Source organism: Cervus elaphus, chromosome 11 (assembly GCF_910594005.1).
Source record: "Cervus elaphus chromosome 11, mCerEla1.1, whole genome shotgun sequence".
Classification (NCBI taxonomy): Eukaryota; Metazoa; Chordata; class Mammalia; order Artiodactyla; family Cervidae; genus Cervus; species Cervus elaphus.
In genome coordinates, this window is record NC_057825.1 from 27,280,880 (window position 1) to 27,394,153 (window position 113,274).

General features: G+C 40.3%; 3 protein-coding genes, 1 long non-coding RNA gene, 1 other non-coding gene and 1 pseudogene across 8 annotated transcripts; 1 reads left to right on the forward strand and 5 right to left on the reverse strand.

The window, feature by feature from the left end:
• Nucleotides 1-19,512: 19,512 nt before the first annotated feature.
• Nucleotides 19,513-26,086, reverse strand: TTC32 (tetratricopeptide repeat domain 32). 2 transcript variants are annotated; one of them, XM_043917215.1, is made up of 3 exons: nucleotides 25,695-26,086; nucleotides 21,131-21,297; nucleotides 19,513-20,006 (listed from the first exon to the last, which is right to left on the reverse strand). In XM_043917215.1, the coding sequence occupies exons 1-3, from the start codon at nucleotides 25,844-25,846 to the stop codon at nucleotides 19,879-19,881; spliced, it is 447 nt and encodes a 148-aa protein (XP_043773150.1). In that variant the 5' UTR covers nucleotides 25,847-26,086; the 3' UTR covers nucleotides 19,513-19,878. The 2 variants fall into 2 exon arrangements, with proteins under 2 accessions (XP_043773150.1, XP_043773151.1); XM_043917216.1 differs by lacking the exon at nucleotides 25,695-26,086 and adding an exon at nucleotides 25,433-25,637.
• A 3,170-nt stretch (nucleotides 26,087-29,256) lies between these two features.
• On the forward strand, nucleotides 29,257-31,110 carry LOC122703165. The gene is made up of 2 exons (XR_006343408.1): nucleotides 29,257-29,402; nucleotides 30,690-31,110. It is a non-coding gene; the product is annotated as an uncharacterized LOC122703165 (long non-coding RNA).
• An 876-nt stretch (nucleotides 31,111-31,986) lies between these two features.
• WDR35 (WD repeat domain 35) lies at nucleotides 31,987-83,843 on the reverse strand. Of its 3 annotated transcripts, XM_043917213.1 has the most exons (28): nucleotides 83,696-83,843; nucleotides 82,898-83,015; nucleotides 75,254-75,325; nucleotides 73,151-73,243; nucleotides 71,521-71,649; nucleotides 70,579-70,712; nucleotides 69,560-69,725; nucleotides 69,288-69,433; nucleotides 65,968-66,093; nucleotides 64,791-64,976; nucleotides 61,991-62,023; nucleotides 61,570-61,630; nucleotides 55,598-55,742; nucleotides 52,556-52,625; nucleotides 51,458-51,511; nucleotides 49,448-49,557; nucleotides 48,734-48,944; nucleotides 45,625-45,705; nucleotides 42,063-42,199; nucleotides 41,417-41,620; nucleotides 40,408-40,554; nucleotides 39,675-39,807; nucleotides 37,930-38,040; nucleotides 36,875-37,039; nucleotides 35,002-35,142; nucleotides 33,984-34,140; nucleotides 32,955-33,195; nucleotides 31,987-32,441 (listed from the first exon to the last, which is right to left on the reverse strand). In XM_043917213.1, exons 1-28 carry the CDS (start codon nucleotides 83,717-83,719, stop codon nucleotides 32,291-32,293), a joined length of 3,546 nt encoding a protein of 1,181 aa, XP_043773148.1. In that variant the 5' UTR covers nucleotides 83,720-83,843; the 3' UTR covers nucleotides 31,987-32,290. The 3 variants fall into 3 exon arrangements, with proteins under 3 accessions (XP_043773148.1, XP_043773146.1, XP_043773147.1); XM_043917211.1 differs by lacking the exon at nucleotides 61,991-62,023; XM_043917212.1 differs by lacking the exons at nucleotides 61,991-62,023; nucleotides 75,254-75,325.
• Nucleotides 64,216-64,348, reverse strand: LOC122704174. The gene has a single exon (XR_006343788.1). It is a non-coding gene; the product is annotated as a U11 spliceosomal RNA (small nuclear RNA).
• On the reverse strand, nucleotides 77,581-80,651 carry LOC122702531 (annotated as a pseudogene).
• Nucleotides 83,844-87,053: 3,210 nt separating the features above from the next.
• On the reverse strand, nucleotides 87,054-105,763 carry MATN3 (matrilin 3). The gene is made up of 8 exons (XM_043917214.1): nucleotides 104,982-105,763; nucleotides 99,993-100,559; nucleotides 96,828-96,953; nucleotides 95,927-96,052; nucleotides 94,230-94,355; nucleotides 90,746-90,871; nucleotides 90,035-90,145; nucleotides 87,054-87,551 (listed from the first exon to the last, which is right to left on the reverse strand). Exons 1-8 carry the CDS (start codon nucleotides 105,193-105,195, stop codon nucleotides 87,496-87,498), a joined length of 1,452 nt encoding a protein of 483 aa, XP_043773149.1. The 5' UTR covers nucleotides 105,196-105,763; the 3' UTR covers nucleotides 87,054-87,495.
• Between the last annotated feature and the right edge of the window lie 7,511 nt (nucleotides 105,764-113,274).

The window sequence follows — 113,274 nt, forward strand, 5'->3', positions numbered from 1 at the left end:
CATGTGACTAGAGACCACCCTCCCACCAATGTCAGCATCAACCCTACAGCCTCAAAGTTGGTTGCAGCCTGGGATGAGTCTAGGGGGTATCAACTCAGTAATCTTAGATAAAGGAAGTCAGAAGAAAACGGTCACCTAGAGCCACAGAACCAGTAAGTGGCAGTGTGTGCTCATTGTGTCCAGCTCTTTGTGACTCCATGGACTGTAGCCAACCAGGCTCCTCCGTCATGGAATTTTCCAGGCAGGAATACTAGAGTGGGTGGCCATTTCCTTCTCCAGGAAATCTTCCCGACCCAAGGATTGAACCTGCATCTCTTGCGTCTCCTGTGTTGGCAGACGAGTTCTTTACCAGCTGAGCCACCGGGGAAGCCCAATAAGTGGCAGAAGCAGGTACGGTTAAGTTTAATTGTATTTTACTTGAACTAATATATCTAAGAACCTTCCTGTTGGCTCAGATGATAAAGAATCTGCCTGCAATGCAGGAGACCCCAGTTCAATCCCTGGCTCAGGAAGATCCCCTCGAGGAGGAAATGGCTGCTCACGCCAGTGTTCTTGCCTGGAAAATTCCATGGTTGGAGGAGCCTAGAGAGCTATGATCCATGGGGTTGCAAAGCGTCGGACACGACTGAGTGACTAACACTATCAGTGTATCTAACTATGTTATCTTTTCGACCCACAGTCAACATGAAAAATAATTTGCGAGATATTTTACATTATTTTATTGGCACTAAGCTTTTAAAATCTGGTATATATTTAACACAGAACATCTCAATTTGGACAGTAAATTGTCATTGATAGTACTTGGGCTATATTTAGATTTCAGAAACTTGGCAGTTGGAGAAGTAGATTCACATACTACAAATGTGAATCTGTTGTTGCAAACATCTTTTAAGTTTTTTCAAGAACTGAAATGAGCATTTTAAACATTTCAATTCAAAGAAAATTAAAAATACAGTCCCTGGTCATCCAATGGTTAAGAAATCCCATGCCAGTGCAGAGGACACGGGTTCGATCCCTGGTCTGGGATTCCACATGCCATGGGGCAACTAAGCCAGTGTGCCACAACTACTGAAGCCCACACACCTAGAGCCTGTGATCTGCAACAAGAGAAGCCACCAAAATGAGAAGCTCATACAACGCACCCAGAGAGTAATCCCCACTTGCCACAACTAGAGAAAGCCTGTGAGCAGCAGTGAAGATCCAGCGAAGTCAAAAATGATCTTTTTTAACTTTTTTAAAAATTCAATTCTTCATCAGCAGCCTTGACATTTCAGGTGTTCAGTTGCCGCTTGTGTTATTCTACCAAGTTGGACAACATAGCTCCAGATCTGCTGTAACCCTCCAATCTCCTCTGTCCATGGGATTCGAATACTGGAGTGGGTTGCCATCCCTCCTCCAGGGGATCTTCCCAACCCAGTGATTGAACCTGTATATCCTACATTAAGGCAGATTTTTTTACCAGCTGAGCCACAAGGGAAGCCCCTAGGTTCTTTGAGTAATTCTTAAATGAGGTCACACTCAGAGACATAACCCCTAAAAAGCCGTATCTTTTCTTCCAGCTCTGCCCAGGAATTCAGTGAATCTGATCTCCATACATTAGTGGGCTAGCTGTGTATCCCAAGCCCCTCCTGATGATCCATAGGTATCAGTAACAGAGCATCTACAGTAGTATCCATAGAACAGAAAGGAAAATACGGAGCAACTTCAGAGCAAGAAGCCAGTGCCCCAAAGAATCCACACTTGTAGAGAATCAGATGGGTAGGATCAATCTTCACGTCTTACAGACCTGAGGGACCAGAAAGGGGATATCACCCAGCTGCCACTCTCTGCTGTTCATAATCTAGGATGCTCTCTTCATCTCAAGATCCTTAACTTAATTCCACCTGCCAAAAGTCTTTTTCCAAATACGGTCACATTCACATGTGCTGAGAGTTAGGTCATAGGCATAATGGAGGTAAGGGGAGGGGGTATCCGGACCAAACAAACTCCAGGTTTCACTCATTTCTAAAAGTCTGACACAAAAATGTCAAAAAAGCAACTACTCTAGCACATAAATAATGCATCCAGATAGGCAAGAAAAACATCAACATCTGAAGAGGTAAGTGAACAATTTTTACATACAATTTGGTAGATATTCCAATTAGTAAGCAAACATGGATAGTCAGCTTTCCCAATGTCAGAGAGATGCAAACTAAGACTAGTCTTAGATGTGTTTAGTCTAAGAAAACTCAAACCTAGTGCTGGCAAGGATGTGATGAAACTCGGACTTACATGTGGAACTGCCATTTCTTCCCAAGGAGAGAAAGGTAGGGGTGAATTAGATTAAACTGAATTGGACTGGACTGGACTGGACTGGACTGGACTGGATTGGATTGGATTGCAGGTGGGTGTGTAAATCAGCAAAACTCCTTGCGGGGAAAAAACATGGCAACATATTACAAGAACCTTAAAAATAAAGGTGTCCATTGTCTGAAAACTGCACGGCTGAGAATTCATCCTAAGGAAATCATGCTTATGTTTCTCACATTATTTATAAGATCTGAATGCTGCAAACAACATACATATTCAAGAGAATGGGAGCAGTTTTAAGGACACTATAGCCACAAAAGCAACTTGGAAAGCAGGAAAACAGGTAAGGCTGAGTGAATAAATCAGGATCACTGAGGAGGATGGAGTAGGCTTCCAGGATGCAAGCCCTGTTTAACTGTGGGAGATCAAAATCATGAGGTGTCTGCTATAACTATGCCTTAAACTGTGCATCTATTTTAAGCACTTTTTATACTTAAATCACATTTTAGGGTGGATGGATAGTGAGATATGTAGGTTGTTTTTTTCCTTTTAAGAGGTAGATCCAAGAACCATTAGGAGACAAACTGCCCCAGAAGCTGAACTCTATCTGGGACAGAGCTTTGAAGGGCTCCTTGAAACTGATGGTGAACCTGCAGCTATTTCTTTGGATTTCCATGAAGCCCATGGCCATTGACACACACGGTCTTGATTGATGATGAATAGAAGAAAGTCCCTAGATTATAGGTCTCAAGAGATAAAAATGTCATGGCCGGCAAGTCTCTGTCGCCAGCTACCAGGACACGTCTTCGCCTTGCCGGAAGTGTCCTCCACCCTCCCATGGGAGGCCAGACACTGGGAGCTGGGAGTCGCTCCTTGGGGTCCCAGGTCCCGCCTCCCCCATCACATCACCTCCAGCCAGGTGGAGCAGAGGTGTGGGGTGGGTGGCACATGGTGCTCACCTGCCCCTCAGGGCCGCCCCCATCGATCACCTACCACCACCCTTCTATACCCCGCACCCAGCACCCTGCCACCGCCCCCACCCCCTAGTCAGTCCACCCAGTTCACCCTGCCTGCCCGGCCCTCCTGCCCCACCTCCCTCGCCCAGGTCACCGTGCTCCCAGGTAGGTGGTCCTCCCCCTCCCAGGTCACCATGCTCCCGGGTAGGTGATCCTCCCCTGCCCAGGTCACTGTTCTCACGGGTAGGTGGTCCTCCCCCACCCAGGTCATCATACTCCCAGATAAGTGGTCCTTCCCTGCCCAGGTCATCATACTCCTGGGTAAGTGGTCCTCCTCCTCCCAGGTCACCGTGCTTCTGGATAGGTGGTCCTCCCCCACCCAGGTCATCATACTCCTGGGTAAGTGGTCCTCCTCCTCCTAGGTCACTGTGCTCCCAGGTAGGTGGTCCTCCCTTGCTCAGGTCACTGTTCTCATGGGTAGGTGGTCTTCCCCCACCCAGGTCATCATACTCCTGGGTAGGTGGTCCTCCCCCACCCAGGTCACCGTTCTCACAGGTAGGTGGTCCTCCCCGACCCAGATCATCATACTTCCAGGTAGGTGATCCTTCCCCTCCCAGGTCACCATGCTCCCGGGTAGGTAGTCCTCCCCCGCCCAGGTCATCATACTCCTGGGTAAGTGATCCTCCTCCTCCCAGGTCACCGTGCTTCTGGATAGGTGGTCCTCCCCCACCCAGGTCACCGTTCTCACAGGTACGTGGTCCTCCCCCACCCAGGTCATCATACTCCCTGGTAGGTGATCCTCCCCCTGCCAGGTCACCGTGCTCCCAGGTAGGTGGTCCCAGCTCCCCTGCCCCTTTCTCCTTGCAGCCCTCCCCACCACGGCCCCGACCGAGGGCACCCAAACCACCAGATCTGATGGAAATTCCCTTGGGGAGCTCCCATAGGGGTCGCAGAGGTGGGGCACCTTTTCCCAGGGACCCCACCCCCACCCCCACCACTGGAGCTTCCCAAGCTTCAGGAGAGCCACTCTGTCCCCAGGATCTTCTGGAGGATGCTGGCCTGGACTTTCTGAAAATCAGAGCCTCGCCCTGAATTTGTTGGTGACAAAGGAAGCACTCTAATGGGTTCTTATGGCCCCATGTCCCCAGAGCAACCTCCTGGCCCCCACCCCAGCCTCCCTGACCACAGGGTAAGACTGGCCTGGCTGGGGGTGGGGAAGTAGTGAATAGAGGGTCCTCCCAGTGCTCCCAGCAGAGTTGCCTTCACCCTGAGCATCACCCATCCTTTCATCTGTGGGCCTTCCCACACCCCACATGGAGGTGAGCACGTGTGAATGGGGACAGGGAATTGGGAGGAACACCAGTCAGAATGCATATCTCCAGGCCAGAAACTACTTCATTCATTTCTTCACTCTGTGAATGTGAGCCAAGCCCAGTACTTACATGGAACACAGTCCCTTAGTACCTAAGTCTTATCTGCCATGGACTAGATCCCTTCCTGGAAGCAAGCTCTGATGAGGTTAGAGGCAGAAAATCAGGTATTTATGATGTAGAAACACAAGGTTGCAGGTTGGTTGGCTGTAATGCCGTCACTACGGTCAGGTGGTGCCCTGCTATCACCTGGAACACAGAGGTGGGGTCAAAGCTGGTGCCCCCACTAAGCCCTCAGCCCTGAGGATGTCTCAGGAGAATTCAGGTCCCTCAGTTCACTTCAGTTCAGTTCAGTCATTCAGTCGTGTCCGACTCTTTGCGACCCCATGAATCACAGCACACCAGGCCTCCCTGTCCATCACCAACTCCCGGAGTTTACTCAAACTAATGTCTATCGAGTTGGTGATGCCATCCAACCATCTCATCCTCTGTCATCCCCTTCTCCTCCTGCCCCCAATCCCTCCCAGCATCAGGGCTTTTCCCAATGAGTCAACTGTTTGCATGAGGTGGCCAAAGTATTGGAGTTTCAGCTTCAGCATCAGTCCTTCCAATGAACACCCAGGACTGATCTCCTTCAGGATGGACTGGTTGGATCTCCTTGCAGTCCAAGGGACTCTCAAAGAGTCTTCTCTAACACCATAGTTCAAAAGCATCAATTTTTCGGCGCTCAGCTTTCTTTACAGTCCAACTCTCACATCCATACATGACCACTGGAAAAACCATAGCCTTGACCAGCCTATGCCCCAATCAGTAACACTGAAGAAGCTGAAGTTGAATGGTTCAGGTCCCTAGGAGGGATCTATGAGCTTCCCTGGTGGTTCAGATGGTAAAGAATCCACCTGCAATGCAGGAGACCCGAATTCAATCCTTGGGTTGAGAAGATCCCCTGGAGAAAGGAATGACTACCCACTCCAGTATTCTTGTTTGGAGAATTCCATGGACAGAGGAGCCTGGTAGTCTACAGTCCATGGGGTTGCAAAGAGTTGGACACGACTGGGCAACTAACACACACGTACACCGGAGGGACCTATAACTTTGGGCAGATTCCCTGCTCTGCAGACGTAACTGGGTGTGGGTGTTGGCTGGACCAGGTCCTGGGAATGTGTGTGGCCCATGGAGCCCCCGCAGAGGAAGTGGCACATGACTGTGGGCCTGGGGGGTCCATGAGAAGCTGGGGAGCTTCTCTGAACCTTGCACCCCCTGTGTGTACCTGCCACATAAGAAGCCTATGACAGGTGTCCATGAGGACGATATATCCTGTAAGGCCACCTCACAAGCCAGAGGGAGGCCCCTAACGTGGGGCACCCAGTCTCCCAGTGGATCTTCATGTCACCTGAGCCCACCTGCAGAATTTTCCAGCCCCTCTGTGCAGTTTCTCAGTCAGGATCTCCCCTCAACTTCCAAGAAGTTTCCTCCAGCCCCACACCAGCTTCCTCACGTATAAGAACGGTCCAGAACGGGCTGCAGGCATTTACTGATGGATGCAAGCTTTCTCCAGAGTGCCTCAGGCCTTGTTTGTCTCCAGATTCTTCCTGGCAGCTGCAGAAAAGAGAACAACCTATTGGAGGAAGACTTTTACCCTGTATCCCAGAGTGAGGGAGTCATAAATGTCCTCCCTCATTGGTCAAGAGGCTGACAGGGAAGCATGTGGTATCCATACCGCAAGAGGTGACCTTGCCAAGAACCAGAAAGGGCCAAACACAACTCCCAGTTACAGGGACAGCTTGGGGACACTGAGCAAAGACCCTGGGAACCCCAGGTCCGAGTACTTCCTAGGTTCTTGAGAAAAGATCCAGGCTGACACATACTGCTTGGTGACTTGGCATCAATGTCCAGGCCAAATCTGACAAATGGTAGCTAGTAACTCAGATGAATCCTAGCAGGATGAAGCCTGGCTTAAGTTGCATCCTCTGATTAGCCGGTTGATATCATGTGACCTTGAACCAGTCATTTGTCCTTTTTATACCTCACTACGTCCTCCTGTAAAATAAGGGCTTGAACTATGAAGTCACTGAAGACTTTCAAAGTGATGGTAAAGCCTCTAATTCATAGACGTCCTGTTAGGGAGTCTCCACTGTTCCTCACTTCTCTTCTCACATATGTCTACACTACCTGACCTGAGTCTGTCTACACTTGGACCATAATAGGCATTGCCCAGACCAGTGTCCTGCAGAGGAGAACAGAGAAGGTGGGCGCCAACCCCTACCAAGTTGTAGAGCAATGACCCTAACAAGTTCTGCCATGAAGAGCTTCATCTTTCCCTTCTGTTACCCAAGATGAGCTCAACCTTCTGAGAGCTGCCTCAAGTCCTGACCAGCCTACAAAGTCACCTTTCTGTTGAGTTCTCTGAACAGCTCCCTGTGAATCACAGCACCATCTCAGCTGAGCCCATTTTGCTCACTCAGCCCAAGGAAGAGGCCTTGCCTGCAGATCTGGGTGAGTTCTAAAGACTTTGGCCCAAACCACCTGGCCCTCACCCATCAAGCTTGTCTAGTGTCTGGCTATGCTAATTTTCAGGCATTTTATGAGACGTTTAACAAGTGTGGTTATCCTTCTAGAGGAAGGAAGCCCTGGAAGAAAGTCCACGTGAGCCAAGAAATCTTAGTCTTCCTGCCTCAGCGACTCCCCTTCTACATGCACCTTGAACTTGGGCCAGGAAAGTATACTTAACCATATGGCCTGAGTTCAGTGACGATGGGGGTTATGTGCCTGTTAGCCAGAAAGTCGAGATCTGAGAGGGAACTTTAGAACACATTTGTCACCTGAGGGCCCTGCCCACCCTGAGACCCTGCCTTCTTCCTCCTCAGAGGACAGCACCTAAAGGTCCTGGCCACTGTCCTGACCTGCTTTCTGCTTTCTTGTCACAGTGGTGGCCACTCTGTTAGCTCTCTCCAGGACCACCTGTAGGGCATCCATAAATATCAACAGATTTCACATTTCAAACACCTTTAACCCCAGGACATGTCAGTCCTACTGCCCTGTCAGTGGTGTTCCGACTCAGGGATTTTGACCCCTTCATTAAACAGGGAGCATTCTCACGGTTCCACGGCAAAGGTCCTCCAAGCCTGTTGCTTAGAGCTTATGACACGAGGCGAATGACCTCAGCCCTGTTGTCTAGTCTCCAGTCGGCAAAGAAGAAACATTGGCAACAAGGATATTCATCGCATCTGGAGTCCTTCCATGGAGGAAAACGCTGCTCAGGAACTAAGTTCTCCACAAGGACTTTCAACAGCTCCAGTCAAACTGTCCCTACTTTTTCCACATGTCCTAACCTGTCAGGAACAGTCATGGTCTCCATAACAACATGTACAAGGCCCACTTCTCCAGGTGACAGTGTTTTCCAGTGATGACCAGGTAACCATCTTCACTCCCATAGGGATCAATATTAACTCCTCTGTGGGAGCTGACAGAACACAGTCTGGCTTTAGAGGCCATCTTGGCATGGCCCTTTCTTCCTCCACGTGTGATCTAATGGCCTCAGATGTAGGCCTACAGTTGTGGGGCCCTTCCTGGCCAGTCCTGCAGTGGTCTCTGAGGAAGGCAGTAAGAATGTTCCCCCCAGGCCCAATTATGGAGCTTGTCTCCTTTCCAGAACATGCTGTAATGGACTAAACCCTCCACTCGGGCCAGTCTTCCCTTCCTAGCCCATGTAACAGTCTCAGGGGGGCAATGTATCTCACCATAAAAATGGGTGGTCCATCCTGTTAACCTAGCTGAACATCATGGTTTGGTTAGCTATAAGGGCCGGGGTGGGCTGAGTGAAGTGTAGTTCTTGGCCTTGGTGATGAAGAGTTCTGGCCACAGAGTCCCTGTTGGGGCTGGACCCCTGTTGGGCCTCAGAGGTTGGTTCAAAATGCTGGCTTCTCCCCATTGAGGACCTCCAGCCCCTAATTCATGATCAGGATTTTAGAAACACCAAGAACATCAAAGAAAAGGAAACACAAAGTTTAAGTGCAAGTATTGGCCCACATAGGAGATGCAGTTTCGATCCCTGGGTCGGGAAGATCCCCTGGAGGAGCAAATGGCAACCAACTCCATTATTCTTGCCTGGAAAATCCCATGGACAGAGGAACCTGGCAGGCTACACTCCATGGGGTCACAAAGAGTCGGACACGACTGAGCAACTGAGCACACATAAATACACATGCGTCGGCCCACGTAAAGGAGACCCTTAAAGGGCTCCTAAGAAAACAGGATTTGCTATAATCACTGATCAAAACTTGAATGGTTTTGAAAAGCATAAGGCCCTACGTAGTGAGTATAAGCTGATGAGAACACGTATTCGGAGAAGGGACAATAGCTCTGAGGAGAGTGAGAAAGACTTCAGGAGGGGTGTAGCAACTCAGAGCCTTCTTGAAAGGGGAAGGGGCTCTGAACATAAAGAGCAGAGGCTGTAACATGCTGGTAGGGTGGATGGTGGCCTGAGTCAAGGCAGTTGCAGCTAGACTATTGAGAGGAGAAGAAAGACTATTCCCCCCAGCCCATCCAAGCCTCCTTCCATGTGGGTGGAGCTCTAATAGCAAAGACATCTCTGCCCCCTGTACCCATCCCTCCCCAGCCTGGGTTAGAGGGACTCCCCTGATACGTGGAATGAAGAACTTACACTGCGTAGCTGGACCACTTCCTCTCCTTCCTCTCTGGGAGCAGCCCAGGTTTCAGAGTCTGTGCTCCTCTGGGTTCCTCCTGGGCAGCAGTGGCACCATGCCCCCATGACGTGGCAGAGCAGCAGTGGGCAGACAAACTGTCCTCATTCTAAGTCACTCTCTATAAGTTTCTCCTCCAACCCAGTGCTCCCGAAGAGGACTGGCCTCCCCCTAGACACGCCTGGCTGCATTACCAGTCGGTTCAAACCCCAGTGCTCTGTCCTGGGCTCCTCAGGACACCTGTGGGCTTGGACTGGGGGCAGCTGGCAGGGAGCAGTGGCTTTCCCCTCCCCACCACCACCACCCCAAGCTCAATCTTGGATCCCATGAAACTTGTATCCTTAAAATAAAGTCCATTTTGACTCGAGTTGAATCTGAATAAGTTTTTGATCCTTACACCTAAATTTGTCCCAAGAACAAATTTCCCTGCAGAATTGGCAGGGATTGGGTTCCCGGTGGCTGAGGCACTTGTCTTTCTGTTTGTCATCCTCTCAATCTGGACTGAGGTAGAAGCAGGCTATAGCCCGCCAGGCTCCTCTGTCCTTGGAAAACTCCAGGCAAGAATATTGAGTAGCCATGCCCTCCTCCAGAGGATCTTCCCAACCCAGGATTGAACCCAGGTCTCCCACAGTGCAGATAGGTTTTTTTTACTGTCTGAGCCCCCAGGGAAGCCCCCATTAGGGTGGTATCAGCTGAGTATCTGAGGCTGTTGATATTTCTCCTACAATCTTGACTCCAGCTTGTGATTCATCCAGCCTAGCATTCCCACATGATGTACTCTGCAAACAAGTTAAATAAGCAGAGTGACAATATACAGCCTTGATGTACTCCTTTCCAAATTTTAAACCAGTCCATTGTTCCATGTCCAGTTCTAACCGTTGCTTTTTGTCCTGTATACAGGTTTCTCAGGAAGCAGGTAAGGTGGTCTAGTAGTCCCATATCTTTATTTTCACTGCCCTAAAAATTCCTCTGTGCTCCCCTGCATTGCAGGCAGATTCTTTACCACCTGAGCCGCCAGGGAAACCCATATACTAGCATACATTTGTCTAAACTCATAGGATGTTCTACCAAGAATGAGCCCTAGGATCAACTATGGGCTTTGGCTGATTGAGGTGCATCAATGTAGGTTTATCCTTGGTAAAAATGTACCCTTCTAGTGAGTGACAGTACTAGCTGGGGAGGCTATGCATGTGTGAGGGTAGATGATATATAGGCAATCTCTGTTACTTTCTGTTTTGTTGTAAACCTAAAACTTCTCTTTAAAAAAAAATAACATCTTTCAGGGAACTCCCTGGTGTTCCAGTGGTTAGGACTCGGACTTTCACTGCTGTGGGCCCAGGTTCCATCCCTGGTCAGGGAACTAAGATCCTGAAAGCTGAATGGCATGGCCAAAAAAAAACACTTTTAAATAAATAATAAACAAAGGAGATGATTTTTTCCAGCTCAAGTGTCATATGACTCCAGTGAAAATTATATGCCCATTAAGCAATTCAAAAGGAATTATGTCTAGAAATCTGAAAGCTAGCAGCCGAGCTGAGGAGGAAGAGCACTTGAGGCCACGTTCTGGAACAGTCTGCTCCCAACGGGACTGCTGGCTGTGGGGGTGATTGGTGGTGACAGGACACAGTGGTGTCTGAAAATCCTTCTCGCTGACACCACGCGCCAGAAGAGCTAGCCACTTCCACTTGCCCAGATGAGGGGCTTATTCATCCAGGGAAAGGCACACTCAGCCAGCATTGTTTTCCTTGCTCAATGGCAGTGACTTTTTCCAGGGCGGAAAACCCACATAAAACTGTTGGAAACAGGATTCTGAATCAAATCAGGCCCTGATGAGCTATTGAGTCATTATGCCAAATTCCATGACACCCACTTGGTCTCCAAATTGAGAGGAGAAGCATAAAGTCTCCCCACCCCCAACTCGAGTCCTCAGGAAACTCAGAACAATGAGAAATCTCCCTGCAGAGTCCAAAAGACTGTTCTATACATCTGTGTCTCTTTTGCTGTCTCGCATATAGGGTTATCGTTACCATCTTTCTAAATTCCATATATATGCGTTAGTATACTCTATTAGTTTTTTTCTTTCTGGCTTACTTCACTCTGTATAATAGGCTCCAGTTTCATCCACCTCATTAGAACTGATTCAAATGTATTCTTTTTAATGGCGAGAGGGCGAGGGTGGGATGATTTGGGAGAATGGCATTGAAACATGTACATTATCATATGCGAAACGAATCGGCAGTCCAGACTCGATGCATGATACAGGGTGCTCAGGGCTGGTGCACTGGGATGACCCTGAGGGATGGGATGGGGAGGGAGGGGGGAGGGGGGTTCAGGATGGGGAACACATGTACACCCGTGGCGGATTCATGTCAATATATGGCAAAACCACTACAATACTGTTAAGCAATTAACCTCCAATTAAAATAAATAAATTTATATTTAAAAAAAAGAAATCTCCCTGCATCTCCCCTTTCATCGTCTCCTCTTCTCTTCAGCCACCACGTGCTTGAATAGAGACACTGGTCAATTACTCTGGACACCAGGCGTCCCATACCTAGACCTGGCCTTAGGGCCAGAGAGATGTACATAGACACTGATCCTGTTCTCAGGGTCCCCAGCTTGAAAGGGTTAGACAAACACACTGGAGATGATAGATAGCATCTTTAGATGCTGGACTGAATGATACAGACAAGTGGTTTGCAAATTTGAGTGTGCATTGAGTACCCTGGAGAAGGGTAGACCCCACACCGACTCACTCCCAGGGAGTCAGATTCAGAGGGTCTAGGGTGGGTCCAAATGTTACCTTCTGACAAGTTCCTGGGTGATTCTGCTACTGCAGGTCTAGAAACCACACTCTGAGAACCAGTGATACAGGCCAGCGCTTCCCACACCCTGGTGTGTAGATGAAGCATCTCGGGAGCTCATGAAGATATAAATTCTGGGTCAGTAAGTCTAGCTTAGGGCCTGGAGTCTGCACTTCTAACAACCTCCCAGGTGATGCCCACCCTGCTGGCCTGTGGACTACATTCAATGGCGAAGGTGCTCTTTCAAGGCCACAATGAAAACATGGAGAATAACGGGATGAGTTTGGGCTGATTTGGCAGGGGAGGGTTTGACAGTAGTTGTTGGGACTTGAAGAATAAATAGGATTTAAACGAATGTGGGAAAGAGGGCTTTCCAGGAGAGAACACCAGAGCAGAAGCAGGGAGGTGGGGTAGAGACGTGGCCCCTGGCCATTGTCACGTGTGGGCATCAGTGACAGATGGTGGTTTGCAGCTCCATGCGCAGACGCCTTGCTCCATTCATCCAGCCCACGCTCTGCATCCAAGAGGCTGTGGCTATTCCAAGAAGTCTCCCGGCAGCTGGTCTTCATAATGGAAACGATTATTATTCTGAGGGGCCCCACAGACGGCTCCCAATCCTGCCGGCTCCGCCAACTTGGATGGCGTCTCACCTGGCTTGTTGTAATGGCTTGTTGTTTGGCAGCCTGAAGGAACTCCCACTTTTCTTTTCCATTCTCCAGCCAGTGGAGCCTCTGTTCTCCAAGAGCTGAGTCTCTCGAAGGCACATGGGTAGTTGTGAACTTCTCTGCAGGCAGCCAGGGCAAACCAGCCTGCTCTGTAGGGAGCTTAGTCCTGGGCCCTTTAGGGTCATGACCATACAGGAGAACAAGAGCCCTCTCTTCCCTCCCCTTCCCTGTTCTAATGAAATGCTCACCCCTCTTCACACAGAGCTGGGTTTTGAGGGTGCAAGAACACGAAGGCATATGTGTAAAAGGTTTAGAAATGGAACTGGATATATACTGCATGCTCTTCTAGTTTCCCAGGGCTGCCAAGCATAACAAAGTGCCACAAACTGGGTGGCTTATAAGAAACCTTTTCTCTTACAGTTCTGGACACTAAAAATCTGAAATCTAGATGTCAGTGGGGCTTCACTCCCTCCAGAGCCTCCTGGGGAGGTCCTTGCTTGACTCGTTCAGTTCTGGTGGTCCCTGATGACCCTTGGCTTGTGGCAGCATCACTCCAGTATCTGCCTTGTCTTCACGTGGCTTTTTCCTCTGCGTCTGTCTGCATCCAAATCTCCTTCTTACAAGGACACCAAACATACTGGATCTTAAAGGAAATCAACCCAGAATACCCACTGGAAGGACTGATGCTGAAGCTCCAATAGTTTGGCCACCTGATTTGAAGGGCTGATTCATTGGAAAAGCCCCCCATGCTGGGAAAGATTGAGGGCAGAAAGAGAAGAGGGTAACAGAGGATGAGGGTTGCATGGCATCACCAACTCAATGGACATGAGTCTGAGCAAACACTGGGAGATAGTGAAGGACAGGAAAGTCTGGTGTGCTACAGTCCATGGGGTCGCAAAGAGTTGGATAAGACTTAGCGATTGATCAACAACATACTGGATTAAGGGCCTACCCCTCTCCAATATGACCTCATATTAGTAACTAATTACATCACAACAACCCCAAATAGGGCCATATTCTCAAGCACCATGCGTAAGACTTCAGCATGTCTTCTGGGGAGACACAAGTCAGCCCATAACAGGTCCCTGTTATAAAGCCCTACTAAAACAGAAAGTCCTTGCAGAATTTAACCTTGTCTTTTAGAGATCTTTCTTTCTCTAAATTAAACTAGAACCATGAGCTGTTTTAAATAAAATGAAAACAACTGTAAATCAGGCCCTTTCTCAAGATCAGTGTTGAAATAAGACATCAAACACTTGCTCACTCCACACCTAAAGTGAGGTAAGAATCGGGATTTGCTTTTTCTTCAAGATTTTTTTTTTCTTTCTTGATGCGGACCATTTTTAAAGTCTTTATTGAATTTGTTACAATATTGTTTCTGTTTTATGATTTGGCTTTTCAGCCCCAGTGCATGTGGAATCTTTGCTCCCTGACCAGGGGTGGGACCCGCATAACTACTGGACTGCCAGAGAAGTCCTGGGGTTTGCATTTTAAATGTGGTGGTCAGAGGAGGTGATAAGGAAGCAAAGATCTGAAGGTCGTGAGGGCCTGGCCTTGGGGTGAGGGTGCAGAGGAAACAGCAAATACAAGTTTCCTCAAAGGAGCTTTTGTGAGAACTCCGCTTCTTCTGTGAGTGATGAGCCAGTGCGTGCTTTCAAACCCTCACATGACAAGTGTTTATTTAATTCAAGAACCAGAGAACCACCAGGATGAAAGCCTTTGAGGCACTGAGTAGTGGTCCACGAGGAAGGTCCCAGCTTTACTCGGGAATACAGTTACTGGGTTAAAATCAAACCTAGGTAATGTCCTCCAAGCCAGAAAACCATAACTTTGAGGGTTATCATGTCTACCAGACTGAAATCATTTGCATCTTCTCTAGGGGAAAAAAAAAATCTTCAAGTTACATGTAACTTGACAGGGTCTGGGTCTTAATCAAGAGTAAACAGGAGGACTTCCCTGGTGGCTCAGTGGCTGAGAATCTATCTGCCAATGCAGGGGACATGGATTCAATCCCTGGTCCAGAAAGATTCCACATGCCGTGGGGCAAGTAAGCCCGCGAGCTGCAACTCCTGAGTCTGTGTACTCTATGGACGGTGCTCTACGAGAAGAGACACTGCAATGAGAAGCCCGCTCATGGCAACAAAGAGTAGTCCCCACTAGAGAAAGTCTATGCACAGCAACGAAGACCCAGTGCAGCCAAAAGTAAATAAACAAAAAATTTTTTTAAAAAGAGTAAATAGGAAAGAAAAGACAGACACAGCCCTGGAGAATTTAGATACTCTGTGGGTGGGTTTGTTAGACTGTGCTCAGTATGATAGTGAAAAGCTATGCAAACCTCCTTTTGCTTTCTTTACAAATGTTGGATACTTTTTCTTAACATAAGATACAAATTTACATATTGGCAGCTGTGGCTTTCAATTTTCCAAATGGAGTTTGCTTTTAATATTAATCTGCTTTTCACCATCTTGTGTGTCTGTTTTCAATCAGGCAGGAAAATTACCAACAAGCAATTCTAGAAACATAATAATGCTATATAAAACCTAACTATATTTTAATACTGTCTTGATACCCACCTTGATGGATATTAAAACATTTTATGAGCAATTTCAATTTTGCATCGGGACCAAAATAAAAAAGAAGACCAAATCCACATTATCTGTTTTGCGCTGAAACCAGCAACAAAAAACTAATTGATACTAACAGCAGTTTTGAATTTCATACGTGTTTGGGACACAACTTTGGGCAAGTTACTGAATTTCTTAGCCTCAATTTCCTCCTGCGAAAAATGAGACCTTCGTCACTTCGCCGACGTGTGTGTGTTTGTGCTGACAGACACAGAGCTGGCATTACACTGTAGTGCTCTTTTCACCCTGTTAAATGCATATTCACAGGTCATAACTTCTGCTTTTGTGGCTTCGTTGTAGGCTTCTTCTTTTTCATCACGTCTTTTGCAATGTGGACGTGTCCTTCCATCTTCTTGTTACTTTAATAACAATTAGGGTTTTTTTTTATGCTACCAATTGCTTTGTTTTTCAAAAAAAAAAAAAAAGGTAAGGTTGTATTTCTCATCCTTCTTTATTTTCATAAAGGATGAAATGATGTAGTGGTTTTTTTTTAAGTCCCCTTAATGTGAAATTCAATAAGTCTCAATCTCTCTAGGTCTCCTCTGTCTCTCCTCAAACTCCATTTTAAACTAGAATCCCATTCCCATAATTTAATGTCATATTTTTGAGAAATACAGAAAACACGACAATGTGCATTTATCTGGAAGCTTTTAAAATTACACACTTAGCTCATGTACCAACTGTTTCATTACCTCTTCACTTGGCTCTTGGAAAGTAACACCATATGTTTGTCAGTAATTTGTTTTTTAAAATAACAACCTGTTCACCAAAACACATTAAATAAATATGCCATAAGAAGTGAAAGTTCGACATCACAGCTTCAGGCAGAGACATACCTCCTGGTTACTCCACACAAGTTTCTAGTCGGAGGACATCACATGAGCCAAATTGGAATCATGCTACTTATTTGGATGGAATCAGAAGAGACAGCAGTTTTTAAGACTCTTCCATCTGTTTTGTGTGTGTCCTGTTAGGTGTTCTGAAACACTCTCAATGCTTCGCTTTTAATTTGCCCAAAAGTGTTTTTCTGAGTTATAACTTCATGAAATGCAGTTTGCCTGCCAGAATACCATAAGACCCAAAAAGCTTGAAAAATGTAAGAACAGTGCAGAAACTCCAAATATACTTAAAAACCATTGAAGTGTACACTTTGTATCTCAATAAAGTGAGTTTTTTAAATGACATGGGGGCAGGTGGGGGGGGCAGGGAATGAGTAAAGGAAACATTATAGTTTCTGTAACTGTTGTAAATGTAATTGTGTAATTTCAAATTAAAACTTATATAAACTTGTCTTTACCACTCAATGGATATATTTTTCTATCTGCAAAAAGCATTTAGGTATCTGGGCTAAAATGGCATTCATAATTTTTCCAACTAAAATTAACATAAATTTTTTTTTCATTTCATGGCTTTTCATTTAAAAGAAGTATTTTTAAGGACAAATTAAAGTTGTTAAACAAGATGTGGGTTTAATTACTTGAAACATAGAGTTAAATGTTTAAGAGGGATTAGATTTGGCAGAGCTGGAAATACTGAGTGTCAGTGTAAATGTTGGATTGGTTTTCACTGCATGACAGGGTTGAAATACAGTATGTCCACTGAAACAGGCTAATGTCTGCAACATGGGAGAAGGCTAAGACTATGTATAGTATGGTGGGTGGGGCAGGGAGAGGCCAGTGAAAGAGAAAAAAACAGGAAAAATCTGGAAATGGGCAAACAGAAAATGGCTAAAAGCTGACTTCGAAATTTTGTTTGCTCATCCAGCAGGTAGGCTATGGTTTGCTATCATAAAGGAAATTCACATGCTTCATTCAGTTCCAGATTTCAGGAAAGAAACAAATAGCTCCATGTCATTTTTTTTAATATTTATCTGTTTAATTGGGTCTTAGTTGCAACATGCAGGATCTTCTTAGTTGCAGCATACGGGGTCTAGGTCCCTAGACCTAGAGATCAAACCTGGTGCCCCTGCATTGGGAGAACGGAGTCTAAACCTTTGGACCACCAGGGAAGTCCCACAGCTCCATGCTTTGAGAGTTAAAAGTAATTTCCTAAGCTCAAGAGCAAAATATATCCACTTGAGTTCTCTCTTACCTTACTTTGTAAAGAACAAACTATAACAATCTACAATTTTCTGCCTTGTTTTCAAAGAGAAAAACTGGAAAACAGCATAGTTTGGGTACTTTTCTGGTTAAAAGAAAAAAAAAAAGAGCTCAACAGATACTGAAATGTGGGAAATATAAATAACAGCAAACAGAAAATAGAATCTTTTTTAAAAGGCACATAACAAAGGTATTATTCACTCAATCAGAAATTTAGAATCTGAATGTGTGAGGTCTAAAGTTTTAAAGAAAATAAACAAGGAAATAAATGAGAAAAATTTAAAGAAAATAACTGGAAATCAGTAATTTCCAGTAACCTGAGGAAAATAAGTGGTTGGGTTCCAAATAAGCAAGTGCTGATTCTGAACTTCAGTGACTTTTTTTCTGATAAATGATGAAGAAATGTCAAATAATAAAACCCTACAAACCAAATCAAATTTTTAACCAGTTTTTTGTTTTTTTTTTTCATATCTAACTCCAGTCAAGAGAAAAGAGAATATAAGCCAAGAGAAAATAAAGTTACTGAAGCATTTTTCTAGTATTTGATTTTCTGGGTAGACTGGCTTTAAACTCTCCCAAGGTCTATGGACTTTGCTTTTTTTTAAAATAAGTTTTAAAATACATTTATAAAACAAGTTTTCTTAAGAGGAATTTTTCTATATTTTAATGCAATTTTATAAATTCTTTAAAAGACATTTCCAACAAATAGAAAGATAAGTCATATTGGAAAATGTGAATCATCCCAGAAAGGGACTTTTTGTTTACTTTCTAATTTCATTTCCGTTTAATATTCATTCACCTGCAGCCCAGATTCTTCAAGTATTTGGCCAGATAGTATTTATGAACTACAAATGAGGCAATTACGTCTTCTGCTTTATGAGATCACGTAAACTCAACAACAACAAAAAAAACCCACAAAAAATAAAACTCTTTGAAGGCTAACGATGGTGATGGCATCTGAGAAAGTCATAGTAGTTATGACTTAGTAGTTCTGACCCTCCTCTGGGGACACTGGGCACACATACTCTTTTCTCTCAATTAGGGCCATTTCCATCCCAGAACCATTTTTCCATAGCAATAATAAACTAGTTTGGGAGATCCCCACATGCAGGATCTGAATTTTTGAAAGCCAAAACTTCAACAATAAGACACACACACACACACACAAATGTAGGTGAGACATGGCTGACTCTGGCTTGTTTTCCCTTCAAATTCTTCCCAGTTCATGAAAGCTTCATCACAGCCTAATCGTTCCCTGGCAGCACCCAAATAAAACAGATTTTTTAAAAGTCTTCTATTTACTAAGTGCTTTTCGTCAGTTTTTCACCTCTCTAACCACCCCCATTCCACTCAGAATTTATTATTCAGAGTTTGAACAGTGCTTGGCTTATATTGAGTATCAGTAAATGTTGATGATGGTGAACATTACTGTCATTATCCAGAGACAGAAAACTATGCTTGATATTTAAACCTTAACTACCTTATCGATGATTACTAGAGAAAAAAAAATGTAAGTTGAATTCTTTCAAATGGCTCTCATGAAAGATGTTTATTGTTAGGCCCAAATATTATGTCTCGCTAGCCTAGCTTTATAAAATAAAAGAGCTTTACTCTCAAAGCAAATGCCATGGGGAGAAAATGAGGAGGCAACTATTGTAGATTTAAAAACACAGAGACTTAACAACAGAACGTAGTGTTAACTTGATTGACTCCAGATCCCAGAAATAAAAATCTACACAAGACATTTTGGAAACAATTGGGGAATTCAAATATGGGCTGGGCATGGATGGTATTATAGAATTATTAGTTTTATTAGGTATTATAACAGTGTTGTGGCTATAAAGAAGGCTGTCTCTATTCTTAGACAATGCACACTGGAATATTTAAGGGTAAAGTATGGTGATATCTGCAACTTATTTTCAAACAGTTCAGCAAAAAGTTATATATTTAAATACAGAGAATAAACAAATGTGACACAATGCCAACAACTGGTGAATCTCAGTGAAAAGTTTAACAGTGTTTATTGTACCATACTTCCAATTTTCTGCGGAGGTAAAAATTTTTAAATAAAAAGTTGGGAATAAAAAATAGCAAAACAGTTTTCCTGAAGAAAATACCACACATTTCTTCAGATATTTTACTGTAATAAGATACAATTGTACATTCTTATTAATTATTTACACTTTATAAAAGCATACCTACTCAACATAGTTACTCAACCTAAAATCAATTACGTCAAGTACAGCATGTAACTTTCAGTACTGACGCATGAATCTCTTTATCTTAAATATAAATCAAAATAGTTTAACACCAGCTTTCAGTTAAGAGACAAGGAGATGCCAGCCATTAGGATCATGAGTTAAAATTTTCAATAATTTCTTCTTTGCTTTTCTTCTTTGTCTAGAATAGTCTGTTTTAAGCTCAAAACAGCATCTTGAAATCCAGGATTTAAGTCTAATACTTTCTTGAAATCCTCCAAAGCATCATCAAAGTATCCTGTACAAGAACCCACAGGGATGAGAGGCGAGGAATGAAAAAGAGAAAAAAAAAGCTGAGTATTTCTATATATTATTCATAGTAAAGTTTGGATACACATACTCCTGCTTTTATATTTACAAGCTTTCAACCACTCCTACTAAAGGAATTTTTTTTCCTCTTGATAACGATATACTGATGTGTGTACCATAGTAACTTTGCACACCCTTATAGAACAATATACTTAAAATTAGTTATGGGCTACCTACGAGGATTTAACAGGTAAACACCTTAAATCAACACAAACTTTCAATAAAATATTCCCTATTTAATGCAATTACAGTAATATTAAGAAACAGGAAATGAATATTCTTTTTAATGCTTTAAATGAGAAACAGTCCTCACAGTCCCCAGAGTCCCAAAATCTAAAATCCCTTTACTACATATTGTCTCAAGTGGGCTTCCCTGGTAGCTCAGCTGGTAAAGAATCCACACTGCGATGCAGGAGACCCCAGTTCGATTCCTGGGTCGGGAAGAGCCCCTGGAGACGGGATAGGCTACCCACTCCAGTATTCTTGGGCTTCCCTGGTGGCTCAGCTGGTAAAGAATCTGCCTGCAATGAGGGAGAAACCTGGGTTCGATCCCTGGGTTGGGAAGATCCCCTGGAGGAGGGCATGGCAACCCACTCCAGTGTTCTTGCCTGGAGAATCCGATGGACAGAGGAGCCTGGCGGGCTGCAGTCCATGGGGGTCCCAAAGAGTTGGACACAAAGAGTCGGGACACGACTGGGCAACTCAGCACAGGCGCAGCATGAGTGCCTCCAAAGCTTTTAACTCAGAAGAGCTGCAGAGTGGCTCGGGAGCATTACCCTCATTTCACAGCTGGGCACGCACAGGCGCCAAGTAAGGCGATGACTCTCACTCTGGTGCCCGGGTGCAATTCCCACCCCAGTGCCCCGCTGAGGTCTCTAATACCCACTGAAAGCCTAAAATAAATTCAGGTACACTGCCTTTGCTCCTGGCTCTAAAACTAAATTTCACCTAAGTTTCACACTGGATGATGACTACATCCATTTTACAATATTTGAGAGCTCTGAATTCACAGAATCCTGTCAAGGACAAAAGAGGGAAGAAAGAAATTCTTACCCAGCCTGTACAATATCAAGCCTCTGTTGTAATACGGAACTTCAAAACTGGGTTGGACTTCTATAGCAGATGTGTAGTCGTCCATGGCTTCGTAAAAATCAACCCTGAAGTACTTGATTTGCCCCCTGTTGTTAAACGCAGTAGCCAAATCCTCAGGGCTGCATTTGCTTTAAACAAAAAGTCCACATTAAAAACACAGTGTTACCCCTCGTTTCCACTTTCACTCTCTTTTGGGTATTGTCAAACTTCACAGCCTATAACGCGCAGCATCGGCACTGCAAAACCAAGCGGAAGAAACAGAGTGCAAGGAAATAAGTCATGGAGTCAGTTTCTGTTTAAACCCGCTGTCTACTTCTGCGGGGTTGTTTAGCACTACAATGTCAATCTAAAAAGCGCCTTCATTTTACTGTGTGGTCAAAGCTCCTGTTCATCATCACCTTGTTTTGCTGAATGTAATATTAAAATGATTGTTTAAAGCACATGCCAGTGGGGCAACGAAGACAACTCAGAATCAAACCGAGCAAGGGGAGAAAGCCAGCCCAAAGTCCAAGTTCGCTATGGACATGTCGTAAAATGATATCCTCAAATTTTCAAACGATCTTCAAACAGTGAGATCTGAAATCATTTTCCACCAGTAAAGAAAGAGAAGTCAGCCCTGAGTGAAAATCCAAGATACTGATCCCCAGGAGTGCTGTCTGAGGATGACCTGCCCTCCCTCCAGCCTCAGCAGACATCCTCCGGAGGCCAGACCGGCTTCCTGATAGAAAGACATCACGGCTCAGGTCCGCACTGGGACTCCTGTGCGTAGAACTGGCTCTGCATCTGAGGTTCCGGAGGCTGCCCGAGGAGCCGTGAGCAAGCAGCCTTTCCTGTGAGGGGTTAGACATCCAGGCAGCTCTGACCAACCGCCAGCTCAACAGGACACATCCCCACACAGCCCCACACACTACTTGTAGAAGGGCAAACCATCTACACAGAGAACTTCAATGGGCTCTGCAGAAAAATTCTGTTTTCCTTTCTTTTTTGCAAAGGGGACTTTCAAGTTTGAACCAAACAGGGAAGGCGCAGGCTAAATTCATGTCAGTCTTCATTAAGCTCCACAGCATAAAATCTAGGTCTCAGAAAATATTTGTGACTGCAGTCAGTGTTACGAAAAGTTACTTCTCTCAACATCTTAATCCTTGCGATCTCAGGCACTGTAACTACTGCTGCCAGGAGGGGTACTCACAGCCTAGGGGGTCTTCTTCAAGTTGAAGTTTCCTACCAGTGGAGAGGCATCACTGCAGCTTAGAAAACATGTTTCTGTGAACTAGGACTGACAGACTGGGTACACAGACACTTCAGGATGCCACAAGCACCACTGTGAAATCCTAGAGAACAAGGGGGCACTCCAGTCACCGAGCTCTGTTATGACACTAGCTGAACTGCTGCCCAGTAAAGAGTTTTAAGTAAAATGCAGCCTCGGGACTCAGTAAGGTTTTAGTCATTAAATTTCTAAGCTTCAAAACTTTGTTATAGATGTCTTATTATCAGAGGATCATCAGATATTTGATTTAGAATTAGACCTCATTATAACAAATTCTAAAAGCTTATTCTCCATATGGAAATTGTTTCATATTTGAAAGACATGGGCTAACAGTTAAAGCCAAATTTTTTTAACATTGAGATTTTTGTAATGATAGTGTTTATTTTAATGGAATATAACCAAGTTACCTAATCCAAACGTAGATTTTTTTTTTTTTTTTTGCACTTGCTAACTTTAGCAAAGAAAAAATATTTGGAAATAAAGTTGATGGCTAAGGTTGCACTTTTGGATATTAAAAGAAAATGTTATAAACCATTCAGAGCGGCAGGCATGCAAAGATTGAGAATACTGTTTCAAAATGATTCAGTGACTCATTATTTAAAAATAAACGAACTCTAAAAAATATATTTTAAGAAGAAAGTTGAAAATGATAGAATTCTGTTTAACCAGGAGCTCCTAGAAGAATTTCAAAACTATAAGAAAATGTGAAGGTTCATGCAGGCATGCTGAGCAATCTTCTTCTAAACCATTGCAGATTTTCTTTCTTATGCTGGTAAGAGGCATAAATTACATTTGTCGCACAACAAATCTGTGCTCTCAGGCTGAGATGCACCAGTAACGATAACAATAGAGCAGTAACAAGACTATGCTTATTGCTGATAAATCCTTTTTGAAACTTACTAGATAAGTTTAAAAAATATAGCAAACTTTTAAATATAACAAAAAAAAGGAAGCAGACTCATAGAGAACAAACTAGTGGTTACCGGTGGACAGACAGAAGGGGGAAGGGAAAACAAGGAGAGGGGACTAAGAGGTATAAAACATTGGGTATAAAATAAGCTACAAAGGTATACTGTACAACACAGGAATATAGACTGTATTTTATAATAACTATAAATGAAGTATAATCTTTAAAAACTGCAAATCACTATACTGTACACCTGTAACATATTATACTGGAGAAGGAACTGGCAACCCACTCCAGTATTCTTGCCTGGAGAATCCAACCGACAGAGGACCTGGCAGCCTACGGTCCACGGGGTTACAAAGAGTCAAACATGACTAAAGCAACTTAGCACAGTCCAGCTAACATATTGTATAGCAGCAACTATACTTCAATGAAAATTTAAAAATAAAAAAGTGTTTTAACCTACTAGATAAGTCTATTCTTCCAGCTTGAAACAAGAATAGAAAACTAAATTTTCTGTTTATTACTTTTGGGGGGAAGGTGTGGTATCATCTTATTACTTGTTCAAAACTATTAACTATTATTCTGGTGTATTATTGAAATGAAAAAGCCACTTAATTTTTCTGATTTAGTTCCATGTGAGTTTAACAAACAGGAGAAGAATCTTGAGCCTCATACACAAAATACAAGCTGGCATCTGGTCAAAAAAAATCAAATCCCTGAAGGGAGAGGTGGGTGACAGGGCAGACAACTCAAACTGTCTAGAAAAACACTGCTCATTATCCCCTTTCTGTTCTTTCTTTTCTCCTTCTGGACCACTAACAACAAGAACTGTTAACAAGAACAACAAAGGCAATCTTGGAATACAACAAATGCTTTGCATTCAGGAGTAAATATAAGATGCTTTAGGAGAGTAGGTATTAGCAGGTGAGGTTGAGACAAGCTGAGAGCTGGGACTTAGGACCATTTGCTGCAGTGTTTGCACCTAGACAAATGTCTTCTCCAGCAACAAAACACAAAAACTCTAAGGAACTAAAAATAATTGAGTGCATTTGCAGTTGGAGCCAGTTATGGACAAGTAGATACAAACCAAACAAAATCCCAACTGCCACTTCTTAAGTGCTGGAATAAAAGCAGGGTGCCAGGAGCAGAAACAGGGTACTTCACATGTCCCCTGCATTCAAAACCTTAGTCCAAAGAAGTGGGCAAACCACCTGAGCCACCCCACCAGCCTTTGAGATCCCTGGACACAACCCCAACTTCACCCCTTGCTCCGAACAAGCAAGGGAAACTTACTTGTTTTCACTCTGCCCTGCTGCAGCAGAGACGTCAATAAAGCTTGCCTGAATTCCTTGTCTGGCCTCTCGTCAATTTCTCTTGTTTAGGGACGGCCAGGAACCCTGGTCAGTATCAGGGTTGCTAATATCACAAAAAGAAAGACATTACATGCTCTCTGACAGAAGTACACAACACCTATAACAGTATTCTCACTGTAATTTTGGATCTGAATTCGATCAAACCTCAAGACTTAACTACCAGCTCACAAGCGATGCACAAGACAGAGGACTCTGTTAAATGACATGGGGGCGGGGGGTGAATCCAGAAGATCCAAAATATGGGAAACTCTCAGGACACAGGACTGGATATCCTTTGGTGAGGATATCCTCCTCATCAAATAAACTGCAAGGGGAGAAAATGAAGGGGAGCCTTAAAGGCTGAGAGACTTGATGTGCATCCTAACTTGAACCAACCGCGAAAACACCAACCAGCCAAACAAACAAAACAACTTCTATTGATCAAACAGGAAAATTCCAAATAATGACATTGGAATAATGATGTTAGGAATAATGATACTGTGGTTGCATCTTTTTAAATCCTTTAACGCCTAGAAATGTATTGAGACATCCCTGGGCGAATAACCTGATCCCCTAGGTGAAGTGACAATGCTTAAGCCCAGGGATGGTCACCTGGAGGTTCATTATACTATTTCCACATATTTACATTTCTTTTCACACGTGAAAACCCAGAGCACGGTTGGAGTCGCGACGCTGTGAGCTCACGTGGCACCCGCGCGGCACCTCGCCCTCACCAGGTCTTGTTAAAACGACAGGTGGGAAAAGCCCTATCCGCTCTAAGACTCCTGGTCAGAGTTAACATGGAGTCGGGACACCGTTCTCGGAGTCCCGGAGCAACGTGCGGACGCCTGCGCTCCGAGCACGCTCCTTGGCCACCTTTCCGTGAAGAACAAATGTCCGCCCGCTAGGCGGGTGAGCGCCAGATGCCGAGTAAAGCGGAGACCTTGCCGCTCCCCTTCTGGAGACCCCGCTGTCCCCACTTCTCGCGATAGTTACCTCCCGCGAGCTGCTCCCTCCGAGGCTGCACAGGCGCACTGGCGAATGTAAGCGGAGTACAGCGCCTCGGCCTCCGCGTATTCACCTTTCTTGAAATGAGCCTGGGCTAGTGCTAGGGCTGCGGGACTTTCCTGCCCTTGCTGCCCGTCCATGGCGGCCGGAGTCCTAGCTTTCCCTGTGGAACCGGGGGTTGATTTCTGAGCGATTAGAGGCGACAACCCACAGCCACTTCTGCACCTTGGAATTTAGCTTCGTAAAAATCCTCGGCCCTAGCAGCCGGGGAATTTTGTGTCCTCCGAGGAACCGTCGTCTCGCGAGATCGGTGACGCTCTTGGCGGAAGGCTCAGGTGCTTCAGGAAAGCTTGAGCAGACGGAGCCTTGGCAAGTGCGCTTCTGCTGTAGGTGCTGGTCCCACTTGCCTGATCTCCAGAAAAGCAGTAGCTCGGTAGTCCCAAACTGGTTTCTAAGGCCGTGGTCAGATGGTGGAATGAGCTTGTCCTTCATTACAGCGAATGGGGGGGGGGGGGGGGGGGGGGCGGTGTACATACACACACACACTGTACATGTATATTTCCAGAATATACAGAGAATCTCTAAACTTCAGTTTTTCCAGAGTGGGTGTACTACTTTGCATTTCCACCAGCAATGCATTGGCCTTTCACTTACTCCGTATCTTCACCAACATTTGTCAGTTTCGATCCTAGCTATTATAGTGTGTGTGTAGAGATACCTCCGTTTTCCTCTAAATTTTACTAAAATTGTGAATAGAATAACCAAATAAATGAGTAGATAAAGTAGTAACTCTTAAGTGTTTTAATGTCTTTTAATTTTAGAGAAATCTTAAGAACGAGATTATGAAGAAAATTTACAGAACACAGTTTGTTAGTTTCACCCCCGTTTTTTCTTATTCTAAATTCAATTAAAAGATAATGCCTTTTTTAAAAAAAAAGTTATTAAAACTATTTTTACTTTTTAATCTATACTCTTTATGTACTTTTGAAGTTTTCTACCATGAACATGCTAGTTTTATACTCAAAAACCATTAAGTGTCCTTTTTTTTTTAATGAACTGAGAAAATGGTAAGAATAAACAGTAGGGGGCAACATAAAATTGCTATTTTCAGTTTAGAAGCACAGTAGTAATACTTTGGAGCTATAACATCAAATTAGGAACTTTTGATTTTTCATTAAAGGTCTGGTAACAATTTCTCCCCCATTTCTAAATGTGGACTCTAGATGACCTCTTAAGGAGTTATTGGCTGCAACCACCAGTCATCAGACATTTGCCTAAGTTGTTTTCCTCTTGGTAGCAAAGGTGATAACTGTACACCTTTCTTTGTACCTCCTGTCTCTTTCTCCCTTTATCCTCTCTGGAGCCCAATGCCCATCATCCCAACCCCCACCAAAATACTTAAGTCAAAAGAAGACAAATTATCATGTTATCATAAATTACAGGTAAAACAGGATAAATACAATTTTACCTCAGCATTTATTTTTATATTTTTCACTGAATGCCACATAAAAATCTAAGATCTCAGCTCTTAGAATACAAAAAGGTAATTGCAAATTATATATTAGCAGAAACATGTGTATATATAATTAGCATTTGGGCATGACAGCAGGACATAGTGCTCTGTTACTTCCTGTATAGCTTCGTCAGTCAGGCCCATTGTCTCAGTACCGTGGCCTACCCGGCTACTCGAAACTTAACCTAAGGTTCAGGCCAGATTTTGTGATAAAAAGAAGCACTACTTAAAGGGAGTCAGTTTGTGTTTATTACAAAAAGAAGACATTCATTATAATGCCTCATTCTGTCTATACAAAGTCCCTCCACATATTTGTTATATAGGACAATTTTGCTTCTCTTTGCCCCTTTCATCAGAGGAGAGTTATCTGGAAATTTCCTTCATGTTAAATATTTAAAACCAATTGAGTCAATTCATACTGGGAGTCTTCTTCTAGCACCATTTTCAAGCAGGACAAAGATCTGTCTGTCCCCAAGACATTATGACAGATCACTAAAACATTCACAGATATAAATCCCAAACAGTCCTAAGCTCTTAAAACAGGTATATCTGTCAATATATATATATGAATATGAGGCATGTGGGTATATGTATGTGTATAAGTATATATAAACACATACACACATATATATATATGAATTATGTGTACAAGGTAGGAGAGGTTGTTTTTAAAGGTTTTGGTTTCTGTGTTAAACAGACCAAGAAGTAGTGACAATAACTCAGAATCTGTCTGAAATAACTAGTTGGAGGGAAAATTTGAGGGCTCAGATAGCAAGGAATTAGTGGTAAATGAGAAGGCTCCAAAAGAAACTTCCCAAAAGAAATGTTAGGAAAAGTCTGAGGAATCAACAGCTGATTTGGAATTGAAGCAAATGGGAATGTAATCAACAAGTCACAGGAAGGACTGGAGAACGACAATCTAACTTAAGAGTTCTCAGCCGATTTCTGGGATGAGAAAGGGAAAAAAGAGATATTCAGGCATTTGGACCAAGGACCAAAAATCACAACTCTGAACATGCAGTCCTGAAGGAATCCTTAAACCTACATCTCTGAAAATTTCTCTCTCATTAATGAAGTATACCTTCATTCCTGAAAATAGAAAATCTTGTGGGAAGATGTAGTTACCTTCAACAGGAGATAGATCCTCTAGGGCCAATGTCTTTGTCAGGATGATATTTTCTTTTTTTTTTAACCTAGGGACGATTTGCTTTTTAAAAAAAATTTTATTCTGTGTTATAGTTGATTAGCAATGTTCTGTTAGTTTCAGTTGTACAGCAAAGTGATCTGTTATACATATTACATTTGTTCTTTTTTTAAATTCTTTTCTCCATTTAGGGCTTCCCTTGTGGCTCAGCTGTAAAGAATCCGCCTGCAATGCAGGAGACCTGGGTTCAATCCCCGAGTTAGGAAGGTCCCCTGGAGAAGGGAAAAGCTACCCACTCCAGTATTCTGGCCTGGAGAATTCCATGGTCTGTATAGACCATGGGGTCACAAAGAGATGGACCCAACTGAGTGACTTTCACTTTTCCCCATTTAGATATAGAATATTAAGCAAGAGTTTCCTGTGCTATACATAGGTCCTTGTTGGTTATCTGTTTTAAATATAGCAGTGTGTACCTATCAATCTCAAACTTCCAATCTATCTCTCACCTCCCCCACTCTTCCCCCGGATAACCATGTTTGTTCTCTAAGTCTATGAGTTTGTTTTATAAGTAAGTTCATTTGTATCATTTTTCTAGATTCTACATATAAGCAATATCATATGATATTTGTCCTTCTAGGATGTTATTTTCTGATTTGAGGGGAATACTATATTCTGTCATAGAAGAAAACAAATGAGATTGATGAAACACACTATGTTAAAATAAGATAAGTCAGAAACTTATGAGACATGTTATACAAAGTAAATACAGCATATTTGTGTGACTATACCTAATATTGGGCTTCCCAGGTGGCTCAGATGACAAAGAATCTGCCTGCAATGCGGGAGACATGGGTTCGATCCCTGGGTTGGGAAGATCCCCTGGAGGAAGACATGGCAACGCACTCCAGTATTCTTGCCTGGAGAATCCCCATGGACAGAAGAGCCTGGCGGGTTACAGTCCATGGGGTCACAAAGAGTCAGACACGACTAAGCGACTAAGCACAGCACAGCACACCTAATATTGATGAAGATACAAAAGGTAACCAAGGCAGTAAGTATTCATGGCACAGTGGGTATGCAGGAGGCTTAGGACATGCTCAGTATGTGTGAGGTCTTGATTCAGTGACCCACTGATGACACTTGTCCTCTACCCAGGAAATACAACTGAATCCATGACTGCTCCGCAGTCTCAGAGGCACCTACAGCTGGGACCAGGGAAACCTGCCTGCTCCTTAGAGCAAGTGTGCCTCACTGGCCTCAGGCACATTCCACTTGATTGAGTCCCCCAGTCTCAACTGTGGTCCTCTTCCTGGCCACACCATTAGGGGGAAGCTGGTGAGGAAGAGAGAGAGTAAGAACATAGAACAGTACATAACTCAGGAATCGGGAACTGGAATCCGTGTGCCTGACCAGCATCCTTCACTAACAGTGTTAATCTCTCCCATCACTCTCTCCTTGTTCCTCACTGTGCACGTTAAGTTGATTCAGTAAACCATGTGACTTAAGCATCGTTTTTTGGTGTGTAATCCTTTGTGCTCCATGACCTCTGGAATGACTTGCCTGGTAGTGTATTTGGAGGCTTTTTGGAGTTACCATTTTATCAAGGTAACTTTCCACAAGGCACATAAACACAGAGACTTAGAAGACTTCTGGTCTTGTTTTAACTAGGCACAGCAACCCACTATCTACGTGAACTCATTTAAGCTCCAAACCTCTCCTCATAGCTCACTATTCTCTATCTGCTACAGGCCTAACTTGTCTCTAAAGGACCAAAAACATAATACATTTGGATTAACTAACCTAAGTACGGAAGCTGCAACAACAATGTTGTATATTTCTCTTTATTGCCTCTACTAAATGTCAGTCAAACTTCAGCAAATAATCTTGATAAAATAGTGCTAAAGTCTGGTTTGCAGCCACATAATAAAAAGATGTAAGTTCATGGGAAATAGAGAACATTATTAGCTATATAAAATAGATAAGAAATTATGCATGACTGATTACAGTTTTTCTTTTTAAAATTAATGACTAAATCAAAACAGGTACTTATTGAGAATCACTCCCCAAACCCAAGAGTTGTTTAGATAAAAGGTCCAGCTTGGTGACAATGTTTCAACTAAAACTATAACTACAAACTGGATGTTTTCTATAAATTTACATCATCATTAATGGAGTCAAGTGTTCTGCACAATATTATGAAGAGTACATGCCAACTGTCATCTCTTAGATGAAACTAAGAAAGTGGGTAAAAAGGAACAGATAGCAAAAATAAGCTATTAGGGTTTCCCTGATGGTCCAGTGGTTAAGAATCTGTCCTGCAATTCAGGGGACACCAATTTGATCCCTGGTCCAGGAAGATCCCACATGCTGCGGAGCAACTAAACCTGTGTACCGAGCCTGCATTCTGGAGGCCGTGAGCCACAACTACTGGGCCCACATGCAGCAACCACTGAAGCCTGCGAGCCCTAGCGCCTGCGCTCTGCAACCAAAGAAGCCACCGCAATGAGAAGCCTGCGCACCACAACTAGAGAGTAGCCCCCACTTTCTGCAACTAGAGAAAGCTTGGATGCAGCAACGATGACCCAGCGCAGCTATGAAAATAAAAAATAAATTTTTAACGAGCTATCAGAAACTATTTAAATTGTAAAAAAAAAAAAAAAGAGGCTTTAAATGTTATTTTATCACTTCTGAAAGTAAAATAGAGAACACTTTCAATGCTTATTTAATTAAACACAACTAGAAATAGAGCTCATTTCAGTATTACAATTGTTTAATCTCCCTCTGGGCTTTCCAGGTGCTGCTGGTGATAAAGAATCCGCCTGCCAGTGCAGAAGACATGGGTTCAATCCCTGGGTCGGGAAGATCCCTTGGAAGAGGGCATGGCAACCCACTCCAGTATTTGTGCCTGGAGAATCCCATGGACAGAGGAGCCTGGCAGGCTATACAGTCCATGGGGTCACAAACAGCCAGGCACAGCTGAGTGACTGAGCATGCACACCCACAACCTCCTAAGACAGGTTATGTCAATTCCCTAAACTCAACTTTGCTCCACTCTCACGCTTCCCCATCCCTCTCCATCAAAAATGTTTAATGAATTAGTAACCTTGACACTGTGAGAAATTTTTTTTCTTATTTGGAATATTTCCATAGTATCATAAAAACCACCAACCATAATATAGTCAATTTCTATATCTTTTATATGAAAATCAGCATTGTTACTTCATAGTTTTGTTTTTACACAAAATTATATATATATGTACATAACATGTCTGTGTGTAGATGTTACTGGGTTTTGTTTCTCTTCCCTTCCTGATCTCTGTCTTGTACAGAGGTCAGCTGCAGTCCTTCCAGCTTCCAGAGCATCGCCTTATAAGACTACTGCTCTTCCAGACCCCTGTCTCACTTCCCATACCATTAGGGATACTAGAGTAGACATCTGTGGTACACCCTGCCCTTCCTCGTGGACCCTGGGATTGTTCTAGGAATGGGCACTGATCCCAGCCTGGCCATTTAGCAATTTTTTCCCCCTTCATTTCAAACTTGAATTGAGAGTGGTAGTCCCTTCCTAATGGTGGAGATAGTAAGATGCTATATTTCCTGATATATGAAGAAAGCCAGTCTGGTTTTTTCACATCTCACAGCTTCATATTTATTTTACCCTTTATGAAAATCCAAAAGAACAGCCTAGCAGAGTTGCCCCACCACATGCAGGTGACCTTCTCTTTACTCATTCTGTCTCAATTGTGGATTTCTCAACAGCGGACCCAAAGTTCAGAAGACAGCGAGGCATAAGCAGTTTCTGTCATATATATATATATACATATTTGTATAAAAATACAACTCTGAAATGATGCTGCTTTTTACATAAACTGTATGGAATCAACCTTATTATATAAACTCTCCCGGTATACGCAGTTGGTCAGTTCTTCATCCCACTGCACTATGGCATAAGGGACAGAAGTTGTAGTTATTTATTTCCTGAGCCAGGGCACAATGCTTACACACACTGCACATCCAGAATTGATATTCAGTAATTGGGCTTCCTGTGGCAACACACGTTGGCAGTTTCCCTTCCCCTCTGTAAAAATAAGAGGAGAAAGAATTACACTTTAAAATGTCTAATCACTTAAAACCTTATTTATTACACTAAAAAAAAAAAACCTGATGAATGGAAAACATTTCAAGGTAAATTTCAAATAAAAACTTTTCTTGCAATGAGAAATCATTAATATACTATTAAGACTAAAGGAAATAGGCTTTGAGTATAATGTTAAGGTGGCTTGTTGTCTAGTCGCTCAGTGGTGTCAGAATCTTTGTGACCCCATGATCTGTAGTCCACCACGTTCCTCTTGTCTGTGGGATTTTCCAAGCAAGAATACTAGAATGGGTTGCCATTTCTTTTCTCCCGGGTATCTTCCCAGCCCAGGAAGTGAACCCCCATTTCCTGCACTGCAGGTGGATTCTTTACTGCTGAGCCACCAGGGAGTTAAGGTATGAGAGTTTAAAATTTAGTGATTTCATCATTATACTATACTATTTAGATATAAAAATCTATATAAAAATGACATCTACTAATTACAACTGGCCCTACCCTTCAAGAAGGCCGTCCAATTCGGATTTTCTGTTATCTTTCGGAGTATGTTTGGTGAAGATTTCTAGAGCAAGATCTTCATATTGCTGCTTCTGTTCCGAACTGAGGGTCTCTAAAGATTCGAGTTTAATAAAAGCTTTTGAACAAGTACCAAAAGCTCTACTGGCACAAGCACAGAGTGCTAACAGAGAGTAGATCTCAACTGCAGGGATGATGTCTTCATAGTCTCTCAGGTGAAGAGCTAGGAAAGAGAAGACAGTTTGGATTGTGTAAAGCAATCACGCCATCATGAACATGCATGGGGAAGAATGTTAGGCTGGCTCAGTTTAACCTACATGAATGTCAGCAAAGTTAATGAAAACAATGGTAGGTGGTCAGAAAACTAGTAGGGGAAGTAGACTACATGACCACCAAATTCTGTAACACCAGCCAACAGCTCAGGGCCTATAAAAATTACCACCACCAAATGATTGCACATGGCTGCACCACTTAGAAATATACCAAAAATTATTGGTGTCAAAATACACTGCAGATATAAATATATATAAACATATTATTATTATTATTGTATAATTATAATTTTTATATGTTTTATATTTATAACAAAACCCACTGGAAAAAAAAAATAATAAAAAAAAAAAAACAAAACTTTATATGTTCCATATAAATATGTTAGAAATTTCTGTGGATTCTCAAAACAGTATCATGTTTCTTTTTGTTTAAAAAAACAAAAGCAAAGTATGAAATCATATGTTTTCTCTTTGTGTTTCTTTGAACAGATTACTGCTTTTCAGTCTGTCTTATTGAAAAAATAGAACTTTGAGAAAAAAGGAAGTGAAACTGAGTCTCTAAGTTATCAGCTCAGATAATTTATTTTGATTACCACATCTTATCTTCACAGGCTGCAGGGCATGGCCAAAAGAAAAAAGTGTTACTGAAGTTAATATAAGAGTAACTTGAAGGAGTTTGCCCTTCGTATTCAATTTATGACTTTTTAGACATGTTGCATATATGAGTTACTACACCCACCTGTCTTCAGTGCGGTGTCAACATAGCCCGCATAGAGCTGTCTTTGCGCCAGTATAAAGAAGTGATAAGCCTCAGCCCCTCTCCAAGCATTATCAGTGAAACGACTACTTGTCGACAGAACTTCTTCTTCCAGCAAACCAGCCAAAGCAGAAGTGGCCTACAAATAAAGCAGACCCACATCTGCCCTCAGCACAAACCTAACAACAGTCCTTCCAATAGAGATGATTTCTGAAACTGTTATACATTAAAATATCTAGGGAAGGAGACTTCCCTGGTGGTCCAGGGGAAAACAGCCCGTGCTCCCAATGCAGGGGGCCCAGGTTTGATCCCTGGTAGAGGAACTAAGATCTCACATACCACAACTAAGTCCACAAATCCTAACTACTGAGCCTGTGCACTGCACCACAATGAGGACCCAGCATAGCCAAAGTAAATAATAATAATAAATTAGCATATTTCATCATTACAGAACTGTCACCACAGACTTCTCTATTATAATTCATGCTTTATTAAACTGACATGATCAAACTTTTTCTTCAGTTTTACTGAAGTATAATCAACAAATCAAATTGTAAGAAATTTAAAGTGTAGATTGTGGTGATTTTATATACGAATATATTGTGAAAGGATTCTCTTCCCCAAGGAATAATCAAAATTTTAAATAGAATCGATTAAACTTTATGTTAATACAACGCTCACTTACAATTTAAAAAATACACATATTTCTATGGAAGCTTTTAAAACTCACTGATTAAAAAGGATTTACCAAGAAAGGAATTAAGCAAAGATTACAGATATGTAAAAAAAAAAATCATTTTCAGTATTTCCAAATTGAGCTGTCTAAATGTGAGTACTAATTCCAAATCATTTATTCTTTTTCCTAATATCATTTAAGAAAACAAATGCAAACAAATAAGTACATTAAATGGTCTATCCATAAAGAGAAGTTTGATCATTTTGGGTTTTTTTTCCCTTAAATGCTTCACATGACTTAACATTACTTAATGTTCCACCTTACCTCTGAGCTCTTTTCTTTAGCTTTGCCTCGTTGGGCATTTTTCATTTGTTCGTGGTACTGCTCTATAAGTAAAGCTGACAGCACATAGAGCTTCTTCACACGTAAAGGTTTAGTTCTTTTCTTTGCCTCTTCATCTGCAATCTTTAAATATTTAAAGAGTTAGGGGAAGATATTTCTTAATCTATGTTTGTACAAATGTTCTCATTTCTGAAATCTGATTCTCTAAAATGAGGAGGAAAGTCAGTAGGGTGGAATATAAGTACCATCCGTTTATGACAAATATTTTAAAACACATTTTCTTTTCCTTAGTACTGATAAGTAATTAGTTATTTCCTTAGTATTTAACCATTGGAATTAGAATGCAAAACAATTTTAGAAAATAACAGATGCTGATAAATAATTCAGTGAAGAAAGCTTTCATTGAAAGGCTAGTATTTTATGTAACAGATTTTTAAAATAATTTTCAAGTACCTAGAGATAAGATGGCTTTACCATGGTACATCTCCAGAAATTTAAATCTGTTTAAATGATTCAAAGGAAATTTTTTCTTTGTCATTAAATCAAATGGTAAAAGAATAGAACAGAATGTAAAATTTGCTTACGTTAATTCCGTACTAGTCATGTTCCCTCCAATGCCTACTATGAAACGTGTAACATCTTTAAAACTTGCACACTTAAAAGGACTTGAAAATTTATTAACAGGATTTAATTTCCAGTTACAGGAACTTGTACTTTATAGTAGTTGAAAATTCTCTAATTGTTAACTTCAGTATTAAGTAAATATACAGTTTTTTAGGAATCAGTAAGAGTACATCATGAGAAACGCTGGGCTGGAAGAAGCACAAGTGGGAATCAAGATTGCCGGGAGAAATATCAATAACCTCAGATATGCATATGACACCACCCTTATGGCAGAAAGTAAAGGGGAACTAAAAAACCTCTTGATGAAAGTGAAAGAGGAAAGTGAAAAAGTTGGCTTAAAGCTTAGCATTCAGAAAACTAAGATCATGGCATCTGGTCCCATCACTTCATGGCAAATAGATGGGAAAACAGTGTCAGACTTTATTTTGGGGGGCTCCAAAATCACTGCAGATGGTGATTACAGCCATGAAATTAAAAGACACTTACTCCTTGGAAGGAAAGTTATGACCAACCTAGATAGCATATTAAAAAGCAGAGACATTACTTTGCCAACAAAGGTCCGTCTAGTCAAGGCTATGGTTTTTCCAGTGGCCATGTATGGATGTGAGAGTTGGACTGTGAAGAAAGCTGAGTGCTGAAAAATTGATGCTTTTGAACTGTGGTGTTGGAGAAGACTCTTGAGAGTCCCTTGAACTGCAAGGAGATCCAACCAGTCCATCCTGAAGGAGATCAGTCCTGGGTGTTCATTGGAAGGACTGATGCTGAAGCTGAAACTCCAATACTTTGGCCACCTGATGAGAAGAGCTGACTCACTGGAAAAGACCCTGATGCTGGGAGGGATTGGGGGCAGGAGGAGAAGGGGACAACAGAGGATGAGATGGCTGGATGGTATCACCGACTCGATGGAGATGAGTTTGAGTAAACCCCGGGAGTTGGTGATGGACAGGGAGGCGTGGCGTGCTGTGATTCATGGGGCCACAAAGAGTCGGACACGACTGAGCGACTGAACTGAACTGACTGAAGGTGCTAAAATTAATAAACAGCCTTTTTAGTAATACTAAACGGTAATACTACTAAGATAACACATAGTTATACTATGATAGTAACAAAATGAGAGGGATTTTGCTATAACAAATATTTGTTTCCAAAGAATGGAAAATGTATTCTTTAGTATATAAGAAAACATTGGTAACTAAAACAAATCAAATACTCACCAAGATTATTACATTACCTTAAACATCAGCTTGGCAGCATCATAAAAGTAATTGGCTTTCCGATAGAGTTCTATGGCATCAAGAATTTTATTCTTTTCCAATAAATGAGATGCATACTTTGCTAACAGGGAACCAATTTCTTTCATATTATGACTTTTAGCCAATTCAACAGCTTTGTTCCACTTGGGAAAAATATATACAACATACAATTACCCAAGCATTTACAGTCAGATACGTCTAAAAATACATACAATAAAGCTTTAAGTTTATAATAATAAATAACACTATATCAAAATTAAAAACTGGTATATAAATTTTTTTAAATCAGAGGAATTATAAATTTAGAAGTCAAACATGTCAAAATAATCAAATGATCTAAGACTGATTTGTTTAAGGAGAACATCTGAAAAAGAAAGCATCAAAGTTTATAGTCATATTAATCTTATAATTCTAATTTTGCATGAACTATGAGGGAGAAAAAGATACATTTGTTTATAGTAAAAAATAATGGAATTTCAGTTAAGAAAAATCCTATCAGATTTAACATTTATTTTTATAAAGCAAATGGAACTTTATAAAATACTTCAAAAAATTCTTAAAAGAATACATTGATAATGAACAATTTCAACAATTCTGCATTTTCATTTTAGTTAATTCCAGCTCTTGAAAATATCAAATATATGTTTTCTATAAGGAAAAGAAAATAGATTTGCCAAAATAAATATTGATAAAGTAACTCAATTCCTTCCTCTTGCAATGACCATTAACTGGTCCTTCTTTGGAAACAAAACACAACCCTAATAAAATGCAAAAAATTATGAAATGACTTCCAGACAAAAACTTGCCAGACTAAAAGCACAGGGTTTTTTCAGGTTCTCATAGTGAGTTAGTTATGAAGGGGTCACCCTTAATGGTAGCACTTCAAGAGGTAAGTGCAAATTCTGACATTTTCTCAGTCCTCAACCAAGTAAACAAATATCTGGCTCCTTTCACAAGATCTGTCTCAAGCTTTCCAACCCTTGTCCTGGCAACAGTCTTTACAGCATCACTCTGGTGACTCTCAGCTCCTTACTTGGTTGAGATGTACACAGGTATCCACTGCTGCCTTCGGCTGATTACATTTCAGAAATGCAGTCACTGCTTGTTCACACATTCCAACTCTCACAAACATCTGTGCTATTTCCTGTGGGCAAAACATTACCATCGGGTTTCACAGAACAAGGAAATCACTTACATTTTAACTTATAAAACTCCATAGGAATATTACAATTACTGGTAGCAACAGTAACTTTTCTTTTAAATGGACATAGGGGCAGAGGCTACAAACCAAAAAGGATAACTAAGGCATCTGCTCAGAAAGATCCCCTAGAGAAGGAAATGACAACCCATTCCAGTATTCTTGCCTGGGAAATCCCATAGACAGAGGAGCCTGGAGGGCTGCAGTCCATGGGGTCACAAAGAGTAGAACACAACTTAGTGACTGTACAGCAAACAGCAAAGAATATTCGTTTTAACCGGACATAGAGGCAGAGGCTACAAACTAGAAAGGATGCTAAGGCATCACCTTTTATAAAATCTGTGCTTCACTGGCTCACCACCCAGATCTGATTTTCAACCAGGTTCTGAAGATACTGAACTCTTGTCTTCTTTCACTTCAGTAGCGACTTTACAGAAATGCTAGGCCCCAAAACAAACCCCAAGCTAGTGGGTAAAAACTACCTTTAAAGGATTGATGTGACACTCAGTGTTAATCATTAACTAGAGGCTTAAGGGAAATCTCACACTCACAGGGCTCTCAAATACCTCTATTAAGCAATGTCCCAGACAAGTTGGCTATTCATCAGTTCAGGAAACTAGGCCAAAAATGGAAGAGGGGAACCACAATAAAAAATCCCATTGGGCTGTACTAGCCAATTTTCAGACCGTTTGTTTTGTTTTGTTTTGTTTTCCTTTCTTAATATCTAAATGGTCAGAGTTTTTCTCTCCCCATTAAGAAGGCAATGGCAACCCACTCCAGTACTCTTGCCTGGAAAATCCCATGGATGGAGGAGCCTGGTGGGCTGCAGTCCATGGGGTCACGAGAGTCAGACACGACTGAGCAACTTCACTTTCACTTTTCACTTTCATGCATTGGAGAAGGAAATGGCATCCCACTCCAATGTTCTTGCCTAGAGAATCCCAGGGACGACGGAGCCTGGTGGGCTGCCGTCTATGGGGTCGCACAGAATCGGACACGACTGACGCAACTTAGCAGCAGCAGCAGCAGCATTAATTATGCAACAATTAATTTAAAGAGTCCAAAGAAGAAAATTTAGAACAAAGTTACAGAGAACTCTGCCTTTAGTTTCACTCTTTTTTTAAACGTTAAATCCTTTGTTGTTAATATAGCCTACTAAAGTCGAGCTATCTTTTTAAACTTTTCTTATAGTAAATTTCAAACATACACACACACGCACTACTCCCCACACCCACCTCAAATCACTCTGAAGAGAATCTCTGACAACCTATTAATTCATCTGTAAGCATTTCATGTGTTCAGCTAATTTTTAAAGCAATGTTATAAAACTGGCAAGCCCCACACAAGACTGTAATCATGTTAAAATAGTAGGAATATGATTGATTTTTTTCCTTCTCCATTTTGAAGCATTCTGTAATACTGAAAATTGTTTTAATGTCTAAAGCATCATTCCACGTCTTAGAAACTGTGAAGTTATAATTATTAGTTTTCCATATTGCAAAGTACATTTCCTCACTATAATAGAAAAGCTTTATAAAGTAACCTAACAACTCCCAAAACTGAAATGTATAATATCCTACTGGAAGCAACATGTGGTTTTCTGGAAGTGAATTTGCAAGATTCTCCAATCCCACATAATCTTCTAACATATAATAACATTCAGCTAAGCGTTCCTGGTTCCGGCCTTGTACATAATATTGTATAGCATTCAACCTACAGAAAGAAAAGAAAAACTTTTAAACTAATGTGAATCTCCTGATAAATAAGCACTTTCACCAAAAAAGTTCTTTCATTAGAATGGCGGCACTAGTATATTACTCTAATCATCATCTTTAGTTATAAAATATCTTTGAAGCACATAAATTGAAAAACCAAAAAAAGACTGCATAGCATATTTTAGTTACAATATCCTTTGAATATTCTTAAGAAATACTGCTTTACTCTGATACACAGTTTCCAAACACTGACATAAATAAGTAAGCATACTGATTAAAATGATAGCTTCAGAATAAACACCAATGATTTCTGAAAATAAGCTATTATAATAAAACAAGCAAACAAACAGCAGAAAGCCACCTGGTGCTAAAGAATACATCTTCAGAATTTTGAAACTCCAAAGTCTTACAATGCTAACCTGACAACTGGAAGGATCCCTTGCTCCTCCATGGTAACTAGGGCTATGTGAATTCTGGGATCTGGAAGGATAGTCTTCATTTCCCTGGCATTATTTCATAAGGAAGTACTCTACACAGGCAGCTACAATTTCAAGTGTGGAATGAATGGATGGGGGGGTGGTCCAGATAGGTGACCTACCTCTTTTGCCGATCAGCAAAGTAGTCTCCGATGGCATTGTGGGCTTGCTCAAGGAGACTGTCATCTGCGTCACCTGATCCAGTTTTCAGAAGCTGGAGTACTCTAAACCAATCTCCCAACTTCAGCCGGAGGCCAATAGCCAGATCTCTACAAAAAAAAAAAAAAAAGATATTCATTCATTCAACAAGCATTTAGCAAGTGCCTGCTATGTGCTAGGTTCAATTCTCAGATACTGAGAATACACAGCTGTGAAGAGACAGATAAGGTAACTCTCTAAACATTTTAGAAATTTAGCCTGACCAAGGAAGAAGCAATGGGAAGAACCTGCAACAGGAAAAAAGAAACACTTTTCTGCCTCTTATTCTCCTAGGCTTTCAATTTACTTGGCAAAATAATCCCTTAAATAATAATCATTTCTTTTCATCAGTTTCTTAGACATGATCAGGCTTATTTCATGTTTACATGTTTGGTTTTATACTTCTTTTCAAAGCTTGAGTTGTAATAGCAATCTCCTGATAGTACAAATAATAAAAACTAGATATAATGTTCACAGCTGAAATGAAGTTCATACAGTCATTTATATAAAGAAAATTGAAATATAAAGAATAAAACTCAACCCCTAAATACCTTGGAATTTCATTTCATGCTCCTTGACAACAGAAAATTAAATAATGACCTAAACCAAAACAGAGAACCTAAATAATGAGTGGTACAATAAATGATAAAGCCCCTAGTCTCTGTAGTTACATGGGTTTTTTCCCTACCAAATGAAAAAATCTCCCATGGCCAGTCATTAACATTACGTCAAGACAGAGAAGAAAGTTGCCCCTGAATTACAAAGCATAAATTAAGGTCATGTTGAATGTCTGGGTTGGAATCCAAACTGAAGTTATTTTTTTTTTTAAAGAAATGGTGGGATGTATTTAGTCTATTTTACAATCATTTGTTTAAAAAAAAAAAAAATGCAGATTCTGGGAGCAGTCCAGACGCCTGCACCTTCAGCACTTACCTTCTGTCCATATCCAGATACATCCTTTCCGCCTCCTCGAACCGGCCGAAGTAGGCAGCCACCTCTGCCTGTTTCATGGGCTCGCTCTGCAGGTTGCCCAGGCGCTTCACAAACTTAATGCCCTGGTAATCTTTGCAACGCACAAAAGCTTGCTCTGCAGTGTGCAAATCCAGTTTCTGAAGAGCTGCTTCAGCTAGCAGGCGCCTATATTAAAAAGAGAAACAGTAAAAGCCTATGGTGAACTATAGATAAACCAGTCTTGAATCAGAATTCAATTAGAATCAATCTTGAATCAGAATTCAATACCTATTGCTTCTAGTGAAACAGTGGGAAGTGATTACTTTAACAAATTTATAAACGTTTTCCTTTTTTTTTTGCTGCACTGGGCTGCACGCAGAACTTCCCTGACCAAGAATCAAACCCATGGCCCTTGCAGTGGAAGTGTGGAGTCTTAACCACTGGACCACCAGGGAAGTCCTAATATTATGCTTATGTTGAATAGTTCCACCTCTAAATTTCTGTATTTTAAAAAGAAGAGCAAGAATGAAAGTTATTCCCACCAGAGGTCTAGTATCAGAGTAGTGGACAATGGCTGAGATTTTACCCTTGATACTTCATGAGGTTTCATTTATTTATTTTTAAATACCAAAGTCGGGGGTGTGGATTATCCTCGATGAACTGAGAAGCATTCTCTATTCCAACCTTCTCGATCACTGCTCGACTATCTCGCAGGGACCTGATCTCAAAGTTAATGATATAATCCTTGTTTGGATATTCTGGATTCTAAAAGTAAAGATGAAAAGAGAGAAATCCAAATAGTTGCCTTTAGAGTATGTATTTCTTTCTTACAGTCTAAAAAAAAAAAAAAGCAAACGAACAACTGCATCATATTATGAGCAAAACTTGGAAGAAAAGAAATTCCCATGTGTGGGTCTTTTGAATTTTCTGGAAAATACCCATAATCCAGCACTACAGTTACACACACCAACTCTAAAGCTAGAGAGCCTGGAGTCAAATCATGCTTGTGCCTACTGCTAACTGGGTATCACTGGCAAGCCAGCTGATCTCTCCAGGCCTCAAATTCTTCATCTAAAAAAAATGGGATGGTAATCAAATTTACCTTCTAGCACTGTGAGGATTAAATGAGATAATACCATATCGAACACTGAGCACAATGCCCGGCTGTGTTCTTCACCTTATTCAGTCTCAGAACCAACCTGACACTCACTTGTTTCAGACCTTTGAAGAAATACACCTGTTGACTGAACCACAGCACCCTTAACCCTCTTCTACTTGCTGAATTTCTCTACTGGAGAAATTCTACTTGCCCAACTTCTCTACTGGAGGCCAGGAACTGTCTTTACTTGTTCCCAAACAATATTTGCTGAATCCATGAACAGATGAACTTTAGGTAAATAATTTTATCCACCAAGAACCTTCCTGATCTAAATATCTATCAAGTACGGTTGTAACAACAAATAAACACCTCATACAAAGGTGTTGCTGCTGCTGCTAAGTCACTTCAGTTGTGTCCGACTCTGTGCGACCCCATAGATGGCAGCCCACCAGGCTCCCCCGTCCCTGGGATGCTCCAGGCAAGAACACTGGAGTGGGTTGCCATTTCCTTCTCCAATGCATGAAAGTGAAAAGTGAAAGTGAAGTCGCTCAGTCGTGTCCGACTCTTAGCAACCCCATGGATTGCAGCCTACCAGGCTCCTCTGTCCATGGGATTTTCCAGGCAAGAGTACCGGAGTGGGGTGCCATTGCCTTCTCCAACAAAGGTGTTAATGCATGTTAATTCCTTACCTTTTTCTTCTGCACTCCTTCCTCCAAGAAATTTCTCATGTTATTTCTTTTTCCTATCTTATTGACATACAATTGGCCTATAACATTCTATTATTTTTAGGTGTACAACACTCATGTTATTCCTTAAAATTGTATGCTTGAAGGAATCCACAGTTCAGATAAATATTTCCTGGGTCAACGAGGCCTCAGAGGGAACTAAGATATGACAATATTCTTTTCTTTATGGCTTTGCATGTAGTAAGTCAGGCAGAGAACCTGGTTTCCCTCAGTCTAACAGCCCCTACCAGTAAACCAGGCAATAGTACTGCAGTGATTCTTTAGCCCAGTACCAGATACACACAGACTGTGCCCAGTGTGTCAAGAGTTTTACAGTACATCTAATCAGTTTAAATATGTTTTAAAAATTCTTCATAAGTATCAATATAATCATGTCAATATCATCATTTTAAGCATTCCAGAATTCAAGGCCATCAGCAACTATGAGCCTGTCTTGAAAAAAGCTGTAATGATGAGATCCAGCCAACTACAAGATTAATCAAAATTAAGAACTCATGCACAGAGAAAATATAGAAAAAGGCTGATGGCAGCTTTCATTTAAATAAATATAAGACTAAATAACTGGAAAAATAGGGTTAGAAAACAAAATGTAAACATTCTAAATCTTGACAAAGTAAAAATAACAATATACTTAATGAAAAAAGGAGAGAAAGAGGGAGAAAATGTAAGAACATCATCTTTTAGAGTGCACAATCAATAATATCAAACATTTAAGATGTAGTTTAAAAGCAGTAGTTTTTTTAATTTCACTAGTTTCTTTAGTTTTTCATAGTTTTCCTTCTTAACCCAGAAAAACAGCAACATTTGTGGTGGGAAAAAAAAATTATCTGAAGTTCTACAATTCCTTCAGATTTACTGCTGCATTGTTAAAATTAAATTGAACACTAAAAAAGTAGATTATACAATGATGCCACTTTTATAAAATTATTCCTGTTTATCTAATCCATCATATCAAATCTATCTTTCCATATATTGGTTACAGTTTGACAGTGCAGGAGACCTAAGAGAAACAGGTTCAATCCCTGAATCAGGAAGATCCCCTGGAGGAGAGCATGGCAACCCACTCCAGTATTCTTGCCTAGAGAAACCCATGAACAGAGGAGCCTGGTAGGTTACAGTCCAAAGGGTCGCAAAGAGGCGGACACAGCTGAAGCAATTTAACATGCAATCGTTAAAATATCTAGATTGCAACAGAACTTCAGACCTTCTTTTTTGATGTTTGATTGCTGAGAGCTTTTAAGCCTCACCCCCACCCCTTCCCCTTCTGCCTCACATCTGGACAAGGTGCTAAGAAAGCGTTAAGTGTTCCATCCTTTGGTGCCACAGGAGTTTCAAACCACACATAACTCTACCTACTTATGGGAACCCTCACTCTAGCCCCACCCTCTAATTACCCAAAAAACCCTAGCCTGTCTCCTTTCCTTGCTCTCAAATCAATTTTGAACCAGCTTAGGAAAGCTGTCCTTTCTCCCAAAAAAACCTCACTATGTAGGTAAGATCTTTTTACACCCTTTTGGTATGTCTGTGGTGTTAATACTCTTGACATGCACACAAAATTTGGGGTGGGGGCCATTTCTGCTGCTTTTGTGTGATCATCAAATACAGAAAAGACTGGATCACAATAAAAGAATTGCAATTTACATGATCAAACTTTAGCTTGATATTTATTTTAATATGAAAACATGTTATAAAATGGAACATTTCTGGAAATTTAAAATCTACTCTCCCAATTCCAAAAAACATACATAATACATAGGAAAATAAACACTTTGGGAAAATGAAAGTAAACTTGCAATATATTCTCAGAGTAAAAAATTCTCAAAGAATGTTCAATGAAGGTCAAAGTAGAAGTTCAAAAATTATCTGGAATTTAGAAACAAGATTACTTTATAAACCTGAAAATAAAAATGGAAGGAAGGTGGACCTCCAAACAAAAAGTTACTCAAATATTCTAGAACAAGAAAAAGACTAAAGAAAATTATCAAATATTTCTTCAGCATTCTCTGTTATTAACATAAAATAATGACAACTAACTACCCTTTTTGAGCTCTTGGTCCTAGCACTCCACTAACTTGCTTTCTACTCATTATCTTACAAAGTAACAATCCTGTAAGAAAGGTACTATTACTACCCACATTTTATAGAGATAAAAACAAGCTCATAAACAGGAAAGGAAAATGAAACTTTAAAAGAGGAAGGATGCTGTCTAAAGGTTGTGTGACAGACAGAGGAGAGCTGGAACTCTGTAACCCACACTCCTAACCAGTACCCCATACTGCCCAGGACAAAAACAAATTCCAGTCAAGCCAACAACAGAAAGGTAATTGTTTCTTAATAAGAATTACCTTTAATATCTCATCCAAGAGAACAGATTTAATTTCTAAATCCTCAAAGTTACATATATATCCAGAAGTCTGAATGGGTTCCTTTAAAGACAAAAACAAATGTTATGTTTAAAAGTACAAAATTTTCCTTCTTTGACTTATCATAATTTTAAATTTTATTATCAAAATTCTCAAAACAAAAAAAGTAGAGAGAATGTCATTAACATTCACATACCTATCATCTAAATATTAACAGTTTGGAGATACACTTTAGTCAATTTTTTGGCTAAAGCATTTTAAAGTAAAGTAAATCTAAAGACATCATGACATTTCACTCCTATTTCAGTACGTATCTCTAAAACATAAGGATGTTCTCTTACATAGCCACATGATGATGATCACACTTCACATAATCAGTATTAATTCCCTAATGGGATCCAGCATCAGCTTCTGAATTAATCCAAAGATGGTTTATACAGTTTGATAATTCTCATTCATTCTATGTAACAGTAGATTTAATTCTTAATGAAATCTGTATCTAAGTGTGTGTGTATATATATATATATATATATATTTATATATATGTATGTTGTATATATGTATTGATTAAAATTATATGAGAAAACTTTATAAAATCCCTACACTACCTCAAAAAATCATATTACATAAAGGCAAATAGTATGCTTTTATGAACAGAAAGAATCAGAACAAAATTTAACTCACAAAAAAGTACACGTGGTAAAATATTTCCTATAAATTATAGGAGCCTCTTCGAGGCTTTCTTTTGGTACTGCATGTAAACCAACTATACCTGTATAAAAAGATTCATCACTAGAAAATTTTTTATTTCTAGCTAGATAATTCAACAAAGCAAGACAGACAAAAGATAAAGTCATAAAAGATGACCTGTGGATAAAAAATAATACCAAAAACAAAGAGGAAATGAGAAATAGAAAGGTAAGGTGAGTGATCAGACAGGATCAAGATGGCATAGGAAGACCCTCTGTCCCTTTAGGACAGAATACGATGTCCTAAAGGAGTTCAAGTAAGTCCAGTTTTGAAAAGTTATGTCCTCATGTGCTAGAGGCATGGCAAGCAGGGTAACTGACCAAACAGGGACCACAGCCAGACAGTGTTCTCATCTGAATGAAAACAACAGCTTGGCATGGTTTATAAAGAAATTCAGTCAGTGGTTAAGTTTTTAAGAAATTCACCTACCTCTAAATCTAACAGAAAACTGAAGTACTTGCCAAGCCAGACAACAAACTCCAAAAATAAACAAAAGGTTGTTCTTTTGAAATTACTTAAGAAACACTCTCTACCAAGCAAAGATTTGCCCTGGTCCTGGACTCCCCATGTGTGCTGCACACACATTACAAACAGCCAGGCACAATCCTCTCACTTCTCCAGGCACCTGATTTCAAAATCAGTGTGAGTAGAGCCAACAACGGATAATGGACCCTAACATTCAAAAAGTATTTCACTTCCATCCTCAAGTTTATCCCATGATTACCTGCCAAATTTTCACACTTGGTTCTTTGGAAAGGTCAAGTTTTCTTTAAACCTTTGAAAGAAAGCTGTGCTTATACAGTTAAAGGCAACATCCTGAATGCCCTTCCTTTGAGCCACTGGTGGTGGGAGCTACTCAGCTGTGTCCGAGTCTTCATGAGCCTGCCTGGCTCTTCTGTCCTTGGAATTCTCCAGGCAAGAATACTGGAGTGGGTTGCCATTCCCTTCTCCAGGGATCTTCTGCACTCAGGGACTGAACCTGGGTCTCCTGCACTGCAGGCAATTCTTTACCGTCTGAGCCACCAGGGAAGCCCTTTGAGCGATGACTCAGGGTCTAAAAATACAAAGATCCACAAGACACCTGGCTTCCCTGGTGGCTCAGACGGTAAAGCATCTGCCTGCAATGTGGAAGACTCAGGTTCGATCCCTGGGTTGCGAAGATCCCCTGGAGAAGGAAACGGCAACCCACTCCAGTACTCTTGCCTGGAAAATCCCATGGACAAAGGAGGCTGGTAGGCTACAGTCCATGGGGTTGCAAAAAGTCGGTCATGACCGAGTGACTTCATCAGACACCTAAAAGCTTTAACAAAGCCTTTGAGAGCAATTTACATCAGGTCACTGGCCAACCCAAAGGTCCTTAGTATATAATTTAGGATATTAAAACTGAAAATAGTTTGAGATATTAAAAGGGCAAATAGTTTACCACTAAATAAATTATTACAGAAGAACTTTAGTAGCTCAGGGGCCCCAGCATGTAATTTTTTCCCAAGAAGGAAACTACAGGTCCAAACAAACATTAGTTACTGCCATAAAGCACGTTATCAAGTCACCTCTTATTATTTCCTCTAGTGGAGTACAATAGGAGTATTGAAAATTCCAAATTGAAAATCCACAGGTAATTCAAAAATTGTTTAAAAGATTTATCTTCTTAATTATGTTTTGATTAGGCTACCACTCAAATTTTGAATTCCCAAACACAATAGCTAAGAGTTACAGAGCAGACTGACAGGAAAGTTCAACATCTAAAAATCAGTTGATGTGAGTCACAAGTAGAAAATAGAAATTATAACTTTAAAAATCAAGTGAGAAAGGAGCATTCTGACACACCAGAGAGAGTAGATTATTAGTCATAGTCCACAAGATTATCAGGATGAGAAAGAACATGGATTACTGGCTGATAAAGTTCATGTAAATATAAATGAGACAAAGGTAAGCACAGACAGGCAAAATAAAATGAAAGGCCAAGGGAATTTCAAAACCACTTTTTGGTTAGGTTGCCTTAAGCAACTTTGGTAAATAAGACTACAGATTCTCTTTTTTTAAAACTTTGACAAGGGAAGAAATAAAGACTCTACAGTTAGTGACCATGGTTCCATCTTTTAAACAGAACAGATAAATGCTTAGAAAGTACCTTTCAGTGAAAGTAGAGAATATTTAAAAGATAAATATTAACCCCACTTAAGACCAAATATTTTTGAGTTCCACAGAAATGTTCCTATTTATTTTCAGAATTCATGCAGCCAACACCAACAAATTTCTTAAAGAAACAAAGGAGAAATGGCCAGGTTTTGGTTTTTGGCTCATTATTTATGTACCATTAATGTTCATTTCTTGGTTTTACCTCAGGATCCAAGTTTCTGAAAACATACATTCTTGTCTTCTCCATGACTGCAAACAAATCAGGATTATCTTTGGCCCATTTCATATCCCAGACATCTCTTCGCTCCAATTTTAACAACTCGCCAATGACTTGCTGTCCTGTGCTGTCTGTCACTCGAGCATCCAAGTCAAAGAAGGTTAGAACTCCTAAGATGTCGATGACAGCGAGGCGGCTACAAGTAATGAAATTGGAGGAGGGGAAGAAACAGTACTCTAGCATTCATGAATATAATTACCTATCACCATTCTTCAAAATAAGTTCATCAGGACCCAGGAAGAAGGTAGAAATGGCTTTAAATAATTAACTTTAAGCAAACATTTATAAATTTGATAGAAGACATGGGGTGCTTTCCATTTTGCTTCCTTGAGAGAAAAAAGTATCCAAGGGACTAAAGCAACTGGTATGCAAATAACCTAAAATATTACAGTAGAATTTCTATATTTTGCCCAATTAAAGAAAAACATCTTGGCCCAATTAGAGAAAAACATCTATATATATGTGTGTGTGTGTGTGTGTGTATATTCCTAATAAATATAATATTTAAATACAAATATAGTATAGTAAAACTACACTGAACTATACAAGTTGAAAACAAACACACATCTTTGCATTTGTTACATAAATACAACAATCCCAGTGGATAACAGTCTACCTGTGGAAAGTTTTCAGACTTACCTAGAGTTGCAATTCAAGGATAATTGGTAGGCTTGACAATTAAGGGAGTATTTTTGAATCAAACCAACGTTAGGAAGACTGTATCTCTGAAAGGTGCCAGATTCACGACTCTACAGAAAATATTTTTGATTACTAAAGCCTATTTACCATAATAACATTAAATTACAACTACAGGTCTCTCTATATGTTCATACATTTGCTCCAAATCCAAAGTGGTAGTGTCACAGTGAATTCTCAATTCTGATACTCATAATGTTCTGAGTACATATTTGCCTCCTAACTTAATTAAAACCTTTTTTAAGTGGCTGGAGATGATCTAATTTTTTTCATGCAACATCCAAGGAAAAAAAGTCAGAAACCTTTCTAGAAAACTAGAAACCTAATTCTTTTTAATACACAAAGTCTTATATCACATGGAAGACATATCTAGGGTTATTTACAATTGTCTAGGTTAATATTCACGGTACAATGAAAGCTAACATATATAGCACCTACTGAAGTAAATTTCATATACATGAAAAATAAATATAAGACCACCATAGGCATACAGTTGTCACTGAAAGTCTATGTTGTCATCCTGCAGCCATCTACATGATACCAGTTTGTGGCAAAGGGCGAAGATCAGAAAGCAGTGGTACAGTGAGTACTTTTTCAATGTGTTTAAACACAGAACAGAAGGTAAGTTTCCATGCAACTCTTTGCAAGCCTTAAGGCTGACAAATCAACAGAGCAACAGACAGCGAAATCCTGCTGTGCCTGGGGCCATGGCAATGGGAAAAAACAGGAGGCTACCCTCAGCCCACCATTCCCTCTCCCATTCTACCAGGGGCAGCTCTCTCCTCTAAGCATGCTTCTGCAGAGGGCCTGTCAGGAAGACTGGGGAGGACAAGGGACTGGTAACGAGGGCGGATATTTTTTTAATGTACAAAAGACAGGTACAGGCTTTAAAAGATTTAATATACTGAAGTATGCAATCAGATTTTGTTTTTGAAAAAGTAGGTCCTATGACTTTGAGTTTGAAAACATCATGGTTTTAAAAGCTGTTTCTATTTCAACAGTGGAAAGTTTTCAATGCAGAAGGCATCTTTACCACTAAAATTTTTGCTAGTATTAAAACTGTCTGAGTACTTCTTATAGGGAGATTCTCTCATTTAGGAATTAAGTCCATTTTTATGATTGATCTAACTTGCATTTTCTTTTTATTTTTTCCTGCAAATGTCAGAACACAACTAATACAACCGAAAAACGTGCTGTGTAACAAAGAATATAAAAAGAAAAGACTCTCCACAGAGCTGACTGTAAGACAAACTGCTTAAAACATACACCAAATTCATTTGGTGAGAAAAATGAATACTATGTTCTTAAGATTTTCCCCCCATAAACTTAGCTAATGTCTGAAGAATGTAACTAGAACTGGAAATATACACACTCAAGGATCTATTTACATAATTCAAATTTAATGACTCTACCAGCTTTACTATATTCAGCATTTATTTCTAAAATCACTATTTTCAAATATCAGAGCTCAAGAAGAGACACTATAACATTGATACACTGATTTTATTTGAAAAATTCAGCAAAAATTTGCCACGGACTTCTTTATTTTCTTGGCTAGCAAACACACTACCTCTTCAGTCTAAGTCTTACGAAAACAGCTGAGCCAAAGCACTTTCTCCAGTATAAAACAAAGCAGGCTGCATAGAGAGGAAACTTTCCAAGACCTACTGCCACTGTCCAATCTATTCCACACTGGCCAATCTTTACAGGGCTCATTCAACCCAGTGACAGACTCTCCCCACCTGGCCATGAGTCTACTACTTTCACAGTTATTTTTTGCAAATGATTAACAATTTATGAGGCAACCTTTAAAACTTTATTTCTTTTGTTGGACCTAGTAAAACTTGAGATGCCCATAAGATGAGATTCAAATCCAAAACATATTCCTTTGCCCTATTTTCACCATGTAAAAGATTACTGTTCACAGAATAAGTTTTTTTTTTAACCACTTACCACAATCAAGGTCTTATCAGATGCAGTTATGGCACAAATCGGATCCCTTGTGCCCTAAAATAAATCAATGTTACTCTTTATCGAACATTTATTGAATGACTGATCTGGTATAAGGTGGTATGCAATTCACTAAGCAGTATACTTCAGCTATATATTTATTAACTTAACCACTATTTACTTACTGAGCACCTACTATGTGACAGACATTGAAGTGCTGGGGATTCTCGGATATAATCTTTGCCCTCAGGGATTACTCAAAAGTCTAGTGGGGAAGACAGTGGACCCAGCGCCTCACAACAGTACAGTGTGATCAAAGTAGAGGTAAACACAAGAGTTACAAGAATGCAGAGGGAGGAGCCTGAACTTACACCGAAATGGGAAGAGGGGCAAACCCGTGAGCTTGGTTGTAAAAGATGAACATTTAGCAAGAGGGCCAGATATGCCAAAATAAAGAAGGGGTAAATGGTATGGCACTGTTACAACCTGGGTGGATCTTTAAAAAGAAAAAAAAAGAAAAAGCCATTCTCAAAAGGGGACATGCTATATGATTCTCTTCGTAAGACATTCTCAGAGTGACAAAATTATAGAGATGGAAACAGATTAGTGATTGCCAGGGGACAGGGATAGGGGTGGAGAGTGAGTATAAAAATGAAGAAGTTGCATGAGGCAAGTTCCTTTATGGTGATAAAGTTACATAAAACTACATGTAAAAACTAGTGAAAACCGAATAAGGAATTGAGTTGTCGTCTAGTTCACAGAATCATTACCACAGAATCATTGTCAGTTTCCTGATTTTGATATTACACTACCATTACATAAGATGTCACCATGTGGGAGGCTGGGTAAAGCGGTTTTACGTGCTATTTTTGCAACTTCCTATGAGCCTAAGATTGTGTCAAAATAAAAAAAAAATTTTAAATCAAAAGAAGAAAACATAGCAGATCTAGAACAAGTTGAATCAGAATAGAAATTTTTAAAAGAATTACTAGAATAATATGCTATTCACTGGAAACAAATTTTTTCATGTCTCAAAATAAAATTACAGTATTTCCAAATCTATGGATATTAACATATGCTGGCACTAATAAAATCACCTACTTGAATGGCTTTACTATAATCAAGCACACCATCCAATGATCCAGAAGGAGTATCATCAACATGATAAATTCTGGAAAAAAAAATTCAAATTTCAATGACAGTGTAAGTAAGGTTTATACTATTTCATGATCTCTAGAACAATTAAAGGACTGGATGACACCAATGAATACTGTTATTTAATATTAATGTCCTGATTATTTTAAAGAGTTCTTGACACAGCTCAGCCTTATAAAGGCAGAAACTACCTACCACATGTTTACTAGGTATGCAAGTGCCATGTTCCTGAAAGCTGGGCCAAAACTATATCTGGACATTGAATCACAGATTTCCAATGAATTTCAATAAGCCACTAAAGATATTTCCCCTTACTCTCCCAATGAACATTGGGAGGAACAACTTCTAAAGCACCAAGTGTCTCTGTTGTTTCTCCATAATTTCCTTTCTATTGATATGCTTAATAAAAGTAAAACTTAAGTGTATTTGGGAAGCTCTAGTTAATGGGATTTTTGTTCTGAAGTAAAGAACCTTCCGCTAAGCTTCCTGTGATATAAAGAGGCACTACTTCAGGTGTACTGTCTCTCAGATACCTTTACTGTAACACTTATTCACACCACAATATCGCTGCGAGTTGACTTGCTTTTCCCACTAGGCGGTGATTTTCCTAGAGGCAAAGACTACATCTCTAGTGCCTGCCACACACTGTCAGGCACTCTATAATGTCTGCTGAAAAAAACATTAAAATGAATGGAGGAACAGAGAAGACTCATCACTGAGTAGCTCTGAGGCCCTGTGCAAGTTATTTTTCTGAGCCTCAATTTGTTTATCTGTAAAAGAAGGCTAACAATTCGCCCTTTGCAGGACTTTTGAGAAGCGTAAATTAAATAATGTTTGTAAAGCACACATGTACAGAGCTTTTGAGACATTGTAGCTGTAATATAATCATAGGAAATTAAGCCATTTTCTACTTTTAAAATATCATTAAATTTTATCATTGTTAAATTGAAGTCACATTTGTATTTTCATCAATATAAGGAGATCGAATGTTAAATAAATACAGGTGACAGAACTGTATGAAACATAGAAAGGTATACCAATTTAGAGATAACCATATTTCTACTTAATACATTTCCATTAAGTACATACAGTTAATAATTCTACTTAGTTTTCACAAAGTAGAAGTCAAATATTAGAATAGGAGGTCTCTCAAGAGATCACCTGACCCAACTCCCTTTTTTAAAACAAGTAGGGTGCTACGAGAAAGGCCAATCTTGAGTCAAGGGGCTCAGAGCTAGATAAAGCTGGCAGTATGTCCCACCTCTGCTTATCAGCTGGGCACCTCTGTGTCTGTTTCCTGTGAAACAGGAGTAATGTGAGCACTGACAAGATGCACCAGTATCTGGCACGCAAGAAGTAACAAGAAGTACTCAGTCAGTGCTGGCTCTTATCACCATCGCCGGCTGTATTTTACAGATGACGAAACTGAAGTTCAGAGACAACTGGCCCAAAGTCATTAAAACCAGCAATTATATTCCAGACAGAAATATAAGGAAATGATGCCTTCTTTATTTAAACAAAAACCGGAATCACTTTAGCTCGTTCACAGGGGACACTCACTCCGTGGAGAGGCTAGACTTTTCTTCCCCAACCTTGTCCTAAGATCTACCTTCTCCCCACAAATTCCAGGTCTCTTGTTATTACTGCTATGACTGCCACATGCTCTCCTCAAAGAGGCCAGAAGTTATTTGCACTGAATCTTTCAGGAGTAACAAGAAGACAACATAGACTCTCTTCTAACTGTTTTGTTCTTTTTTTCTGCTTCCACATGAATTCATATATCCAAAATACTTTTACTGGGGTTATATCGCCTACCTTAGTACACAAGTGAGGCATAAAAGGAAGGGAAGACTGCATTAAGACCTCAAATATGCTTGAAGGGAAACGATTTGAAAAAGGCAACCTGAGATTTCTGAAAAGCCTGCTTTCTGCCCACAACCACCAACACAGGCCTGTGCCCTCATTAAGAATAATCAGGTTAAAATGACTCAACCAAATGCTTTGCTTAAAGGCTCAGGATAACAACAAAAGAGCAAGAAACATGGAATATCACTAACAGAGACAACATAACTTACAAAACACAGTAAGTGCACTGCAATACTTACTACAAAGAATCCCTCCATCAGGGCTCCTAATTTCTCCATGTAGTAGAGTCATCTTTACCCCCACTTATAAGAAATAGTTCTAACCCCCAAGCCCCTGGAATCCAAGGCAAGAGAAAGAAGGTGAGGGACCAGTTCTGCCCACCTACAGACTTTCTCCATATCTATGTCTAAGGACCTGCCTCTCCTGTGATGATTATGACAACAGAATCACCCCACTTTCGTAGAAAAACCTCTACCACTAACCCACAGGAATGAAGTTTTGGTTAGACATTTCGATTTCAATTGAATAATCACATTTCAGTGTAGCATTACAACTGTAACATGGTGAGAGCAGATGAGTGAGAATGGCCATTCCTTATAAAAACAGAGGCTTCCGGTCTTTATCTCTAAAGGCTTTTTTTATTATACCACATGCTACTTCTCTTTAAACACACAGGGCTTCCCTGGTGGTCTGTGGTTAAGAATACACCTGCCAGTGCAGGGGACACTGGTTTGATCCCTGTTCCAGAAAGATCCCACATACCACGGGGCAACTAAGCCCGTGAGCCACAACTCCTGAGTCCGCACATCCTAGAGCCTGTGCTCCACAACGAGAGAAGCCACTGCAATGAGAAACCCACGCACTGCAATTAGAGAGTAGCCCCTGTTTGCCGCAAATAGAGAAAGCCCAAGTATAGCAACAAAGACCCAGTACAGCCAAATGTAAAACTAATTTTAAAAATTTAAACACACAAATCCGAAAGATATTCAAATTAATGGAAAAATATTATTTCTAATAATCAAAAGTATTTACGGTTCTCAAGCATGACAATTTATAAATAGCTATGTCTGATTTAAATGTGATATGGTTGAGCCACTAAAAAATGTGCATTAAAAGATATACCTTTCTCTCCCTTCTTTTCGAGGCCGGGTGATCTGATTAATTTCCAATGCTGTAAGCTTCTTTGCCACACGATATTGCCAGATATAAAATGCTTCTTTCGAAGCTGCTATCACATGGGTTTTGGTCATTGTAACAAATAATGGCACTATTAAAAAGAACAGAAAGACAATTTGGTCACAATTAGAATCACAAAAGGTTTGTGCCACAAAAGACTTCAGTGATCATGAGTCTAACCCCTTATTTTACAGATGGAATATTCCAAACACAGTCTAAGAAATCAGAAGAATCAAAAGCCTGTAGGACCATACAAAAACATCAACTCAAAAGGGATCAAAGACCTAACTACAAAACTCTTAGAAGAAAACTTATGTGTACATTTTTGTGACATTGGATTAGGCAATGATTTCTTAAATATGATACCAAAAATGCAAGCAATAAAAGAAGAAAAGGAGATAAACCAGAGTTCATCAAAATTAAAACATTTGTGCTCCAAAGGACACCATCTAAAAAGTGAAAGACAATCCACAAAAGAAAATATTGGAAAATCAAATATATGATAGGGAATTAGATAGAATGTCCAAATAACACTTATAACAATAATAATATCCCAATAAATTGGATAATTTATTATTATCCAATTAAAAATTGAGCAAAACATCTGAATAGACATTTCTCCAATGAAGATATACAAATGGCCACTGAGCAAATGAAAAGAGGCTCAACATCATTAGCCATGAGGCAAATGCAAATCAAAATCACAATAATACTTCACATCTACTAGCATGGCTAGAATCAAGATGTCAGACAATAATGAGTATTTGCAAAAATGTGAAGAAAAGGTAGGAATGTAAAATGGTGCATCCACTTTGAGAAACTGCTCGGTAGTTCTTCAGAATGGTAAATATAGAATTATCATATGCCCTAGCAATTCCACTCCTAGGTATATACCCATCATTAATTTAGAAAAAGATATTCTTCAAAGTTCCTTCTCACTAAGAATATATTATCTTAAAAATCTTTTCATCTGTTCCATTTCCTAGTGAATAATTAAATTTCCACTGTGTACCCTTTGATGAAATAGACAGTGTCATCAAATCCATCGTAAACAGATACAGAAACAGAGAATTAAAGATATAAAATAACTTGCCCAAGGTTATTCAGGCAAAAATAAACAATATAAAACTAAATACATACATTCACACAAAACACAGAAAAACAAAAAACTCATAAAAGATCATTTTAGTACCTAATTTCTAAATTCACAGTTAAAATGGTACAAAATACATTTTTCAATTCACAAACGCTGTACAAAGTAATCATTAATAAAGTCAGGATAATGGGAAAGTGTTAATAACAGCTACCATTTATGGAGTTCTTATGCTGTGTATTATGTTTGGTCACTCAGTTGTGTCCAACTCTTTGTGACCCCATGGACTGCAGCCCGCCAGGCTCCTCTGTACATCAGGGATTCTCCAGGCAAGAATACTGGAGAGAGTTTCCATGCCCTTCTCTAAGGGATCAAACCCATGTCTCCCACATTGCAGGCAGATTCTTCACTGTCTGCGCCACCAGGGAGTTCTTGCCACAGTCCAAATAAAGGACATTTAAGGCAGTAAGAGAATAGGAACTGAACAAAAAATTAGAAACTAGACTGATGGTATGGTGTTAATTGAATAAACAAGTTGAGATTCAAATGCAATAATTTTTATATGCTAAATACCTCAGTAAGTTGAATTATATTAAAAAAAATTTTTTTTCATTACAATTGTCATTTCTCTATTCAAAATGTGTACCAACTGCTACCAAACTCTAGAGGGAGCAAGAAGCCTTCCTATAAAGAACAGCTGGTTGGAAGGCGGTCCTGAGGATGGTGGCAGAGCCCCAATTCAGGGGGAGCCCTGAGTGAGACGAAGGAGCAGACCAGGCCCAGGTTTTGCTCAGCTTTCGCTGATCCCGTCTGCACTAAATCATAAGATATCTGCTAAATATTCAGTAAATTCTACCATGGATACTCTGACACAAATAACTATTATGTCTTTAGTGTGATATGAAGTTCACAAACCTTAACTGCTTTCTAATAAAATACAGTGTTTCCTAAGCATATAAAAGCATTTTTAACCAGTGCTTAGCTACAATTAAAAACTATAGTCATGTTTCCTTTTTTTGATACAGCCTAAATAATCGCAAGTTTATTATTAGCTGAATTCAAAATTTAAATGTTAGTGGTTCACACAAGTCAAAATTTGGATTCAAATCACAGGCACTTGCTATAAGTTTGTGTACATGGTCAGTCGCTCAGTCATGTCTGACTCTGCGGCCCCATGGAGGCCTTAGATAAATTACTTATTCCAGCTGAACCTCAGTCTGTTTACTGTAAATTGAAGGTAAGAATATTACCAACCTTATAGAGCTACTTGAAGGATTAAGAGATAAATATAAGCATAGTATAGTGTCTGGCATAGAATACATAATTAATAATAGTAATTTTAAATGCCAGTATTTACTGAATTTTTAAAAATTATGTCAGGTATGTTATGTAATTACATTAGTATATAATTAATGTATCACATATATAATTCATACTTACCCTGTAAGGTGGGCACTATCATTATCCCCACTTAGCAGATGAAGAAACTGAAGGATGGAATGGTTAAATAACTCGCTGAAGTCACACGACTAGAAAAACAGTAGAAGCTAGGACACGAACACAGCCAATCTGCTTCCAGAGTCTGTGTTCTTAACCACTATGGCAGCAGACTGCTTCTCCTTAAGGGTTAATAACTGTTCGATGTTGTTGCTATTATTTTTGCTTTTTATAATAAAACTATATAAATTCACTAGTCAATACAACAAAAAACAAAAATATATATGAAATGTGTTCTTTTGAATCATGGCAGTAATTTTGGCAAATTCATATGCATAGATAATCCTATCTACATAAATTATGCTAGATCTTTATTTATTATCTATCTCATCCAGGTGGTTTAGTTCTTAAGTTTCCTGCAACTAAGCCTCTAGGAAAAAGTTAGAAGACCATAGATAGGATATTTTAGGAAAAAAACACAGCCAGGATAAAAGCAGTCCATGTCCTTCTCAACTATTCAGTATCTGGAAAAAAAAAATTTGAAATCTCTGTAAAGATTACTAGAAAAAAATGTTAAAGAAAGTAATTCCGCTTCCATTAATTGAAATTTGTAACCCTAATAGGTAGTAGTTACTAGCCAAGCAACGATGTAAAATAAAACAATCTAGGAATTCACATATAAGTAAAACCTGCTTGTAACATTATATTTTAATGCCGAGACCTGAAATAAATGTCTGCATCGTAATGTTCCCCCACTTTCCTACCTATTCATTGCTCAGCCTTTTAAAGAGCTGGCAAAGTGAACCTGCACTGAACGACTCATCGTTACCTCTCGCTGGCACATACAGGAGACTAGTGCATGAGCTGCAGGCCAAGATTAGAAAGCTCTTATGTGCTCTCCCCACTACGGCTGCAGCACAGGCAACTGGTACTTTTCAGGCACTTTTCATGCCTTCATTCCTCTGAAAATGCTGTTTCTTCTTCTTTACATGTCACTCGAAGAAATATCCATCCTTCAGAACTCAGCTCAAATGAAAGCTTCTCTCAGTAGAGAAGGTGTCCCTAATGTCCTTATGCACAGATATCCACTCAGCCAGCACCTTGCACAGTATCAAGGACGCAGCAGGGGAGAAAGAGTCACTGCTCAATAGATGAACTATATTTTAACTCTCTGTTTAGACATCCCACAGGAAATGTGAGAATTAACTTCTCATCACTCCTCGTACCCAGTACAGTACCTGAGACAGTATATGCTCATTGGCCGTTTGCTAAATAAATAGATTCTCTTTTAAATACTTTTATACATTCAATAAACATTTGTTACTGGGCAAGCACAGTTGGTAGGCAGGATACAGAAATGAAACAATGTAGACAGATCTTTAGGAAGCTCAAAATCTTGTAGGGAAAAGAGACAAGAAAATCAATAATCACAGTGCAGAGTAAGTACTTTAGACAGAAGCACACAGAAGGAATTGAGGGCTCAAAAGAAGAGGTCCCCCAAATGGTATCTGGCTCTTATATGTACAGTACAACAGAACTAAACTTTATATAATATATAATAATATACAACGTTCTTCTTCAAAGTTTCTACAGAGGCTTTCAGGAAGAATAGATGACAAAAATTATACTTCCTAGGACAATATCAGTTAAATACTTTTTTTTGCTTCAGCCTCCAGTCCTCAGGAAAATTTGGCATAAAAACTTTAAAAAGGAATTTTACAGGATATGTATGAAACAAAAATGTTGAGTCTTTGGCTGGGTTTACTGCAGACCAGTGAAAGAACTGCTTGTTAAAATTTCAGCCAGCAAGACCACAAGATAAAAAAGTGTCAAGACTCAAAAATACGAATAATCATGCCCTCAAGCATTTGCCATTTTTTGAAGGTAAAGGATTTACATCTGGCTTTATTAAAACACAGACTGCCTGTGATTAAAATTACTTTGAAGCTAACCCTATCATCCTTATGATTCTATATTAAAACTTTTAATATTAAAAAGAAAAAAACATATAATCTGAAGATTGACATAATTCATCTTTTACATTTAAGACTCATATTTTTAATAAATAGAAGATATTCATGTGGTAGGAGTCTGCAACAATTTTAAGCTAAAGAATACTAATATTTACAAAGAATATTACCATTAATGTACATATATAAATATAGAGAAACATACAAACAAACCTAACAGTGAACGTAAGAAGTTGAAAGGTTTCAATGCTTAAAAATGAGCTACCAAGACCCTAAACATAGAGTATAAAATCTTTGAGACCAGCTAAGTATTTTTCACTGGTGGCTCAGTAAGTAAAGAATCCGCTTGCAATGCAGGAGACCCCAGTTCAATCCCTGGATCAGGAAGGTCTTCTGGAGAAGGAAATGACAACCCACTCCAGTATTCTTGCCTGGAAAATTCCATGGACAGAGAAGCCGGTGGGCTACAGTCCATGGGGTCACAAGAGTTGGACATGACTTAGCAACAAAACCACCAACTATTTTTTACATTTGCTTGTATCACTCAAAGTCCTTAGCAAAATACTTAGAAGGCAGAGTTTAACATTGATTGTTAAGGCTCAATGTGAAATCTAAAAAAAAAAAAGACTAGTTCTCAGATTGAGAAAATAATTCAATAATTCAATGAGTTTTCAATTTTTGAAACCTACTATTTTTTCTAACACCACATCCAATAAACTAGCATACTTTTAAAAAACATCTTTTTGGAAGTTATAGTGAAACGGCAACAAAATATTTGTTAACAACTTTTGACAAAATACTAAGATTTGGAAACTTTTATGGTTACTTTCAGAGCTATTAGAGGGAATGATAGATCTAAAGCAACACATGTCTTCTGAAAACAAAAAGTCAGGAATATTTTTTATGTTGTTCCTATTAATATACTGATTTCATCAGAAAAATCTGGACAGGGAAAACTCTCTTCCACAAGCAGCTAAAGTGTTCTTTATGGAAGACAGGTATTTACAAGCAGTTTATTGGTAATAAAAGTGGTTTCATGGGCAAAATTCTTTCTATAATCCTCAGCTTATTACATACTAATCATCATATTGGATACCAATCCTCATACAATTATATTTCCCATTAAAAGCAAATAATGGCAGTATAGCAGTCATGAGATTATTGTGAATTCTAGAGTAAACTTATAATTATTTGACTAAGCAGGATCCTTCTGAGAGTGAAACTGGACATTACTAATGATTTTACTACAACAGGCAGAGACTGGTACCCAACCTGAACCTGAACCGAGCACGCCAGGAAGTATGCTCATCCTTGTTTTAGAGAATAACATCCTAGTTAATAATACCACTGTTACATTTTAAAATTCGTTTACAAATAAGACTTGAATAAAGATGGAGTAAATATTAACATTTCCTTACCAAGATCAATGTATTTGGGATCCATAGGTGTGCCAATAGAATTACACAGAACTAGCACAAACTGTGAACAAATAAAATAGAAAGTATCAAAACCCCTGCTTATACACAATAAAAGAAATAATGCTTAACAAACCATGTTGATCTCTTTTTCAAGTATCACTAACATAGAAAGAATTGATAAAAATTAAATACAAAGAATAGCAAAGATAAACTATAGCACAAAAGTAAAGAAATATAAACTAAAATTAAACAAAGGCTGATTTCTACATATAGTGGAACACTGATTTTTAAGAGACCATTTAAGAAACACAAGTACACTGACTACATATCATTATTTGTGTTTCTAAATTGCTGATTAGCTATATTCAAAACTCATTTTTATCCTATAACCAGCTATATAAAGGCTAACTTAATTTGTTACCATTGCACCAAATGTTTCCATCTCGTTCTCCTCCTTTGAAGCAATATGTAAATGACATGAGAAATTCAGAAAAATTCAGTTAATTCAGGAAAAAAAACATAATCCAACCCACTGAAAATAACTAAAATGCTAATGATTAACATATACACAAATAATTATCAATGATTCCTATTAGGAGAAATAATCAAGCATAATGTATAATTTATATAAGATAATTCTAATGATAATTTCATTTTTTGCTGTTAGTCATCTTCTCCATATCTAGTACTAAGAATACTATTTTATACAGATGTTTTTCAGATTAGAATAATATTTTCAAACAAGCCCATTCTCAATGTTCTATTTATGCACAGATGTTTTCTTTTCTCAGTGTCTCAAAACTTGTTTAATTTCATAAACATAAACTAAATGGTAAAAATTATACTAAAATATTATGATTTACTCTTCCGCTGCTTAAACTTATTTACTGCCACAAAATACAAGTGTTTTACAAGCTTATCATTCACATGCTCAGCTCATAGTTTAAATAACCAAATAAGACTTCTTACAAAATCCCCCCAACTTCCCATTTCTTGCTCCCAAGAGTAATTACTTTCAGCTCCTGTAATTCACTCTTTCGATATTTACCTCCACAAGTGTAAGTGACTTGTTTACAGTGCTGCTTCTTGCTTCATTTTGTTTCAACTTGTGACATCATGCACCACTACCCACTGGGAAAGCCAAGCACGCGACCCTCTTTCACCCTTCTTGCCCAGCCTCCATCTCACATTCTCACCCCTCCATTTTTCCACTATAATTTTGTTATATCAGAACTTAAGGCTTACACTGGTATTACAGTTCAATTTTTAAATAACTTTAATTTTTAAAAAATTCAGTGACTACATTATTTTGACTCCATAAATGCTGTTCACAGCTGAGTCAGGTACAACATGATTTATTTTCCTCTCAAGCATATTTTGCTTTTCCTGTTGTGGATAATTGCCTTTATCTTTTTTCTCTTTACTTAGTTTTCTCTGTATTTAATACTAACCCAAGTCCCCCATTATCTCCCAGTTACATATGTCTCCCCTCAGGAGCTCAACCACATTAAATATTGTATTAATTTCATTTTGAGTTTCTTCTGGAGCCACGTGGCCTGCTCTCCTTTGGTGATCCACTCTCTCAGCACATGCAGAACTGTCACCTGGAACCACTCCTCCCCATGGTCGTCAGGTGATCTTGTTTCTTCCTCTTTCCTGGTTTTTCATTTTGGGGAACCGTATCCTGAAGTCCCTTCCAAAGTTAAGGAAGCTCAGAAGGTAAATTTTTGGTGATCTCATACATCTAAAAATGTCTTTATTCCACCCTCATATTTAATGAATTGTTTACCTAAGGTATAGAATTCAAGGTGGGAAAACATTTTCCTTCAGAATTTTGAAAGCAATTCTCCAAAGTATTTTAAGCTGACAAGTAAAATGCTAGTATGATTCCTGATCCCATGAAATCTGTTCTGGAACCAAGTGGGAACAGAAGATCGGGGTAGCATTCATTTAACTGCCCTGTTTTCAGCAAGAGTCCCTCTACCCTTCCCTATGCTTAGCGCCCCTCAATGCAGAGACTCTTTGTATCCTCGCTGGAGGGCAAACTAGTCTCCCTGGGAGTGAGAAGCGCAGCTGTTCAGGGGCTCAGAGAGGGAGGGAATCTAGAAATCTGCTTCTTTATACACCCTTTTTATTTTCCCCCAAAGTACTCTCCTGCATACTCTCTTTCTCCTACCAGGTACCACCATCAAGTCCCATGTCTCTGGGATTCTGTGATACAAACTGGTTGCTTTTTTCCTTTCTCCACTGATGAAGACAGAATTCCACTTTCCTGGGTCTGCTAAGGTAATTACCACTAATCCCCCTACTCTCTAAACTCCAAAATTATGTTGCTGTTTCCTCACCCTTTCTGGACCCTATAGGCTTGTGGCTTTTTAAAAAATACCTTTCCCTTTGTTTCAGTGAGTTTCAGGAGAGGACAGAGCCAAGTGTGACTGTTCAAATGGCTGCCTTCAACTAAAAATTCTATGCTTTTTAGTGGGATACAATAATTTATCAAAGACACTGGTAGCCCTTTTTTGAAAAATTTACATACTTCTGCAAATATTTAAACGACTAGCAGACTTTTTTTAAGGGCATTATTTATATTATTAATTTTTTGTTATGAGACATTAACTTTTTTTTTTTTTTTTTTTTTTTTTTTTTGGGGGCGCCAGGACCAACGATCACCAGCTGCCCCATTAGCAAAAATTATGCTTCCGAAATCTCTTGATGTCGATTCCGCACGTAGAGCAAACGAGCTGCCCTACGTGTGCCACTCACGACAGAAGCCCTTTTTGAGACATTAACTTTTAAAGCAATATAACTCCACATAAAAGTACATTTCTAAATGTTGAAACTACTCAAATTGTTATAAATGGCCATTGTTACATAATTTCTTGAGCCTTTGTACTAGACATCTGGTTTTTCATTTTTACTTATGGAATTTTAAATTGGAAAAGGACTGTGGTATTTTAAATATATTTCAGAGACAAAAAGCTTCAGTACCAGTCAGTATAAACTGCCAATGGATTAACTGATTAGAGAAAAAAATCAGGGGACAGAGAACCGATGGAGTCATAGAACTCTCCAAACAGAGGCCTAGACAGACCTGGACAATAGACCCAATACTTTCTGTACCTGCCAGTAGAAAGGCTATGCTTGAGAAGATAGATAACTAGAGCCCAATTCAGCCAAGTAGTTAAACCCATCTAAGTTTTAAGATATCAAGGAACACCTACCTGAGGGTGATTTTCATCAGCTTTTGTTGCCAAAATGCAGAAGTCGCCACAGGTAGTAATAGAAATGAGACTCTTCACATACTTAACATACTTGTCATTGTTTTTTGTATCCCAAAAGGTAACACAGTACTCTGGACGATCAGGTCTGGTATAAGCATAAACTACGGTGTTTGAGCAATAACCCCACTAGGAAGAAAGGAAGGAAGAAAGGGAGGAAACAGAAGGAGGGAAGTTGGGAGGGAAGGGAAAGGATGAGAGAAATAGCAATTAACATTGGGAAAGTCACATCATTATATTTTTTTCCTCTAGAAATATTGCAGGTATGTGGTTTATCAGTGCTGACAAAAGTAATCCTTTAGAAATAGAAAAGAGAGGGACTGAATATTCAGCTTCATATCTCTTCTCAATAAAATAACAAGTCTAAAAGTAATAAAAAAAAAAAAAAAAAGCACTGCAAAAACAAATTGGGCTTAACTTTCCTCATTTTAATTTGTAAGATTTAAGCTTCAGTGGTGAAAATTTCAGATTTTTCAATAGTCAATAATAGCCGTGTGGGGGACAACAGCAAGAGTGATCCCTTCTGAAGTTCAATTCCAAATCCTGAAGCCAAAATTCAAAGACAGTTGCTTTGCCTTTTTTCTCTCATCCACACTTTTTATATTTGTTTTTTATCAGAGTAGCATATGCACATAGTTTACAGTCAAATAATTCTACATGGTTTATTTAACACAAAAACAAAATGCAGGACCCCCTCTGCCTAATTTCCTCCTCGGGGTAGCCATTTACAACTCTTTTAGCTGTAAACTGTCTTGGTTTTGCTTTCCATATCATTTATGTGTATTGATTACAGAACTTAGAGCTTTCCCTCTCCCAACAAATTTATACATAATTTTGGATAAACTGATATTCAGTGTCAACATTATTAACATTGTCTTTACTATTGTTTCGGGGAGCACACGGCACACTTACCACACTTGGTACTCTTTATATGTAGTATTCCAGAAAAGTTTACTAGTTTACTAATTCTACGGCGTTCACACTGAAAAGCCTCCTTTCAGCTGCTTTCTAAAACAAAGTGGCTATGAATATATACAAAATACAGAGACTATACTTTCAACTATAATAAAATATATAATAAAAACATCTTTTTTTCTTTACAACTGCTCTTAATACTCACCTTATAATCAGGTCGAATATTTGCAAAATATATAAAAGAATCAACAGTCAGTGCAATTTTCAGTCCACCTCCTTCCCAAGATAGTGCAGACATGTGCTTTCCAGGAACCTTCAAAGTACCCAGATGCTGAAAAAAAAAAATTATATTTAACCTAAAGTATCACAATTAAATAAAATACCACCTATCACTTCACAGAGATCAAAAGCAGTACAAAAATTATTTTATGAAAGGTTGTTACATACTTCAAATCATTTTCCTTCCATTTTTATAATGAAAAACAAATGTATGATAGGAGAAATTAACAAACTATAGCCAAAGAATTCAGTATCAAATTTCATCAAATCTAAGATGCCAGAGATTTAAATATGCATCTTTATTTTTATGTCCAACTTAGGAAAGAAAAACACATTGCTGCAAGTTAAAATAGGACAACTTTGATTTTAACATGCATTCCAATTTAGGGTTGGAAAGAATTGTGCATCTTAGATTCAATGAAATACTGGAGTAGTAAACTCGGTCCTTAGGTCCTGCCTCTTATTCAGCCCCCACCCACCCTCAACAGCCAACCAGATGCCCAGCCTTTTGCTTTCGCTCCTTTCCTTCATCATAACTGCCTTCTTTCTTGACTGAACTAGCTAGTAGCCTCCTAACTACAAGTTTTACCTTTTATTTCTTTCCCACCCTTCCAATTCAATCCCTGCTACCATGACTATCATTCTGGAACACCAATCCAATTATATCCTAGTCTACTTTTAAAAATGTTTAATACTTTTTCAAAATCAGTAGCTACCCACCATCATATTGTCTGGAATCGTATACAATGCCTTCCCCCCATTTGCCCAAAACTCTGTGGCTCAATACCCTACAAGTTAACCATCGTTACCGTGTTCTCCTCACGAGGGAACTACTCTGCCTCCATTCCTTTGGCCCATATAATCTCTCTTCTGCCCGAAATCCTTTCCCCCAAGTCTCCCCCATCCAACTATTCCTTGTCCTCCTGGAGTGCTCCTATTCACCCTTTAAGATACATCTTAAATATTACTTCCTGCCTTCTTGCCGCCCTCTGTGGTTCCAGAGAATTTAGACAGTGAGCTACTTGACAACACTAACTTGCTCATATTCACTTTTATTTCCCTATCCCTTAATAGATTCTTTGGTAAACAAGTAAAAAAAAAAAAAATCTATCAAGTAAATAAATGTATAATGTAATCAAATGAATTTCTTTGTATACTGACAGTATATTTAAAGGTTAAATTAAAAAATGGAATAGGTCAATACAAAGATCTTTTTAATGTGGCCATAGAAAGAAAACATTTTTAATCTATGTGTATTTCACAAAACAGTATACTCCCCAGAAGTTTAATAAATTATACTGGTATCCCTTATTCTTATGCAGATATGCTCTAAAATCAAATTTAATATATTAAACTCCATTTTGCCATGGCATGCAATGGGGGGCAGGGGGGGAGTTTTAACCTAGGAGGGTGCACTCCATCTGTCCTGCTGCCTGTATGAAGCCAGAGGAAACAAACAGGCTCTCACAACAGGACTCCTGGCCCTGACACCCACGCTATGAGAAGAAGGCTGCCATCTCATTCTGCCAACATGGCAGGCGGTGGCAGCAGCAAGGACAGCTGGCTTTTAGGGAGCACTCACTGAGCCCTGCGGTAGGCGTTTTCCCACCGCTACCTCCTTTAGTGTTTACAGCAGTCTTGAGGAATAAGAAAGCTGAGTCTTAGAGGTTAACTGACTTCTCTGAGGGGAACAGCTCTGTAGAAACAGAGTTCAAAGCCAAAGCCAGGCCAGACTAAAAACCCCACGCTCTGTTAGCCCCTCCCATGGCTAAGTAAGACCACACTGAAAAGACCAGAAGAGCCTAGCCCTCAGAATCAAAAGTGAATTCTTCCCTGAGGTTTTCCTTAAGTTGACATCTCTAGTTAAGTTCCTTCCAAGTTCTTCCTAATAACATAGATCCAAAAATAAATACCTCATATATTCACTTATTCAAAAAATATTAAGTGACCAAATACCCCGAGGACTAGGCTAGATATTTTTAGTTACAACTATACCAAAAGCCACTTACAGTTTTCAGTTTAACACATAACATGGTGATTTGCAAGATAAAGCATATGAGCCTTTGAATGCATGTTATCATACCTAGAGAAGACTGAACTAACAAAAATAAGCTGATAAAATACAGTGATAAATAAGCCAATGGCGACAGATAGAAATAACCAACAAAGAACGTGAATTTAAAAGAAAGCTATAAACACTGAGATAACTAGAATTCAGATTTTTAATTATTTAGGAACCTTGAGAATTGTGCTTCTGTTTTTCCTTAGCTTTTAGCATCTACCAGAAATATTATTAGCTGATAATGAACAGAGACCTACTCTCCAGAGAACATTCTACTAGGTAACTTTCAGCATCATCTGACACCACTGTTTACCCCGACAGAAGTTATTAAAATACAGGAAAAAAAAAAAAAAACTAACATAGTAAAAACAACTGGTACAGACTTTGGTATAGCCAAAAATAGAAATTATTGAAGTTTGTGGTGAATTTATAAAAACCAACAGGATATCCAAAAGAAACTGAATATAGTCTAAGTTTAGAAAATAAAATACGTAAAAACTTATTAATATTAGTTACTAAGTTCTCACTTTCTAAATTATTTAAAGTGTATAACAAATTAATTCTCCTATTTGATATTTACTACTGCTTTAAGAAACCTCTCTTTGAAAATTAAATTAATAATAATACTGAGAAGGATAGTATTTATTTTTTAAAATATATTTATTTTTAATGTAGTAACACCTAAGATTCATTCTTAAGATAGATTTTCTTAAAATAAGCAATTATTTCACAACAAATTGAAACAGAAGTTTGGAAGAAGGACAGACTGATATGTATATTTAATACCTATTCACATTTAATATATCATATTAAAACCCCCTAAAATTAATCTGAAACTACTAAATTACACTAAAAACAACTCAAAAACCACCTGTGAAAAAGATGCATATGCATATTACAGAGAAAATATTCTCAATAACTATTCCCCAGTGATTTTACATGAAACATGTGGTTTTCTGAATGTAAAGACTATAAAATAAATTCCACGATAAAATGACGGCTTATGATATGAGGATATTAATCAAAGAAATACACCTGATAGTTGATCATTTTTATTTAAAATGTCCCCTTCAAAAAAAAGTGACAAGTGTATACCCCTTCCTCCATTCTTTTTTTCCCCTATCTTATTCACTGCATATTTAAACGGAAAGAAAGAAAGACAAAATCTTTAATGAGACATTTACCTCACCAAATGGAGTATAAAATTGCACAATGTTTATATCTTTATCCTGAGTGATGACCTTCTGGGAGCCTGCCACTGCTAAGACGCTGCCAGTGTGGTTCCACTGGATACTTACTACATACATGCCAGTATCAATTAAAACAGGATCTAGTCCAAAAAAGAGGAATTAATGGTAAAATATTTAGCCGAGAGAACTTTTTACAATCTTAAGCACAATTTTTTAAAATATTTTTTTAATTCTGCACATTTAAAAAAAAAAGAGAAATTACATACTTTGGTCATTCTCATGTCTCATTATTTGGCATCTCCCGTTGTCAAAACAGATGGCAAGGCAGGGGCAATCTGGCTCCACGTAACCCTCTGCACCATGGTACCAATGAATCCCAGCAATGCTGACGGCTCCAGTGACGTTCACTAAACAGTTCAGCTTCATTTTCATCTAAATAAAATCAGTGCGCTAGTATTTTATATTTGAAAACAGTAGTATCATTAGTGTGAACAGAGTATTATTATGGAAGGAACACTGAAATGTGAAAATCTGGTTTTGAATGCAAGCTCCATCACTTACTGATGCACCAACCATGGACGAATCACTTCACCTGAGTTTCAGTTTTCGTAATTTGTAAAATGAGGATTTAAAAAAAAAAAAAGTAAAAAAAAGTTCACAGAGTTTTGTGAGACTCAAATGATCAAAGGTATACAAAAGTGCTTTGAAAATAGCAAAGTGTCATGTAGATATTGGTTATTATCACTTCCACTGACTGGATTCATGTGATGTCTTGACCCTGACTAAAAACAAGTCGCTCCATAAGTAAGGTCAGAGATCTGCCATAGCTAGATCTCACAAAGCCAGAGCTTTCCTTGAGATTCTATCCTAGCCTATTCTATTTTGCCTTCTTTCCAGGACCTGATTTTTGTCCCTTACTGTATAAGCCTGCCATCCTTTTCACAAGCTTTAATACCTTGCTACAAAAAATATCTCATGTAAACTTCGGCTTTGGGTATTAGAAGACACAAAGGTTAACTTCACATCATCCTACCCATCATTCCTCAGTTTCAACACACTGCAGTTTTATCCTTCCAGCTACCAGAAAATCAGAACTAAAAGCACTAATTTACCTTGAAGCAACACAATGTTTTCTTAATAAAACAAACTAAGGAAAAAAAAACCTGAATTAAAGACTATCTTGATTACACAAATTATCATAATAAATAAATGTGTGTAAACATATAAAAATGATATATAAAATAAGCATACAAAGTTGTAAAAATAAAAGTATATATACACTTACAATAAAATTTCCTTGATTATCATAAATGTGTATCTCTCCATTAGCCATTCCAAAAAGTAAGACTTTACTATCTGCGGACCATGCTACATGGCATAACTGCACACCCTTCAGGTCTTTTCCCCAAATGCGATTCCCTAAAACAAACATAAAACATAATTATTTCATTAAAATGTCAAGGTCACGATTCTCTAACAACTGCTCTAGAAATCTCTGTTTCCTAAAGGGCTCTCACATTCTTCACAGCATTCAGTTGTTTAATTTATTCAGTCATTAGATACTCACTGAGCACCTACTATGTGCCAAACACTCTACTAAGCATTTGAAATAGCAGCTGTTTCCAACTCTCTCCCTTCTCTTCTAAATTCTGACTCAGGACCTTACTCCCAATTAGCAGAAGAATTCACCTTTTACTTTGGAAAGAAAATAAAAGCTTTCAAAAAAAAAAAAATCCCCCACCCCCACTTTCAAACATTCAGAAAATAAGTGAATCCACACTTATTCTTTCTGCTTTGCCCCCTAATACAAAGGAAGAGGTATGTCCCCAACCAGACACCAATCTAAAGTGAACCCCTCTACCTATTCTCTGATCTAGTCCCTCTGACGACCAATGCAGGAGACATAGGTTCAGTCCCTGGGTCAGGAAGATCCCCTGGAGAAGGAAACGGCAACCCACTCCAGTGTTCTTGCCTGGGAAATCCCATGGACAAAGGAGCCTGGTGAGCTACAGTCCATGGAGTCACAAAAGAGTCAGACACGACTTACTGACTAAACAATAAGACTTAAAATAAGTGATTCTTAAATGTCATCATATTGTACAGCAATTATTTTCTCTTTTCGTATTTATTTTTCTGTCAGAATGCTAATATATGATAACATTTAAACCTCTAAATATCAAAACTTCAGCTAAATCTTGACCTTAGCTCCAGGTACAAAATGCATTACCATCCACTGAACCAACGATCACAGCCCCATCCTCATATACAATGCAGATCTTCTGTCCATCAGCATTCCAGCTCATGCTTCGAACCACTGACTTATTTCTGTTGTTGATCATCTCCTCATACCAAGAGCCTGTATTCACAAAGGAAAACAAATGGCAAGTCAAAACTCTCACATCTGATAAATTGTACTTCAGAGTTGGAAACTTTCCATAAAACAGACTATGGGACAAATAACTGCAAAGTTTTCCACAACCTAAGACATTAAACTACAAAATTTTCAAATCCAACAGAACAAGATGAAAAAATAACTCATGCCTTGACTAATAATTGCTTCAAATATTATCACAGAAAACACAATAAATGCCTTTCTCTCTTTTTTCTATCAATTAAAAAATAAAACTTCCATTTGCTTCCGAAGGGCCAAAATGAGTGATTTTTCTCAAAGACTGATTTTTCCCACTCTTGAGTGCACCTCACATAATAACCAAGAAAAAACAGAATAACCACAGTTACTTCATAAGTATGCCTAAACTCTCCAATGATTAATTGTAGGCATGTTAAATGTAAGCATATTGTGTAAAAACTAGAAGACTGAAAAAAATTTTAAGTTCACATCACATTAGTGATGTAACATCATTAAACCTGAGTGACAAAAACGTTCTTGTATTTATCTACATAGGGTTGAGGTGAGATGTGACTTGTCTCAAGGTATAATCAAATGTAAGGCATATCACAAGGCTATTTTGTTTTCTTTTTGTTCTTTAAAAGGCTTTATTACATTCCCATACACCCAATTCTGGCCTAAAGCCAAGCAAGTAATTAAGTAACATGGAAAAACTAGTCAGAACAGGGTATTACCCATCAAGACTGAGGCTCAGAGAAGACCTACTCTAATCTCGTGTACTTTCACACTCTACTCCCTACACATATATACACAGACATAAACTTTAAAAATAAATGGATGAGTTTGTGTACTACAGCATATTTTAATTAAGAATTTTTAAAGGTATATACCCTAAGCATTTTTAAAACCACACACGAGCTAAAGTACCCTTTTCATTCAAAGATGATGCCTACAGGCCTCAAGAGAACATGTATTATGAGTTATTTTTCTGGTAACAGTGATACACCTAAATTAATCTTTCTCTGACTCTTTCAACTCTGGGCAAAAGGCACAAATGGGGAGCCAGCAGTCACAGCTGAGATAAAAATCTATATCCATGAAGGAAAAGGAAGCTAACTGACTCATTAAGGGAAATGAATTATTGCTTTTGACTTCATATATGTGTTTTTATCTACTAAACTAACTCCAGTCACTGACCACAGATAAACGAATTCTTATTGGAAACTTGAAAAAGAGAGCTATCTCAAGCAGAAACTATTCTGCCAAGAGTCTAAGCTCAGTTTGAAGATAACCAACAGTCACATAATTCACTTTCTTAATGCATGGTCACAGTTCAAAAGAAATAAGGTTAAAGGTAAAAGTAGGAATCCATAAATCTGGAAATATCACCCCCATGAACTCCTACTGCTAGGTAAAAAGGGTCTATTTCAAAGATGTTATTTCTCTGTTCAACTACTGTAATCCAAACTCCAATCTGTGGAAGATTAAATAAGCTGTCCTAATATACCTTTATATAACATCCAAACAATAATAAGCCCATTTTCGTCACTGGTAGTCAACTTCTGATATTGTTCATTCCATATTACGACTTGAACAGAACCTAAAAATGTATAAAAACAGTTTAGAAACTAAAAAAAAACAAAAAGAAGCTACAATTAATTTCAAATTTATATTTTCATAATACCGAGAGTATGTTAAAATCAGTACCGTTTCTGGGCAACTAACCAGTCTAATATTACTCAAAAATGTTCACAGAACACAGTTACTATTATCACCTGTTTCTACAACAATGCCTAATACTAATTTTCATGTTTATTCCTATTTTATGCCAGCTAAGGGACCAATTCAGTTCAGTTCAGTTCAGTCACTCAGTCGTGTCCGACTCTCTGCAACCCCATGAATCACAGCACGCCAGGCCTCTCTGTCCATCAGCAACTCCCGGAGTTTACTCAAACTCAAGTTCATCAAGTCGGTGATGCCATCCAGCCATCTCATCCTCTGTCGTCCCCTTCTCCTCCTGCCCCCAATCCCTCCCGGCATCAGGGTCTTTTCCAGTGAGTCAACTCTTCACATGAGATGGCCAAAGTACTGGAGTTTCAGCTTCAGCATCACCCAGGACTTAACTCCTTCAGGATGGACTGGTTGAATCTCCTTGCAGTCCAAGGGGCTCTCAAGAGTCTTCTCCAACACCACAGTTCAAAAGCATCAATTTTTCAGTGCTCAGCTTTCTTCACAGTCCAACTCTCACATCCATACATGACCACTGGAAAAACCATAGCCTTGACCAGACAGACCTTTGTTGGCAAAGTAATGTCTCTGCGTTTTACATGCTATCTAGGTTGGTCATAACTTTCCTTCCAAGGGGCCAATTAGGATCAGCTATAAGAGTTGCCATAGATCTGGTGACAGAAACAAATGTAAGTAAGATTTACCCAATTTGCCTGACTCCCAAGGACTATGATACCCAAAGGACATCATACTAAGTACTTGTTTTTTTTCTTTTGAGGGGGTGGTATTTGTCAAAGAGATGTCTCTGAATCTCTCCCCCTGTGCCTCACCTTGTTTTCTATTCTATTAGTAACACACTCTTGAGCATATCTTAAACCTCTGGGTTATATGAACAAATGTGTTTTTTTTTAGTTTTTTAATCCCTGAATACTTTATTGTATATTTCCTAAGAACAAGGGCATTCTCCTTCAAAACCGTTTTACAAATTTTAACACATACACTATTATCTCCAACCCACAGTCTACATTTAAGTTTTATCAAATGTCCAAATAATGTCCTTGATAGATAGCTGTTTTTCTCATTTCAAGATCCAGTCTAGCATCATCCAGTACATTCAGGTGTCATGTCTCTTCAGTCTATATTAATCTGAGACCATAAAACAGACTCTTAAAAAGGAGGATATCCTATCCATAGACAGATAGTATTTTTAATATATAAAATAATAGCTACTTTTTTCATACCTATTGAAGATGCTATTTAATCATGTGAAAGTTGTTGAATGACTCTAGGCCATGTAAATTATGACTAAACAGAAATGATTACTTTAAATAAGATCACTGTTTAAAACGATGACATTTTTGCATAATTATGGCTAAACAGAAATGATTATTTTAAATAAGACCATCATTTAAACAAGGACATTTTTGCATTAAGTAAGTCATTTCTTGGAGAAGGGAATGGCAACCCACTCCAGTATTCTTGCCTGGAGAATCCCATGGACAGAGGAGCCTGGTGGGCTACAGTCCATGGGGTTGCAAAGAGTCGGACATGACTGAAGCGACTTAGCATGCACACACAAGTCATTTCTAAGGCTTCCCCAATGGCTCAGTGGGTAAAGAAACCACCTGCAATGTGGATTGGACCCCTCGGCTCCAGGAGACTCTGGTTGGATCCCGAGGTCGGAAAGATTCCCTGGTGAAGAAAATGGCACCACTCTAGTATTCCTGCCTAAAAAATCGCATGGACAGAGGAACCTGACAGGCTCCAATCCATGGGGCCACAAAGAGTCAGACATGGCTGAGCAACTAAGCATACACACACAAGTGGTTCTAAATACCTAAAAATACTATTCAAATATGATTTAAAAATTTACATGACTCACCACTATGACCTTCGAGAGTCTGATTCATAGAAAGGTTACTAGGGGCTGCAAGACCCCTCAATTTTGTATCATCTGAAAAAACAAAAACAAAACATACTATGGCAAATATACAAAAGTGACAGATTATAAGATTTTGACATTTCTTGCTTTTTTTCCTATTCCTAAATAATACGAGAATAATTTTTTAAAGAATGCCTTATTCTGACCTATTTTTCTCATGGTGGAAACATGGACAAACACATACCCCCTTGCAAGATATTATTCTGGTGAAATAAAGCAAAATGTATAAAAGAACACTTTACTTAGCATATTAAATATAATTAGTAATTATTATTGCTACTTATTCCTTCCCAAAAGACAACAAAAAAGGAGTATTTATGATTTTAGATTGAAAACTCTAAAGGCATAAGAGAGATCAAAAAGCAAAGATTTAGCATCGAAACATGTATATTGTCTGTGGTGAAACAGATCACCAGCCCAGGTTGGATGCATGAGACAAGTGCTTGGGCCTGGTGCACTGGGAAGACCCAGAGGGATCCGGTAGAGAGGGAGGTGGGAGGGGGGATTGGGATGGGGAATACATGTAAATCCATGGCTGATTCATGTCAATGTATGACAAAAACCACTCAATATTGTAAAGTAATTAGCCTCCAGCTAATAAAAATAAGTGAAAAAAAACAAACAAAGGAAAAAGCAAAGATTCGGGAAACTAGTTTTTATTCGATTTTGCAGAATCTTATATTCCTTCATTCATTCACTCAACAAACATTTATTGAATGTCTACACTCTATGCACTGTGGAAGGTTCTGAATACAAAATGATGAAAAAAAGGCCTCTACCCCTAGAAACCTTATAGTCTGCTGCTGCTGCTGCTGCTAAGTCACTTCAGTCATGTTCGACTCTGTGTGACCCCATAGACGTCAGACCACCAGGCTCCGCCGTCCCTGGGATTCTCCAGGCAAGAACACTGGAGCGGGTTGCCATTTCCTTCTCCAATGCGGCGAAAGTGAAAAGTCAAAGTGAAGTCGCTTAGTCGAGTCCGACTCTTAGCGACCCCATGGACTGCAGCCCACCAGGCCTCTCCATCCACGGGATTTTCCAGGCAAGAGTACTGGAGTGGGGTGCCATTGCCTTCTCCATATAGTCTACTGAGGGGACAGATATTAAATAGACACTCACACACCCACATAAATATATATGCATATATATAAAATTGTGCTTCCTTTGTAGCTCAGTTGGTAAAGAATCTGCCTACAGTGCAGGAGACTGAGGTTCGATTCCTGGGTCAGGAAGATCCCCTGGAGAAGGAAATGGCAACCCACTTCTGTATTCTTGCCTTGAGAATCCCATGGACAGAGGAGCTGGCAAGTTACAGTCCATAGGTTCACAAGAGTCAGACATGATTTAGCAACTAAACCACCATCATATATAAAATTATAAACTGGGAAAAGTAAAAGCATAAGAGATAGGAAACAGAGGGGGAGTTAACTTAGATTGGAGGGAGGGAGAACCAGGGAAGGAGCTCTGAAGAAATGGTATCTAAACTGAGACCAAGGGATAAACTGGAAAAAGCCAAGCCAGTTACGGAAAGGGGGACAGTATTTCAGGCTAGGATGCAGCAAATGCAATAGCCCCTAGGTAGAATTTTAGAGCCTTTAGCAAACTGAAAGAAGGCCTATATGGTTGAATAAGGGGAGAATGGCATAAGATGAGGCAGAAGTAATAGGCACAGGAAAAAATTTGAAGTCTTTGCAAGAAGCAATGAAAAGTTTTTATGTTATCCAAAGTGCAATGTAAGCCTTTAAAGGCTGTTTATTATTTTAAGTGACTTTTTCTCTTGGATTACTAATCATAGTACAGAGAAGAATATAAAATGTCTTCTCAGTAAAATGAATCTTCACTTAGAAAATGTGATGTGTGTGTGTGTTTGTGTGTGTGTGTTAGTTGCTTAGTCGTGTCCGACTCTTTGCAGCCCCATAGAGTGTAGCCCACCAGGCTCCTCCGTCCATGGGATTCTCCAGGCAAGAACACTGGAGTGGGTTGCCATTTCCTCCTCCAAAAGGAACTATACAAAGAAAGAAAGTGAAGTTGCTCAGTCATGTCTGACTCTTGGCAACCCCATGGACTGTAGCCAGCCAGGCTCCTCCATCCATGGAATTTTCCAGGCAAGAGTACTGGAGTGGGTTGCCATTTCCTTCTCCCAGAAAATCTGACAGTCACATGTAAAATACGCCATTTGAAACATTCATTTAAAAATACTAATTTATGAAAATCTATTGATTAGTATGAAAATACTAATTTATGAAAAAGAATTTGTAGGAGTGGGAATTTTTATAAGTTGATGCTGAAGAAAATTCTACTTTCAGATAACATGTATCTTAAAATTACTATGAAATATATTCTTTATTCTGAAAATAATCTCAGAGGGAAAAAATATCTGAGTTCCTCTAAAACCATTGGTTCTAACTATCCAGTTACTGTCTTGGTAACATGAAGAAGAATACACATATATAACCTCACAATCATCTCTCAAACAATTAGGATAGAATAAATGTTGTTGACGTACACATTAGGTTGAACCTTGTTTTTTCAACAGTGGGTTTTCTCACTCGTTGAATCTCTTTAAAGATGTACTACCCACTTAAGCCTTATTCTAGTTCTAAAAACATTTCATAAAAACATATTTCTTAACTTAAAGCACTGAAAATCCATTCTAATGCGTATAGTCACAGTCACTACAATCAAGTAAAATTAGTGATATGTGAGTCTAAGGGTTTGCAGGACCCAACACATTTGAAAGTTTGATGAAGTAGTTCCATCCTTCCATTGGCTTACATGATCTGAATTCAAAATTCTGCATAGCACGCATGTTTTCTATTTGTTAAACCATGAAGTGTAGACTCTTCACAAAACATATTCTGACACACGAGAACAAGTTTTTTAAATTCTCCTTTACACAGTGAACAAACAGCTTCCACATCTGAATACTGTCTTTTGCTAGCAGTAACTCCAGAACTTTATTATGCAGAAAATATTCGCAAAATCTATCTGAAAGCTCAGATATCCAAAAGAAAAAAACTCAAAAGTTTTCAGTGAGGTCAAGTAAAGCCACCAAGATTTCAAGACTCCACTGAGTTACATAACTAAACTCCCCACAGCCAATAAACAAACCAAACTGGCATGGGAACAAGCATCTGGTAATACTGACAGAATTCTTCTCAAAGCATCAACAACCCTTGGATTTGAAAAGCATGATGAAAGGAGACATCAATAAAAGAAGGCATTTGAAACCCATGAAGGGAAATTTCGGAATGAAATCAGCAATTCCAACCATCCAAAGTATCTCCCACAAGCTCAAAAGATCCAAAGGATTTACAAAGATTAATGGTAATAAAGTCACTGAGAATGAGAGAGAGAACAGAGGAAAACAGAAGACCCTGCTCAGAACACGAGGAACCGAGCCCAGTAAGTCTCTGAGCACTTTCATCTTGGGAAAACCCGGCTGACGTTCATAAACATCAGTTTTTGCATTTTGCATTCATAAAAGTGGTCAGCAGCCCAACTGCAAGAGAAATTCGCGTTATGTGTTACACAGTGAGTTTCACAAGCAGGATCGAAATGTGAAGAAGACGTTTTTGCAACGGCCGAAGAGATGGTGGGATTCTGAGAAGGAGCTGCTCTAGGCTCTACAGACTCCCGGGCAGAATCACTCAACTGCCTGGCTTCTCTGCACGACTGGCTACAAGTGACCGTGCACACATCCATGGGTGCAGCTATGGGTCCCTGCCCTGCTGTTTCTGGAACCTGGGTTCATAGCACATTCTTTAGGTATGGAGTTGGTCTGGATTATGAACACCCCTAGAACAAAGGCAGGAAGCTTCGCGTGTCAATCTCACTGCATGGGCACATGAAAAAGCTGATACTCCCACTGCCTGCAGCTCCTGAAGGGCTGTGCAGACGGCTACACAGGTGGTTTGGATGGTCTTGGAACACTTCTTCTCTGACCCAAATGCCTGCTTTCCGGCAATATTTCCTCTCGTGAAGATAAGTAGACTGTGCCATCTGCAGCAGTGGCAAGAAAAGCAAGAGATGCCATCTCCAGTCAGGGCCCTTCTCCTCAAATTCCACCATAAGCAACTCTGGCCCAGGCTGGCGTCCCTTTAAAGATCATTAGAAAGGAAACGACATGACCTGGTTCTTTTTGGTTTTTTTTTTTTTTTAGATCACACGAGAAAGAGGCAAGAAACCATGAAGCTGATTCTCAGCCAGTCGAGGTGAGAGATGCTAGTGGCTGGGACTAGAGCGGTGGAAGGGGACAAACAGGAAGGATGGATTCAATACTCTGGAGACAGAAGCAAAGGGTTGTTGAGGAAGGTGATGTGAAGGGGGGAAGAAGTGGGCTTCTAGCTTGAGCAAATGGGTGAAATTTAAGATATTTACTGAAACAGAGACAAGCAAGAGAAGATATACAGGAGAAGGTCAAGAGTTCAGTATGAGATGCCTGTGGAAAGATTCTTGAGGAGATGTCCAAGTCTGATAAATCAGAACTGGGCTGGAGAGATATATTTAGGAATCGTCATTCCACAGAGGGCATTTAAAGCCATGGGAATGAAAGAATAAGTCTAAAGAGAATGTAAAATGAAAAGAGCCCAGAAGCAAGTTCTCAGGAATTCCAACAGTTAGAGGAGAATCTGGTAAAAGAGACTGAGAATGTATAAGTAAATAAAGGAGGGGATAGCAATATGTATAAATATAACAATAATTTAAAACACTGCAATTCTCTTTTTGTCTTGAAAAAATAACAGTTCAAGAACCAGTCAAATGTGCATAAGGACAAAAAAAAAAAAGCTGCCCATTAGATTTGTAACATGAAACTGGCTGGCAAGGAAGAGAAAAGATGGGGAAAGCAGACTGATACTCAAAGGAGAGTATCAGTTCTATCAGTTCTAATAGTTCCTTTCCTTCTAAAGTAAGAGAGTGAAAACTGGGAATACCATTACAGGGAATGCAAAGCAATGCAAGCTTTCTAGAAGGTAAACTGGCTAAACATGTGAATGACCTTTATAAATCTACATGAACTTTGATCCAGTAAATTCCACCTCTAGAACTGTATACTAGAAAGTAACTAAAGGTTCATGCAAAGAAACATCTTTAGCAAATATCTTTAGATATGAAGATACTGTTGGAAACAACCTATGTGGATACATCTAAACATCCAACACTGGAATTGGATACATAACCATTATATATATCAACAAAATGGAATACTAAACAGCCATTAAAATAATGCTATAGTAGGTATTCTACTGATGTAGAGGACTGTTATACTATATGGAAGAATGATAATAATTTAGCTATCCTGTAGCTAAAAACCAAAATGGCACTCACAAAGCCACATCTTTAGCATATCACAGTGCTTTAAATGTACTCAGCAATCAATATCTGGTGATGATTACTGGAGTAATAGTAACTTTATTACTATCGTATTTAACAATAATAGTTGTGATACAATAGATTGACCTTTTAAGACTCATCCAGCCATATTTCTCATATTTCTCTCTTTCAACATGATTTATACTCATTATTAAATTTTAAAACAAATAATTAACTCCATTTTTCAATCATTCAAGAATCTATTTTTCATCTTTCTCACACATTTCAAAGAAAATTCTAACCACATTTCATCACAAGTGTAAAAAAGGAAAAGAAATAATTTTTCTTGACAAGCCTTCAATATTAAGCATAATAAATCCATTTATTAATGTAACTAAAACTTCCTACATATTTTAGGCAAAATAAAAATATGTATAGGTACATGCACATATGTGCATATACTTATAAGTATTTGAGAAATGTAACAGAGACAAAAGTTATTTTCCTTTAAGACAGTTAAGAAAGCTAAAGCATTGAGAGATTAAATCACTAAGCAACAGAAGACAAATTCAAATTGGTACATAAGTCTCTACCTTCCAAATCTGCTTATTTCATATAATTAATCTAGCACATCAAAACAACTACTCTCTCTTTGCTTAGGCCATTAAAAATGAGGCTTGAAATTGAGACAAACTAAGTTTTGACAGAAGAAATTTTCACATACTGCAGTATGGGAAAGTCAAAATGGTTTATATATTATTTAACTTAAACTTCATGCTAACTAGAACAGTCTGTTTTTTAGGCTATCAAACTTATCTTGTATATCTGCTTTAACCATCAAAGAAAAGTATGCATTGTCCAGAAGTAAAGAATGTCCACTCTAAAGACAGAGATCCATGTCGCCCTTCCTGGGACATCAATGCTAGTACTCCTTCAACGATGAGGCTCCCTTCCCAGGAGCCAAAGTCACACTGACTCACTGCGTAGGAAGCAAATAAATTCCTCAAAAGAAGGCAGCCTCCCTGTTATGTTTGAGATTCTTTGTTCCGACAAGAGATAAAACCCTGCTAAAAACCATCTTCTTTGGAATAGTTTCTCAGAATCATCTGAGAGACTGCCTCCCCAGCTACAGTTCTCCATTTGGCTGAAGTAAAATTCTTTTCTATTCCTTTTATTAAAATCTCAGCTGTGTCGCTTGTTTCCCATGTGACCTTGGGCAGGTTATTCATTGATCAGCACCTCAGTTGTCTCATCTGAAATATCTACCTTGCAAGATTACTGTGAGGTCAAATTAGACAGTGAAGTTTAAACACCCCAGATACAGAAAGTGCTCAATAATATTTACAACTATCACTTCAAAGCTGTAAAACAGTGTTACTCAAAGTGTGGTCTGAGAACCAGCAACACCAGTATCACTACAAATGCAAATTCTCAGACCCCATTCCAGTTCTACTCTAGGGCTAAGTCCAGAAATCCATTTTAACAACCTCTGCAGGTAATTCCTATACCTGATAAAGCTTGAGAAGCAATGCTGGTAAGAAATCCAAAATGTTACTTAGTTCAACCCCTCATTTTACAAAAGACTGGACTAAAATCAAAGATGTTCAGAAACTTGCTGAAATATATTCAGAAGTCTTACAGCAGAGCCAAGGTTCCGATTCCAATCTCCTTATTTAGATATCCTATTTGGATCAGGGATTATCTAGCTCTCCAACCTAGAGCAACACTAGATAACAAATATATGTGAAACTGTGTGTTATGATTCCACAGAACTAGAAAAAGAGAAATCAAGCTGTAAAACACAAGAGACTTCTTAATAAAACAACTTTTTAAAATCCCATGTTCTGTTCTTGAGAACTAGGTGCATAATTATTAACATATCTGAAAAGCAGAAAGGACAACACAGGCCTGTAAATAAGCTGCCAAAATGTGATATTTTTGACCTTACTGAAAAGGTGATTCACGTCATTTTTATTAGACTCTTAATAATACAGAACAATCAACACATATAGCACAAGACAATATGATGACTTAGTTTTCATTCTTCATTCATTTTCATTTGCCATCGATAATTTCAGCAAAAGCCACCTGAGGTTTACATTCGATATTTTCTGAACTTCCTTACAAAAATATTCTAGAACACCCCAAAATGTTGGGTTTTTTTTTCCTTTTGAAAGAATTAGAATTGCATACTGACAAACATCATAAGCAAATCTCTCTGAACAAATGATTTTCGCTTATGCTCAAACATCTGGGCTTGCATTCATTTACCTGTCTGTGTCTCCAATTTCAAAACTTTCAGTAATCCATCGTCACCACCACATGCTATGAATCCTTGGTCCTTGTTCCAAGATACACATTTCAGCTTCACGTTATTGGGCACGGCAACCTGGAAAGCAACCACAGCCACTCACAATTTTTCACGAAGGGGTTGGTAGTGAGTCTACGGGAGATGAAGGCAGCAGAAGAAACGGTCTTGCAGAAATGTGAACCGTTACGAAAATGATTATAGTCCCTTGAACTGCCCGGGGCAGATTTGGTAAAGAGACAAAAGAACTGCCCACAGAAGGGCAGTGACTGAAAAAAAAAAAAAAAAAAAACACCAATGAGGGTGACCTGATGGATTTTTAAAAAGCAGGGGAGGTAACGGAGGTATAAATCTCTACCTCCAATCCTTATTCCCTTTCCACACACACTTTGCCTACCTTTTTGTTACTTTTCTCCTGCCCAGCGGCCCGTGATGATCCAAAGAGTTTAAATCATCTGATAAGCAACAGGTGAAGTAGGGAAAGATAGGAACGCACACAGTGATCTGCCCTGCGGGCTTCCGCCAAAGGACCTAACCAGGGGCAGGAATGGGGAAATCTTGCGAGAGAGGGGCTGCCTCCGCCAAGGACTGTGTGGGCTCAGGGACCCGCAAGAGGAAGTCCGAGGCTGGACCGCGCCGGAAGGTGGAAGAAGAGATGGAGAAGCCTGGATCACTACGCATCGCCTCTCGGGCAGAATGCCGGAATCGCCTGCAGATTGAGAAACCGGAGGAGAAGCCAGGGCGAACCCTGGGAAACTCACTTTCTTGCTCAAGTAAAAGAACATCCTGAAAACCCCGAGAGGACGACCCCAGCAGTCAAAGCCCGTCACGGGAAACTTCTTCTAAGCTGACGATCGCGAGTACCAGCGGCTCTTGGAAGCTCTCGTCGCCCTGGCAACCGCCGCCTCCCGGTCGCATCCGGGGCGCCGAAAGGACACTTCCGGCGGCGCCCTCGCATCGCCGGGCGTCGTACGCCTGCGCGGACGTCAGGGTTGCTGGTAGAGCTGTTGTCGCGGGCCCAAACCCGGGTTGGACCTGGTGGATTTGCTTCTGGGCTTTCCTGCCCAGGCACTCAGCCGGCGCCGCGACTGTCAGTTCCCTGCCTCTTAGCCTCAGGTGTCCTCGGTCCGGACGGGCTCCGAGGACCGGCCACGACCTCGGACGGTCGCGGTGGAACTCGACCGAGGTTTCAGTACCAGCTCAGTAAGGGCGCCCATTCAAATGAGGTCGTAAGGATGGGGTGTTGTGTAAGCCCCAAAGTCCCAACATTGTGAAAAGGAAAAGTACTTTACAGGATTTGGTAGTCTGGCGCCCGTTGGTCAAACGAAGGTACCGACAAATTTTTGAGACCTTGCAAACGTTCCTTTGTGCCTTTGGGGTTTGGAGACCCCTGGAGCAATTTCAGGGTAAGAGAGATTTTGTTAATTCTGTTTGTTTTAGAACTTTAAAACAACTCATTTAAGCGGTTTGCGACCCCATGGACTGTAGCCTGCCAGGCTCCTCTTTCCATGGAATTCTCCAGGTAAGAATACTGGAGTGGGTAACTTTTCCCTTCTCCAGGGATCAAACCCAGGGGATCAAACCCAGGTCTCCCGCATTGCAGACGAATTCTTTACTAAGAGCCACCAGTGAAGCCCATTTAAGCTGTAATTGCAGCCTAAAGGTACTGATAAAAATAATATGTGTACACTTGAAACTAATACAACACTGTGAATTGCTATACTTCAATTTAAAAAAAAAAAGAATTTGTGTGAGCTTTGGCTGTTACAGCATATAATCACCATTGAGTCATAGCCTCCCATTTTTAAGTAATTGAGGTGTTGTTATTTTCTTGCTAAGGGTCAACTGTTCTGTATTCTTTTTCTACCCTATTTCTTTCTTCAATTCTTGTCCTTTCTGAACGTTTGAAGAGTTACAAAACCACCACAATTTTAGACATAGGGCAGAAACTGCCATGGAATTACTTAGTCTTATCTATTTTTTTCTCTGGTTTTACCTTTTACCATATATGCAGAAACCACTGTTGATTTGTATAATATAGTGTGTACTTTATACTTTGGGGCTTCCAGGTAGCCCAGTGCTAAAGAATCCGCCTGCCAGTGAAAAAGATGCAAGAGACTCAGTTCAGTCACTCCACTGGGAAGATACTCTGGAGTAGCAAATGGCAACCTGCTTCAGTATTCTTGCCTGGAACAAAACTCCATGGGCAGAGGAACCTGGTGGGCTACAGTCCATGAGGTTGCAAAGTGGGCCCCAACTGAGCACACACACACACTGTGTACTTTCAGTTCAGTTCAGTCACTCAGTCATGTCCGAGTCTCTGCGACCCCATGGACTGCAGCACACCAGGCTTCCCTGTCCATCACCGACTCCCAGAGCTTGCTCAAACTCATGTCCATCAAGTCAGGATGCCATCCAGCCATCTCATCCTCTATCATCCCCTTGTCCTGCCTCCAATCTTTCCCAGCATCAGGATCTTTTCCAGTGAGTCAGTTCTTCACACCAGGTGGCCAAAGTATGGGAGCTTCAGCTTCAGCATCAGTCCTTCCAATTTATCTAATTTCCCCACCTGGATTCTTTCCCCATCCCCAGCAAATAATGTTCAGATCCTTTGACCTGAGTCTGTTGTCTCACTCAGCATACTGGGAAATTGACAATAAATCCTAGTACCTTTCCTGTCAGATCTAAACTGGAGCTAAAATCAGATCTTCTTTCAGTCTTAAATTGTTTTCCTTTGGTGCCCACACTTTAAGCAAGCCAATATGCTTTTTCCATTCCAACATTCCTGTCTGCTTCCAAGGCCATTTTTATATATCCTGTGATGTTCCTTTTGGCCAATTGTGCCCAGCCAAATGCACAAAACAGATCTCCCTGAGAAATCCTTACTAAACTTAATATATTTGGATAATACATACTTGTTTTCAAATATATGTGTTATCTTTTTCAGCACCAGATAACATCCCTATATGTTTTCTGGCACCTGATCACAGGCTCCCTATACTGGACTCAGGAAACAAAAATCAGTTTTCTAAGCCAGGGGAATTCTAATCAACTGGTTAAGTTTAAGGCATGTTTAGTTGAAGCTACTGATGGTCACATCCTTAAAAATTTGTCTCTAAATACCTTTCCACAGTTCTTGTACATGAGCTCTCATTTATTCCCCCGTAATACCATTTCTTTGTGATATATTAATATAACTGATTGTGTGCTCAAAGAAGTTTGGAAGATAGCACTTGCTATATGTCAGGTCCTTTCAAAAATGTTGAGAAATTATATGTTTCATATAATATTTATTGCCTTTGATGTGTTCGTTTTTCATTTCTTCCCTTGACAGTTTAGTTGTTTTTAATTGTTTCTGGGTTTCTTTTCAGGTGTTTATTTTAATGTACCCTCATCATTATTTAATCTGAATTTATGTAATTCTGTTTGATTCCCTCTCCCACAATATTCTTGATCAAAGCCTTTCTATTTAACCTGAACTTAAAATTTTAACTTTGAGAGCATAAGATTAAATTATAGGATGAGTCATAACACTGTTTTGACTGACATTGTCTCATTGACAAGAAAATGTTTCATTTTCAAAATAATTGTAATTCAGCTTAATTTAAGAAAATACATGAACAAAGTTGATATAAGTCAAAAAAATCATGACAATAATATATAGATATTGATGTTTTTATTATAGTAAAGACAACATAAACCAAAAAAGAATGAATCATCTATAATTTAAAGAACTACTTTCTTCTAAAAGTTATAAGTGTTAAAGCTGAAAAAAAATTTTTTATCAAATATGTAAGTGGAAAAAACAGGCTTATCATGAACATTTTCAAAAACATTAGGTTATGTTGTTATAGCAATATTTATAAATATATAATTTTATTGATTGAATTCTAAAGTAAAACAAGTAAATTTAGAATTTTTTGTTCTTGGTAAATAGTTTAACATTTAACTCACAACTAAAGTCTGTAGTTGTGTGTCTCTTTCTAACATCAGAATGAATTAAAAATGGCATGTAACAACTCACTTAATCTGTGTTAACTATATTTAGATATATGTATTACAATCCCCTGATCACAGCTTCAACAATACAGCAAAATGAGAAAAAACAAAAAAAGTTAGCGATATAGTTCTAAATTATATTCATCTCAATTTAATTATATGAACTTTTATGTGTAAATACCCTCTACAAGTTACACTCTAAAGTAACAAGACTGGTTTATACTATATCAAGAAAAAAAATAGATCAAAAGTTTCCATTTTAAGTATGATTATCTTACTAATACATTTAAAAATTAAATGGCTCAATTAGTAAAGAAGTAAAAAAATTATGAAACCTTTCCTTCTATTTTCTACCAACTATTTCACAGTCATAGCTTAAATACACTAAAATTTGCACTTAATCAGGGACATTTATTTCCTTAGAAAAATGATACTGGTTCACCAGAACATCCAGTAGCATTCAAGCATTTGTAATGGCAGATTACTAGCAGGAACATTCGAGTATGCTAAAGTATTTACTACACCAAATGCTCGTTATTTCCAGGTAAAACATTTGAGTAGTTTAACGATGTACTTGTCCATATTCATTTGCTTGCAACTTCTCCAAAATGTCATCAAGTGACTAGTTGTTAAGGCCAAAACCACATATTTTTAAACATTAGAAAATGTAAACACACTTTCAGACACTTCAGTACAAGGTAAAAGAAAAATGTAAGTTCTCATTGGAACAGAAAGAGTGAAATTTTCTCACCAAAAATCTAATCTGTCTAAAACTCAGATATTCTGTCCTTTAGAGAGCAGGATATAAAGTGGCGGTCTTCAAGCATTTTTGTTCATATGTCCCCTAAAATAATTTTGACAAGTAATACCTTGTGCATATTTAAATTATATGAAAATTTTCATAACTTTTATGTAACAAAGTATGCAATTTTGCTGTATTATATTGATGCTTTAAAATAAAATTTAAACCAGTCTTTTAAATGTATCCTATGTAACATTAATAACATACTGAATTATTACTATTGTTCTTCTAAAATAAAATATCTCCTTAAATGTGTATTTCCTTTCTGCTGCTTCCACAGAATTTTATTCTACTTGAATCTTGAAAATCTGTTCTTGATCACTCTATTACACTTTCTGACATAAACTTCATACAGACAACAAGCACATACACGTTTATGTCTAGGTTACCTTTGAATTAATTTTCTTTGACCAAAGGCTCTAATTTATTTTAATCACCTTGGGTGAGTTATCATTACAACTATGATGGGCACACACTTGATCCAAACAAGAAGTCAATCACAAATTTTGAGATAAAATCATTAAAAAAATAAAAGGTAAATTTTAATTAGAAAGGTATCTCTTAATGAATGAATTGGGAGAGATGTGTTTATGAAACCTTAATTTAAAAAAACTGTTGAGGGACCTCCCTGCTGGTACAGTGGTTGAGAATCCACCGCCAATGCAGGGGACATGGATTTTGATCCCCAGTCTGGGAAGATTCCACATGCCGCAGAGCAACTAAGCCTGCCCACCACAACTACTGAGCCCGAACTCTAGATCACCCCAGCCACAACTACTGAAGCCTGTGCACCCTAAAGCCCAGGCTCCCCAACAAGAGATGACACCGCAACGAGATGCCTGTGCACCACAAAGAAGAACAGCCCCCTCTCAATGCAACTAGAGAGCCTGTGCGCAGCAACAAAGACCCAGCATGGCCAAAAATAAATAAAAAAAGAATTGTCCTTTTATTTGGCTCTCTGGAGATTTTGCCTTTCCAAGAAATTCACCTTATTAAAATTCAGGGTAAGCAAGAGATATCCCTTTCTTATGTAAAGTTAGGAGATTGGTGGCACTGAAATGAGAGATGGGAAAAGACTGCCAACTGACCCCAAGTTGCATTGTAAGCAGATCAATTTAAGGAAGTGAAGGATTTGGAAGCATTCCTTTAAAACGTTCTGTGTCCCCTCATATCCCTTGAATGTCTCTGCAAGCTCCGAGGTAAGCTCCTACTGAAACAAGAGCTGAACCCTAAGGTCCTTGCCCCCTTACCATGTCCTCTGCCTGCCTTTTGTCTGTGGAAAACTTTACTCAAAGAATAAGCTTAATCAGAGAAGTGAGAAATTTGGAAACAAACAATCAAAGACTAAATAATATAGTCATTACGCATAGTCAGGGACCTTCAGTTTTTTCTCAAGAGCTATAGATAATATTCTGAGCCATATCCTGTGAACTGTCTCATCAATACTAAAATACTAGGTGGAAGAAGTTAGCTACCTAATGACCAGACTGTAGGCAAGACAGAAGCTGCCACAATTCAGAGAACTGGCCGCAAAGAAAAGAACAAATGAACCTCGGAAGATAAGATTAAGTACACCTAAAACAACCAAGATGATGATGCTGGTCAAACCACTGAGGACCAATCTGAAGATGACTGTTCTGTTTCTGCATGTAGTCCTCCACCCCCCGTCTATAAACCCCTGACCACCCCCAGATGCCGGCATCTGAAATAAAGCAAACTTTCCTTTCCACCAACCTGGCCTGTTTACTGACTTTTGAGCAGCAAGCACACTCTTTCGGTAACTATCGAAGTTTGTATACTCCTCGAAGATCCCTGGGAACAGTGTTGTTAACTTCAGCTGGGCTAAGAAAAAGTACTCTTCCTGAATAACTCCTTTGGCTAAAGAACTGCTTTTGAAAGTTTCTGAGGTGGTACCATGTTACATTTTGAAACCTGCTCTTTGACCACCTGGCTAAACAAAGTTATCATACTCCATTCATCAGCTGACTTGTCTGAGTAAGAAAATCCTATTAAGGAATCAGGATGATAGCCCTGGTTAAATAGAGCTCAATTAAGAGCTTACACTGCTGTGGAAAAGCACTAGAAAAATAATTACACCATTTTCACATGCAAATAAAAATGGGTGTAACAGTCTCCTAAAATTTTAAAAAGAACTCTTAAAAAATTAAGGCTGTGTATTTCTACTGTTCATCTTAAAACTTAATGAATAAGGCCCTTATCCTGTGAAATGTCCTCAAATGTCCATTGTAAGACCTAGGTTGGCTTCAAGCAGAAGCAGAAATCCTTCCAAAAAGGATATGTTTCGAGTTCAGTCTCTGCAGATATGAGTTGACCTTATCCTGGAATGCCAGTGTGGCTTCACACGCACAAGCATCTTCTGTGGAGATGAGTCTTCGTGCTTCTTCAATGGCTGGAGGCAATGACAGTACACAGAACGTTACAGCTAATCAGAAATGATAGGAAATTGGGAAATCGACGATTCAATACTTCTACTTTTAAGACTTAAGCTACATGCATTTTCTAGGAGATAAAAGGAAGTAAGAGCCACAGAAAGAGGAGAAAATACTGTGGGATGTGTCAAAGAAGAAACAAAGATGTTGAGGAAAAGTTTACAATTGTCAAAGCTAGGTGATGGTTACATGAGAGTTCTACTGTTCTCAATGCTTTTGTGATGATCAGAAATTCTTCATGATACAAAGTTAAAATGTTTTAACAGGATGTAGGGAGAAGCCAAGAATGCAGAGATAAAGACCATCTCCTTGTGATACTGTGTCTTCGTTAAGAAATGAAAATGTTCACTACGGAGAACAGGGTGGAGGTTCCTTTAAAAACCAATGGCGGGAAGGACGCCTGGTGGAAAAGTAGAAACATTCCATCCTGAAGACATCTGGAAACCACTGGAGGATTCCGATGGTAAGAGGCAAGACTCAAAACTGTACTTCAGACTTGAAGACAGGAAAGCTCACTCCTGTCCAAGTGCATGGATGAGGCTTAAAGGGACCATCGTTACCTGAACATGTCTTCTTGTCTTCATTCAAAGTGTAGCCAGTGTCACAGTCGCAGTGATAAGAGGCATTGCCGTCATACACACAGATGTGTTGGCAACCATGAGAGCCCAGGGCACACTGGTTAAGAACTGGCCAGGATTGGGGCAGGAGAGAGAATATTCACAAATTACAATCGGAAGCGACACCGATTTCTGGGAGAAAGCAGCTTTGGTTCGGTCCCAACTTGGGCACATATGAATCCTTCAGTCATCAGTCTCCCATGTTTCAGAAGGAGGGAGCCTCTTCCTGATTCCTCCCCCACAGCCCTTTCCCTGCGATTTATTGCAAATATTTTGGGTTCTGCCTCTCTTTTTTTCACTGTCCACAGTCCTGGAGGGCTGCACTGCATCTTAATTCTATTCCAGAACTTACCTCTGGCCTTTCCCTACACCTCCAAGCTCTCCAGCTATATATAGATCATCTTCACCATTACCAAAAATAAATTATTAGGGACCTACTCACACACGGAGTTAAATTTGATGCTGCACAAAAAAGATTGTATTGACCAAGGGCCTGTCTTTGATGCTTAAAGTGGTACAGAAAATAATGACCTGCGAGCTCGTGCACACACAGAGAGAGAAAAATAATAACAGTGATGATGGTGCAGATGATGTGTATGGTTGGACAAGAATGTATTTTTTATCTGTCACAAATACATTACAAGGAGCAAAGGCTTCCTGGGGGACATAGGTCCTTCTCGGCCATTATAGGAGTCAAACTGTTTGTTCCCCTCTAAATCTCTTCTTAAGTGTCATTCCATGCTTCCAAACTCTCCATGGCTCACTCTTGTTGTTCAGTCACTCAGCTGTGTCTGACTCTTTGCAACCCCATGGACTGCAGCATACCAGGCTTTCCTCTTCTTCACCATCTCCCAAAGCTTGCTCAAACTCATGTCCATTGAATCAGTGATGCCATCCAACCATCTCATCCTCTGTCGTCCCCTTTTCCTCCAGACTTGAGTCTTTCCCGGCATCAGGGTCTTTTCCAGTGAGTCAGTTCTTTGCATCAGGTGGCCAAAGTATTGGAGCTTCAGCCTCGGCATCAATCCTTCCAATGTATATTTGGGGTTGATTTTCTTAAAGTCTGCGTATTTTATCACTTTCCATTGTTTTCTTATCTATTTTCCATAAAGTGATGGGTCCAGATGCCATGATCTAAGCTTTTTGAATGTCGAGTTTTAAGCCAGCTTTTTCACTCTCCTCTTTCACCTTCATCTGTAGCTCACTACTGCCTAGAAAAGAGCTTTTCATGGCACACAAGGCCCTAGATAATCTAACCACAACGTCTTTCCAACTTTCACACTGATCTTCCCTTCACTACTACAATTCAGATGTTTCCAGTAAAATGCCTACTAGCAGAGCATTTCTTTTTCCCCTCAGCCCAGCTTAGCAGCAACTCCAGAGATAACAAGCGGACATGCCTCCAGCCCCCAGCCCCTGATCTGGGACCCCACGGTTAATTTACTAGCTTTCCCACTGCCCAGTGAGGGGAAGGCAGGCCAATAGAGGGGATCTGCCCCACATTGTGTACCCCAGTTTTAGCCTGGCATCCATTATTGCTGTAAAATATATAAATACTTATTTCCCACCATCGCATCTTTCTTTTTCTATCTCCTTTTGTTGTCATGTGCTTTGCACCATGAGCCAGTGTAGCTCAGTGTTTGAGAACGTACAAACCACCAGATCAAGTGCCTGGGTTCAAATCCTGGCTCTGCTACTCACTAGCAAGTGACCACCGGCAAGTTACTCAGTTGCTGTGAGTAAATTTGCTGTGAGCAGTAAATGTGTGGCTGTCGCTAAAATGCCTGGAACAGTGCATGGCACCCAGCAGACACTGAAGAACGTGGGTGAACCGTTACCTGGAAGTGCTGCCTTAACTGAAGTCTGTCTTAACTGAAAATCTCCTTTGATTTCTTCTTTTTAATAAAGTGGTTCATTTTATTCCATAATATCTGTTAGTTTACATGTAAATGCACTTTGTTTCCTTTTCGCAGGTCTTCAGTTTAAAGGACCCACTTAGAGTATCAACAGGGATATGAACGGTTTGAGAAGAGTAGCCTTGAATCCTCTCCCCCCAGGGGACTTAGTCCCACCTTGTGACCTAGTCCCACCCACCTCAACAAATTGACATAAGCCCCTCCCCTTGCCCGTGCCCCCTCCACTCCTCCAGTCCCAGCCCTCCGGCCACCCCCAGCCTCTCCTTAGTTATGGACTCTAGCTACCAGTGGCTGCTTTCTTAAGGTACTGGTTCGGGAGTAATAAAAACCGTAGCATTGGCATGTATACACACCATGTGTAAAACATAGCTAGTGGGGAGCTGCTATATAATACAGGGAGCCCAGATCAGTGCTCTGTGATGACTTAAAGGGGGGGGATGGAGGTGAGTGGGAGGGAGGCTCAAGAGGGAGGTGATATATGTATCCTTATGGCCGATTCACGTTGTCGTACAACAGAAAGGAACACAACATTGTAAAGCCATTATCCTCCAATGTTTTAAAAAAAAAAAAAAATGACGCTTTTTCAGTTTGCACCCCACCTGTCATAACTCAGAGGCAGAAGCTGATGCTTCCTTACATGCCCACACGGCTAAGCACAGTCCTGGGAACAAAATAGGGGCTCAGTACTGTTTTATTGATCTCATTTTGTTTTTTAAAGGGCAAATTCGTGATGTGCCACTTCCTTTAATCTCTCTTGAAAAGGTCACATATTACACCTCCTCAAGGAAGAGGAGAGTATACATAAAATCTAAAAAAAAAAAAAATACTGAATATGCCAAAATTAAACACCACCTTGAGAGCTAGGAATTTCTCAGAGGACTGCTTTTACATTATAAATGCCACTCTGTTCTCCCAGTGAGTTTAAATCAAATTAATGAGGATTAGCAGTTCTGGCACGGGCTCCCTCACCAAGTCATAAGCCTCAGATTCACCCAAGATTGATCATCTAGAAACTGTCAGTGAAGGACTTGCTTCAAACTTACTGGAAGATCTGTGTGGGTCTAATTCAGTCATTTACAAAGTCTCCTTTACTAAAAATGATCCAGCTTTAAGTTGAGCACTACAGAAAAGTTCCAGGCCTAGTTTTAATTGGAAAAAGATCAGTTCAGCCTATCACACCAAATAGTTACTGTCCCACGGACTTCCTCCAAAGTTTCCTATTTGCTTTTCAGAGATATAAAATTTTCCTGGACTGTACATCCAATTAGCTTTTCTTATATTCCCCCACTCCCTGCCCATTACCAGTAATTTTCTGAAGTGAGCTATGTTTGCAAAACCTAGTGAGCAAATTGCCCCCCTAGCAGTGTGTGCCTTGGTCTGTAAGCATGGTAGAACGTCTGAAGTCCAATTGCTTACCTTACCTTTAAGAATCTCTCTCATGGTGAATTGAAACTTGGTTTCACTGCAGTAGATAGGGTCCCGTATGAAAGAATTCACTGAGCGGACCTTACCTGAACACGTTTTTTTATCTTCATTCAGAGTGTAACCCTCGTAGCACTCACAGTGGTGGGACCCAGCTCTGTCATTCACACAAATGTGCTGACAGCCATGCGTGCCCAAAGCACACTGATCTTGAGCTGCCAAGAGGAAGTCCAGAAGAAAAGCAATTAAATGTGGAGAGGTCTTTTATTACCCATATGTAGAAATCTTCTTATTTGCAGCTAGCAATGCAAAAAAGGAGAATTTACTAGAAACCACTCAAAGCCATCAGTAATATTTACTCTTACTAGAAATCAGCTGAGTAAAACAAACCCGTACACACACAATGCTTAGTCTTCTATCTTCCCCTACTCCTTTTCATAATCTATGCTGAGTTTATATTGTTGGTCTTTTCTTTTTTTTTTTTTGGTTTGTTTCTTTGTCTGGCCTCACCATGTGGCATATGGGGTCTTAGCTTTCTGACCAGGGATTGAACCCACAGCCACTGCATTGGAAGCATGGGGTCTTAACCACTGGACTGCCAGGGAAGTCCCCTATACTGAGCTTTTATCATCTAAGTATCTCACAAATACTTTCTAAAGCATTCCTTTTAGATTTGCTGTATTTATGCTGAATCAGAGGGATTCCAACAGTTGGGGAACTAATTATACTAGATTCAGAAAGACACATAATCCGCATTTGAAGAAACTGTAACTCAGTCCTCTCCTGTAATAAATGAGGAAACCAAGTCCAAAGGAGATCAACTGACTCAGAACAGCATCAGAACTCAAGACCCAAACTGCACTTTTGTATACTTCTCTCTCTACTGACATATTTTTTAACTGTTGTTTATCTTTGTGAACTTTTCATTTTGAAAAGTCCTACACTTCATCCCATTTCCCCAAATATAAACATCCTATACAAGCACAGTGTAATCACCAAAACCAGGAAACTAACCATGATACAATGCCCTTAACTAACCAAAGACATTATTCAAAGTCTGCCAGTGTTTCTACCACGAATGCGCTTTTTGTGGCCCAGGATCCAATCCAGGCTCACACATTGCTTTAAGCTGTCACATCTCCTGAGTTTCCTCCAATCTGGGACATTTCCTCAGTCTTTCTTTGTCTTTCATGACTGTTACAGTTTTGAAAATTACTGAAAAATTAATTCATGGGATGTCTCTCATTTTGGAATGTCTCTCAGTTTGGGTTTGTCTGAGGTTTCCTCATGATCCTAAACTTTTAGCAAGAAAACCACAGAAGTGCTGTTGTGCCCTGAGAACATGATGACAGAAGAAGTATGACATCACTGTGTGTCACGTGATGACAGGAGAAGCATGATGTCACTGTGTCACTGCCAGTGACATCAACTCCGATGACTTAGTGGAAGTGGCGTCTGCCAGGTCTCTCCGCTGCAGAGTTACTGCTTTTCTTTTTTTAAGGAACAAGTGTCTGATGGATTGTTATTTGATTTTAACTAAATTGTCTTCAGCATCTGGAGAGGACAATTAAGGCTGGGGACAGAGAAGGAAATGAACAACACACTCACACAGGTAAGTCATGAGACAACATACTGCCATTTTTAACTTTTCTCATAAGAAATGGGAAAAGCCCAAGGTGGCAACAGACAAAAAGATATCAAGTTCCCTGTTGAGATGACTCCCCAACACTGGCTTGGGGAGGTAGGTAGACAGAGAGGCAATAGTAAAGCCCCTGCCCCCACTTACCTGAACACGTTTTCCTGTCTTCATTTAAGGTGTAACCTTCGTAGCACTCACAATGATAAGAGCCAGTTCTGTCATTCACACAGATGTGTTCACAGCCATGAGTGTTAAGAGCACACTTATCAATAGCTATCAAAAGATGACCAGGACAAATGTCAACACATGGAAAACATGGTAAGCAAATAACTATGGGCCATACCAGACACATCCACGCACACATACATACATATACATACACACATATACACAACGCTAATAAAATGGGTCAGTCTGACACAAGAGGATGCCTACTGGACGGGAGGGTTGGAACTCGCTTCCTCATCTTGGTTCTTTCACTAACAGGCCCCATGACATGGGTAAGTCTTCTCCCTTCTTGGGGCAGTGGAGACAGATCTCAATTTCATTTTCTATAAAATGATCAGGTTGAGTTAAATGATCTCTTAAGTTTTCTTCCTCTCAACAACTATTTTCTAGGATCTAACAAAATGGATCTAATCTGTACCCTTCATTGACAGTATGTGAGTATTCATACAGCAGACGAGTGAGAACCTCCCTAAGTTTTCTTCCACTTCTAGATTCCATGAGCACCTAGGGTTACAGAGAGGTAAAAGTAGCTTGTATTAAAATTAAATAATATCCAGGAAAAATTCCAAAATCTCAAAAGACCAAGAGTTTTGTCCTTTTCCTCTACTAACCCTTCTCTCTAAAACAAGCCATAACTACTGTAATAGGCTGTTTTAGGTATTATCTCACTTTCCTCCTCATGTTCCTTTTCAAGGAAAGTTGTTGATAACAGTAAATCTGCCACAAGGCAGTTAGGAGAAAAGCATAAGGCCAGTCCAAAGTCTTGGGGAGTGAGTCTCCAGATATGTCCCTGTCAGCCAGTCCCTTAAGCAGGCCTCACCTGAACACGTCTTCTTATCAGCGTTCAAGGAATATCCTTGGCTGCATTCACAGTGGTGCCTGCCATCTCCATCACTGATACACACATGCTGGCACTGATGTGTACCCAATGCACACAGATCCAGAGCTGTGCAAAGAAAATTTACAACAGTCAGTGTCAACACATAAGAAGCATTTCAGATACTTCCTCTCTTGTCAAAAAAAAAAAAATCACTCTGCACATTCCTCTCCAATTCCATCTTTCAGTTCAGTTCAGTTCAGTCGCTCAGTCATGTCCGACTCTTTGTGACCCCATGAATCGCAGCAGGCCAGGCCTCCCTGTCCATCACCAACTCTCGGAGTTTACTCAAACTCATGTCCATCGAGTCGGTGATGCCATCCAGCCATCTCATCCTCTGTCGTCCCCTTCTCCTCCTGCCCCTAATCCCTCCCAGATCAGGGTCTTTTCAATGAGTCAACTCTTCGCATGAGGTGGCCAAAGTATTCCATCTTTAGTTCACTCTAAAAATTGACTATTTGTTTTCTGCCCCTGGCTTATTTCTGCCCCTTAGTAATGTTTAAATTAGTAATTAGGAATGTTACTAATTTAAAATCATAGATCTTGTGGTTGAGTTTCTCAAAGGAGAAAGGGATTTTTGAATTTGGAGCTGAAACAAAACAGTTACATGAATCAGGCAATTCAGTATTTTATCCAATGTATCTACCTGGACAGAGAAAAAGACTTTTGCTCTCCAACAGCAAGAAGAGAATAATATTGTACTTCCTGAAGTTCTACAAGCTAGTTGTCCCACTGCAACCAGAAGCCAGTTTCCAAGGGTTTTATAGTGTGAGTCTAAACAGAATTCATCCCCAGGCATTGCACTAGGCCTGGAACCCACTCACTCTTTGGGCAGCAATACATGTTTGAACATGCAAATGGTGGAGGGCAATGCAGGTAACTGCCTTTTAAATATATGGTACGGGTTCCTGAGCTCAAATGTATCTGCACGTGACTCTCATATCTGCAAGGAGTCTAAACTCACATGTTGTATGAAAAGTGAAAAAGAAAGTGACAGTGTTAGTCACTCAGTCATGTCTGACTCTTTGCGACCCCATGGACTATAGCCCGCCAGGCTCCTCTGTCCATGGGATTCTCCAGGCAAGAATACTGGAGTGGGTGTCCATTCTCTTCTCCAGGGGATCTTCCCAAACCAGGGATAAACCCAGGTTTCCTGCACCACAGGCAGATTCTTTACCATCTGTGCCACCAGGGAAGCCCCATCTGCTATATATGAATCAGTAAAAGAAAAAGAACACAACACATTAGCTAAATGGCATCCTCATCTTTTTGCTCCTGGAGCCATTTTTATGTCAGACTTTTTTCCCAAGTGACATGTTTTGATAAAAGAATCATGTATTTGGTCATTTCTGAGAAACCAAGGAGGCCTGTAGGAGTAGACTGGCACCCCTGTGGCAGTTCACCCAGCCCCCACAGTTCTGGCAACAGGACAAGGCTAATATTTTTCCAAGAAGGGCCTTTTCATGGAATAATCTTTCCAGTCGGTTGACTACAACAGCTGCCCCTCAGTCTTTTTTCCAAAGACAGGACGTTTTTCCCCCAGAACAAGAAGGTCTCTTGTACCAGGATGAAAAGGTGGCCACTCACCACTTGTTACTTTATGTCCTTCAAGCCCAACCCCAGGTGCTAGCTTTGAGGCCCAATCTTGCCACAGAACAGCATCTTCATGGAAAAGTTCTCACCCACAAATACAGGGGGGGTTTCCTGGGAGAAAGAAAGCTATTTTCTTTTGGGAAACCAATGACTGCCGAGTTAATGCCACTAAAGCCAAGGACAGCTTGAGAAGACCCAGTGTCCTAAGGCAGGAAACACAAGAGGGACCCTGCCAGGTCTGGCTGAGATGAGGTCAGAATTTGCTCCAGACCGAGACTTCATCTCCCATTTCCTGACAAACTGTTGATTACTGAGTTTCACTTTCATTTATGTATAAAGTCTCCTTGAAATTGACAACTGTAATTATTGGTTCACTTGCTTGTCTCAGGTCCAGCCCTAGACTTTGCTTGATGGTAGGCAGGAATTACCTTTATCTTTGTATCATCAGTGATCAATAAACACATATTGAGAAAACAAATGCAGAATAAATTATACGGCAACAGTTATCTACACTTTAAAATTCACCTGAACTAGAAATTTATCCACACCTGCTTGGATAATTCTACAGAGTTTTGAAAGATTATCTCCAGATGATTAAAAAAAAATGAATATAGATAGAAAGAGACAAAGGAAGATAGAAATTTTTTAAAGAAAAACAAAAAATAAATTTAAAAGTAAAAATTAAAAAGTTCGAGTTCCACAAATTCATAATTTTGATCAGTGACTAAAGATAAACCTGAGCCTTGAATGGATTCATATTCATGGGTTTGGCTGATTCATGCTAAAAATTCTAATTAAATCAGCATGTTCAGATTTAAACTCCATCCTAAAGGAAGAAAGGAGAGGGAGGACAGTAGCAGAATAATTAAAAACTTAAAACATTAAAATAAAGAACCAAAAAATTGCCTACATCTTGCTATCTCAAAAGTGAGCTGAAATCCTAGTCTCCCTGGTTCTTAATCTTGTCCCTCCACAAGGAATAATCAGAGAATGAGCTGAATCTGAAAACTAGAGTATTTGCTAAGTATACACTCTGAGGGACAGTTATGCTGGACAAGAAGCCAGCCAATCTTTCTAGGGACAGATGCAGTCCCTGTCTTCTGAGAAAAAAACAAGCAGAGTTCTGTTAAATCTAGAGATGGTAAAACTAAAGAAAATATCTGGAAAAAATGTGGTGGGCAGAGAGGAGAAGAGAGGTGTCTGGTATTTTATTTGTATTTTTTTCTGACCCCATCAGGGAACAGCAGGATCATTTACCCTGGATATTTCCAGAACTTCACATTTCTAATGCAAACAGGAAGATTTTATGAGCAAACCAACTTATATATAAGGCAGCTCTATATTCCTAAGCCAACAAAGTATGCTTAAGTTTAGAAGAAAAAAAAAAAATCACATACCAGAAAAAACGTTGCTTATATTTAAAATTTCCACCAAAAAAAAAAGAATAAATCTCTTTTTCCTCCGACACACGATGTCTGACTATAACATCTTTTCTAACTAGAAGCAAAGACTTACCACAAAAGGTCTCCTGGAATCTAGAGGAAAGTTTCTCAATGACCCCATAGGTCTCCACGTAGAAAACGTGCTCGTCCAGGGGTTCGCTGGCCATCATCTTGAGGGACTCCATGTCGGCCCGGTCCACGCCCACAGCGTACAGCTCAATACCGGACGCCCGGGCCCGCGCCGCCACCTCGTTCACCTGGTCCTGGGGCCGCCCGTCGGTCACGATGATCGCCACCTTGGGGATGTTGGAAGAGGGCCCTCGAGCTCCTGCCTCCACTGTGAAGGCTTCGTCCATCGCCGTCTGGATGGCCAGACCTGACATGGTGCCCGTAGACAAGGGCGTGATCCGCGCCACGGCTCGTTTCAGGGACTGCTTATCCGAGTGGGTCTGGAGATGGAACTCGATCTTCACGGTGCTGGCGTAGTTCACCACTGCCACCCGCGTGTCCGCCGGCCCGATGTCCAGAGTGTCGATTATTTTCGAGACAAACGTTTTCACTTTGGTGAACTCCAGGGGCCGTACACTACGAGAACTATCGATGATGAACACCAGGTCCAAGGGCCTGCTCTTGCAAACACCTGCAAAGAAGGGCATGGGCAACAGTACATGGCTAATCGGTGAGCGGACCACAGTCAGAAGGGGAATGTTGTGACCAGCATCCTTGGCCCCAGATACCCGACTCTCTGCTGTCTTCCTCAAGACCACCCTCCCTTTGGACGTTGAAAGCACTGAGGCCTTTCAGGATTCCCTAGTGAGAATTCACATAGTGGTGTGACAGTTCCTCAAAGAGCTCCCCTCTTTGAATGTCCTGAACTTTTCACCTGGAAAGTTTCATCCTTCTGCTTAAAGTTTTGTTCAAAGGTTCCTCTCTGACGCACAGGAATGGACTTCAGGCCTCTCTTGGGCACCTTGGCCATCCCTGAACCCTGTCTGAACTGAACTCAGGGCAGCCTCAATGCCCCCTCCACGGCCTGCTCAAGCCTCACAGCCCTTCAGACAACGGTAGAGTGTGAGGCGAGGCAGGCAGGTGCTCTCCTGGTGACTTCCTTCTTTTTCTCCACTTTCAAGGTGGTGAAAACTGCTCCAGAGCAGCCCTAAATTCTCCCTCCATCTGGTCATTCACTCATGTTTAGTGAACTCTGAGGTCCAAATAGCCCCGAGTTTAAACCTCAAAAAGTGGAAAGAAGGGTGACCACTTCATCTAGTCCACGTTGAGGTCCGTCTTTGTCAGCATGTCTTGTTTCAAGAAGCAGAGAGTTTGACCTGGTATCTATCCTACTGCCCCCACCAAATTCTTAGTCACCTCTCTTTCATTTTTTCATTCTCCAAATTTTTTTTTTTATGGTAAAGCATCTACCTGCAATGCGGGAGACCCGGGTTCAAACCCTGGGTTGGGAAGATCCCCTGGAGAAGGAAATGGCAGCCCACTCCAGTACTCTTGCCTGGAAAATTCCGTGGACTGAGAAGCCTGGTAGGCTACAGTCCATGAGGTCACAAAGAGTCAGACACAACTGAGCAACTTCACTTTCACCGTGTATTAAGCCAAGGGGCTACAAAAATAATAATAATAATAAGCCAGATTACCTGCCCTCAAGGAACATGTATCATTCCCAAACAAAAGGACTTGGCACATTGTAGAGACACAATACAGTTTTGTTTTCAGCACATCCTTCTTATCCTTTCCCCCTCTAATCTTGTTCTATACTCCTCCCTCTCCTAGCCACCCAAATCAAATCCAAGAGAGAAGCCATTCCTCCTTCTTTCCCAAAACACACACACACACACACACACACACACACACCCAAGCCCTGAATCAAAATGATATCCTTTGGCATGAAATGTCACTCAGGGTTCTTTCCTTTCCTAATAGGAAAGGAAATTGGATAAATCAATTTTATCAATAGGAAAGGAAATTGGATAAATCAAATCCTATTTATCAATAGGAAATTGATAAAACTCTAAGAGAGCAATTTACTCAGTGTGTAAGGAGAAAAGGTGTACGTATTTTATTTATTCAAAATTAAATTCCTAGCTAAGCAGTTGATGACAGAAAAAGCCCTGTCTGCAATAGGAATTATGCCTCTGTATAGTTAAAAAACAAACAAATAAACAAAAAAACTGGTAAGTATCCTCTTGCTTTTAGCCTGATTCCTAGAGGTATTAATTAAGACAATAAATAAATCCTACCTTCAATATCACTTTAGATATCACAGGATTTCAACCCAACAACCTTGTGAAGTTAGAGATGCAATTAGAGATGCAAGTTAGAGTTGCTCTTATACCCTTATACAGGTGAGGTACCTGAGACTCAGGGAGGTGTAGAGCTAGAAAGTGGTAGAATATAGATAGGACTCCAGGTTTCCAGACTCCCAGCCCAAAAGGACTTTTCATTGCATAATTGCCTCTCTGAGGCAACATTTTCTGCCACCAAAATTAACATTATCTCAAGTACTTAGTAAACATCTTGCTTGGTGACTTTGAGCCATCAATCTGAATATGCTATACGTCATGTATTTAGCTAAGTCAAAAGGAATTAATTCTTTAAAAAAAAAATAAATAACTCCAGAATTTCGTTTCATCCCTGATTACCATGCACTGAGAGCAAAGAAGAAAATCTTTCCAGGAGATGGATCTGGCTGTGTTTGCATAATTTAAGTAAGAGGAAAACTACATATGATATGAACCCCGTATCTGACAGTGTTGTCTCTAACACCCGAATGGTGTCCTTTCTCATGTTGAGGTTATGTTCTTGCAATTAAACGTGCAAGATTCCTTTCCTTCTTCACTTGATTTTTCACAGGGAATCATCTATGGGAGGTTACAGGGGTGTAGTGGGCAGGATAAGATAATGCCCTTCCCTCACATATGCTCATGACCTAATTCCCAGAACCTGTAAGTATGTTTATTTACAAGGTAAATGAGACTCTGCAAGTGTGATTAAGTTGAAGATTTGAGATGGGGCGGTTATCCTGGTGGATCCAATATAATTACAAAGACTCCTAAAAGTTGAATAGGGAGGCAGAAGAGGAGATCTGGGAGATGACATGTGAGGAATCATCCTGCCTTTGGTGGCTTTGAAAATGGAGGGAAAATGTCATGAGCCAAGGAATGAGGGTCACCTCTATATGGTGAAAAAGGCAGAGAAATGGATTCTCCTCTAAGATCTTTCCAAAAGGAAAGCAACCCTGCTGATACCTTAATTTTAGTTCAGGGAGACTAGTGTCAGACTTCTGATCTACAGAACTCTTAGACAGTAAATGTGTGCTGTTTTAAGCCACTAAATTCATGGTAATTTATTACAGCAGGAATAGAAAATACAGGGGGCTTAGCAGGATGTTCTGTGAGCATCTGCTTACTTCCTGATTCAGACCCCCTTTACATTCATTGTTTTTGAATCTCACTTCCCTTTTCTAGATAACAACACTTTGATTCTTAGAAATCAAGAAAATGAGAATCTGAATTTCCGAAAATGTTTCCTTACTCACAATAATTGTCAATTTCTTTTTTTTTTCATGACTATTATAATTTACTTCAGGTTATTTTTTTTTCAGTGGGTTTTGTCATACATTGATATGAATCAGCCATAGATTTACACATAAATTGTCAATTTCTGAGACCTCCGCTAGAAATAAAAGTCCATAGCAAAGCCTAGCAATTTCTGGATGCAAAAAGGAGAGAATTTGAAAAAGAGTGGAATGCAGTGCTTATTAAAGAATTATCATTTAATGTTGGTTTTGATTTCAAGTAATAAAGGACCAGTGCTGCTCAGGGAACATTGACTACCCCATGAGAAATCCTTCCTTCTCTTTCTAGTCCCTTCTCCAAGGAATGTGGATCAGGACCAGAGGTAAAATAACCTCTGGGAGAAAGACTTCTTCCCTATCCTCATTCTTGACCTGAAGCAACCCACTGGTCGGGCTGTATATAACCACTATGAACCCTGGCACTCCCTGTCTCAATGACCGTGCTCTTGCCATAGCAAATCCAGTCCAGTGGAGCTGATGCAGGAAAGAATCCTTTGTTTTTCCTCACCTTTACTCAAAAGGTGCATTAGAGGTGGACAACACAAATCAACCTGGCGCGTGAAGCATCACTGGCCGTATGAGACTAGACATCCAGAAAATGGTTTGGTGCCACCTCTCTTTAAAGCCAGACTTTAACAACTTCCGACGCTGGACTTTTTGGTAATGAAGATAAAAATGTTATGTAAACCATACTAAGAGCTTGGTAGCTTGAAGCAGTGGAAAGACCCACGCTTGGGATATCCGAGCCCCGAGCTTTATTCCTGGCTCTGACCCTGATTTGCTGGATTCTCTCACCTTGACAAGGTTCAGCTCCCCTGTATGTGCTGTCAGGGGCTGTGTTGGATCACCTTCCAACTCTGCTCTCTAGGAGGTTTCCTCTGCCCCAAGAACCAACTACTGAACCAAAAGTGAATTGCTATTGTTCACCAAAGACCAAAAGTGTCCTGGGTGTTTGAGCATGTCAGAGAGCCCAGGTTGGGGATGGGGCACAGTCAGCCAGAGAACTGAAAGCAGAATTTCAGGGAAGGTTTACTGAGCTGAACAAGAGGTGGGGCCTGGAACAGAGAGCTGTGAGGAGCCCCTAGCTGTTCCCACAGCTGCCCCATCCTCTCTGCCCAAGTCTCAGGCGGCAGTTGATGGAGTCTGAGCTTCAGGAGAAGGGAAGTCTAGCCCTGGCTAGGAGGGACCTTGGGCATCTCCCTTCCCTTCTCTGGACCTCAGTTTCCCCATAGGATTTGTCCCGCAGGGGAGGGGTCTTTCTCCTGCACCACATCTGGCTTGAGCTGGGGTGAAGGGAATACTTGGTGGGTGACCAAGGAGTTTCCTTTTTTGACTCCAGATTCGCCTGCCCACCCATCCAGCCCGCCAGGCCCTGGTCCAGGATCTCCCTCGCTCCACGCGGGTGTACTTCCCTGGGACCCTCTCCTGTCCCTCTCGGTCTGGGATCCCTCTCCCGTTCCCGCCCAGGCCGTGTACCTGCGCCGCGGGCCCCGCCGGGCTGGCCGGCCCCGGAGTAGGGCACGCTGGCGGGGGCAGCCGGAGCGGGGCGGCGTCCGGGGCTACCCCCTGGGCCGCGGGTCCCCAACCTGCGTAAGCCCGGGCGAGCCATGGGGCTGGGGGCGGCGGGGGGCGGTGGCAACAGCAGCAGCGGCCAGAGCAGGAGAAGCAGTCCCGGGAGGTGGCGCGGCATGGTGGGCTCCGCGCTGCTGCCCGTGTCCGTCGGATGGTCGTCGCTCAGTGGCTGGATCAGTGGCGGGCGGGTGCCGGGTTCCCGGGCAGCCAATTTAAAGGTCCCGCGGCCGCGGGCCCCGCCCCTGCAGCCTGGGGTCCCGCCCCTCGGCTTTAGGCCCCGCCCGCGAACCCGTCCAGGGCAGCGGGCCGCGCGGTCCAGTGCATTCCCGCGGCGGACCTGGAATGTGTGGGGCCCGTCGGCCAGCGGCGCGGTGCCCGACCCCGGCCCGCCGCCGCTCCGGTCTCGTCTGGGTGGGCTCGGCCCTCTGCCTCCTGGCCGGGTTCTACCCCTCTCGAAATTTCTGCCTGGCCGTACACCTGGGGCCTGGTCGACCCCAACTCGCCCTCCTGACCCCCAGGCTCCCAGTTCAGGAGGCCCAGGCTTTACGGTCCAGCTCCATCCAGGTTTGCCCACCTCAGTTTCCCCTCGCTCCTCACAACTACATTTTTTTCCCCAGCCAGGGAACCCAAGTTTTGCTGTGGGCTCTCCTAAAAAAAAAAAAAAAAACACCTCACAGATTCTAGCAGCGTGAATAGAAATACTTTCGTCCTAACTTCAAACATCCTAAACATTTGAACTTATATTACCAGGAATAGAAAGTCAAACATAGGTTTCCCCAGAGAGCCCTCTGTGAGCTGGAAGGACAGCCTGTACCACAGGCTTCAAAAGCTCTCCCTCCATCCCACTTCCTCCCCCAGGGGTGATGGTGGTGGCAGCAGCGCAGGGCTGGAGCCCACCCAGGGGACCCTCCAGGAACTCGTAGCCCATGGGTAGAGAGAGAAGCATCAATGGTGTACCTGTCTAAGGAAATATACTGAGGTCAAGGAGAGACTGGCTCTGCCTAAGGAAACCAGGAAGGCTTCCAAAAGCAGGTCACCGCTGAGCTGGATAGTGAAACACGGCAATGAACGTGAGTCCCAGCTGAGCCTGTGTGGTCTTCCTACTTTCAGACTATTGCCTTTTAAATATCTACACTCCACATAGTAACCTTAAGATCACTTCTTAAACCTTGCAACTTCACTTCCAGTAAACTCCAAACTCCTTTGCGAGGCCACCTCCTCTACCACACTGACCACATCTGAAACTGTACTCTTCTCTCCATGCATCAACCACACTAGGCTTTCCCCTTGTCCTGGAGGACGCCAAGCTTGTTCCCACCTTGTGGCCTTGGCACTGGGACATCCCTATATCTTAGTTTTTTCAAACTTATTTTTACCACTATCCACTGTGTTGGTGGTGGTTTAGTCACCACATTGTGTCTCACTCTTGCGACCCCATGGACTGTGGGTTGCCATTTCCTTCTCCAGGGGATCTTCCTGACCCAAGGATCGAACCCCAGTCTCCTGCATTGCAGGAGGATTCTTTACCAACTGAGCCACCAGGGAAGCCCAGCTATCCACTGTAACAGCTACATTTTATATCATAAACTGAGAGCGACATAAATATCTAGTAGGGTTGTGTACAACAGAAATAGCAGTTTCCTGAAACAGTATTTACCCTTACCACATGTGACACACTCTAATTAATCTGCTTTATTCATGTTCATTCAGTTCTGTTTCATTTTTTTAAAAAAAGATCTGGTCATAAAACATCTAAACAGAGTTCATGATTCACTATTTCCCAGTAAGCAGTTTGAAAAACTGTTTTAATTAGATTCTTTCCTACTCTTTCTTCCTTTCCAATTTATTATGGTATCAATACCTGTGTTTCATGTATATATACATATATAAGTATCAATATCTGTGTTTCACATATATATAAAGTGTACTATATATATATGTACATGCTGCTGCTGTTACTGCTAAGTCACTTCAGTCGTGTCCGACCCTGTGTGACCCCATAGACAGCAGCCCGCCAGGCTCCTCTGTCCCTGGGATTCTCCAGGCAAGAATACTGGAGTGGGTTGCCATGTCCTTCTCCAATGCATGAGAGTGAAAAGTGAAAGTGAAGTCACTCAGTCATGTCCGACTCTTAGCGACCCCATGGACTGTAGCCTTCCAGGCTCCTCTGTCCATGGGATTTTCCAGGCAAGAGGACTGGAGTGGGTTGCCATTTCCTTCTCCAATATATGTATATATATTGTATTTATTTCTTTACCCCACTCAACTGTAGGCTCCAGGAGCATAGAGCTGATGCCTGCATTGTTCACTGCTGAATTGCTGTAAACTCTCCCTCACCGTGTGCAGGTTTACAGTCTACAGTGGGACCAGGATTTCAGGAAATATTAATAAAAGTTCACGAACAGAGCTGATATTTAGCCCTACCTTGGCAGGATAGTAAATAGGCATGATAGATTATTTGTCAGAGAAGAAATAACCTGGCATTACTTTTTCCAAGAGTCGAAGGATGCTGAGGAAATGGCTTCGCTCCGTTTCACTCCACTGCCTGACAAGAGCCGCTCTGTGCTGGGCAAGGGCTCTGCAGACAGGCCCTTCCTCTGGCCTCCTCTAGCGGGGGAGTTGGTGTTCCTCCACCACAGGCTCCTTCTCTCAAGAAATGCAGGGGGAGAAGCAACATGAACTGTAATGGTCTGTTTCAGCACATTTGCAGGTAGGCATATGTAGAGAGTAAATCTATTTGGTTAGGTTAGGGAGTAAATTATGGGTAGCTTCCTTTAAAAACTCACTTTACTACTGCTCTCTTATTTTTACAGTTTTAAGAAACTGTTTCTTTATCACTCCACTCTAGCTCGGTTATGCTCTGGTAACGAATGACTCCAAAATTTCAGGGTCTTCTAGCAACAAAAATACTTCTTGCTCTGTTATGTGTCTTTCATGGATCTACATCTGCATTCCGGCACTCAGACTTAAGGGGCAGCCTCAATCTGGAATATGCTGGTCTTGAGAAAAAGGGGAAAAAGGAGAGATGGAAGAGCCAGATGACAGATCTGTGATGATTTATTGCTCTTTCCCTAGAATAAACTTCTGGGGTGGAAAGTCTGAATGAACAGGGCTTCTTTGGTTGTGTACCATCTATGTCAGAAATTTCGTCTGATGTGGTTTCAGCTACCACTCCTCTGGTGCTGTGCTTAGTCGTTCAGTCGTGTCCAACTCCTTGCGACTCCATGGACTGTAGCCCGCCAGGCTCTTCTGTCCATTGGGATTCTCCAGGCAAGAATACTGGAATGAGTAGCCATGCCCTCCTCCAGGAGATCTTCCCAACCCAGAGATCGAACCCAGGTCTCCCAAATTGCAGGCAGATTCTTTACCATCTGAGCCACCAGGGAAGTTCCAAAATCTGGGTCTCTTGTCCTAATCCTGCTCCTGGGAAGTAGAACTCCATCAATTACCCTTCCTGTGGCACTCTATTCACAGATCACAAAAGTACCCCAAGGTCAAGCATTTCCAAGAGTGAACTTATCCTCTCCTCTTCAATGAACTTCCTCTCCTTTATTCTCCTCATTTCTGCCAGTGATACTGCAATCCTTCCAGCCACACAGACATGAAGGTTTGGTGTCCACTTCCCCCTCTTGAGCTTTTGGTATTAAATAAGTTATCAAGTCATCTACCCCACATCTTCACCTGTTCATATCTGTCCAATTCTCAAGGCTTATCTCAAATCACATCACTATAGGAAGTCTATTCTTATCTTTCCAACCAGATATGATCCTCAAAGGAGAGGGAGGGGAAGACAAGAAGAAATATGTGAAGAAATAATGGCTGAAAAAGTTTCCAAACTTGATGAAACCTATAAACCTACAGATCCAAGGTCAATGAACCCTAACCACAAGAAACACACACAAGGGATAGTTAGGGATTTGGAAAGGTCATGTATACACTGCTGTATTTAGAATGGATAACCAACAAAGACCTATTGTATAGCACATGGAATTCTGCTCAATGTTATGTGTCAGCTTGGATGGGAGTGTAGTTTGGGGGAGAATGGATACATGTATATCCATGTATATGTATGGCTGAGTCCCTTCACTGTTCACCTGAAACTACCACAACATTGCTGATTACCTATACCTCAATACAAAATAAAAAGTTAAAAAAAAAACACACACAACATAAAAAATGTCCATAATGTAAAAAAAAATGTACAAGTGAGGAACATCATAAACAAATTGCTCAAAATCAGTGATAGAGAAAAACTTTTAATTACCTGAAGAAAAAAAAAAGAGAGAGAGAGAGGCTTTCCATACAGAAGAACAAAGTTAAGGAAGACAGCAATTTTCTCAGTGGAAACTATGTGTCCAGAAAGATAATGCAGCCACATCTTTAAAGTCCCAAGTGAAAAAAAACCTGACAACCTAGAATTCCATACCCTGGGAAAATAGCTTTTGAAAACATAAGTAAATCAAAGACATTTTTAGACATGCAAAAGCCAAAAGAATTCAGCAGCAGCAGAACCATGCTGGGGGGAAAAAAAAAAACACAGAAAAAAGTAATACATGTCCTCTGGCTGAAGAATGATAACAGATGAAAATGTGTACCTATGAATGGAATGAAGAGCACTAGAAATGAGAACTGAATGGGTATATATCAAAGTTTTAAAATTATTTTTCTCTTTAAAAGATAATAACTGTTTAACCAAAAAAAAAAAAAAAAGTCATAGAAGGTCAGAGGAAGAAGGAATCTGGGCAGTCACTTGTTTGCAGAGTTATTTACTAATTTCATTCAGCCGATGGGAGGGCCAGGAATATAAATCAGCTTTCCTGATGCCTTATTCAGATTTTGAGCTACCTAACTGAATGATGACAGATACAAAACTTCTTTCTAACAGACCAGAAAACAGTTACTCTTTTTCTGGTTTCCAGGTCAAATACTTCCTCATCAGGCCTTCCTTTACCCATTCCTTGCTCAACACAGCCCCTCATGATAATATTTGCACAGTGCTTTATAACTGCCAACCTTTCCATGTCTGTTACCTCATTTGATCCTAAGAACAACTCCAAGAAGCCCATAGGCCAGGAATTTGCATTTTCTTGATTTTACAGACGCAGAAACTGAAGCTCAGATCACAGTTAAATTTCCCAAGATGAGAGAGTTATAGCTTGGTGACACGAGGAATTGAATTTCATCCTTCTGACTCCAGATCCCGTGCTCATTTCACCATTCTGCCTCTCACGTGTCCTTATTCCATTAGGTGGCAACATTCTCTTGCTTGTAAATTATTTTCTCACACTTAAAAGTCGTGACTTTACTAAGAAAAAAAAAAAAAACAAAGCAACCTCAGAAAAGCAAAATTACAACTTTTTCTTTCAGTCAACCCTTGGGCTTATTTATAACATATTCCTCCTCTCAGCAAAAGGAGACCTGAAAATGGCACACTTAGCATTTGACTACAAGGAACATTGGAACGAGTCCATGATGACCAAACAAATTAGTCACAGATTGGAAAACAGGGCGATTGGTACACCATCAAACAGAAGGAATAAAATGTACAGTTTATCAATAGGAAATTTCTTGGTCTCATTTTTAAGACCCTTTAAATGTAGGCGTAGGGGCTTCCTTGGTGGTTCAGTGGTTAAGAATCTGCCTTGCAATGCAGGGAACAGGGGTTCAATCCCTGGTCAGAGAAGATCCCACATGCCTTGGAACAGCTAAGCCCATGCGCCACAACTACTGAGCTCCAAGCTCTAGAGCATGCAAGTTGCAGCTGCTAGGCCTGTGGGCTGCAACTACTAAAGCCCTAGAGCCAGTGCTCTGCAAGAGAAGCCACTGCAATGAGAAACTTGAACACCAAAATGAAGAGTAGTCCCAGCTTGCCGAAACAAGAGAAAGCCTGTGGGCAGCAACAAAGACCCAGCACAGCCCAAAATAAATAATCTTTTTAAAAAATTAACTAAATGTAAGAGTGGTGTGGCCCACATTTAGATGATACCAAATTTATAGCCATGAAATTAAAAGACGCATACTCCTTGGAAGAAAAGTTATGACCAACCTAGACAGCATATTAAAAATCAGAGACATTACTTTGCCAACAAAGGTCCATCTGGTCAAGGCTATGGTTTTTCCAGTGGTCATGTATGGATGTGAGAGTTGGACTATAAAGAAAGTTAAGCGCCAAAGAATTGATACTTTTGAACTGTGGTGTTGGAGAAGACTCTTGAGAGTCACTTGGACTGCAAGGAGATCCAACCAGTCCATCCTAAAGGAAATCAGTCCTGGGTGTTCATTGGAAGGAATGATGCTGAAGCTGAAACTCCAATACTCTGGCCACCTGATGCGAAGAACTGACTCATTTGAAAAGACCCTGATGCTGGGAAAGATTGGAAGGTGGGAGGAGAAGGGGACGACAGAGGATGAGATGGTTGGATGGCATCACTGACTCAATGGACATGTGTTTGAGTATACTCCGGGAGTTGGTGATGGACAGGGAGGCCTGGCATGCTGCAGTCCCCGGGGTCGCAAAGAGTCGGACACAACTGAGCAACTGAACTGACTGAAATTTATACTAAAAATAATCTATTACCAGTGAAAATTTTGTGGAGACAAATTGTTTCATTCAGTGAACATCCCGCTGCACCCCACCCCCTACACCTCCAGTTTGTGTAGGTCACTGAACTAAGTGTTATGCTCCTGCTGCTGCTAAGTCGCTTAAGTCGTGTCCGACTCTGTGCGATCCCATAGACGGCAGCCCACCAGACTCCGCCATCCCTGGGATTCTCCAGGCAAGAACACTGGAGTGGGTTGCCATTTCCTTCTCCAATGCATGAAAGTGAGAAGTGAAAGTGAAGTCGCTCAGTCATGTCCGACTCTTAGCGACCCCATGGACTGCAGCCTACCAGGCTCCTCAGTCCACGGGATTTTCCAGGCAAGAGAACTGGATTGGGGTGCCATTGCCTTCTCTGAACTAAGTGCTATAGATGGAACAAAAAAAGAAAAGGCCTTATTGCCAAGTTGTTCATTAAGAGACTCAGATACACTTAACATGAGGTGTAGTGGAGGTAAGTACTCCAGGAAAGGAGGCAGGCCAACTCAACAAGTCATTCTCCAAAGCCAGTTCACCGGAAGTTCATTTGTCAGATGATCAGAGAGAATGGGAGAAGGCCATGGCAACCCACTCCAGTACTCTTGCCTGGAAAATCCCATGGACGGAGGAGCCTGGTAGGCTGCAGTTCATGGGGTCGCTAAGAGTTGGACACGACTGAGCGACTTCACTTTCACTTCTCACTTTCATGCATTGGAGAAGGAAATGGCAACCCACTCCAGTGTTCTTGCCTGGAGAATCCCAGGGACGGGGGAGCCTGGTGGGCTGCCGTCCATGGAGTCACACAGAGTCGGACACGACTGAAGCAATTTAGCAGCAGCAGCAGAGAGAATGGCCAATTCACAGAATTTTCCATGTACTAAATCTTTCATGGGCTTCCCTGGGCTTCTTTACCTTCTTTCAGATGGTAAAGGATCTGCCTGCAATGCAGGAGACCAGGGTTCAATCCCTGGGTTGGGAAGACCCCCCGGAGAAGGTAATGACTATCCACTCCAGTGGAATGCCTAGAGAATCCCATGGGCAGAGGAGCCTGGTGTGCTACAGTCCATGCTTTTTCATTACAGCAAATGTGCTTACAATGCACAGAGAATGTATGTTCTAGTGAGCTCAATCTTTGGAACAAGGATCTCACAGGACTCGAGTTCACAGACCTTGGAAACACTTGAAACTTCACAGAGCTTTTGCAGCTACACTCACAGTGATTAACTGGAAAAGTGAAGCAAGATGGCCAAAAACCACAACAGTGGCATGGAGGAATGCAGATATAGACAGCTAGAGAAGGAAACTGAATAGATTTTTAAAAGAAAGTGAAGTCGCTCAGTCGTGTCCGACTCTTTGTGACCCCATGGACTGTAGCCTACCAGGCTTCTCCATCCATGGGATTTTCCAGGCAAGGGTACTGGAGTGGGTTCCTATTTCCTTCTCCCCGACCCAGGAATCGAACCCGAGTTTCCCGAACTGCAGGCAGGCACTTTACCCTCTGAGACACCAAGTGAAGTCACTCAGTCGTGTCTGACTCTTTGTGACCCCATGGACTGTAGCCTACCAGGCTCCTCCATCCATGAGATTTTCCAGGCAAGAGTACTGGAGTGGGTTGCCATT

Bases quoted from the DNA above. Each gene is read 5' to 3' on its own strand.
- MATN3 (XM_043917214.1), bottom strand. From the start codon at position 105,195: ATGCCGCGCCACCTCCCGGGACTGCTTCTCCTGCTCTGGCCGCTGCTG. The intron at 96,053-96,827 runs GTGAGGCCTGCT...ATCTTTTGATAG, and splicing joins TGATAAGAAGACGTGTTCAG to CTATTGATAAGTGTGCTCTT. The intron at 90,146-90,745 runs GTAACGATGGTC...CATTGCCTCCAG, and splicing joins AGACAAGAAGACATGTTCAG to CCATTGAAGAAGCACGAAGA.
- TTC32 (XM_043917215.1), bottom strand. From the start codon at position 25,846: ATGGACGGGCAGCAAGGGCAGGAAAGTCCCGCAGCCCTAGCACTAGCC. The intron at 21,298-25,694 runs GTAACTATCGCG...TTTTGTTTAAAG, and splicing joins GAGGGAGCAGCTCGCGGGAG to CAAATGCAGCCCTGAGGATT. The intron at 20,007-21,130 runs GTAAGAATTTCT...GTTCTTGTACAG, and splicing joins CTTGATATTGTACAGGCTGG to GATACTTTGATGATGCTTTG.
- WDR35 (XM_043917213.1), bottom strand. From the start codon at position 83,719: ATGTTCTTTTACTTGAGCAAGAAA. The intron at 49,558-51,457 runs GTAAGTGGTTAA...TATTTTCTGTAG, and splicing joins CTGATAAGACCTTGATTGTG to AGTCGTGAATCTGGCACCTT. The intron at 41,621-42,062 runs GTATTTAAAAAT...TTTTTAATATAG, and splicing joins AATCCACACCCCCGACTTTG to GCGCCTGCTAGCTGAAGCAG.